Raw genomic sequence first — 121896 nt, 5'->3', positions numbered from 1 at the left:
TACTTGCCTTGGATTTGCCTCTCTGTGATGCAACTATAGTTCATGAATGCCATGCTTATAAATTCATAAATACTTGTATATAATCTGTAGTTTGAATTGTTTTTACTTCTATAACCATTACTTGATAACAACAAACTATATCAGGAAATAAGCATGAAAAGTAGCAACTGTGCATTATGTATGTGACAATTCCATGGGACAGATATGTGTAGTTGTGAATATACAACATGGGTGTGTGTCTAATGTCAGCATTGTGAAATCTGCACTCTGCCCCTTTAAGAGGCTTGTCTCTGCAAAACAGAAAAGGGAAACAAGGAAGTACACCGTGAGCGTGCAGAAATGACAGTGGGTATGTCTGTGTATAAAGTCACAGACAAGAGCAGGTGGGGGTGCTATATACACAGACTAGATAAGTAAGCAGGTCAGTATACTTCTCCCTGGAACGGTCCAACAGTAGCACTGAATCTTCAGTCAGTCATATGGTATGTATCTGGCGATCTAGGAACCACCACTGAACTAAACTGCTGGCTATACCCTGCAGAACATGAGGGCACAGCTGATAATTAATCTTATATTTCCTAAGGGAACGCTGTGTTGAACCCAAACATACAAATCCTCTGTATGTCTGGGCAACTTTCTTCCAAGCATATATATATATATATTCTATGCATGCTGTTGTATATCTCCTAATTTGTGTTGTACCTGTAAACTTCTATCTTCTTAGGCAAATTTCTTTATACAATCTGCATCAGTGCTGTGCTATTTCTTAAAATGTAAGCTTAAGTTCACCTACAATTCACACTCCTGTTCTCCTTCCCACCCTTATATACCAGGCAGAACATGAGGGCACAGCTTACTATGTGAATGGCACAATTCTTCCATGCATACTGTATTTACATACATTCATATGAGAGGAAACTGCAATAATGCTTGGCTGAATTGATGTGTCCCTGTAGATTGCAGTACAACAGCATAGTGTGTTTAAAACCACTAGGGATTCTGTTCAATAACGAATAACCAATTGATAAGTTATGTTTTAGTATCACAAGAATTTGGGCACCCCTTAGTGATTTACCTAATACCCTGGACTGGTGCTCCCCCTCCTCAAAAAATGCACTGGCGTGGGGTACATTTCCTGTGGATACCCCCAGTGATTCTACATTTTCCTTCAAATAACAAGAAGCCTTGGTTTACGGCTGAATCATCACTGAAAGACAAATTGCTGCCATATTCCAATATGCCTGATCTTGATTTTGTAATTCCTGTTTCCTGCTAGTGCCACAGTACAGTATTGTTTCTATTATTCCAGTAACCAGTGATGGGAAGTTTGTGACTCTTTGGCTGTTGTCGAACTGCTATAGCAAGCATCAGCCAACAGCTAAGATCTATATAAGAAGACCAGTGAGAGTAAATCAACATCTGCAATACCACAGGTTAGTTATCCATACACTAATTATGGTGATTTTGCAATGGAATGAAATGTGGGGCAGAGTAATCTAATGAAAGATAATGGGACCAACATGACTTAAATAAAATTTGCAGCTGTACCTAGTCCTGTGTTATGCGCAGTAACGTAACTAGAGGGGTGTGGGCCCTGGCCCGCTCGCACCCCCTGCTCCCCCGGTAGTTCCTCCACTGGTTATGCGTGTAAGGAGGAAAAAAATTACAAAACTGAGAAAAAATGTGCGAAACAAATTAAAGTCAGTGGGCGTTTTTTCTTATGGTGACTTTTTTCTCCAAATGCATTAAAGTCAAAGGGCATTTTATCTTATGGGCATTTTTTGCTGCAAATTGTCCGTGGTGAATTTTCGCTGTAGTTTAGTGAAAAAATTTGCAAATGACGAAATTCACAATTTCGCTGTGTATCCATGGCTGGTGAATAAATTTGCTCATCGCTAGTTACATGTGCACTTTCCATATTAATGGAAGCTAGAAGATAATCATTGATTCAATCTTATGACATTATCTGCAAGAGTAGGGCTAGTCTTACCATAACAGCAGCATGATCTTTCAAGATGACGTCCTAACTGAAGATCTGCTGTTTTTGCATGCATGGACTGACCAATCTTTTCTACAGAAGGTTTCCAAGATATGATTATTATGTTATGAAGGTTATGATTGATTGTATCTTTCATGATACATCAGACTATATGCCAAATGGTCATCCTTATTTCCATTTGTATGACTATATCTGTATGCGCATGGCCACTTTAAGATTTGAGGGCTCACTTATAAATGCAAACACAAGTGCACATTAGGCAAGAACAGGCCACCCACATTTTACTACAAGACGTTTTTTTTGGGGGGGGTACTCATGTTAAGTACTGGTGTGGATATGTATATACAAAGAAGTAAAACTGAACAAATGTAGTCAAAGTATAGGGTGACATATCAGTCACAACAGTTAATGTGAAAACAGCTGACATTGAAACACTTTTTTTCTCCAGCATTTACAACTTTTAGGAAACATATCATCTATGAATGCTCCTGGTAAGGCAAAATAGATGGATGCTGTGCCCCCCCCCCTCCCAATAAAAAAGACTTCGGAGGGGACGGCACACTGCTTCTAATCATGCAGATGCACATGCAGCTCAACAATGTCCCCCACTCCCCTTGCAGCTCACATTGGCGTAGGTAAGACAGTGGCTGGGGAACAGAGTAAGCAAACCCCATGGTCTGGACCCCCTGTTTCTGAGCCCAACAGCGACTGCGGGGTCTGCTTCCACTATAGCGACGCCACTGGATCAGTGTTTGAGTCATCTGCAATCAATTGTTTGTTTTTTTTGTTTGTTTGGGGGGTTTTTCCCACAAGAGGGTTCTTTTTTTTCAGATTCTTTTTATTAAACAAATTATTAAACAAGTTGACAGCATGTAAATACATATGCAGTACCATTTGAAATTGTATATAGAAAAATTGGGACTTAACCCCCCGCCCATATGCCCTGAAGATCTATAATAATGGTAATCACACAGAAAAATAAAAAGGCAATATTTATTCAACACCATGCCATAACACCCTAATTAAAACAACTTAAAAACAAGCAGTGCTGCGTGTTAGGGGAGGGATCCCTCAAATAGTAAAAGTATGGTCCCAGATACTGATGATGTAAATCAATTGTGTGGGAAACTAAATGTGACCGTGTTAGGTACTAAATGTACCATTGGCAAATAAAGCAAAAAGGTCGAGCATGCCTGTACGAAATTGGAGTCTCTGTGAATGCTTCAATGATAGTGTAAGGGCAGACAGCCTGAGTAGATGTACCGTAATTATATCATTTAGCAGTCACAAGTGAATTGAATCCCAAAGTCTATGATGCGCACCATCCCAAACTGTGTGTGGATCCAAGGTTCCAGACTTAATTAGCACCCTCGGTGCCCTTATAGCAGTATTTAACTTGTATACAACAACAATTTTTGTATATACAATTTCAATTGCCTGTTTTGTGGACACCCCAACCCATTTAGTCCAATATCATTACCATTATTGTTTGTTGGTATCTACACCCCGCTTGAGAAATGTTGTTGTTATTTATATACAGTACCATGTTAACAAGAGGGTTCTTGCAAGAAATAAGAAAAAATTGCCAGGTTTTAGATAAATGTTGTCTTTTTTAAAAACAAAAGCAATCCATTGCAGAAAATGCGAGTGAGCTCATTCTGCAATCTTTTCCAGTACCAAGGCCATTTTTGCGGTTGCCTTAGGCAACCCGGCCGGCTACCTCTCTCTCACCTCCTTGTGCGCATAAGAAAATGAGTGCATACAAAGAAGTGCGCATGTATGAAAGATAGTTCGTAATCATGTTGCCTACAGGGGCTAGGAAAACAATTGGGAAACTAGGTCTAGGGGAACTAGGCAACAGAAGAGCCCAAACCCCCAACTTTGCTCCCTAGGCACGTGCCTCTTCTGCCTACCCATAGTTCTGGCCCTGATCATTTTGCCTGAACAGGAGCATCAGCAGATGATAAATCAGCCCCTATGTCTGACACTTTTATTTTGTTTTTGCAGCATTTGATGTTGATTTAATCTTGATGCAAACATACAGTAACTCTGCCAAAGTATTAATGACTGAGCTGCATCTTGAATACAGGGTATATGTAATACCATAGAAGCATTTCAAGGTTCTTCCATGTAAATACAATCTATCAAGCTATCAGTGATACTTTGATTCAGTTCAGTTTCAGGTTGTTCCAGGCAAGGAATATGAAGTATAAAAAGTAAGTAAGATCAGAGCCAATTAAGCTATTTCAATTACCATTGTGAGTTCACAGTTTAATGGAAGCTGAACTAGCAACTGGTTTATTGTTCTTTATATTCCTCTAGATCAGGAATGAGCAAATGGAACAAAGTGTTCAGGGAATATTAATCCCATTACCTGATAGGCCGTGTTTTAGCTGCCATCTAACGCTCAGCCTGCCTATTGATGCTGCATTGATTGGCTCAGGTTTGTTAGCCCTATCTGGATGCCCTAAAAAATCTGAATAACAAATTATTTCCTTCATATCTCATAGGGTCTTGAGCTACTACATCACTGGAAAATGCAGAGCACCCCTAATTACTTATGGGAGTTGGATGATTTATTGGGACAAGGAGCCACCGCCAGTGTGTACAAGGCACGGAATAAGGTGAGAATGTAATAGATTGCATTGCAGCAATATTGTAGATTACTGTAGATTTAGGCTAAGCAGACTAAATTTTAATTGTACCCTGGAAAGCAGTAAGCCATACAATGTTTAGTATTCCCTTAATGTTCTGTGTAATGTCTCAAATTTTTTCACTGTTTTACAGATTTCAGGACAATGTCACATGGGTAGATTCACACTATTTTGCAGCCTGAGCGATTTCCAGCATAGTTGACGAGTACTCACTGCTGCGTTTTCAAGTGACAATATTCTGGCACATGAGTACACTAGACAAGGTCCAGGCAATTATCATTAAAGTCAATGGAGGGGCTATTTGACAATCATCTAGCAAACTGGAAATGACTCTGGTGGCAAAATACTAGGACTCTCCTTGTATGTCTTAGCACTAAAAAGAAACTAGGGATGCACCAAATCCACTATTTTGGATTCAGCCGAACCCCCGAATCCTTCTGTCCAGCCGAACTGAACCGAATCCTAATTTGCAATATGCAAATTAGGGGTGGGAAGGGGGAAACATTTTTTACTTCCTTGTTTTGTGACAAAAAGTCACGCGATTTCCCTCCCCGACCCTAATTAGTATTCGGATTCAGTTTGGCTGAGCAGAACGATTCTGCCAAATCAGAATCCTACTGAAAAAGGCTGAATCCTGCCCGAATCCTGAACCGAATCTTGGATTCGGACGCATAAATAGAGGGGACAGAGTGGACCTGGGCAGGTTCGGTCTGGGAGAGGGCAGTTTAGGGCAGGTTAGGGTCAGGTGTGGGTCGAAGGAAACTCTAAGGGGCAGATTCACTAACTTCGAGTGAAGGATTCGAATGAAAAAAATTCGAATTTCGAAGTATTTTTTGGGTACTTCGACCATCGAATTGGTTAAATTCGTTCGAATTCGAACGAAATCGAACGATTCGAAGTAAAAATCGTTCGACTATTCGACCATTCGATAGTCAAAGTACTTTCCCTTTAAAAAAAACTTCGACCCCCTACTTCGGCAGATAAAACCTACCGAAGTCAATGTTAGCCTATGGGGAAGGTCCCCATAGGCTTGCTAACCTTTTTTTGATCGAAGGATTTTCCTTCGATCGTTGGATTAAAATCCTTCGAATCGTTCGATTCGCAGGATTTAATCGTTCGATCGAACGAAAAATCCTTCGATCGATCGATCGCAGGATTAGCGCTAAATCCTTCGACTTCGATATTCGAAGTCGAAGGATTTCAATTCGAGGGTCGAATTTCGAAGTATTTTTAACTTCGAAATTCGACCCTTAGTGAATCTGCCCCTAATTGTTACCTCTCTAAGAGTGCTTTCAAATCCATTGTTTCCAGTGGTGGGATGGGAAAAAAGTACACAAAGTTATACCATATTTCTTTTAAGTCACCTTAGTGCAGTATTTGTAATTAGATGCTGTTATATAAGGTTCTTAACCATACCAAATCTTGCCTTTAAAACCATTACTAAATAACATATAGATCTCTACGAGCCTTAAAGCTTGGATGACTGTACAAGCAAAATCTCCCTAAAATATTGGGGGAATTTCACAACTAGGACAGTGGACAGTAGGCAACTTTAATTATTTTTGGTAACACAGACACTATGAATCATGTATTTTTGTTAGTTTGTTTTACATGCATCTAGTTGCTACCTTGTTTAATAAATACATTTAATTTAAAAACAAAAAAAATATAACTGAAATTAAATTATTAGTGGGTCATTAGTTGTATTGTATTACTTATTGAAGAAACGGGGTTTGGTAGAAGTTGCTATAACAGTCAGTATAAGAGTGGATTTTTCTCTTCCATACAAATCAACAACTTTCACTTAATATACTTCTCTTAACATGACTGTGGGTGCTTCTAACTTGTGTATCAGTATGGGTAGCATTGAGTCAGCGAATGGTTGTTTATAACAGCAGTACAGCCTGAATGTAGCACAACAGTTCAAGTATGCTGTGGCTTGTTGTATTTAATGTGCTGAATTTGTTATAATTTTTATTTTAAATTGTAATGGATCATGAGAAAAACTGTCATACACTGCAAAACTGACCTTATCGTAAATGACACATACGGGGCAGACTAGAACTATAAAGAGATGTAAGAAGAACTGATAAATATGAGACAACCCATTTTTCACAGAACTGCTGCAGCCCTGCCACTATTTCTTATAGAACCAATTTCTTTGGAAAAATACATCCTAGGAAGCATTATAAAAAATGACCCATACATTGTTATTAGCATCTCCTACTTGCAGTACCTCTGCTTTTCAGAGAATTTGTTCACTACCTTTTACGGAAAGCAGAGAGATTTTAAGTACCAGAAACCATCACTTCACAATGGAGAAGATGAGGGAAAGTTTGTATGACTTTGCTAGTATAAAGTGGGTTAGGGATTGATGCCTACGAGTCAAAGAAAGACTATCTTGGGTTCCTTTCAATCTGTGGAATTGATTAAGTCTGTTTAAAAAACATATATATTTATTTTTGGAAGTTCCGAACAGTCTGCTGCTTGCCTGGTGCTAGGGTTCGGCATGTGGTGGAACGAGTTGACAGATTATTGGGAGGGGCTGGGGAAGACCCAGCGGTCTTGGTACACATAGGTACCAATGACAAAGTTAGAGGAGGTGGTGAAGTCCTCAAAAATGATTTTAAAAAACTAGGTTCAAAGCTGAGGGCGAGGACTTCCAAGGTAATTTTCTCAGAGATATTACCTGAGCCACGAGCAACGCTAAGGAGACAGCGGGAGCGTAGGGAGATTAATGCGTGGCTAAAAGATTGGTGTAGGGAGGAGGGTTTTGGGTTTTTGGAGAACTGGGCTGATTTTTCAGTCGGCTACAGGCTCTTTGCTAGGGATGGGCTGCACCTCAATGATGATGGGGCAGCTGTTTTGGGAGAGAAGATGGCTAGAGGGTTGGAGGAGATTTTAAACTAGGTGTGGGGGGGGAGGGTTCAGTAAAAGATTCAGTGGTAGACAGGTTAGATGAGATAGTGGGCAAAGAAAGGGAAAATGGGGGAGGAGATTTGGCTAGGGATACTGTTAAGGATAGGGAGGACCACATGTCATATGTTCAATATGGTGCGAGTATTAAATGTATGTTTACAAATGCAAGAAGTCTGACTGGTAAAATGGGAGAGCTGGAGCTGCTGGTGATGGAAGGAAAATATGATGTGATTGGTGTGGCCGAAACATGGCTGAATGAGTCGCATGACTGGGCAGTAAATATCAGTGGCTATACTTTGTTTCGGAGGGACAGAGGCAATAGAAAAGGAGGAGGGGTATGTCTGTATGTTAGGCAGGATTTAAAAGCTCATATAAAGGAGGAGGTTATGTTAGAAAATGAGGGGCCAGAAGTCGTATGGGGTAGTTCTTCACCAATTGTAAAGAATCCAGCAAATTAATTGTAGGAGTATGCTATAGACCCCCTAATGTAAGTGAGGAGGAAGAGACAAAGCTCCTAATGCAAATAGAAAAGGCTGCTAGTTTAGGTAAAGTAATGATAATGGGGGATTTTAATTACCCAGATATTGACTGGAGCAACGGTACTGCTAGATCAGTTAATGGGAGCAAGTTTATAAACTTATTGCACGACAATTTTTTAGCACAGGTTGTTGAGGAGCCTACCAGAAAAAATGCTATTCTTGATTTAGTGATCTCAAATGACCCAGAACTTATAGCAAATGTGCAAGTCATTGAACCCCTGGGTAATAGTGACCATAATGTTATATCATTTAATGTCTGGTGCAAAAAACAAAAATATACTGGGGCAACAAAAACCATGAATTTTGCCAAAGCTAATTTTAGTGCCTTGAGGGCTGCCCTACAGAGCATTGATTGGGGCATTAGGTTTTCAGCTAAAAACACAGAACAGAAATGGTTGTCCTTTAAAATGATATTAAATCATTACTGTTCTCAATTTATTCCCTTAAGGACTAAACGTAGAAGCTCTAAGAATCATCCTGTGTGGCTTAATACAGAGGTAAAGATGTTAATGGGAAAGAAGAGAAAGGCATTTAAAAACTACAAATCTGTAGGGACAGAAGCTGCATTTAATGAATATAAACACTGTAATAAATGTTGTAAATCAGCAATCCGGAAGGCTAAGAAAAGAAATGAAGAGTTAATTGCGGTGGAGGTGAAAACTAACCCTAAAAAGTTTTTAAATATATTAATAGTAAAAAGATGCAGGTTGAGAGTGTTGCTCCATTAAATAATGGTATCAGTATGGTTGTAACAGATACAGATAAGGCAAATGTGTTAAATCAGTTCTTTTCTTCAGTGTATACAATAGAGGAGTCTGGGTTCACAGGCTCACTTAATAACTGCACGAATGGTTCAGCTCAATCTAGTCAGTGGCTGACTCAGGATATGATTCAAAAAGCCTTAATACAAATTAATGTAAACAAGGCTCCAGGGCCTGATGGCATACACCCCCGGGTTCTAAGAGAGCTTAGTTCAGTTTTAGACCAGCCCTTATTTCTGATTTTCTCAGATTCACTGTCATCTGGTATGGTGCCTATGGATTGGAGAAAAGCTGATGTTATTCCAATATTTAAAAAGGGATTACGATCTCAGCCTGGCAATTATAGGCCAGTAAGCTTGACATCTGTGGTGGGCAAATTATTTGAAGGCTTGTTAAGGGATCACATACAAAATTTTGTCCTAATGAATGGCATTATGAGCAACAATCAGCATGGCTTTATGAAGGATAGGTCATGTCAGACGAATTTGATTGCATTTTATGATGTGGTAAGTAAGATTCTGGATAGTGGGGGGGCAGTAGATGTGATCTATTTGGATTTTGCCAAAGCGTTTGATACTGTGCCCCACAAACGACTGCTTTCTAAACTAAGGTCTGTTGGGCTTAATGAAGTCGTTTGCACATGGATAGGAAACTGGCTACAGGATCGGGTACAGAGGGTGGTTGTTAATGGGACATTCTCTACTTGGAGTAAGGTTCTTAGTGGGGTCCCCCAGGGCTCAGTATTGGGTCCACTTTTATTTAACTTGTTCATTAATGACTTAGGGGAGGGTGTTGTAAGTAATGTATCAGTGTTTGCAGATGACACAAAATTATCCAGCCCAATTAATTCCATCCAGGATGTGGCATCCTTGCAACAGGATCTTGACAAACTGGCAATCTGGGCAGCTAAGTGGCAAATGAGATTCAATGTTGATAAATGTAAAGTCATGCACCTGGGATGTAAAAATATCCAAGCCACTTATACCCTAAATGGGACTGCACTAGGCAAATCCATTATGGAAAAGGACCTTGGAGTCCTTGTAGATGATAAACTTGGCTGTAGCAAGCAATGCCAGTCAGCAGCATCAAGGGCAAATAAGGTCTTGAGCTGTATTAAAAGGGGCATAGAGTCACGGGAGGAGGGGGTCATTCTTCCACTGTATAGAGCACTTGTAAGGCCCCATCTAGAATATGCTGTACAGTTTTGGTCTCCATCACTCAAACAGGACATTATTGTATTAGAGAGGGTACAGAGAAGAGCAACTAAGCTGGTAAAAGGTATTGAAAATCTTAGCTATGAGGAAAGACTGGCCAAATTGGGGATGTTCACGCTGGAGAAGAGGCGCTTAAGGGGTGATATGATGACTATGTATAAATATATAAAGGGATCATATAACAATCTCTCTAATGCTTTATTTACCAGTAGGTCTTTCCAGCTGACACGAGGTCACCCATTCCGATTAGAAGAAAAGAGGTTCCGCCTAAATATTCGGAAGGGGTTTTTTACAGTGAGAGCTGTGAAGATGTGGAATTCTCTCCCTGAATCAGTTGTACAGGCTGATACATTAGATAGCTTTAAGAAGGGGTTGGATGGCTTTTTAGCAAGTAAGGGAATACAGGGTTATGGGAAATAGCTCATAGTCCAAGTTGATCCAGGGACTAATCCGATTGCCATTTTGGAGTCAGGAAGGAATTTTTCCCCCTCTAAGGCAAATTGGAGAGGCTTCAGATGGGTTTTTTGCCTTCCTCTGGATCAACTGGCAGATAGGTAGTTAATAAACAAAAAAAAAAAAAAGGTTGAACTCGATGGACATGTGTCTTTTTTCAACCTTACTTACTATGTTACTATGTTACTATGTTCAGATAGTGTTTATGCACCTTTTCAACATTAGCTAAACTGAATAAGCTCTGGTAAAAAGTGTGGGTGATAACATTCTTTGTTTCCCTTTAAAGGGCACCTGTTATGATAAAATATTTTCCATTACCAAAGATGGGTACATATTTGTGCAGCAGGAGTACGTTAGCATTAGAAACGGACAGGTTAAGAAGGGACAGTCAGGTTGGCAAAACTGGTTCAGGAACTTCAAATAACAATTACTTACAAAAGCAGAACTATCAGCGAAAAACGATCAACATGACCTATAGGTAACTTTTAATGTAGATAAAGGACATTTTTAGTGTCAGTATCACTTTAAAAGAAAAAAACTTCTGTTACCCCCAACCGGAGTGCAGACTCTATTAGCCCTCACCTTTGGTGGGGGAAAATATTTTAGGGCAACAGGTGCTCTTTTAGCATCAACGGAATATCCTAACTAGCAGTAGTATCAGTTTAAGAACAGCAGGATCAGTATACACTTGTTTAAAATCTAGGTTCTTGAGCTGATTGTCTAGATGTGACTGCTCCTAATAGTTGCTAATGCTATTCAACTTTGTTCTTACAGAAATCTGGAGAAGAAGTGGCTGTAAAGGTGTTCAATAACCTCAGCTACTTGCGGCCTCTAGATGTGCAGATGAGAGAATTTGAGATGCTGAGAAAGCTCAAACATGTCAATATAGTCAAGCTCTTCACTGTGGAGGAGACTGTGAGTGACTGAAATACTCTTGTGTGGTCAAAATCAGTGCTTGGAAAGAGTTGTTTTACAATATAGTTATTTTAGTTTTATTATATTATATAAATGATTTAAAAAAAATGTACAGTAAATTAAACTCAGTTGTTTTTAATTATTATTTTATCATTATTTTAATGTTTCAACTCTTTTGTAGAGCTATCATCTAGGGTGGCAATGCACTTCAAACAAGCAAGTGTGCATACCCATTAGTAAACACAGGAACCCTCTGCAGTTCTACAAAATTGAACAGTGTCTCTACTTCTAGTGTTTCAAGGGCTCAGGGGTTCCACTATCATTTGCTATCATAAATGTTGCCTGTATGTATAATAAAGCACTACATGGATATGCAGTGCTGTACAATCTTACAATGTAGAAAAGTACACACAGGGAGCGTGTGCATTATAATAAGTATAAATATAATGCATTCAATATAATAAGTATAAATATACAGAGATTTTTGCCATGTGTTAAGAGACACAGTAGAAGGAGCTCCAGCCCTGTTCAATTTACAATTTAAGTTTATAAGGATGACGTAAAACTGTTTAAGAATAGGCATACTGTACAAAATGTGCATGTCTAGAAAATGACCTACAAATAGCTTCTCAGTGTGTTGTGTAATAATCTTTTTAGATAGTAGAGCACTTCACTCTCACCAGCATGAGAAATTCATTGAACCCCCATCACCACCACCATATTTTTGTGACTACTAATGAGGGGCCCGCGATGCTTGCCCCCACCTGTCTAGCATCTCATGTTTAATGGGAAAGCCATTGCTGCTTTACTTTTCATGCTAGGAGGTCAAGGTTCCTTCTTTTCATCATTGAATTCTGTAAGTCTAACCCTAATTTATGGGTTGTTATTTTTTTAAACAGTATACAGGTATTGTCATGCAAAAAAAATGATTAGTAATTCTGTCAAAAACTGTCTGGTTTTCTGGTCTTTGTTTCACTGTAATAGTAAGAAGCATAGTGTTGTTGGGCATATTCTGTTCAGAAATGTTCTAGCATATATTTTTCTGTGCTTGTCCCATAAATTGTATTTAGTTTTTAATTTTTTTTAAAGAAAACCATATTCTAGTGTAAATGATTTTGTATGTTTTACAAAATTAATTTAAAGCAATGATATATATTTATTAAGTTAAAATGGAGTAGAAAGAAATTATTTTAATTCTCTCAAACAGGGTGCCATCTATTTTTCCAGAATTACTCCAGCTCTATCCTGATAAATATGACCCTATAACTTTTGTATAGTGTTATGTAGGTCACTAAAATACAACAGGTACTATTTTAAGTATTTGTTTTTCACACAGGGTACAGTGTGTGCTGCCCTTATTATTTTTTTCCGCTCCTTGATCCTAACAATGTTTTTTTTTCTCAAAGGGCAACAGTAAACAGAAGGTTCTTGTTATGGAGTACTGTTCCAGTGGCAGTTTGCTTTCTGTACTTGAGGATCCAGAAAACGCCTATGGCCTATGTGAAACAGAGTTCCTCATTGTGTTGCAGTGTGTTGGTGAGACACTGTGAGAGACCAAATTCTAACATGTTTCATAGTTACATGGTATAAATACATGGTATAAATTTCCAAACTGAGTATGTCCAGTTAATGTATTTGTTGTTTGGATCCCTCAGAATGGATGCTAGTACACACTAACAGATGTGCCAGTATCTGTTATAATTTATATGTTATACAGTAATTGGATGTTGTCAACCAAAAAAAGTTTAATTCAGCTCAAACACATTGTGCAATGAGTATTGCGCAGTACAAGTCATAACCAATTATTTTCCACAGGTGAAACTATTTCCTGCTACTTATGTACCTGTCTACTTCCTTCTAGTCATGGCATTCTAATTTTCTACTTGGCTAGCGTCAGATAGGTGAATAGTATGTGATTCTATATGTTAAAGAAACACTGACACCAAAAAAAATAACCTTTTTTTTATTGTATTTGTCATAACATTGTTTTTGAATGCTATTTATAATTTTGCCATAAAAGTATTAGTGTTATGCTTTTACATTACCTTTCTTACCCCCGTGTTCCTCTAGGAGAGGGCTGCCATATTTGTGCAGCAGTCGTCCGTTAGCATTAGAAACTCTAACTGACAGGCTGAGAAGGGACAGTCAGGTTGCAAAACAGAGAGGTTTAGGAACTTCAAGTAGCAATTACTTACAAAATCAGAACTATCAGCAAATAACGATCAACGTGACCCATAGGCAACTTTTATTGTAGATTAATATTTTGAAAAAAGGGACACAAATTTATCCTTTATAATCAATAGCCTATATAATATTTTAGTGGTTTGTCATCCATTAAACAGTTTGGAAATATTTGCCTCCAATTGGTTACAGTAGCAGGGCAATTGTGCCTTTTATTACAGTCCTCCCATAGATTTCTAAGGGTTATGTCTAATAAAGTGTATTCATTGTCATTTCTTGTGGCAGAGGGCTGCCTGAAGGCCGATTTATTTTAATGAGCCCAGGCAGTGTCAGACTGAACCAGACCAGGCCATAAATATCTGGTTGGCCAAGGTGTCAGTGGGTCCTCCAGATGACCCAACCATTTTGTCTTATACTTATATCTTCATTATTCCTCTTTTCCATATGATAACAAATTGGAGAAACAGAGCCAATGCTAGTCTACTGCCTTGGCAAAATCAGCCTTTAGCACAATCCATATATCTAAATACTTTAGATGATTATATATATATATATAATGTGTGCATCTTATGCTTCTAGTTGCAGGAATGAACCATTTGCGCCAGAACGGTATTGTGCATAGAGATATCAAACCTGGGAACATCATGCGTCTGATTGGAGAGGATGGGCGTAGTATCTACAAACTGACAGACTTCGGTGCTGCTCGAGAGCTTGATGATGACGAGAAGTTCATATCTATTTATGGAACAGAAGAATACTTGGTAGGCATTTGTTGAACACATTTGGAGTTTATTTACAGAAGACTGTAATGGAATGCACTAATATATCATTTAAAGGGAATGTTCAGTTTTACATTAACCTCTAGTTTGTTATAGATGGACCTAATCAAAGGATCAATTTATCATTTTGTGCGTTTTTTTAATTATTAGAATTCCTACTCTGCAACTAAAAATGCAAGGGTTAAGTTTGTTGTTTATTCTTATTTTTTTCTTTCAGGCCCTTTTTTTATACTAACTTGCAAACTACTGCCTGGTTGACCTAACAAGCAGATAGCAGAAATTAAAACACTGAGAGCTGCAGAACAAAAAAAAAAAAGTTCAACCCCCCCAAAAATATAGTAAAACTAATGACTAATTGCAATTTGTCTACTACCACCATACTTGTATAAACAAATGATGATGATGATGATCTCATTTGTTCCCAAAATGTATATTTAAGAGAGAACTACCCATTTATGACTGGTGCTGCATTTTCTATTTCAGACTCATAACTCATATTGTACTTACAATAAATGCATTCCAGACTATGCCACACTCAAAGCAAATCAGTCACTGTTTGTTAGATTCCTTGGCAGGTGGAAACACTTAATGTGAGTTTACTATAGTATACAATATGTACTATGGGGCATATTATTCAAAGTAAATCAGAATCAGATACATTTTATTTAAATCTGCCAGTGACATTGCCTCCACAGTGCTTCAGGTTATCTTGAAAAACATGTTCCAGTCTTATGTCAGTTACCAAGATAAATTGTGAAGAGAATCTGTAGGCATTCCTCACTAACTGATGTCATGCTGCTTATACAGGAAACTGCTTTGGATATTCTTTCTCATGGTTCATCATGGTTATTGACATAGGTATTTCTGGTGAAAAATTCCAATACACCATTTTGTTCATGCAGGTAACAGAATGCATTTACCCATAACTCTCCATAAAAATAGTTGGGCTTTGAGTTTTCCATTTTACGATCAGTATCTAGCCTGGCTTCTTCAACTGGGTTACAGTTGACTGTGGTGTATAGACTGCCTGAGTGATATGATAGTTACCTCTAGCATGCAATCAAAGATTTGCTTTCATCATTTTGGACTGATTAAAGTTGACAGCAGATTAGTTGCTGATTCATTCAAAATGTGCAGTGTTCTTAAATAAATACAAGCTCTTTGTTGTGCTGAAGGTGTCTTTTAAAAAGGGGTAGCCTTGGGAATGGCAAGACCCACTATTCATGTTAATAAATACTTTACAAATAATGCGATAAACTGTATTTTGTGAATTAATGGTAAATCTGCCTTGTTTTCTCATTCAGCATCCAGATATCTACGAGAGAGCGGTCCTAAAGAAACCCCAACAGAAGGCTTATGGGGTCACCGTTGATTTGTGGAGTATTGGAGTAACTTTTTACCATGCAGCCTGTGGCAGCCTCCCATTCATCCCATATGGAGGTCCTCGCCGGAACAAAGAGATAATGTGAGTGTTCAGTTTGAATGGTAATAGAGTAACTGGGAAAGAAGTTTTAGTGGGAAAACAGGAAATTTAAATATTCTGAACACAATTATTAAATGCTTCCATATAAAAGAATTCCTACTAAGAGAGCACATATCTTTCACTGAAGGCAGCAACTGTAGTACATCAATATAATGACGCAGCTAGGAATGCATTCACCTTGTTCTCTTGGGGAATGAAGCTTTTAGTGTTATAAGGACTTGTGCTTTTATTAATTGTGAAATGCTAAGTAATACATATTAGTGTAAATGCAAGCAAATAAAGTACTTTTGAGTTATTTACTACAGGGCAGGATGCAAAATGCCAAAAAACTGGGCACAGTGCTGTATTCATGAGGGATGGGCAGGGATGTTCTGCCCCCAGCTTGTCCTCTTACTTGCATATCATTTAGAAAGTCATAGAGTTAAGATGGGTGAAGGCCCCATCAGGACCCTCTACATTTTTGGCTTCTATATTAATAGTATTCTTTCCACAATGTTTTATTGGCAGATTCATCATGTATGCCCGGGTAAAAGCAGTATTATCAAGGCTCATATGGGATCTTTTATTATCCAAATTAACAGTATCTATATCATTTAACAGGCACAAGATAATAACAGAAAAACCATCAACCGCTATTGCAGGTGTGCAGAGGAAGGAGAAGGGACCAATTGAATGGATTTATGAACTGCCCATAAGCTGTCGCCTATCTGTGTAAGGAAGTATCTGCAATCTGATTTCTTCTGTTCGCGAGAAATTGAATTACCGTATATACTCGAGTATAAGCCGAGTTTTTCAGCCCCCAAAATATGCTGAAAAACTCTACCTCGGCTTATACTCGGGTCAAGCGCAAAAACGGTCGCCGGCATCTAAGAATAGTCGCCGGCATCCAAGAATAGTCGCTGGCGTCCAAGAATAGTCGCCGGCGTCCAAGAATAGTCTCCAAGAATATTCGCCGGCATCCAAGAATGGTCGCCGGCATCCAAAAACGAGACGCCGGCACCTCCAATGGGAGCAGAAACCCTCAATTTTTTGATTGAAACTTACCAAAAGCTGCTGCATTTTTCACCCTCGGCTTATACTCGAGTCAATAAGCTTTCCCAGTTTTTGGAGGTAAAATTAGGTACCTCGGCTTATACTCGGGACGGCTTATACTCGAGTATATACGGTATGCTTCCCCTGCCTCTTCTCTTGGATGCTTCTTTGCTTTTCCTTGTTTCAGAACATTGCCATAAAACAGCAGATATGTTAGTGATAACTAGTGCATGGTGCAATCTGTCATATTCCACACTCTTTAGTTGTTAATGAAATTATATTCAATTGGTAATGCATTACAAAATAAAATAACTAGGTGGTATTAATCCTTCCTACCTTGTTCCGCAGAGGGTTAAAGATCCACCTGGAAAATATACTTCCCAATATTCTTGAAGCTGATCAAGAAAAGTGCTGGGGTTTTGACAAATTCTTTGAAGAATCCAACAATATATTGGAGCGGCTTGTTGTTCATGTGTTCTCACTGCCTCATACCACTATGCACTTGGTCTATGTACATGCTTGTAGCAGGCAAGTAGCCCACCCCTAATAGCAGAAAGACCCCAAACACACAACCAATCACTTTACATGCACAGCATAAAGAAATCTAAATGTATATATACATATTTTTTTTGTTTGTTTTCTTTTAAACTCAACTGTGTGATTCCAAAATCAGTTAAATGAGGTTTGCTCACTTGAGAGAGACTGAGAACTTCTGGCCCGTAAGATTTAAGGTGCAAATATTTTAATATATACATTTTATGGTGTTTCCTTTAGATGCTCCAAATATAAGGCCTCATCAAGATATAATGGCTCATGAACAATGACCTATGCAGTATGTAAAGTGCAAAAAAGTGCATTTTGCCTACTGCATGGGGGCATTGTGCAAATATCCACAGGTCTCTGCCTAATACAGTTCTGACTGCAGTAGTTAGAGCTGTATTATTGAATGGTAGGCAGGGGAGGCATATAGGTAACCAATTAGCAATAAGATTTAACAAGTTAGAAAACAAAAGCAAAGATCTGAATGGTTGCTATAGGCAACATCTCTGGATCTCTGCATTTTTAATTTCAGGCTAGAAAGAGCAAAATAATAACTGCAAAATAAAAACATGAAAGAAGGCCATTTGCTGATTTTCTCATTATTTTACATCATTTATATCATGCTCAAAGTTCATTTTCAAGGTTGCTACTGCTACTACTGGTAATAAGTAGTTTAGTATTGCTTTACTAAAATTATACAAAATTATTTTCAATGTACAATGTTCTTAAATAGATCTAATCTCATGCAGATAACAATCATTCTTTGGGTATATTACTGGCTTTTCCTTTTTTCTCTGCCTTTTTTATGTGATTTCTAAATGTTTCTACTTTGCATGTACCGTGTAGTGTTGTTAACTTCATGGAAGCAGTATTCAGACAAACTGGGGTTGCAATTGAAAACCAGAAGTATTTCTATGAAGGCCACCATTATCCCATGATGCCCTCACTGCAAGTGAAGCACATCAATAGGACTACACAGCAGCACCCATTCATGCTTGTGAGCAGCACGAGTGAGAGTATAGTGGATGCCAGTTACAAAGACCGTAAGTTCTGGGTGTTAAGTCTGTCTGTTTGCACAACTGGAATGAAAACCCCCTTTCTCTTTTTTGTGATTATATTCTCTATGTGACAAAAATAACCTTTTCCTGACTTTTGTAACATTGTATAGATTTTCTTTAATGCAGTTTATATTACTGAACTGCATTATTAACAGATTGCTCATTTCTTAATGTGTTAAAATCTGTTTTCAGCTACCAATGAATTTCCTAGGTTCCTGCCTTCAGTTGATGTAGTTGCTGACTGCTCCATTGCAAAGGTACATGTAACATTAATTGAAAGTGTGTAGTTTAAAGAAGCTAAAATAATTTCATAAAGGTCTCAGCGGACAGATTTTATTTTTTATATATAGTGACATCATATTTGGAATTGGATAGAATTGAATCTAGGAACCCCCCTCTGATGCTGTTATTCAGGGTGTACAAGGGTGTACAGTACATACATACATACCAGTTAGTAACTATTGTGGACCCAGTTGGATGAGCTGAAGAGTAGAAAGTTTCCCTTATCCTGGTAGGCACATGCAAACACAATCAGACAACAAGTTGGCACACAAGTGGTTGCAAGAACCCACCTACTAATAGATAAAGTATATTTCATTTTATATATATATATATATATATATATATATATATATATATATATATATATATATATATATATATATATATATATATATTTGTTGCTTAATTGGGTATTGGAATAGCATGCTTGTCATCCTTATATCATTACAGAATGTTTTAAGTGCTGTATATCAAACGTTACGTGTGTCTCAGACTTTATTCATGTGCCAAGAATTTATACTCCGAGGAACTTACTGGCTCATGTAAGTGGATTTACCAGGTGTTTTGATTGCTACAACTTTTCATGACAAGATTGTGGCAAACCAAAACCTTTTTGACATTATTATTTTAATAATAGTAGTATTGTAAATGTAACTGAAGTGACCTGCAGTTGTGGCTAGTGCAGAACTATCATTGTATCTTATTCACTCTGTATGTTTTTATATTATATTCCGCTTAAAAATGCTTGTTTATTTCCTGGCTTACACGTTTATGTTGTACATGGCTGAATTTGTTGGCCCTTTGACACTGTCCGCTTCTCGCCTTGAGAATCATTCTTTTGAATGGGAAGTGGTGGTGGGCAGGGAAGAAGTTTGACTGCTGCTATGTGCTATCTGATAATGTTTTCATAAGCAGTGACATAACTAGATGTTATTGGGCCCCACAGCAAATTAATTTTAGGGCCCCCTAAATAGCCAGAGGTTTTCGGTTTAACCAATATATATTGAAATGCGCTTGCTATTACTGTCCATGTCATCTTAATTAGAATGAAATATTTTAATATTCAATCTAACATTTGCTTTCAATGGACTCTCTACAGTGAGAATACAACAACAGAATGCCACCGGATCCTTGAAAAGAAATCAGCCATGGCTTCTCTGCTTAACTGTACGATCAGCACAGATAATAGGATCACAAAACTGTAAGGGGTGAAGTATTCTCTCTGTAGGAAACAAAATCAACATTTCATTCATATTCATTTTGTTTCCTTATTAACCAGATTGTACCTATTAGCTATTATGGCAAGTTCCCCAATGAACTATCAATGTCACATATTTTAGTGCAGGGAAGAACTGGCCTTTCAAGAATGATAAACAGTAGTTACGTATGACTATGAAGATTTTCATTCATCCAGGTCATGGTATATCTAGTATAGGTAAATATAAAAACAACTGGACTTGCTGAGTAATCAATGAAGACGTTTCACTACTCATCAGAGCAGCTTCTTAACTTCAATTGACTGGTGTGGGAAATTCTCGGCATATAAACTCTTCCAATAATCCAATCACAATGGCACATTGTAACTCTTCAAAGAGGTGACATCTGAAGAAATTCACAGAGGTGTTGATTCTCTTTCTAGGAGTTGCATGACACATTGAATAATCATATCACAGAAACTACACAGAATCAACACCTCTGTGAATTTCTTCAGATGTCACCTCTTTGAAGAGTTACAATGTGCCATTGTGATTGGATTAGTGGAAGAGTTTATATGCCGAGAATTTCCCACACCAGTCAGTTGAATTGAAGAAGCTGCTCGGATGAGTAGTGAAACGTCTTCATTGATTACTCAGCAAGTAGTTACGTAGTTAATTACAGTTACAGTTAATACTGTAGTTAATTTCTAATTGTAGTTAATTACTGTAGTTAATTACAGTTAATACTGTAGTTAGTTAAATTGGGTTGAAAAAAGACAAGTTCAACCCCTCCAAATGAAAAACCAGCATCCATATAAACGCCCCTCCATACCCTCACATAAATTATATATACCCATATCTATACTAACTATAGAGTTTAGTATCACAATAGCCTTTGATGTTATGTCTGCCCAAGAAATCATCCAAGCCACTCTTAAAAGCATTAACAGAATCAGCCATCACAGCATCACCTCGCAGGGCATTCCATAACCTCACTGTCCTCACTGTGAGAACCTACGTTGCTTTAAATGAAAGTTTTTTTCATCTAGTCTGAAGGGGTGGCCTCTGGTGTGGTGATCTTCTTTATGGGTAAAAAGGTGGGATGGGTTCCAATGCTAGTAAAATACATCCATGTCTCCAAGACATGCAGAAAGCTGTGTAATCATCTAGTGCTAATGCTCTATGTGTTGAATAGCAGCGGGGCTAAACAGAAAGATAAGCAATAAAAAAGAATAATGGTACAATTGAACCTTTATAGATTCTAAGGTTATCAGGGTCAGTGACCTCAACAACCAGATAGCATTTTCAATGACAAGCCAGAAAGGGGCAGTATAGGAAACCTAATAATAAAAAAATGAGAAAAATACGTAAGGAAGACCCACTAGAAAGGTCACATAGACTAGGTCCATTGATAGCATGATTGTCAAACTCACAGGTAAAATTTTGTAAGAGTCCAAAAGGAGGCTGCATGAACAATACAGAAGAAGGTTTATATTATAAGGTGTATACAAAGTTATTTACAATTTTTAATTTAAATTTTGCCTAATTTTATACGGATCATTTCTGCTGTTTTAAGATTTCTAGTGACTTTAATAAAATGAACCCCCCTGTAAGATATATTGGATCTAACTGTCAATGAATATCTGACACCCAACTCCTGCATGAAGTGAGATTAAAGAGAAACAGTTTCTGAGAGAGGGATAGTGAAGATATTTCAGAATTGGTACAGAATATTTCATTTATTATATTATATAAAACTTCTTATTTAAATATGCTGAAGCTTATATTAAATTTTCATTTTCGAGATAGTTCCCCTTAAAGAAAACAGCATGAGAACAGTGTCAGAACAGGTTCAGAGTGACATTTATGTGAGTGAGATTTGCAAGAAGCATTTGGGGTCCACAAAGTAGGAGAGAAAAGGCCCCCAAAACACCTGTTTAATATACTTGCAGTGTGTTAGGGATCAGGTATATTTCAGTGAACTTGAAGATTTCATTTAAAGCTTAATATTCATATATAATCATTTGGACTGATAGGTATAGGTAAGACTGTTTCTTTTATAGTTGTTGCTATTTGTTTGCATTGATTAATATGTGAAGGAATTGCAATACTGCCATCAGTATCAATGCAATTGAGAAAACCAGATGCAAAACACCTTCAAGCAAAAGAAATTAAGAAAAAAAAATACAGCATATTACAAGGTATGGGATCCATTATCCGGAAACCTGAGCGCTTAAAAGTTTGGAAGGAAGGAGAACGTCTGACAGCTTGTGGCAGAGAGTTCCAGAGAAAAGCAGAAGCCAGAGAGAAGTCTTGTAGACGAGAATGGGCAGAAGTGACCAGAGGAGAAGTGAGGCGAAGATCAGAAGCAGAGCGTAGGTTTCGTGAAGGAGTGTATTTGGAGATTAGAGATGAAATATAGGGAGGGGTTTCATTATTAAGGGCCTTGAATGTGAGTGTAAGTAATTTGAATTTGATTCTAGAAGAGATTGGGAGCCAGTGAAGGGACATACATATGGGAGCAGCTGATGTTGAGCGGCAAGCTAGATGAATGAGTCTAGAGGCCGCGTTTAGAATAGATTGGAGTTGTGAAAGGTGATTTGTTGGAATACCTGTGAGGAGTAAATTGCAGTAATCAAGGCGGGAGATGATGAGAGACTGAATCAGTGTTTTAGTTGATTCTGAACTGAGATAGGGTCGTATTCGAGCAATGTTGCGCAGTTGAATACGGCAAGATTTTGCAAGTGTTTGAATGTGTGGTGAAGAAGACAGATGAGAGTCTAAGATGACTCCTAGGCAGCGTGCCTGTGTGGTGGAATGAAAGGTGGTGTTGTTTACGGTGAGTGATATCTGAGGGACAGGGGAAGATCTTGGAGGAAATATAATGAGTTCTGTTTTAGAAAGGTTCAGTTTCAGGTGGCGCTGTGACATCCAGGAGGAGACAGCAGAGAGACAGTCTGTGACTTGGGAAAGGACAGAATTAGAAAGATCAGGAGTAGACAAGTAGAGTTGGGTGTCATCAGCATAAAGGTGATACTGAAGTCCAAATGACTGAATGAGTTTTCCTAGTGAAGTTGTATAGAGCGAGAACAGCAGGGGGCCAAGAACAGAGCCTTGAGGAACTCCAACAGAGAGTGGGAAAGTAGTAGAAGTAGAGTTAGAGAAGGAAACTTTAAAGGAACGGTCAGACAGATAAGATGTAAACCATGAAAGAGCAGTGTCCTGAATGCCAGATGAGTGTAGAATGTCAAGGAGGAGTGTGTGGTCAACTGTGTCAAAGGCTGCAGAGAGATCTAGAAGGATTAGAATGGAATAATGACCTTTAGACTTTGCCAATAGAAGATCATTGGTTACTTTGGTGAGTGCAGTTTCAGTCGAGTGTGATGGGCGGAAGCCAGATTGCAAGGGGTCGAGGAGGGAGTTGTTAGTGAGATGCTGGATCAGGCGTTTGTAAACAAGCCTTTCTAGTAATTTGGATGCGAATGGAAGAAGGGAGACCGGTCGATAGTTAGTGGGAGAGCTGGGATCAAGGGAAGGTTTTTTGAGGATAGGAGTGATTAGTGCTTGTTTGTATAATGATGGAAAGGTACCAGTAGAGAGTGAAAGATTGAATAGGTGGGTAAGTGCAGGAGAGAGTGTATCAGAGATTGGGTGGAGAAGGCAAGAGGGTATGGGGTCAAGGGAGCAGGTGGTGGGTTTTGAGCTGGCTAGAAGTTTGCTAACTTCATCTAGAGTTGCAGGGGTGAAGGAGTGCAAAGTAGATGTGAGTGGACAGCACGCTGGTCTGAGATTGTTGGCGGACGGTATGCTCAGCCTAATGAGATCGATTTTTTCATTAAAGAAATGAGCAAGGTCTTGGGTGGTAACATTAATAGGTGGAGGAGGTGGAGGGGGGCATAGGAGTGAGTTAAATGTGGCAAACAGCTGCTGTGGTTTGGAGGACATAGTAGATATTAGATAAGAGAAGTATTGTTCTTTGGCTAATGATAGAGCTCGGTTATAGCAGGAGAGCATGAATTTGAAGTGGATGAAGTCAGGATCAGTTCGTGACTTTCTCCACCGTCGCTCAGCTGATCTACTACATCTTCTGAGGTACCGTGTTACACTAGTGTGCCAGGGTTGGGGTTTAGCTGGCCGGCTGTGACGGGTGGTAGAAGTTGCAAGGGAGTCAAGTGCTGTTGAAAGGGCATCGTTGTAGAGAGAAGCTGCCATATTGGGACAGGAGAGAGTATTAATATGAGATATGGATTGTGCTGATACTGTTGATAATTGTTGTGGTTCAAAGGCATTAAGGTTTCTGTACGTGTGGGTAGAGAGAGATGGTTGTGAAGGTGCAGGTGAAAGCAGTATCTGAAAGGAGAGTAGATGATGGTCAGACAGAGGGTAGGGAGAGTTAATTAAGTTGGATGGGCAGCATGAGTGGCAGAATATAAGGTCAAGAGCATGGCCCTCGATGTGGGCAGGTGAGTCGATCCACTGAGAGAGACCAAAAGAAGCTGTTTGAGAGAGAAGTTTAGAGGTGGCAGCAGAAGCAGAGTTGTCAATGGGGATGTTGAAGTCCCCTAAAATGAGAGCAGGTGTCTCACTGGAGAGATAGTATGGAATTTGCATCAGAGTGCAAAGTTACACATAAGTGAGTGAGTGGCACCAAGCAGTACCACCCAATAGAATCAAGTGAATTACTACTCAGTTCAAAGTAGTCCAACACATTCTGACAAACTGACAAAAGTATTAGGTTCGAAAATATTCCTGGCAGTCAGGCTTATAAGCCTATACAATATGGTATCATAAATACATGTTTTTATAGATATTGTTCTGTGATACAATTGGTACAATTATAGTGATACATTCATCCCCATTTTTTTTTAATTTAACAATTGGGCATGATGTAAATGTGTTAGTAACTATTGTAACCATTGTTAGACTGTGTTTTGGCATGTATGATAATTATACATTTATTTATAGTGCTGTTCAACTGTTTTGATAGAAAATGGCTATTAAAATCTCTTAGGCAACCATTTGCGTTGTCTCCAGATGTATATATGTGTATATATGCCTGTTCACTAGAGGGGCATTCCCTGTTCAGCCAGATGTGCTATGGTGAAATGGGTGGGTTCTGAGGTCACTGGGTGTGGAGAACAAACAAGGAAGGTGCTTACTGTTTTCCTGTTTCTCTGCAAACCACTTCATTAGAACACACTCTGAGCCCCCACTCACTCTATATCACTATAAAATGAATCACTGCATATTTCTTTTTACTTCACAGGTATAATTCAGTCAACAGTAGGAATCCAGATTTTCCAGAGTTCCCAGATCTAGTGGAGTGCCGCAGGCAGCTTCAGTCTGTGAGTTTAAATTGGTGCAATAAATGCTATGAGATTTTTGGTGGTTCCCCACATATACACACATATTATTTATTACACACAGACTTCCCAAACATAATATCAACACATGATTTGTCCTTGACAATGTAACCCATACAAATCAATTACTAGTTTTTAAGCAAATTTTAAATTACCACCTGTAAAAAGTAGACAATCTCTTTCTGACATTATTCCATGATATTATGCAGTTCTGTCACATCAGCTGTTGACTGCCAGAAGATAAGAGATGTAGTCCAACAGTTTGTGGCTGAAAAGTAGGGATTGGGTTGAATCCCAGATCCTCCATGAAAGAGTCAGACGAATGCTGGACTGAATCTGAATCCTAATTCGCATATGCAAATCAGGGCAAGGAATGGTTAAAGAGAACTGTACTGCAGTGCATTGTTAAAAAAAAATTAACATCTTTGTCTGTTTGATGAAAAGTCACATGATTTTTAGGATTTGGATTCGGTTCAACCAGGCACTTGGATTGGCCAAAATCTGAATCCTTTTGAAAAAGTACTTCACAACACATCACATTAGGCAGGCACCAATCCGGACCATCCAACGAAAGTAGATTCCAAAAGCCAAAAATGATATATAAAATATAATACTTTATTTTACATCACATCTATAAAAGAAGAGTAACGCCTGACGCGTTTCATGTCACAAGGACACTTAATCATAGGCTTAATCATAGAGCCTATGATTAAGTGTCCTTGTGACACGAAATGCATCAGGCGTTACGCTTCTTTTATAGATGTTTTATAGATGTGATATAAAATAAAGTATTATATTTTATATATAATTTTTGGCTCTTGGAATCTACTTTCGTTGGATGTTCCGGATTGGTGCCTGCCTAATGTGATGTGTTGTTAAGTACTCCCCTGCTGAAGGTCTGGGGCATGTGCACCCGGACCCAACTGGGAAAGCGGTAAGCTTATCCTAATGATACATTAAGGCTTATGCCTCTCATGAAATTTTCTGGATTCCTTTTGAAAAAGCCCAAACCCTGAACCAAATCCCAGATTCTGTGCATCCCTACTGAAAAGCCTGTAAAGTGGAAAAAGTTTATAATTTATGAAATACATTTTATATAATATAATATTAATGTTATTACAGTTTGGCCATACCTTGTCCAGTTGTTCTCACATTGTGGAAAAACAGAAAATGTTGGGATTTATGTTGTTGGAAGTAAGCCAAAACCAGGACCAGATTCAGTTAGATACAAGGTGAGTGTTTTAATTGCAAGAAAGATAGATGGCTCTGTTTGTTTTCCTGTATGCTATGATGGCTTGTGCCACACGGGGCTGATATCTGCCTTTTTTTTCTCCTTCTTTTTCCCCCTCTGTTTAAAGTTGATAAGGTGAACAATCAGTGACTGGCTTTTAAATTGCTTGTGTGATTTGGGGGAATTTAAAAAACAAATTTTGCCATAGGTCCAAAGTTTAATGGAAAATGTACTAAGTGAGAACTGAATAGTTTCTCTATTATTTCATAATAAAATCTGGCACAACTGGGGCCAGGCCTTTAGATATTTAGAATTGTACAATGGTAGGTGGGCTGAAATAAAAGGTCTTGCATTATGCTAATGAAAAGACATAATGTATTACTACTAAAAAAAATGCAAGATGCTTCCACCCCTACTTAAATGGACTTTTGAGTATTTGGAGAGTATTTGGAGAGATTTACATTTGACTCAGGGGGTATCTTCCCTTAACAACCTAGGAGTATTTTCTCTTCACCAGTAACCTGTAAGAACCAATGGCTCCCCAAACTGCCTCCCGCCCGCTAATATGTAAATCACCAGCGGGATGTGGTGTGGTTCAGTCAGACTTTTTTACTGTGACTAAAGAATAATTATTATATTACAGCATTAACCGGATGGAATTTTGTCTGCAAAAAATGCAACTGATATTCAGTCAATTCAAGAAAAGAAAGCAGCAGTCACGTATGTAATTAAAACATCCATTAGCAGCAAGCAAAATACAAAAACATTTAATAATGCAATAACTGCACAGATATTTAATGTGGTGGTCAGCTTTTCCCTCCCCCATATTAACGACAAAAAAAAAAACACTTGAATGTAGTGAAGTATTTTGGAAATGACTAAAAATAAAAGATGAAGAAACAGTACAAAACACTTTGAAATACCAAAAGGCTAAGAGGTATAGAGCCATCTTTACCTGAAAAAGTCAAAATGTACCCAGAAGAAAAATATATAGTTGAATATTATAGTTGACTATTATAAACAGAGTCGTGAATCTACATGGAACCACTATTCCTGATGAAGGTCCTGGTCCTTTTTGCATACCATACAAGCCCTAAGTGTGACGTTTTTTTAACTTTTGATTTACATATTTGTCACCCAGGTCACAGACTCGGTTTGTAGAGTGCAACTACATAACAATTACTGTATATATATATATATATATATATATATATATATATATATATATATATATATATATATATATATATTCCAATAAATGACACCAGCAATGTCAAAAATTGCAGTTAGGAACGTAAGAAAACATTTAACTGTGACAAAATTGACATCCTTTTATTATGACCTGCCAATGGTTAACAAGAGTTAGATTATAATCTTCAGATCTTCCTATTGTCTACTGATCCTTCAGTAATCCAAAATTACAAAGTATACACTGATCACAATTGCAATAAATATTGATTAGCCATTAGTGATGTGTGAATCTGCGATATTCGCAAAACACACTGAAGTCAATGGGAGCAACAATTTTTTACGCGTGCAACAATTTTTCTTGCTCCAAATTAATTAAAGTCAATGGGAGTTTTTCTTGTGGCACCTTTTTTTGTCTCTGCGACTTTTTTGTCCAAATGCATTAAAGTCAATGGGTGTTTTTTTTTATGGCAGATTTTTTGTCTAAATGCATTAAAGTCAATGGGTGTTTACCTTATGGCGACTTTTTTGTCTTTGCAACATTTTTGTCTCTGCAACTTTTTTGTTGCAGAATATTTTTCCTCAGAAAATTTTTGCCATCGTTTTGGTAAAAAAATTTGCAGATTGTGAAATGCGGAAATTTGCCACAAATTCATGGCTGGAAATTCGCTCATCACTATTAGCCATTGAATAAAACCCATATCTAGTAAACGGTAGCAACTAATGAGACGTTTGTTTTCAAACAGCTGATGCTACCTGATTGGTTGCTATGGTTACTAGACAAGTAGCAAACTTAAGCCCCCTTGTCCAACATATTGTACAGGTCCTTAACCATTAATAACTTTACAGTTATACAAAAACATTGCAAAATCTTTTGGCTACACTTCTAGAATGCCTATGTCAACTAATCACTCAAAATATAACCCTAACTGACCTTCTGACTGGTCCTCCAGAAAAGTGAATAATTATTCTCCCCAAATCACATGCTAAGAGGCCTTCAGGCTGAAACCCTGTTTTCCCAGTTGTTACTCTGAGTCCCTGGTGGGAGAGCCCCATAGTTTAGGAACCTTTGCTGTTAATGAATGAATGAATGAATTAATTACTGCATAAGGATTCTGTGTTGCTTCCTATAACCAACAACTGTGTATCTTAAGTGTGCATGCACACTTACACCCTGTGTTGGGGTAAAAAAGAGGGTACAACTTAAGATACACAGAGCTTTTGAATGTGAGAAGCAAGCAACAGCCTTGTGCACATGTACTAAATAAACATGCTCATGTTAAATCAGGACCATTACACTTTGCTAAATTGATTATCTTTACTTGGAACATTGTCTTATGTGTAATTGTTTCTCCTATTAGGGCTTGGTTACAACGAGGAGCAAATTCACAAACTAGATAAGTGAGTTATAAGTTTAGCTTATTACAACCAATTGCTCATCTAAAAATGTGATTCTTAAACCATATATCATGTCCTTGTTTTGTGTATTCAGAGTTAATCTGGGAAATCTGGCAAAGAAAGTTCTGTCAATCTTTCAGGATGGGGTTGTGCAGAAATACCAGGCAGCACTAGACAAACACACCACCAGGATGAGGTAAATGCAGAAATTCTGGACAAATACATAACATAACTATGCAAAAGTTACTTTGATTTGATATTGAAGTCCACCTGCTTTGATTCCTTGCAGCACCTTTGCTGACATCCAGAAGCATGTGGACCTGGTGAATGAATACATTGGTGGAAGTCTCCTGGATCTACAAAAATATCAGGACTCTGTCAGCAATGTACAGTAACTTATCACTATGTGTGGCATCCTCATCTAGGGAAGCATTCACAAGCAACATGATTAATTCATGTTGTATTTATTATAAATAATTTGATGGGAAGTCCAATGCAATCTTGTTTTGTTTTCTTCAAACGAATCTCTTTTACTCTGAGCTAGGCTATAGAGATAAGTTTTGTGAGGGAGACTAAAGCTGGCCATAGATGTAAAGATTTTTAAAAGGTCTTTTCGTTATCGTGAGACCAAGATTATCTTGAAACGATTGTTTAAATGTACGATTTGTCCATCAACTAAAAAGATTATTTCAAGCGATATTGTCTAGTTGAAGCCAGGAAAACTGAGGGTAGCTGCCTGCTTGGCCCTGCAAACATAGATAGATTTCACTGTGACCGATGAAAATTTTTAAACCTGGCCGATCAATTTTCTGACAGATGTCGGACGAAAAATCGTTAGATGTACGATCGTATGATTCCCACTAACATCATAATAATTTGATGGATTGATTGGATTGCACTAAAATCGGTCATTAACCAAACAGTTTTGTCGTGGTTTTATATAAATAAAATATGAGATTAATTCAAATTTAAGTAAATAAGCTTGCGGGACCCACAACAGATACTTTCTTCACGTTAAAGCAGTTTATTTACACACAGGGGTGACCGTTTAAGGATACAAAACACAATTCATAAAAATAAATCCTGCCCACTGGGTACTACCTTCACCCATATGAAGAGTTCCCTTACTAAACCTGGCCCCTTGTGGACTACTAGTAAGAAAACACATAAGTTGAGGTCACCCCTGTACTCATGATTCCTCTGGGGAATTGCTCAGCCTCCTGGCTTTTCACTCAGGTCCTCACTCAGACTTAGTCAGACCTATTCTCTTTCACTTGGCCTCGGCTCTCTCTGCACCTTACAGTGGCAGGCTGCACTCCCAGCCTTCCTTCCTGCTCTATGCCCTGCTCTGAGAGAGCTTCCTTACAGGCTCACTAGAACTAAATACCTTTCCACAGGACAGCTTTCCTGTGGAAACTGAGCTCTAATCCATGAGTTGGACTACTGGATCAGAGTACCTGGCTTGCCTGCCTGTTCCTTCCAGAATAATCCATCCTCCAGGACCTGGCCATCAAAACCTTTAAACAGAGAAACTCTTCTCTGTTTATTAACACCCTTCCTGGTGCCTACATCTTCTACTGGGGAGAAATCAAAGTAAAAACACACATTTTTAACCAATTCCTCAGTCACTCTACCACACCCTTTAATGCTCTTGTATTCAGGCAAGTGATTAATGACTTTTAATGCAGGTACATAAGAGGGGGTTTACACATTTTAAATACAATAGTGCGTAAAGTGCTGGACCAGGTTGTGAAGATTTATTCATGCTGGTATCTTATTCCTAAACGTTATGTCCTCAATAAACGAAGGTTGCGGTGCCAGAATAAATATATGTAGGAACAGATACGCTAATGCAGAAACTGTTTAGAGCTGTGGACTCTTTCTCAAGTGTTACGAACATTATGTAACACTTTAAAAAGTGCCCACAGCTCGAAATATGTAGTGTTAAATAAACAATGTAGCAGCACAGTTTCTGCATTAGCGTATCTGTTCCTACATACATATATTCTGACATTTTAAATACAGTTACAGAGATACCTAGCTCCTTTGGTGTTGATCACACTTTTTTACAGAAGAGCACATAGCCCTCTATTGTGAATACATTAGACAATGTCACTTTACGCAACAGTGCCCCACAAGGCCTTTTATGCAATTGTGAATTTATTGGAATTGTTTTTGCCATGCCCATATACTGTACTTCTAGCAGCAAGTCACAAACATGTCCTCTATACCAATACTTATAATACTGTGTTCAGGGTCACCTTGAAATGGTAGAACTAGTGATGGGCGAATTTATTCGCCAGGCGCGAATTCGCTGCGAATTTGCGCGTTTCGCCACCAGCGAATAAATTCGCAAAACGGCCGCGAAAATTCGCGTCAACAATTTTTTTTCAAAAAAATGGACGCCGGCGCCAAAAATGGGCGCCGGCGTCAAAAACGGGAGCCGGCGTTGAAAAAACGGGCCGCCGGCGCAAATTCGCCCATCACTAGGTAGAACCCCTTGCACTGAAGGTAGAAGATTTAATAAGTCATATAGAATCTGCCTTGTATCCTAACTATTATGACAAAATGATCTTGCTAACATTTTTAATAAGGAACCCACATTTTCCATATACTTGCATCGCATAGTGTTTGCAATATTTCAATATTCAATATTATTAAAAACTTGTAAAAAAAAATAGAAAACAGCTATTATTGTATCTACTCAAAATAGTATTGTATATGACTGACACTATTATATGGTTTGTATGCATTAGTGTTCACTGCAGGTAGTATTTCTGCTCACCAGTTTGTATGACAATGGTTATCCTAGGGATTAAATAATGCCTATGTTATGTGTGGTTGCTGATATTCACCGGCCTCTGTCCCTGCCTGTTCTAGACTGTAGACAATCTGGCCCTGAGGATTCAACAAATGCCAGTGCAACCAAATCACAGCCCTCTTTCTTCATGCCGTAATCAGGACAAGGAAGACCTGACATTAAGGTGAGTCTGTGACTGAATAAAATGAAGATTTTTCAGAAATGTCATAAACGTATTTCAATTACATGAATATGGTGGTGTCATAATGTAAGGTACATAACCATAAATAATTTTTACTGTGTAATATAATAAAAAAGAAAGAAAGTAGAGAAATATTTTTTTAATTCAATTAAAGGGAACTCCACCCTAATTTTATTTTGAAAATTTGAGTTTTATGAAATTGTAATTCTTAGAACTTTACAATATACTGTAGGTTCATCAAATTGTTGATGACGATCATTATCATAGGCACATATTGTCATTTAAAGGAGGAAAAAACTAATTTTCTAGGTAACCCAATGACTCAATGACTTTGTACCCTGGACTGGCATTCCTATGTAAGAAACTCATCTGCATGAGTCATTACAGTATCATACAGTACAAAACTCCTTAGATGATTACTGTTTTTTTTTTTTATTTGCATATGCAAATTAGGGGTGGGAAGAGGAAAGCATGTTTTACTTCCTTGTTTTGTGACAAAAAGTCACGCAATTTCCCTCCCTGCCCCTAATTTGCATATGCAAATCTGGAACCGAATCCTGGATTCTGTACATTCCTAATAGGAAGAATATTGTGCAAGGCTGCTATTCAGCTTCTTCACTGACATATTCAAGAGCAGATTTGACTGAGAAGAATTTGGATAAATTTTACTGAACAGTAAACTCTACCATATTACCACCGTTGATTACATTTGTACTTTCTAAATCTGTTTATTATAGGATGCTGAAGCTAAGAGATCAGATGAAAACAGTATCTTGTGAGCTAGAACAAAACAATAGTGTTATAGAGAGGTAAGAGTGTCTTAATATCTGTGCTCTAGAGCAGTGTTTTCTTCAAACTGATGATGGCCTTTTGCATCAACGATAATGTAGTGAAACCTCATAATTTCACCGAAATGCATTGGACACAATGAGTAGGCGAAGTAACATTGTGGCAAAGGCATTTTTAGCTCTACCATAGCATTTACATTGCCCAATCTTGTTAGAGAAACCTCTCTACAGTATGATACAACTGCTCTTCATAGGAAAAAAAAAGGCTCCAATTTTTCCACACCTGCGCCAGACAGCTCCTTAGATAAACAGGCAGAAGGCAAGGGGTGGATATTAGTGAAGCATTTTCTTTGCAGCGCAACAGTCTCTGTTTTTTTTCCTGGTGAAACAATTTGTATGATGAATTCTAGAGTGGATTTACAAAAAAGTAGACATGGTCAGGACTGCAAGAAAAAATTTGTTCATCCCTATTGTTGTATATTAAAGCTGTCTCTGTTTATTGTGTAAATAAAAGGTGTGTGATTCTGTTAACTATGAATCTGCTTGATTATATACCTTCTATTAATGAGCAACTAATACCAATTACTTAAACATTGTTAGCCTGCAAATTAATTTTCTTAGCCAGTGCCTACTGCAGCCTTTTTTGCACTTTGCATGACATGCCTGTGTTAGCAAATTAGTCTTTGGTTCCTTAACACAACATAAATAGAACATTTCTGGAAACATCTATATGTGACTGTTGTGATCCAACAACTATAGCAGCGCAATTTTTTTGGGCTAGTCACTAGTAAAATAAAAATTTTTGGTTTATGTGGGTTACTGAGCAAGGGAATAATTTGCCCATTTTGACACCTTTTTGTATTGCTGTAGACTGGTGTCATTCAGCATACAAAACTATCACAAGAGATGATAGTGGGGATCATGTCCACAGAAAAACCCTAAGGTTCCCCTAAGGAGCATTGTTATTGATCATTCTTGTGAACCCACAGCCCAAAGGCTTGCTTGTTTTTGGACCAATACTAAAACATTTTTCACAATTTCTGTGCTATGTGTTATAATGTATCATTCATGCAAATCACATTAATGTACTGGAATAATATTTTATCTCAAATCTTTATTTTCAGGTTGGGTGTCACATCATCCCCTGGTGTGTGAGAGACCATTTTAAAGAGCTGCTTCCACAAATTGCAACCTTATGTGACTAATTTATCCATTCATACATTTGAATGGGGAGACAGCAGAAAATGCCAAAATGCATAATTCTTATTGCGCCTCAAAGCAAATGGAAAAGGTTCCTCTGTCTGTTATATTTTCTGGTGATGGAAATGAAAGAATTCACTAAAGGAGGAGGACATGATTACTTTCTTGGAAGTTGGTGTTTAATCTCAGTATTCCATTGAGCAGTCTGATTAAACAGGCAGGTTTAATGCTAACCATTGAAACTTTTTGGAACTTGCAGCTCTCTGGCTTGTCCAAAAGACCAGTTGTTGGTTTAATAATTACCTAATCAGTTTCAGTAATCTTGAATACATTGAAGAAGGTCAGATAGTAATAAATCAGCCTAAAGATAATTTAAGATACTGTCAAAGTTTCTACAAATAATCTGAAGGGAAACAGGACTGTTTAAATGCTATAGGACATGAAAGCAAATCCAGATTGGACTTTAGGAAAATGCATGTTTGTACCTCTGTTTTGGATAGTTACTATAAATATCATCTCACTGTACAGTTTGGGCAAATCCCAAAAATTCTGCAAAGACAACTTGCTTACCAATATGTTGCAAATTTGTATCCACTGGAAATATTAAGTCAATAGCACTTTTCTTCCTGAAGTCTCAGATGAATACATAATACTGTGTTTGATATTTTCCAGTCATTAAAGGAAATCTGTTTTGGGGTATTTTTTGGTTATATTTTTCCTTTTATTTGCATGGTAAGTTACAGACCAAAAACTGCAGGATGCATTAGCATTCCATTTAAGGCTAGTATGTCAAAAAGTGTACTTGTAATGTTATGTTCTGTAACAGTATTACAAGATGTAATTTAATTTGTATGAAAATCAGTTTGTATTGTAATAATACTAAAATATAATAACTTACCATAATAAGCAGTGGGCCTAACAGCACATGTCCCAGGTAGTTGGCAATGGGGATTGTTCCATATGGATGTTTTAGAGATGGCACAAATTTCACACTTCCAAAATTTGGTTCATTAAAAAAATATAGGGAAATGGAATAAAATGTACAGTTTGCTTCTGGTCTAATCACCTTTAGTAACCAATTGCGGGAAGCAACCAATAAGAAAGCAAACACCTTAATAGTTGCTATGGGTTACTGCTCTTACGTATAGGGGAAAGTTTACTAAGAGGCTATCACATTTAAAAAATTTGCATTGCTTAGCAATATTGATCATTTTCAAAAGATCTGAAGGAAATCAGAGAGATGGAACATGTTACATTTTTTCTGAGAGCAGCTCCAGTATCTGACAGCAAGAGAAAAGAAGCTAGCTTTTTAAAATTGAAACTGCGCAGACACATTTTCCTATGCTTTTCATGCCTGTGAACCTCAACCAAAAATAACCTCATCCAAAAATAATCTCATCCAAAAAATCAATTAATGACTTTAAATTTCTCTAAGGGCTAATATAGGTGGGTGATTTCTGGTAACTGTTTGTAATTGTGAATATTAGAAAGGAATATTACATATTGATGGAACACAATGCTTTGTTTACTACTCTGGCCTTCAAGGGTTAAGTGACTGAATTAATGGAAGAGTTAACAATATCTGATAATGGGAAATAGAAGCAAAGGGGAAAGCAGGCTGTAAGCAGATTATTCCATGTGTTACAAGGCAAGGTTTTAGGTTACAGTCTTGCACACTCTTGCTTTTTATCTTATCTTACAAAAAGCCCCAGAAATAGAAAGTTTTTTTCTCCTAGAGCTGGTACAGAGAAAACAGACGGATGGGATTCTTGGCTGCAAAATCTGTCTATAAGCCAGAGAAGCCCAGAAGCTGTTTTACAACTCATTTTCATATCAGGGGAGAAAAACCATAAGCAAATACTGATCTTCCAAGTATGTCCATTATTTTTTTAATAGCATTTGATTTTTTTCTAATAGTGGGCTTTGATTTTCCTTTTCCTAGAAACATACTTACTATAATTTATTTTGTGTGTGCATATATGGACCTCATAATTTGTCCAAAGTCGCTTTTGCTTGGAAGTAATAATGATGTAGGGAAGTATTATTGGCTCTCACATGGCTTCCTCTGGGATCTAACCGGAATACGGAATGGCGCAGAGACGGACGGAGACAACAGCTGCATGTTTTGGTGTAGTCACAAAAAAAATCCGCAACCTTTTCCGACACTTTCCAAAGTCTAAGTCTTGGTCTGAAGGTCTGCACCCTTCATCCAACCAGGAGCGACTGATTGTAAGAGGTATGTAAGAGCAATTTATTCTCTGCTGTAAATAAAATTATAGAAAAATGCTTGGCATAAAGGAAAGTAGCCACACAGCTTGCAACCTTTTTATACTTGATTAAAGCTCTACAATAATTTGGCTTTTCAAATATTTCCTGTGCCAAATACATGGAATGGGACTAACTGTACCTTTACTGTGCAGCAGGATATTAACTTTGATTTTTAAGGAAGCTAATTCTTACTATTAAAGATTCAAACGATTGAAAAGGTTAAATTTGAATTAATACCTCCTATAATGATTTGACTAGTAATAAATGGAACATTCACATAACTATCCTTGAAAGCAGTGGTGGGGGGGATTTAAACAGAAGTGATTAGGGAATGCATGCACTGAAACACATATAAAGCAGAACCAATTATAGTACTCAATTTGTAGAATTTACTTTACCGGTACCTCTGGGATGTGACAGATCCAGCCAAGTATATTATAAATATAGAAAAATACTGTATGTTTACATCGCTGTCTGTGAAATGACAAGGAGCGACTCAATGGAATTGATAAACCAGCATCCAATATTGCTTATAAAAAAGGCATATTTGAATCTCAAATTAAGTTAATTTGATTAGATGGAATAAGTCAGCCATAGGTGGTGTAATTGTAGAGGTTCTGGAGCCCTGAAAATGACAGCCTTGGACGGAATTATCAAGTGAAAACTGACTATGAAACAAATCAATATTTCCTTACACTGAAACTTAGTAGGCTCATTTACTAAATGGACACAGGTCACCGGGTTTTTACCTACAATGCAAAATTTCATTACAGTGTAAAATTGGGACAATCCAAATGTTGATACCGGAGATGTAAAGATTCGCACTGCTTTGTACACACAAATGTGCACACTCAACATGGTGCACATTGACATACCCTTTAAATGTGTGTAATTTAACTGTCACAACACTAAACACTTATAGGCACAACGCAAATAGCAAGCTCTATACTTACTGCCAGGTCAAGGCAATTGTAAGGTACATCAGAGTAGAGACAACTGGCGAATTGGAGCATGGTGCTAGTATAAATGATTTCGGTATTGTAGATATTTTAAAGGGGATGTAAAGGCAAAAAATTTAAATTCCATTTTTACTTTCTTTAATGAAAAAAAAAGCCTATCTCTAATATACTTTAATTAAAAAATGTGTACCGGTTTTATAAGAAACCTGACTGTATGCAGTGAAATTCACCCTTCGTTTTACTTGCTCTGACTGCTGCAGTTAGGAAACTTCAGACGGTCCACAACTGCTGTGCAGGGAAAGGATCCTACTTTCAAACGAGAGGGGGGAGCCCCCACCTTACTTCCCAGAACTCGAGCAACTTTGTTTGTTTCCCTGTAACAACTGTGTAGATTTGTATCCACAGACCCAGTGCAGTTTCTATATTCTGATTATTAATCAGTCTTGCTGGCTTCTGGCAGATATGGCAGATCTTATTTGACTTGTGCTGTTTTGATCATTTCTGACAATCCCTAATCTTAACCTCCCAACAGAAGCCCAGACCACACTGAGCATGTGCGTAGTCTTGGTATTGCAAAGATGTTTAACAAAGTTACAAGATAACAGACCCCTGCGCCAACTTTAAAAGCATAAATCATATGTTTAATTGGGCTTTCTGGTTCATGTTTATATTTAGTATACAAAATACAGCATTTCTAACATTGTTCTATTTTAGATTTTAGTTGCCCTTTAAGAGTAATGCATCTTGCTATTTTAAATGAGTCCTGAAAGTGCTACAAAATATTATTCTTGTGCAGTCAAGTTAATAATCCCATATTTCAGTTACTGCAGTAGAACTGGTTTAAGTGGTGGAAGGTGTTGAGCAATGGTGTAATTTAAAAATAATTTATAAAAACAGTTAAAAAATACTAAAAAATAATTTGAAAAAAATTACTGGATTTCTAATTGGAAACAACATTGACTAAACATAGTACACACTTTTATGATATTGCAATACCTATATGTGTGTTAACGTTATGTCTTATTATGGCATTTGCTTCAGTGTTAGTATCACAAACAAAATCTCTTTTCTAGAGGGTTAAAGAAAATAAATAGCAATAGTGTACTTGTGCAGTATGTTGCAAGCCTGTGTTGAGTGGGTATAGACACTATAGTGGTGAAAACAATATCTGGAACTTGCAGCTTTGCTTACTACAAGACTTCTGAGATGTAATTAGTGCACTGTGTAACTCCACATTAAAGGTCAACCATTTCCACAAGGCTCAGTTTCATAGACACAGACATTCTAGAGGAAGGAGGGAGAGCTGGCTATCAATTAATCAGATGCACCAGTTCATTGAAACTAGTCATTCATCAAACCATAATTTTGGATTATCCTGACGTGTATCATTTGCTCTTTAGCTGCTTTCATTACAAGATATGTTAGATCATATCTTGTTATGTTTAGATCCGTTCCATCTGAATCCACTGATGCAAAAGATTGTCATAGTAACTGTCTAACACTGTCATCACTGCTGAGATAGTCACCTCTGTCAGTGGGAGGAAGAAACCTCGCATTCCTTTTGCAGTTTACTTTGTTTCTGTTCTAGCCTAATATGAAACCTCCACTTTCCACCCATTGAAACCAAAAAATCAGGCCACAAACTGTTTAAAGCCTTGGAGCTCTCAGCATTGAAAAAGTCAACACTTCTGCAGCTACTGAACTCAGGCCAGACAAACTGTAATTTTCCTAGGCATAAATACTTTCATTGAAACACTGGCTACAACAAAAGTCAAGCTGGTTGATTAACCAAATGTAATGTTTTAATCTTCTTATTCTGCATACTATTTGTTATCATATTGATTTTTATGATTAATTGTGAAAACCAAATAAAAAATTTAATGTTTTTTCCTTCCTGAATGACATCTGTTCTCCTTTATACCTTCTCATTACCAAATTCAATTGTGTTTAAGCTTATCAAACCCCACTCCATTTTGATTCAGGATTTAGTGTACCTCCCTACTGTTCATCTTTTGCCTGAATTATTCAGAAATCATGATCAAATATTAGGAAAGCTTAATGCAAAGTGTGCAGATGTAGAAATGTCTGCAGTGTATAAGGTTAGTTGCTCAAATCTTGAATACTGTGAAATATTCCAGTTCCACAGTCAAGAAAAGAATACCTACAATGGAGAATGGTGTTGGTGGCATCATTATGTTAGGCTACTCATCAACAGGGACTAAATATACTGTTACAATAGAAGGAATAAAAAATACACAGGGATATACCTGTATGCAAAATAAAACTCTTTGTCTGCAAGAAACTGGTCTTTGAGTGAAAGGTCATCTTTGAGCAAAACAATATTTTGAGAGATAAAAGAGAAAAAATGTCCTTCAATAGCTCAAGTTAACCCAACTGAAATGTGGTTGAAAAATTAACAACCTGGAACAAATCTGCCTGGACAAATGGGGCAAAGTCAATCCAGCAAAGCTGATACTGAATATACTTACCCCAAATCACTTAACTGTCTCCAGTTATCTTCTATTTTCATTATGTGCCCCTTTCTCTCTCTTCCCTCCTGTTGCCTTTCCTCATTCTATCAGATTATCCATGTGCCCTTTCATCTGCCTTTTCCATCTGCTCTCGAATGCATGCTTTTTCATCAGCTCAGACATCTTAAAGTGTCCAATGTTTACTGTCACCCCTTCCTTCCAGCACCTCAATATTCTCAGTTACTAACCTGAGAAGCAACAGAGAATTTTAGAGAGCAGGACGCTTCCTATTTCTTCTGCCTCTCTACCCTTTTGCTGTATTATATTGTATCCCTAGACTCTAGAGTTCTACAGGAATTAGCTGCAAAACATTTTATCCCACATCATATTCGATAAGTCATATGATATTTCAGTTCTGGGTTAATTTAAACTTGGATGACAATACTTAAAGTGATACTGAACAGATAGGCAATTTAAAAGCAAATTCTATATAGCAAAATTAAGTAGCATGAAAAAGTATTAAGTAGCAAAAAAGTAGCATGAAAGGCCAATATTAAGATAGATAGATGTAAAAAAGGTATACTTTCTGGTGTCAGTGTCTCTTTAAATAAGGCTTGTAGGGGTATTTTACAATATCCTTCCCTCCAACACAAGACAAATATCACATGGGGCAATTCTAGTGCATAAAGACTGCTGTATTTTTCAGTGCCTAAAAACCTTTAGGCACTCCAAGCAGCAGCAATAGTTCTGACACGAACACTAAATATCTTGGCTGTGATACAATGAGTTACTTCATCTACCACACTACTTGTGGAACTTGTTAAAGATAAAGAATATGTGTGTAAGGTCTATGGCAGGACTGGCTTTGCTGTATACACTGAAATGGTAAGTGTGTTGATACAGTATCTCTGATAATATCCATATGGATAAAGATGTATTTGAGTTTCATGGTTGCAGAGATAACCCAGTTCTACTTTCATATATTCCTTTCCTTTGGAATGAAATAGAAAATTAATGGTTTGTGCCTGAGTAATGAGACTTCAGATGAAGAACAGTGGGTTCATCAATTTTGCCATTATTACTGATCTGTATTGTCTGTACTGTAATTGTTAATACCGTATATACTCGAGTATAAGCCGACCCGAGTATAAGCCGAGGTACCTAATTTTACTTTCGAAAACTGGGAAAACTTATTGACTCTAGTATAAGCCTAGACACAACTACAGCCCTGTCTCCCAGCAGCGCACATTCTGCCAAAGCGACCCCCCAGCGATCAACCGGACTTCTTTGCAAAGTTGAGGGTGACAGAGAATTGCCAAACGGATTACTGTGTGCATTGTCCCACTGTCCCACTACCATGTGCAGAGGGTGCTGTTTGATATTGCCATCACTGTTAATCTTTTGTATAACCAACAGAGGGCGCTGTGTGATATTGCAGTCACTGTTATTCTTTAATATAACCAACAGAGGGCACTGTGTGATATTGCAGTCACTGTTATTCTTTCATATAACCAACAGAGGGCGCTGTGTGATATTGCAGTCACTGTTATTCTTTAATATAACCAACAGATGGCGCTGTGTGATATTGCAGTCACTGTTATTCTTTCATATAACCAACAGAGGGCGCACTGTTATTCTTTCATATAACCAACAGAGGGCATTGTGGGATATTGCAGTCTCTCCCCAAGTGAACTGTTGGTATAGGAATGATTAAAAGTGACTGCAATCTCAGCTACTGCCCGCTGACCCGAGTATAAGCCGAGGTAGACTTTTTCAGCACATTTTGGATGCTGAAAAACTCGGCTTATACTCGAGTATATACGGTACTTCAAATTCATCCTTAGAATCATTTATGCATAGCACAAAGAATTTACATTATTTTGATTTTTTTAACTTCTTTTATAGCATATCTGTATCATCAGAAAGAAAAAAATGTCCTTTCTAAAATCTAGCTAATAAATTCAATAAATTGGATAGGGTTACTCAGAAAGCTGCCCTATTCTCCTTCATTTCTCCCCCTTCTTTTCTCCCTGACCACAAGTCTGTGATGCATCCTTTACACACAGATAGAGATGTCGCGAACTGTTCGCCGGCGAACCTGTTCGCCGGCGAACTTGTTCGCGCGAACATCGGGTGTTCGCGCTCGCCGGAAGTTCGCGAACGTCGCGCGACGTTCGCCATTTTGGGTTCGCCATTGTTGGCGCTTTTTTTTGCCCTCTCACCCCAGACCAGCAGGTACATGGCAGCCAATCAGGAAGCTCTCCCCTGGACCACTCCCCTTCCCTATAAAACCGAAGCCCTGCAGCGTTTTTTCACTCTGCCTGTGTGTGCTGAAGAGATAGTGTAGGGAGAGAGCTGCTGCCTGTTAGTGATTTCAGGGACAGTTGAAAGTTTGCTGGCTAGTAATCGTTTTGATACTGCTCTGTTATTGGAGGGACAGAAGTCTGCAGGGGTTTGAGGGACATTTAAGCTTAGGTAGCTTTGCTGGCTAGTAATCTACCTTCTACTGCAGTGCTCTGTATGTAGCTGCAGTGGGCAGCTGTCCTGCTTCTGATCTCATCTGCTGACTGCTGCAATAACAGTAGTCCTTGTAAGGACTGCTTTTATTTATTTTTTTGTTGTTTTACTACTACTACTACTACTACTACTATAAGAGCCCAGTGCTATTAGTCTAGCAGTGTTGGGGAGTGGGACTGGTGTGCTAATCTGCTGCTCCTAGTAGTTCAGCAGCACCAACTTTAATTTTTTTTTTTAATATTCATTTTTTTTTTATTTTACTTTTTTTTATTTTACTACCGCTGTAGTAGTGTATAAGTTGACCTTTTAGGCATTATTTGCCCTGTAGGCATTATTTGCACACTGTTTTCTTCAACCCGCCATCGAGCTGTGTGACCTTGTTCACATTCTGTCTAAATATCCATAATATTACCGTCTCCAGAAAAAACACCGGAGTCACTTTTTTCAAGCAGCCATAATATATTTTACGTAATCCGTATCCACCGCTGTAGTAGTGTATACGTTGGCCTTGTAGGCATTATTTGCACACTGTTTTCTTCAACCCGCCATCGAGCTGTGTGACCTTGTTCCCATTCTGTCTAAATATCCATAATATTACCGTCTCCAGAAAAAACACCGGAGTCACTTTTTTCAAGCAGCATTCATATATTTTACGTAATCCGTATCCACCGCTGTAGTAGTGTATACGTTGGCCTTGTAGGCATTATTTGCACACTGTTTTCTTCAACCCGCCATCGAGCTGTGTGACCTTGTTCACATTCTGTCTAAATATCCATAATATTACCGTCTCCAGAAAAAACACCGGAGTCACTTTTTTCAAGCAGCCATAATATATTTTACGTAATCCGTATCCACCGCTGTAGTAGTGTATACGTTGGCCTTGTAGGCATTATTTGCACACTGTTTTCTTCAACCCGCCATCGAGCTGTGTGACCTTGTTCCCATTCTGTCTAAATATCCATAATATTACCGTCTCCAGAAAAAACACCGGAGTCACTTTTTTCAAGCAGCATTCATATATTTTACGTAATCCGTATCCACCGCTGTAGTAGTGTATACGTTGGCCTTGTAGGCATTATTTGCACACTGTTTTCTTCAACCCGCCATCGAGCTGTGTGACCTTGTTCACATTCTGTCTAAATATCCATAATATTACCGTCTCCAGAAAAAACACCGGAGTCACTTTTTTCAAGCAGCATTCATATATTTTACGTAATCCGTATCCACCGCTGTAGTAGTGTATACGTTGGCCTTGTAGGCATTATTTGCACACTGTTTTCTTCAACCCGCCATCGAGCTGTGTGACCTTGTTCACATTCTGTCTAAATATCCATAATATTACCGTCTCCAGAAAAAACACCGGAGTCACTTTTTTCAAGCAGCATTCATATATTTTACGTAATCCGTATCCACCGCTGTAGTAGTGTATACGTTGGCCTTGTAGGCATTATTTGCACACTGTTTTCTTCAACCCGCCATCGAGCTGTGTGACCTTGTTCACATTCTGTCTAAATATCCATAATATTACCGTCTCCAGAAAAAACACCGGAGTCACTTTTTTCAAGCAGCCATAATATATTTTACGTAATCCGTATCCACCGCTGTAGTAGTGTATACGTTGACCTTGTAGGCATTATTTGCACACTGTTTTCTTCAACCCGCCATCGAGCTGTGTGACCTTGTTCACATTTTGTCTAAATATTGATAATATTATCGTCTCTAGAAAAACCACTTGAGTTACTTTTTTTCAAGCAGCATTCATATATTTTACGTAATCCGTATCCACCGCTGTAGTAGTGTATACGTTGACCTTGTAGGCATTATTTGCACACTGTTTTCTTCAACCCGCCATCGAGCTGTGTGAGCTTGTTCACATTTTGTCTAAATATTGATAATATTATCGTCTCTAGAAAAACCACTTGAGTTACTTTTTTTCAAGCAGCATTCATATATTTTACGTAATCCGTATCCACCGCTGTAGTAGTGTATACGTTGACCTTGTAGGCATTATTTGCACAGTGTTTTCTTCAACCCGCCATCGAGCTGTGTGAGCTTGTTCACATTTTGTCTAAATATTGATAATATTATCGTCTCTAGAAAAACCACTTGAGTTACTTTTTTTCAAGCAGCATTCATATATTTTACGTAATCCGTATCCACCGCTGTAGTAGTGTATACGTTGACCTTGTAGGCATTATTTGCACACTGTTTTCTTCAACCCGCCATCGAGCTGTGTGACCTTGTTCACATTTTGTCTAAATATTGATAATATTATCGTCTCTAGAAAAACCACTTGAGTTACTTTTTTTCAAGCAGCATTCATATATTTTACGTAATCCGTATCCACCGCTGTAGTAGTGTATACGTTGACTTTGTAGGCATTATTTGCACAGTGTTTTCTTCAACCCGCCATCTAGCTGTGTGTATTATCGTTTCCAGAAAAACCAACTGAGTTTTTGTTGTTGTTGTTGTTTTTTTAAAAATAATGCCAGGCAAAGGCAGGCCGCCACGCAGAGGCCGTGCTAGGGGCCGTGCTGCTATGCAATCCTGTGGCCCTAGCAAATTGCCCAGTTTTAAAAAGCCAATGACCCTGAACTCCCAAAATGCTGAAGAGGTAGTTGACTGGCTTACACAGCACACCCCATCCTCTACCGTTTCTAACTTTACCACAACATCCTCCTCATCCTCCACTGCTATGGCCACCCCACGTAACACTTCCTCCACCACCGGTGCCCCTTCTTCACTGGGGTCAGAGGAGTTATTTTCCCATGAGTTTCTTGAACTGAGTAATGCGCAACCATTATTGCCAGAAGAAGATGAAGGAGATGAGGACCTTACACCAGATTTAATTCTGGCAGAGAACACGATAGAGATGGACATAATGAGTGATGAGGAGGAGGTCCCCGCTGCTGCTTCCTTCTGTGATGTGTCAGAAGAAATTGATGCATCTGAGGAGAATGATGATGAGGAGATTGATGTTTTGTGGGTGCCTAGTAGAAGAGAGCAAGAGGAGGGTAGTTCAGATGGAGAGACGGAGAGTCAGAGAGGCAGTAGGAGAATAAGACTTAGAAGAAGCAGGGAGGACAGCCCGCAGGGATCAGTAGGGCAACAACATGTATCGGCACCTGTGTTCAGCCGGCCAACGCACCCGCCATTGCCGCCAATACCGCCAACTCCGCCAACTTCTACTGTTACCGCCAGATCGCACACTTCCAAAAAGTCAGCAGTGTGGGATTTTTTTAATGTGTGTGCCTCTGACAAAAGCATTGTAATTTGCAATGAGTGCAGTCAGAAACTGAGCCTTGGTAAGCCCAACAGCCACATAGGTACAACTTCTATGCGAAGGCACATGAGCGGCAAGCACAAAGCACTTTGGGAGCAACACCTCAAAGGCAACAGGCAAACTAAAAGCCACACTCCTTCTGGTCCAGCATCTTACTGCTCTACCTCTGCTCTCCTTGACCCGTCTGAACCACCCTCCACTCCGCCTTCCACCTTGACCACCTGTTCCCATTCCCAGTCATCTGCCACCAGCCAAGTTTCTGTGAAGGCCATGTTTGAGCGTAAGAAGCCAATGTCTGACTGTCACCCCCTTGCCCGGCGTCTGACAGCTGGCTTGTCTGCACTCTTAGCCCGCCAGCTTTTACCATACCAGCTGGTGGACTCTGAGGCCTTCCGCAAATTTGTAGCAATTGGGACACCGCAGTGGAAGGTACCCAGCCGCAATTTTTTTTCTAAAAAGGGAATACCACACCTGTACCAACATGTGCAGAGCCAAGTTACCGCATCTCTGTCACTTAGTGTTGGGCCAAAGGTCCATATGACTACTGACGCATGGTCCTCCAAGCATGGTCAGGGCAGGTATGTCACCTACACTGCCCACTGGGTGAACTTGGTAATGGCTGGGAAGCAGGGAATGGGTAGCTCAACAACAACAGTGGAGTTGGTGTCACCGCCACGGATTGCACGCGGTTCTGCCACCACCTCTACTCCTCCATCGCTCTCTACCTCGTCTTCTTCTTCTTCTTACTCTGCTGCTGGGTCCTCCTTCTCCTCCTCCACACCTGTGCACCCCAGCTCCCCCTAGGCTATTCGACGTGCCAGGTACGCCGTTGTCACGCTGTCTTGGGGATGACGTGCCTGGAAAGCAAAAACCATACCGGATCTGTACTCCTGTCATCTCTGCAGTCACAGGCCGATCGGTGGCTGACCCCACACCAACTGCAGATCGGAAAAGTGGTGTGTGACAATGGAAGCAATCTGTTGGCAGCGTTGAGACTAGGCAATTTAACACATGTGCCCTGCATGGCACATGTGTTAAATTTAATAGTCCAACGTTTTGTCTCCAAGTACCCAGGATTCCAGGACGTTCTCACCCAGTCCAGAAAGGTGTCGGCCCATTTCAGACGTTCCTACACAGCCATGGCACGCCTTGCTGACATTCAGCAGCGCTACAACATGCCAGTCAGGCGTTTGATTTCTGACAGCCAGACTCGCTGGAATTCAACGCTCCTTATGTTGGAACGTCTGCTGCAACAACAAAGGGCCGTCAACGAGTACCTTTTTGAACTGGGTGGTAGGACTGGATCTGCACAGCTGGGGATTTTTTTCCCCCGTTACTGGGTGCTTATGCGCGATGCCTGCAGGCTCATGCGACCTTTTGAAGACGTGACAAATATGGTCAGTCGCACCGAAGGCACCATCAGCGACCTAATACCCTTCGCTTTATTCCTGGAGCGTGCCGTGCGACGAGTGACAGATGAGGCTGTAGACCAGCGTGACGAGGAGCTGGAAGCGCACGATTTCTGGTCGGAATCACCAGAACGAACCCAGGCACATGCTGCAACGCAGGGAGAGGTGCCAGAAGTGGAGTCAGAGGAGGAAGGTGGCTTTGTGGAGGAGGAGGAGGAGGACCAACAGGAGCAGGCTTCCCAGGGGGCTAGTGGTGACCTTTTGGGGACCCCTGGTCTTGTACGTGGCTGGGGGGAGGAGACCGTGGATGATGCAGTCCTTGATAATGAGGAAGCGGAGATGGATAGCTCTGTATCCAACCTTGTGAGAATGGGGTCTTTCATGCTGTCATGCCTGTTGAAGGACCCCCGTATCAAGAGGCTTAAGGAGAAGGACCTGTACTGGGTCGCAACGCTACTAGACCCTCGGTACAAGCATAAAGTGTCAGAAATGTTACCAACATACCACAAGTCCGAAAAGATGCGGCATTTACAAACCAGCCTGCAAAACATGTTGTACAATGCTTTTAAGGGTGATGTCACTTCAGGAACTCATCAACATTCCAGGGGCAGAGGTGCCAGTAATCCTGCCACGAGCACACCTGCAAGGACAAAGCCCTTTGGCCAGTCTGTAACGTCAGACATGCAAATGTTTTTCTGTCCAAGGCAGCGCCACAACCCTTCTGGATCCACCCTCAAAGAACGCCTCGACCGGCAGGTAGCGGACTACCTGGCATTAACTGCAGATATCGACACTCTGAGGAGCGATGAACCCCTGGACTACTGGGTGCGCAGGCTTGATCTGTGGCCAGAGCTGTCACAATTTGCCATGAACCTCTTGTCTTGCCCAGCCTCAAGTGTGCTCTCAGAAAGGACCTTCAGTGCAGCAGGAGGGATTGTAACTGAGAAGAGAACTCGCCTAGGTCACAAAAGTGTCGATTACCTGACCTTTATTAAAATGAATGAGGGGTGGATCTCGGAGGGTTACTGCACGCCGGAAGACTTGTTCTGACTTCTATGCAGCTGTCCTTCTCTTCAAGCCTCATGACTCCACACACAGCTGTCCTTTAGCGTCCTCCTCCTCCCTCCGCCACCGTTACAAACTAGAGTGCAAACCCTACTGGTTTAATTTTTTCTGGCCTCTGTGCTTCAGTGGCTGCGACCAAAAAAATGCCTATTTTCTGCATTTATATGACATAATTTTTCTGGCCTCTGTGCTTCAGTGGCTGCAACCAAAAAAATTTATATTTTCAGCATTTATATGGCATAATTTTTCTGTCAACTGTGCTTCAGTGGCTGCGACCAAAAAAATGCATATTTTCTGCATTTATATGGCATAATTTTTCTGGCCTCTGTGCTTCAGTGGCTGCAACCAAAAAAATTACTATTTTCAGCATTTATATGGCATAATTTTTCTGGCAACTGTGCTTCAGTGGCTGCGACCAAAAAAATGCATATTTTCTGCATTTATATGGCATAATTTTTCTGGCCTCTGTGCTTCAGTGGCTGCAACCAAAAAAATTTATATTTTCAGCATTTATATGGCATAATTTTTCTGTCAACTGTGCTTCAGTGGCTGCGACCAAAAAAATGCATATTTTCTGTATTTATATGGCATAATTTTTCTGGCCTCTGTGCTTCAGTGGCTGCAACCAAAAAAATTTATATTTTCAGCATTTATATGGCATAATTTTTCTGGCAACTGTGCTTCAGTGGCTGCGACCAAAAAAATGACTATTTTCAGCATTTATATGGCATATTTTTTCTGGCCTCTGTGCTTCAGTGGCTGTGGCCAAAAAAACTGGGCAAACAATGCCTACAAGGTCAACGACGTTGACCTTGTAGGCATTGTTTGCCCAGTTTTTTTGGCCACAGCCACTGAAGCACAGAGGCCAGAAAAAATATGCCATATAAATGCTGAAAATAGTCATTTTTTGCCATACGTTGACTCAACGTATATGGCAAAAAATGACTATTTTCAGCATTTATGTGGCATATTTTTTCTGGCAACTGTGCTTCAGTGGCTGCAACCAAAAAAACTGGGCAAACAATGTCTACAAGGTCAACGTATGGCGAAAAATTACTATTTTCAGCATTTATATGGCATATTTTTTCTGGCAACTGTGCTTCAGTGGCTGCGTCCAAAAAAACTGGGCAAACAATGTCTACAAGGTCAACGTATGGCGAAAAATGACTATTTTCAGCATTTATATGGCATATTTTTTCTGGCAACTGTGCTTCAGTGGCTGCGTCCAAAAAAACTGGGCAAACAATGCCTACAAGGTCAACGTATGGCAGTTGTTTAAAGAGAACAGTAGATTACTAGCCAGCAAAGCTACCTAAGCTAAAATGTCCCTCAAATCCCTGCAGACTTCTGTCCCTCCAATACAGAGCAGTATCAAGCAGATTACTAGCCAGCAAACTTACTATCATCTGTCCCTGAAATCACTAACAGCTCTCCCCCTACACTATCTCTTCCAAGCACACACAGGCAGATTTTTCAGATACATTTTTGCCCTTGATCCCCCTCTGGCATGCCACTGTCCAGGTCGTTGCACCCTTTTAAACAACTTTAAAATCATTTTTCTGGCCAGAAATGTCTTTTCTAGATGTTAAAGTTCGCCTTCCCATTGAAGTCTATGGGGTTCGCGAACCGCTCGCATTTTTGCGCAAGTTCGCGAATATGTTCGCGAACTTTTTTTCCGATGTTCGCTACATCCCTACACACAGATATCCAATGGCTATAGGATTCCCAATGTTATCTATAGGGAAAAAACCTAAAAGCATAGGAAAGCACTTATGTTGTCCCTGTAAATCAATTTGCCTCAGAAAACCTCACTTTCTCCAGGTAACCCGAAGTCAGCCAGTCTATGTTCAGTGAGAGGCAGATACTATTTGTATCACTTACTACAAATAGGTTGACAGAGAAAACGCCCCCAGTGACATAGCCCCCAGTGACAAGAAGCATATTCAGGTATGGGATCCACTATTAAGAAACCCGTTATCCAGAAAGTTCAGATTTACTTTATGGTTGTCTCCCATAAACTCCAGTTTATTAAATGATCCAAATTTAAACACTATTTCCCTTTTCTCTGTAATAACAGTGCCTTGCTCTTCATCCAAAATAAGATATAATTAATCCTTATTGGAAGCAAAATTACGGAAAGATTTGTTTAAAAAAAAAAAAAAATACCTGTAAGGTGGGGATAGTAAAACCTTTCACATGTCCTATGCCATAGCAGGGGCTCTTCTGTAGTCTGTTCAGCGCAATCCAGAAACCCTAATTATTTTATCATCTAGTAGTCTAGAAACCATAATTCTTTTATCAACTGGTAATCTTATAAAATAGCTATTTTATGGGGTAATTTGTAGAGCCATGAGACATGGGGACAATCCCCACATATATGGTAAATTTTCTGAACCTAACACCACAGAATAAGTATGTGTTTGGTGGATGACTGTCCATGACTAAAGCAGTGACCAGTAAATGAACGTTTACATTTTTCTTTTCCAAACAGTTTCATGCCCAGCATTACTGTTGAATTAAAGGGGTTAAGTTTTTTCTTTTTCATAATTTTTGAATTATTTGCCTTATTCTTTGGACTCTTTACAACTTTCAAATGGGGGTCACTGACCCCATCTAAAAAACAAATGCTCTGTAAGGCTACAAATGTATTGTTATTGCTACTTTTTATTATATATCTTTCTATTAAGTCCCTCTCCTATTCAGATTTCAGTCTCTTATTCAGAGACCCTAGACCTTAGCAACCAGATTGCTGAAATTGCAAACTGGAGAGCTGCTAAATAAAAAGCTAAATAACTAAAAAACCACAAATAATAATAAAATAAAAATAATTGCAAATTGTCTTAGAATATCATTCTCTACAGCATACTAAAAGTTAAATTAAAGGTGAACAACCATTTTAATATACTCTGGAATAGACATATGGAAGACAATACTACAATGTACATTGGTAGGTTATTGAAGAGAACCAGAAATGTATCAGGCAGGAACTATAGAGCAATATTAAGGCCAGTCATTATGAAACATACTGTATATGTTTTGATTAGGATGTATTCTTTTTTCATGAAAAGCTTTTAACCAGCATTTTTCTGTGCTATTTTAAATTGATTAGTTATGATTTATAAATGTTTTTCCAATTTGATTCCATGAGCCGCTCTTTTCTTTATCTGCCAGCACATCATCCGTCTCTGCTTCATGTCCATATCTATATATGGTGTGTTTACATTATCTGTTTGTGTTCTACATTAATGCTTTCTCCCAAATAGTCCCAAATAGTAAATCAATTACTTATGTTTGTTATTATTATCCTATTGATTGTATTTCTATCATTTTATCTGTTCATCATGTGTTATATATTTGGAAGAAATGTAATTTTAACTATTGTTACATATTGTTGCTGACAAGGCAGGCTCAACTCCCTAGAGTGCCAGTGATTACAGATTAATGAGGTGATTTGCAAGGTCATTAAATGCAAAATAACTCAATACACATACTGGATTTTTGGTATGTTTTATGGATGACCTCCAACCAATATGTTTGTACTATTGATACTGGTTGGTTTGTCTTTTGGGCAATGTTAAAAATGTCATCTGCTTCTGCACATCAGCCAGTGCATTATGCATTGTCAGATGTATTGAAGAGGAAGCACAATTATAGAAAGGTAGCCATACAGTTTATGGCCACTTGCATAGTATCCATCCATTTGTCCCATGGGTCAATCAGTCAGATACCAAAGAATATCACTGTGTGTGACAACAGTTACCTCTCTGCCCCAAGCATTAATGCAACTCCTAGTCTCTCTTTTTTTATAAACAGTGTTTAGGGACCCATTGGTTCAATTAGTCCCTATGGTATTAAGGCATAGTCTTCTCCCTGATCCATTTCTGCTGTATGGGATCTGGACCACATGAGGCAATGAAACCCTAGGGATGAACCTTCAGCTTCCCTAGCTGTCTCCCCATGGTGTCACATTGTGCAGTCTATGTTCCAAAATAGAGGTAACCTGGCTTGATAAAGTTCCTTTTGTGGGATCCACTCTACTATTAAAACCTTCTGTCTTTTAGTGATCTTACTCAATGTCGGTGGGACCCCAAAACCTTTTAGTAGAATGCGAGGTGTAGGGGAATAAAAATATTTGGGTTGTTGGCAAATCAGGGGTTAAATAAGTTATCATCTGTGATGGGAGCTTTACTGTTGTGCAAGTAAAATTCCCGCCAAGTGATTTTATTGTTGTAGCTGTGGGAAGTACTGTATGTTGACAAAATGGAAAGAATGCTTCTGGCTTGGTATGAATTATGGCATTGTAGAAAATGTTACAAATAAAAATAGGTAGCCTTAAAGTGGTTTTAAGGGCTGGCTATGTGATTACCAGTTACGGATAGAGAACCTGTCTTCTGAGATGTTATTATAGCAATGCATTATTAAATTTAAGTTACAAAATAAATGCTGCGGTCTTTTCTCCAACATGGTGCACGGTATCTTTATTATAAATCCAACATACCACTCCCATGACCTGTCAAACATATGAGGAATTGGGAAATCAGTCAGTCATCATTGAGTGGCATCCCCTTTCTAATTTTAGAACTGAGTTAGATTTTCTACATTCTTAAAGGAAAACTATACCCCCAAAATTAATACTTAAGCAACAGATAATTTATTATAAACTAAATGGCATATTAAAGAATCTTACCAAACTGGTATATATAAGTAAATATTGCCCTTTTACATCTCTTGCCTTGAACCATCATTTTGTGATGGTCTGTGTGTTGCCTCATAGATCACCTGACCAGAAATACTACAACTCTTAATTTTAAAAGGAAGAGATGTGTTAGCAAAAGACAGAACTCTGTCTGTTAATTGGCTCATGTGACCTAACATGTATGGGTTGTTTGTGTGCACCATGAATCCTAGGATCCCAGGGGTGGCCCTTATTTTTTTTATTGAGGATTACCCTATGGCACATACTACTAAAAAAGTATATTATTATGAAAATGGTTTATTGACATGAAGCAGGGTTTTACATATGCGCTGTTTAATGCAATATATTTTTCCCCCTAAATTGTTTGGTGGGTATAGTTTTCCTTTAAAGCAGATTTGAGAATATTGATTAAAAATGCACAGAAAAATATCCCAGACATTGGTAGAGATACAGATCACATAGTACACAATGTCACTCATGGTGTATCTCAACATGTTGTATTTGATATACTAAGCACCACCCAGTCAGTGAATGCACTTGGCTATACACAATTCTTTATGCCTGTTTATCTAAGCTTGACAATGAAAACAATATGTCAGTTTGATGATGCTGGCATCCCTAGAGAGAAGAGTAATATTAAGATTTGTTCCCTGGCAGTCAGTGTTTTTCTGATTTCTCCCCGTAAGTCATTATGTTTATAAAGTAATCATATTATATCATGACTGGAGATTGACTGGTATGGCTGTCATAAAACAAAAAAGGGGGGTTGTAGGTGCACTCCAAGGCTAAGTTAAAATGTGTTTAAATACAATGGAAGTGCTACTGATTTGGTCAATAAATCAATGCATATTCCCTTGTCCCCTGTCTCATAAGAAATTCAGTATATACAGTATGCAAGTGCATGTGTTTACAAAAACAGGGTTTTTTAGTTACAAAGTTATGATCATAAAGTTGATATGCCACCTTACCACGTCAAGGTAAACCCCATACAGTGGTCCCTTACTTGTTTACCTCCTGTCATAAAAAACACTCAGATACCCTTTATGTATTCTTTGTTTTGTTTGATTTGAGGAAAAAAGCAGCTATACTTTTAATACTGTATTGGGTAAGCATGTTTGGGATAATTAAATATTGCAGCTACCCAATGAATGAGGATAGGTTGGCCACATTTAGATTAGATAATATTAGCTGACATTAACAGTACAAGTATGGCCAAATCTATTTTCCAATACATTTTTTTCAAGACTGCTGACAACGTTACAGTAATTGGTTACATTGTGTTTTCTCTGTGTGTGCAGATTACACATTCTCACATCAATGGGCATTGGACAGAAGTGATTTAACAGAGCAACATCCAGAGAGAGCAGCCCATGAACACAAACCAGGTCATCACCCAAAAGAGGTAAATGATTCCGTTCAGAAGGCACAAAGAACATTTTCACTTTTAAGGTAATGGGCACAAAGACTGAAGGCTCTGGCTGTCAGCCTGCATATTTTTGCAGGCTGAGAGAAGCAGATCTGTTCAGTGCCCCTGCTCCATTGTTTTGAACTGAATCAGCCTGTGGGCTCCAGTCATTATTTAAACATAGTTTCTGTTTCAGAGAAATCATGGCTGATCATACTCAAGTCAATAAATATAAACTTTCAGTTTCCTAAGTCTTTCCACCTTGGATTTCACCCAGGCCCACACACTTTCAGGTCCTGCTGTAGTTTTGCATGTGCCCAAATCTGCTCCGAAGATTGTGTTTTTAGGGGAGGACGGGAGGGACAGGGGCCAAGCTGCACTTCCTGCACCTGGGCCTTACCAGCAATAGTTATGTTACTTTCAAATATTTTTGAAAAGGAGAAAGTTTAAGGAAATCCCTGATTATAAAGACAGTGTATATTTGTTGTGCCCACCACTGCAATTAATAATTTCAGTAATTCAGCTTTAGTTTACACATTATCTAGTGCTGATCTTGTGAATCCTTCTCTAGGCTGTACCCAGGGGTGCTTCGCCAATGAGACGAGTTGAGGCTGTCGCCTCAGGCGGCAGCGCCCCACTAGGTACCAGGGGCAGCAAAAATGCTGCTCCTGGTACTTTAGGAGCGAATTTCTGGGGGAGGGGGGCAGCAGCAACTGCTGCTGCCTCAGGCGGCGGAGGGGCCAGGATCGCCCCTGGCTGTACCATACTGCTTTAAAGGAAAATTAATCCCCGTCCTAAGAGAAAGTCCCTATCCACAACCCTCCATTCGCCTCCCTGCATAGTCCATTATTTTAAAAAGTGTCTGTAAATGTCACACTGACCTATCCATGCAGATAGTATTTCTGGATTCCTTCTCTAAGGGGCCCCCTGACACTGAGCTTTTTTGAGCATGCCCAGTTGGAGCCAGTCTGGTATTTGCGCCTACTGCACATGCACCAGAAAGCTCAGTAAAAAGGGAAGAAGAGGATCCAAAGATACCAAAGATGGCTTCCATGAGCTCTGTTGTGTTGCTCTTCATAGATAGGTCTTTGTTACATTCAGGAACTCTTTCTAAAATAAAGACTTTAGGGGAGTTTAGTGTTCCTTTAATGAGAAGTTTTTTGGACTGTAGAAGTCAATATTTTATTGGGCTCCTTCAGCCTCTAAGAAGATTATAAAAACAAAATACATGTAATGTTATAGCCACCCTGATAGAGTACTATGAGTACTAGACCTGAGAACAAGTGTTTAGCCCCAAATATCAACTGACACCCCCCACAGTCTGGTATGGGGGTGTCAGTTCCCCAGTTTGGGAACTGATGCCTTAATGAACTGTAAATACTAGGAATGGACTACTAGTTCACAACTTGCCATGGTATAATATGTGTCTAATGATAGAAATATCAGCTGTTTATGTATATGACATGGTTTGAGAGAGCCTGCTGTTTAGTCTATTACTCATTCAATACCTGTACATGCTGTACAAAACTGGCCTGGTGCATCATAATACTTGTGTCATAATCGTGCTTTATTAATAACATTGACTTTTGTATTAATACATTCATTTTTAGAAATATTGCTTTGCATTATAGTTCCAGCTCTAATTTATCGTTCCTTTAGAAAGAGAAAGAGAGAGAGATGCAGGGTCTTTGTAAGTAGGTTTTTAGCTAATAAAGTTCTGCAGTTGCCATGGATCTTGCCTTATTAAAACAAATGTGAATCAGATCCCTGATGTGTGGGAGGTTAAACTGGGCAGCAGCTGGTGCATGTTTCTACAATAATGGTAAAGCTGCATGGCAAACAGATGTAGAACATGGTTTTCTCAAACTGCATTATTATGTTGGCTTTGAAGAAGCCAACATCTTGATCTACTAGTTCAGCTCGTTCTTATTCTTCTTATTATGTTGGCTTTGAAGAAGCCAACATACTGTTCTACTAGTTCAGCTCGTTCTTATTCTTATTATTATGTTGGCTTTGAAAAAGCCAACATCTTGATCTACTAGTTCAGCTCGTTCTTATTCTTCTCAGTGTCGGACTGGCCCGGCGGGATACCGGGAAAAAACCCCGGTGGGCCCCGACCCTCGTGGGCCCCCGCCGGGCCAGTCCCCCTCTCCCAAAATTAAAATTTTGAAAAAAAGAAAGTTTTCGGCGCATCACCACTCGCTCATGTGCATAAAGAAACACCACTCGCGCATGCGCACAAAGAAACCACTCGCGCATGCGCAAAGAGAAACACCGCTCGCGTTCTTGCGTGCACACCGAGCGACACACCGAGCGGCGGGGGGCCGAAGGGGGGCCCTGGACCAGCAGTCCCGGTGGGCCCCGGGCCCCCCAGTCCGACCCTGATTCTTCTTATTATTATGTTGGCTTTGAAGAAGCCAACATCTTGATCTACTAGTTCAGCTCGTTCTTATTATGTTGGCTTTGAAAAAGCCAACATCTTGATCTACTAGTTCAGCTCGTTCTTCTTATTCTTATTATTATTAGCGCCCCCCGGTTTTCTAAACGCTACTCCTCCTACAGTTTTAGGGGTACAAGCGCCAAACTTTCCACACCTATTCGCCTTATAGCAAAGTACATTGCTTGTGATTTAGTAAGCGATCCCACCCACTGCGCCCGTGCGGCGGACCACCGAAGACGCCATTTTTCGTATTGACTTTGACAGGGAAAATTTTCAAATCGCTGCCGCTCGTACAGTTTTGAAGCGACACTCCCCAAACTCGGACCGCATCTTGTTGGTGCCACCCCGAATAAAAATATGTATTTTGGGGGGGGCACCCCAAAGTGGGCGGAGCTACCAACAGCCAATGAAATTTTAACAATTTTCTAAACGCTACTCCTCCCAGAGTTTTAGGAGTACAATTATGAAACTTTGCACACTTGTTGGGCTCATACCCGAATAGGTTGCTTGTGCTCTGTTAAGCAATCCCACCCTCCGTGGCCCTGTGGCGGCCCCCCAAAGACCCCATTTTTTCCCATAGACTTTCATTGGGAAATTTGAAACTTTTGCCACTCGTACAGCATTAAAATTACACTCACCAAACTTGGGTCACTTAGTCATGGGGTCAACCTGAAAAGTTCTGTCACATTTTGGGGACTCCAAAAAGTGGGCGGAGCAACAAACAGCCAATCAGATTTTCCCTATTGACTTCAATGAGAAAATGTCAAACACTGTCATTCCCACAGTGTTAAAGCCAGAGACCCAAAACTTGGCACCATGGGTCACTGGGGTTAAAATTTGGAAAAGTGGGGCGGAGTCTACCACAGCCAATCAAATATTAGCCATTTGTTTCAATGGGAAAAGATAAAACTGTCGCCGCTCTTAGATTGTTCATGGGAGGGTCCTCAAACTTGGCACAGTTGGTCCCTGGAGGACCGGGATCAAAATCTGGAAAAGTGGGTGGAGCCAAAAACAACCAATCAGATTTCTTTGATGATTTCAATGGGAAAAATTAAAATTGCTGCCATTTGCACGTTATTGATGTCATGGACCTCGAATATCACAAATGTGCTCACTGGGTGTTTGCGCTTCAAAGTTAGGAAAAGTGGGTGGAGCCACCAACAACCAATCAAATGTCATTCATTGATTTTCAAGAGAAAAACATAAAACTGCTGCCATTTTTACAGGTTAAATGTCATGATTCCGAAACCTTAAAGTGTTAGTCACTTGCTGACTCTGGTTCAGAATTAGGAAAAAAAGGGGGCGGGGCAACAACAGCCAATTGGACTTCAGCCATTGACCTTAATGAAAAACACCAAATTGCTGCTATTATTATGGCGTCCATGCCAAGTGTCCCAAACTCAGCACAATTACTCACTGGGTGACTGTGGTCAAAATTTAGGAAAAGTGGGCGGAGCCAATAACAGCCAATCAGATTTTACCTATTGACTTCAATGTAAAAGTTTCAAATACTGCCATTCTCACAGTTTTAAAGCCAGAGGCCCCAAACTTGGTACAGACCATGACTGGGTGACTGGGGTTAAAATTCGGAAAACTGGTGGAGCTTAAAACAGCCAATCAAATGTTACCTATTGCTAATCAATGTCAATATATAAGTTGCTGCCATTCTTTCACAGTTAATGGCAGGGACATCAAACTTGGCACAGTCACTCACAGGGGGACTGGGATTCAAATTTTAAAACTGGGTGGAGCCAAAGACAGCCAATCAGGTTTTTTGGATTGATTTTAATGGTACAATTTGATCTGCTTCAATTTTCACATTTTTAAACCAGATTCTACCAACTTTGTGTACTCTCTATGCACCAGGGGCGACTGGCCCCAACACCTCTTGCGTTTCAAAGCCAACATCTTGTGGTTTCTTCAGAAACGACACCATCTAGTTATGTTGGCTATGAAATAGCCAACATACTGTTCTTCGAGTTCAGCTCGTTCTTCTTCTTCTTATTATTAAAATTATTATTATTATTGGCGAACCCCATTTTCTAAACGCTACTCCTCCTACAGTTTTAGGGGTGCAAGCGCCAAACTTTGCCACACTTATTCCTCTTATAGGCAAAGTACGTTGCTTTGTGCTTTATAAGCGATCCCCCACCCCGCCCTGTGGCGACGCCCCGACGACCCTTTTTTCCCATTGACTTTGACAGGGAAAATTTCAAATCGCCGCCACTCGTACAGTTTTGAAGATACAGTCCCCAAACTCGGACCACATATTGTTGATGTCACCCCGAATAAAAATAAGTATTTTGGGGGGGGCACCCCAAAGTGGGCGGAGCTACCAACGCCCAATGAAAATTTAGCCATTTTCTATACGCTACTCCTCCCAGAGGTTTAGGAGTACAATTATGATACTTTGCACACTTGTTCGGCTCATACCCGAATAGGTTGCTTGTGCTTTGTTAAGCGATCCCACCCTCCGTGCCCCTGTGGCGACCCCCCGACGACCCCATTTTTCCCCATAGACTTTCATTGGAAAACTTGAAACTTTTGCCACTTGTACAGCTTTGAAGTTACACTCACCAAACTTGGGTCATTTAGTCATGAGGTGAAGCTGAAAAATTCTGTCCTATTTTGGGGACCCCACCCCGCCCCTGTGGCGACCCCCCGACGACCCCTTTTTTCCCATTGAGTTTGACAGGGAAAAATTTCAAATCGCCGCCACTTGTACAGTTTTGAAGATACAGTCCCCAAACTCGGACCACATATAGTTGATGTCACCCCGAATAAAAATAAGTATTTTGGGGGGGCACCCCAAAGTGGGCGGAGCTACCAACGCCTAATGAAAATTGAGCAATTTTCTAAACGCTACTCCTCCCAGAGTTTTAGGAGTACAATTATGAAACTTTGCACACTTGTTTGACTCATACTCGAATAGGTTGCTTGTGCTTTGTTAAGCGATCCCAACCTCCGTGCCCCTGTGGCGACCCCCCAACGACCCCTTTTTCCCCATAGACTTTCATTGGAAAACTTGAAACTTTTGCCACTTGTACAGCTTTGAAGTTACACTCACCAAACTTGGCTCATTTAGTCATGGGGTGAAACTGAAAAATTCTGTCCTATTTTGGGGACCCAAAAAAGTGGGCGGAGCCGCAAACAACCAATCAGATTTTCCCTATTGACTTCAATGAGAAAATGTAAACAGCTGTAATTCTCACAGTATTAAAGCTAGAGCTCTCCCAAACTTGGCACCGTGGGTCACTGGGTGACTCGGCTAAAAATTTACCTAAAGTGGGCGGAGTCTACAACAGCCAATCAAATTTCAGCCATTCAAATAAATAGGAAAATGTTAAACTGCTGCCGCTCTTAGACGGTTAATGGCAGGGTCCTCAAACTTGGCACAGTTGGTCACTGGGGGACTGGGATTAAAATTAAGAAAAGTGGGTGGAGCCAAAACCAACCAATCAGATTTCTTTGATTGATTTTAATGAGAACAATTAAGAAGGCTGCCATTCTCTCAGTATTGATGTCAGGGACCTTGAATATCACAAATGTGGTCGCTGGGGGTTTCCACTTCAAGTTTAGAAAAAGTGGGCGGAGCCACCAACAACCAATCGAATTTCATTCATTGATTTTCAATAGAAAAAAATAAAAAATGCTGCCATTTTACACAATAAATGACAGCATTCCCATACTTTGGAATGTTAGTCACTGAGTGACTGTGGTTCACAATTAGGAAAAAAAGGGGCGGGGCAACAACAGCCAATCAGATTTCAGCCATTGACCTTAATTAAAAATGATAAACTGCTGCTATTATCACGGTTTAAATGCTAGGTGTACCAAACTTGGCTCAATTACTCACTGGGTGACTGCGGTCAAAATTTAGGAAAAGTGGGTGGAGCCAAAAACGGCCAATCAGTTTTCACCTATTGACTTCAATGTAAAATTTTTGATTACTGCCGTTCTCACAGTTTTAAAACCAGAGGTCCCAAACTTAGCACTGACCATGACTAGGTAACTGGGGTTAAAATTCAGAAAACTGGGCGGAGCTTAAGACAGCCAATCAGATTTCTTTGATTGATTTTAATGGGAACAATTAAGAAAGGCTGCCATTCTCACAGTATTGATGTCAGGGACCTTGAATATCACAAATGTGGCCGCTGGGGGTTTCCACTTCAAGTTTAGAAAAAGTGGGCGGAGCCACCAACAACCAATCGAATTTCATTCATTGATTTTCACTAGAAAAAAATAAAAATGCTGCCATTTTTACACATTAAATCACAGCATTCACAAACTTTGAAATGTTAGTCACTGAGTGACTGTGGTTCATAATTAGGAAAAAAAGGGGCGGGGCAACAACAACCAATCAGATTTCAGCCATTGACCTTAAAGAAAAATGATAAACTGCTGCTATTATCACAGTTTAAATGCTAGGTGTACCAAACTTGACTCAATTACTCACTGGGTGACTGCGGTCAAAATTTAGGAAAAGTGGGTGGAGCCAAAAACAACCAATCAAATGTCATTCATTGATTTTCAAGAGAAAAACATAAAACTGCTGCCATTTTTACAGGTTTAATGTCATGATTCCGAAACCTTAAAGTGTTAGTCACTTGGTGACTCTGGTTCAGAATTAGGAAAAAAAGGGGGCGGGCAACAACAGCCAATCGGACTTCAGCCATTGACCTTAATGAAAAACGCCAAATTGCTGCTATTATTATGGCGTCCATGCCAAGTGTCCCAAACTCAGCACAATTACTCACTGGGTGACTGTGGTCAAAATTTAGGAAAAGTGGGCGGAGCCAATAACAGCCAATCAGATTTTACCTATTGACTTCAATGTAAAAGTTTCAAATACTACCATTCTCACAGTTTTAAAGCCAGAGGCCCCAAACTTGGTACAGACCATGACTGGGTGACTGGGGTTAAAATTCGGAAAACTAGGTGGAGCTTAAAAGAGCCAATCAAATGTTACCTATTGCTAATCAATGTCAATATATAAGTTGCTGCCATTCTTTCACAGTTAATGGCAGGGACATCAAACTTGGCACAGTCGGTCACAGGGGGACTGGGATTCAAATTTTAAAAGTGGGTGGAGCCAAAAACAGCCAATCAGGTTTTTGGATTGATTTTAATGGTACAATTTGATCTGCTTCAATTTTCACAGTTTTAAACCAGATTCTACCAACTTTGTGTACTCTCTATGCACCAGGGGCGACTGGCCCCAACACCTCTTGCGTTTCAAAGCCAACATCTTGTGGTTTCTTCAGAAACGACACCATCTAGTTATTATGTTGGCTTTGAAAAAGCCAACATCTTGATCTACTAGTTAAGCTCGTTCTTATTCTTCTTATTATGTTGGCTATGTGCTTTAATAAGCGATCCCACCCATCCCGCCCCTGTGGCGACCCCCCGACGACCCCTTTTTTCCCATTGACTTTGACAGGGAAAAATTTCAAATTGCCGCCACTCGTACAGTTTTGAAGATACAGTCCCCAAACTCGGACCACATATTGTTGATGTCACCCCGAATAAAAATAAGTATTTTGGGGGGGCACCCCAAAGTGGGCGGAGCTACCAACGCCCAATGAAAATTTAGCCATTTTCTATACGCTACTCCTCCCAGAGGTTTAGGAGTACAATTATGATACTTTGCACACTTGTTCGGCTCATACCCGAATAGGTTGCTTGTGCTTTGTTAAGCGATCCCACCCTCCGTGCCCCTGTGGCGACCCCCCGACGACCCCATTTTTCCCCATAGACTTTCATTGGAAAACTTGAAACTTTTGCCACTTGTACAGCTTTGAAGTTACACTCACCAAACTTGGGTCATTTAGTCATGAGGTGAAGCTGAAAAATTCTGTCCTATTTTGGGGACCCACCCCGCCCCTGTGGCGACCCCCCGACGACCCCTTTTTTCCCATTGAGTTTGACAGGGAAAAATTTCAAATCGCCGCCACTTGTACAGTTTTGAAGATACAGTCCCCAAACTCGGACCACATATAGTTGATGTCACCCCGAATAAAAATAAGTATTTTGGGGGGGCACCCCAAAGTGGGCGGAGCTACCAACGCCTAATGAAAATTGAGCAATTTTCTAAACGCTACTCCTCCCAGAGTTTTAGGAGTACAATTATGAAACTTTGCACACTTGTTTGACTCATACTCGAATAGGTTGCTTGTGCTTTGTTAAGCGATCCCAACCTCCGTGCCCCTGTGGCGACCCCCCAACGACCCCTTTTTTCCCCATAGACTTTCATTGGAAACTTGAAACTTTTGCCACTTGTACAGCTTTGAAGTTACACTCACCAAACTTGGCTCATTTAGTCATGGGGTGAAACTGAAAAATTCTGTCCTATTTTGGGGACCCAAAAAAGTGGGCGGAGCCGCAAACAACCAATCAGATTTTCCCTATTGACTTCAATGAGAAAATGTAAACAGCTGTAATTCTCACAGTATTAAAGCTAGAGCTCTCCCAAACTTGGCACCGTGGGTCACTGGGTGACTCGGCTAAAATTTACCTAAAGTGGGCGGAGTCTACAACAGCCAATCAAATTTCAGCCATTCAAATAAATAGGAAAATGTTAACTGCTGCCGCTCTTAGACGGTTAATGGCAGGGTCCTCAAACTTGGCACAGTTGGTCACTGGGGGACTGGGATTAAAATTAAGGAAAGTGGGTGGAGCCAAAACCAACCAATCAGATTTCTTTGATTGATTTTAATGAGAACAATTAAGAAGGCTGCCATTCTCTCAGTATTGATGTCAGGGACCTTGAATATCACAAATGTGGTCGCTGGGGGTTTCCACTTCAAGTTTAGAAAAAGTGGGCGGAGCCACCAACAACCAATCGAATTTCATTCATTGATTTTCAATAGAAAAAAATAAAAATGCTGCCATTTTTACACAATAAATGACAGCATTCCCATACTTTGGAATGTTAGTCACTGAGTGACTGTGGTTCACAATTAGGAAAAAAAAGGGGCGGGGGCAACAACAGCCAATCAGATTTCAGCCATTGACCTTAATTAAAAATGATAAACTGCTGCTATTATCACGGTTTAAATGCTAGGTGTACCAAACTTGGCTCAATTACTCACTGGGTGACTGCGGTCAAAATTTAGGAAAAGTGGGTGGAGCCAAAAACGGCCAATCAGTTTTCACCTATTGACTTCAATGTAAAATTTTTGATTACTGCCGTTCTCACAGTTTTAAAACCAGAGGTCCCAAACTTAGCACTGACCATGACTAGGTAACTGGGGTTAAAATTCAGAAAACTGGGCGGAGCTTAAGACAGCCAATCAGATTTCTTTGATTGATTTTAATGGGAACAATTAAGAAGGCTGCCATTCTCACAGTATTGATGTCAGGGACCTTGAATATCACAAATGTGGCCGCTGGGGGTTTCCACTTCAAGTTTAGAAAAAGTGGGCGGAGCCACCAACAACCAATCGAATTTCATTCATTGATTTTCACTAGAAAAAAATAAAAATGCTGCCATTTTTACACATTAAATCACAGCATTCACAAACTTTGAAATGTTAGTCACTGAGTGACTGTGGTTCATAATTAGGAAAAAAAAGGGGCGGGGCAACAACAACCAATCAGATTTCAGCCATTGACCTTAAAGAAAAATGATAAACTGCTGCTATTATCACAGTTTAAATGCTAGGTGTACCAAACTTGACTCAATTACTCACTGGGTGACTGCGGTCAAAATTTAGGAAAAGTGGGTGGAGCCAAAAACAGCCAATCAGTTTTCACCTCTTGACTTTAATGTAAAATTTTGTATTACCGCCGTTCTCACAGTTTTAAAACCGGAGGCCCCAAACTTGGCACTGACCATGACTAGGTAACTGGGGTTAAAATTCAGAAAACTGGGCGGAGCTTAAGACAGCCAATCACATTTTACCAAACGCTATTCAATGGGAATATTTAAATTCCTGTCAATCTTACACTGTTAATGTAAGAGTGCTCAAACTTGGTCCATTTGGTGAAGGGGTGACTGGGATGCAAATTTTTAAAAGTGGGCGGAGCCAAAAATAGCCAGTTTGTTTGAATGGATTTCAATGGTAAAATTGGATTGGCTTTAAATTTCACCGTTTTAATCCGGATTCTACCGACTTTGTGTACTCTCTAGGCACCGGGGGCGACTGGGCAAGACACCTATAGCGTTTCATAGCCAAAATCCCATGGTTTCTTCAGAAACGACACCCTCTAGTTATTCTTATTATTATTAGCGCCCCCCGGTTTTCTAAACGCTACTCCTCCTACAGTTTTAGGGGTACAAGCGCCAAACTTTCCACACCTATTCGCCTTATAGCAAAGTACATTGCTTGTGCTTTAGTAAGCGATCCCACCCACTGCGCCCGTGCGGCGGACCACCGAAGACGCCTTTTTTCGTATTGACTTTGACAGGGAAAATTTTCAAATCGCTGCCGCTCGTACAGTTTTGAAGCTACACTCCCCAAACTCGGACCGCATATTGTTGGTGCCACCCCAAATAAAAATATGTATTTTTGGGGGGCACCCCAAAGTGGGCGGAGCTACCAACAGCCAATGAAATTTTAGCAATTTTCTAAACGCTACTCCTCCCAGAGTTTTAGGAGTACAATTATGAAACTTTGCACACTTGTTCGGCTCATACCCGAATAGGTTGCTTGTGCTCTGTTAAGCAATCCCACCCTCCGTGGCCCTGTGGCAGCCCCCCAAAGACCCCATTTTTTCCCATAGACTTTCATTGGCAAATTTGAAACTTTTGCCACTCGTACAGCATTAAAGTTACACTCACCAAACTTGGGTCACTTAGTCATGGGGTCAACCTGAAAAGTTCTGTCACATTTTGGGGACTCCAAAAAGTGGGCGGAGCAACAAACAGCCAATCAGATTTTCCCTATTGACTTCAATGAGAAAATGTCAAACACTGTCATTCCCACAGTGTTAAAGCCAGAGACCCAAAACTTGGCACCATGGGTCACTGGGGTTAAAATTTGGAAAAGTGGGCGGAGTCTACCACAGCCAATCAAATATTAGCCATTTGTTTCAATGGGAAAAGTTAAAACTGTCGCCGCTCTTAGATTGTTCATGGGAGGGTCCTCAAACTTGGCACAGTTGGTCCCTGGAGGACCGGGATCAAAATCTGGAAAATTGGGTGGAGCCAAAAACAACCAATCAGATTTCTTTGATGATTTCAATGGGAAAAATTAAAATTGCTGCCAGTTGCACGTTATTGATGTCATGGACCTCGAATATCACAAATGTGCTCACTGGGTGTTTGCACTTCAAAGTTAGGGAAAGTGGGTGGAGCCACCAACAACCAATCAAATGTCATTCATTGATTTTCAAGAGAAAAACATAAAACTGCTGCCATTTTTACAGGTTAAATGTCATGATTCCGAAACCTTAAAGTGTTAGTCACTTGGTGACTCTGGTTCAGAATTAGGAAAAAAAGGGGGCGGGGCAACAACAGCCAATCGGACTTCAGCCATTGACCTTAATGAAAAACGCCAAATTGCTGCTATTATTATGGCGTCCATGCCAAGTGTCCCAGACTCAGCACAATTACTCACTGGGTGACTGTGGTCAAAATTTAGGAAAAGTGGGCGGAGCCAATAACAGCCAATCAGATTTTACCTATTGACTTCAATGTAAACGTTTCAAATACTGCCATTCTCACAGTTTTAAAGCCAGAGGCCCCAAACTTGGTACAGACCATGACTGGGTGACTGGGGTTAAAATTCGGAAAACTGGGTGGAGCTTAAAACAGCCAATCAAATGTTACCTATTGCTAATCAATGTCAATATATAAGTTGCTGCCGTTCTTTCACAGTTAATGGCAGGGACATCAAACTTGGCACAGTCGGTCACAGGGGGACTGGGATTCAAATTTTAAAAGTGGGTGGAGCCAAAAACAGCCAATCAGGTTTTTTGATTGATTTTAATGGTACAATTTGATCTGCTTCAATTTTCACAGTTTTAAACCAGATTCTACCAACTTTGTGTACTCTCTATGCACCAGGGGCGACTGGCCCCAACACCTCTTGTGTTTCAAAGCCAACATCTTGTGGTTTCTTCAGAAACGACACCATCTAGTTTTTATTATAGTTAATGTTGCTAATACTTCTTAATGAGTTGCATAACCTCCTACAGCTGTCCAACTGGTTGCCCGCTAACCCCCTTCTGCACATGAAAGTCTACCTGCTGTGACTGCTTACCTTGTGTATGTTTAAAAGGTATCAGTACTGAGATTAACCTCAAATTCAGACAGTAAACTCCTGCATTGTTTACACCTGTAATACCCCATGCATTGTTCACACCTGTAACATCTATATTGTTCACACCCCTAAAGTCCTCTCCTGTTCCCACCTCATACCCAGACTGTTCCCAGATTGTTCACAGCTCATATAAACTGCTGGCAGGGCAGTATGAACTGTTTATTGGTCCTGATAGGTTTCCTTGTCTCCTGCTGTATCCTGCCTTCCCTGTGCGCCTTGTGTGTGATTTACTCTACCTGCCCTATGCTCCCTGTGTGTGCCATACTCTGCCTATCCTATGCTGCCTGTGTGTGCCATACTCTGCCTTCCATATGCTCCCTGTGTGTGTCATACTCTGTCTGTGTTTACGCCATGCTCTGCCTGCAGGAGGTAAACCAGGTGGGGGTTTGTTAGCATTCAGAATTTGGAAATACTTGTTATAGGGTCCCAAAGGTGTTTAATCACTTACTGCACGTACTGTCATGTACTGTCTTAATATGACTTAAATGAACAGTAACATCAAAAAAGGAAAGTGTTTTAACGTAATAAAAATATAATGCAGTTTTGCCCTGCACTGGTAAAATTGCTCTGTTTGCTTCAGAAACTCTACTACTGTTTATATAAATAAGCTGCTGTGTTGCAAATTTTTCGGCGAAGCAAACCAGGACAGATTCGCCCATCACTAGTAACTGCTTACTAGCAGGTACAGGTTAGATCAGCACTATTTTTAACCACAAATGAACACAGTATACAGCTGGTAGACCTACCTTGGCAGAACAGAAAACAAGATGAAAGTGAATGTTTTTGTTTGTCCTGAATACACTGTCAAAATATGAGGGTGACTACCCACTATAAAAAGCAGAGTGACTTTAAGTTCAAAAATCCATCCATTCACAATGAAACAAGATAAGAGAGAGAGGTTGCATTACACAATAAGCCTAAGCTGCATATGCAATTGGTCCCATGGAGCACACAGACTATCATGGTTTCCATTCAATCTGTGGAATAATGTATGTCTGTGCAAAATAAATTTGTATTTATCTTTGAAAGCTCTGAAAATTTTTACATCAGCCCAACTGAATGAGATTGTTTAAAACATGGGGTTGTATTTTTCACTTTTCAACATTTTTATTGAGTTTTCCAAAAACAAGCAAGATTTACTTATCACAGCGCAAATTGAGTGTGATTAAGCTATTTAACTGCATGCATACATCATGCTGTTTACAACACAAAGGCATAATAAAATTTTGAAAACATAAAAATAATAAATGACATATTAGTGTAATGAGTCCCTTGACCCATACAATAAAGTTTAGTAACTAGATCTACTGTATAAGCTAACAAAAGCAACATACAACTAAAACAAATCTAAACCTTGCATGGTGGAGTTATAATAACACTAAATATTATGTAGATTCCGAGTTAGTTTTGTTGCCCAGACATTAGGATAGTTAGATCTGTAACAGCTCCTGAATTTTAGTTTTGTGTTTAGAGTCTATTTGATCAAAGTAAAGTGACCAATTTTCAGAAAATTTAGTTTTAATATGTGGTTCCTCAAAATTAATTTTTATGGCCTCTTGCCAGCATAACTGGTTTAGATATGCTAAGATTTCTTTTAGGGAAGTGGTAGACTTTGAAATCCAGAACAGAAATAGGGCCCTCTTAGTAGCCACCATAAAGCGTAAAATTAAGTTTGGAATCAAAACAGGGTCGGATTTACAATGTCTACTCAATGTAAAAGAAGGGGGGCCAATATTTAAAAGGGCATAAACTGGAGATACAGTTACATTTATTTTCAACTTTGAGCTGATAAAATCTTTTACTTTTTGCCTTGCCAAACTAAAGTAATGTGGGGGCAGCTCCAAAGATAATGAAAAAGATTTACATTTTCCTGATTACATTTGGGACAAAACGATACTTGACCTAAACCCCTTAAAAGAACGAAAAAGTTTTCCATAACCAAGATGGATTCATTTAAAATGTTGAGTTCTCCAGTCCTCAGAGAAAAAACATTTGTTAAACTTAACCAGTGAAGAAGTTAATTGAGATGGGGTAATGTCACATAAAAGGTAGTTGGACCATCTCAGAGCCGTATCTGAAAGGGGGTGTTTTTGGTCCGGAGGGGGACCCCAAAAAGTACAAGCCAAATAGCTGATGTTTAAGAGCCCTACATTGGCGCTCAGATTGATTATCGTCTCTGCTATCCAGTGTTTCTGAATGGCAAACCACCTTTTATTAGAAAAAGAGAGAAATGCACTTTTAATAATCATATATTGGTAGTGGTCAGAGATTTTTAAGTTCAATTGATTTTTCAGACCCGCCCAAGTAAGAAGATTCCCATTTATAGGGTCAACTATATCTTTAATCAGAAACAAATGACGTTTTTTGGAATGAGCGAGACAGGCAGAGTAACCAGGTTTCGTTTTTCTCTACAGGAGGTGAATGGGCATAAAGGGGGTTAACGTATGATTAAAACCATGACTAGAATGCAAAAGTTTCCAAGTGTAGATCGAGTCTCTATACCAATGATCCCCAACCAGTAGCTCGCGAGCAACATGTTGCTCTCCAACCCCTTGGATGTTGCTCTCTGTGTCCTCAGAGCAGATGCTTATTTTTGCATTCCAGGCTTGGGAACAAGTTTTAATTGCATAAAAACTAAGTATAGTGCCAAGTAGAGCCTCTTGTAGACTGCCAGTCCACATTGGGGCAACCAAATAGCCAATCACAGCCCTTATTTACTATTTTATGCTTGTGCTGCTCTTTTTACATTTGAATGTGGCTCCCGGGTAAAAAAAGGTTGGGGACCCCTGCTCTATACAATGGATTTCGTTTACATTCAAGGGGAATATCTTTCCATTTCAAATGAAGAATCTCCAGTATATGAGTATGAGATATGGGGAAAAGTTCCAGAGTCGGATTTGTGAATTTATCACCACCTGAGACCCATTCCATGAGGTATCTTGATATTGAGGCTAAATTAAAAGCTCTGAAGTTAGGCAGGTTTAGGCCTCCTAAAACATGAGGAGCACGTAGTTTAGTTAAGGCTATTTTAGATTTTTTATCACACCAAATAAAAGAATTTAAAGCACTATCCAGAATCCTTATATCACTATGTTTGAGCAGAATTGGCAAATTGGTTAGAAGATAAATCAACTTTGGGAAAATCAGCATCTTGAAGAGAGCGACCTTTCCTTTTAGGTTCAAAGGGGTGTTCTTCCATTTGTGTTAAAAAAAATTTAATGGCTGGAACAAAGTTTAGTGCGTAAAGAATATTCAAGTCTTTGGGAATAAAAAGCCCTAGATATTTAAAATGTGGTTTAGGAGAATTAAGATTCAGATTACTAATAAGGGCTTTTGACAATAACACATTAATATTCATAATTTCAGTTTTATGTGAATTTATTTTATAACCTGAGAATTTACCAAATTCATGGAGTAGATTAAAGATGTCTCCTAATGAGTTGTTGGCAATTCATACAATTAAAAGTAAATCATCTGCAAATAATAAAGATTTAAGGTGGACTTTGTTTAATTTAATACCTTGAAAGGCCTCTAATTTGTCCAAGGCTCTGATTAGAGGCTCAAGTGAAATATTGAACAGGAGTGGAGATAATGGACAACCTTGTCTTGTTCCCTTCATAATTTTAAATGGTTTGGATTTAGCGCCTGCTATTATTACTTGAGAGATAGGGTTCGAATATAGGAGCTTAATGAAGCTATTAAAGGGACCCGTGATACCAAACGAATCCAAACAGTTAAAAAGATGTCCCCAGATCACATTATCAAATGCTTTCTCAGCATCCAGGCTAATTAAAGTACATGGAGTCTTATTTCTGTTGGCTAAAGGAATGACTTGTAGTAAGGTCCTAATATTTTTAATACCTGACCTATTTTTTATAAACCCATTTTGGGATTTGGAAATTATTGTAGGTAAAATCATGGCTAATCTATCAGCTAAAATTTTGGAAAGAATTTTTATGTCTTGGTTTAATAATGAGATGGGCCTATAAGAAGCTGGGAGAGTAGGGTCCTTACCCTCTTTAGGGATAATTATCAGATTGGAAAGGGAACTGGATGGGAGTGTTTTTCCAGATAATAAGATATCGTTAAATAGGTTAGTGAGGAAGGGGCCCATATTAGTTTTTAGGGTCTTGTAAAAAATTGAGGGGAGACCATCTGGACCACTAGCTTCTTTCTTTTTTAAATTATTAATAGTGTATATATCCTCATCTATAGAGATTGGTTTGTTAAGATCTTCCAGTTGCTTGGTGGATAGATGGGGAAGATTTAAATAATCTAAGAAGTCATTACTGATATTAGGACCAGATCCAATAGAGGTGTAGAGAGATTCATAATATTCCTTAAAAATATTTACTAGAATTTGGGGATTATTCGTAAGGGAGCCTTGTTTATCTTTAATTTTGATCAGAGTGGATTTCCTGTTCCAACATTTAGAAAGATTAACTAGTACGTTATTAGATTTGTTACTTAGATTAGCAAGCTTGGCTTTAGAATACTGGGCAAAGAGCGAGTCTCTTAAGGTTAGCCAAGCCTTCAGGGAGGCAGAGACTGTCTTATATTTGTTGCAATTTAATTGGGAGGGAAAGTTTTTTTTTTTAGATTAGTATAACAATCTTTTAGCTGGATACTTAGCCTCAAAAAGTTGTCATTAACTTTACGTATAAGGCGGGATTTATAGGCAGATATTTCCCCACGTATCACAGCTTTCCAAGTGTCCCAGAGGAGAGGGTGATTCTCAGAGTACTCACAATTTTCTGTTAAAAATATATCCCATCTGTCTGATAGCATTTTAATAAAATCAGGTTGTTCTGCAAGGGTAACGGGAAAAGACCATGGTACATAATCTTTAACACCTTTGGTAGTGAAAATTTGGGCAGAGATAGGAGCATGGTCAGAGTGAATGATAGGACCTATGTCCACCGCAATTGTTTTTGCAATAACATTGTTTGAGACAAATACATAAAAAAGTTCTGGTACCCACCAAGTATTGAGAAGAAAAGTGGGTAAAGTCTTTCTCTGTGGGATGTAACAACCTCCAGATGTCTGTCAAACGAGAAGAAGAAAGGAACTCCTCAATCCATTTAGATTTTTTCCTAGAATTGTTAATGTTGTTTTCAGACCTATCTAAAGCCCATATGTGGGTTTCATTGAAATCTCCTCCTAGAATAACATTAGAATGTAGGATTGAAGAAATTCTCTTCGTTAAATCAACAAAAAAACTTTCTTTAGTATGGTTCAGGGCATAAATAGAAATAAGGTGCCATAACTTATCATGGATTAATACAAATCTGCCTTGCTCATCTTTATGTGTTGAAAGAATTTGGGCGTTTAAGTTCCGGTGGAACAAAATTGCAACTCCCCCTTTTTTATTAATGGCCGGGGAGAAGGCCATTTCGCCAACCCATTCTCTAAGCAGCAAGTTATTATCCCCCTCATTGAGGTGGGTTTCTTGTAAGAGGGCAATATCGCATTTCAGTTTTTTGAGCTGATGTAGAATTTTTTTCCTCTTTATATAGTGATTACTACCATTAATGTTCCAAGAAACTAAATTTAGTGCCATTATGTTATCTGGGAAATTAGATTAAAGATGAGCTGACATGAGAAGTCACAATATGCTACATAAAATCTATGATCCACCATGCGAGAAAACAAACTAATAGCACTGAAGTGAAAGCTGAGTAAATATAAACAAATTCTTTTAGGTATTAAACAAAAGTTAGGTAACAGTAAACAAATTCTTAAAATCACTCTAAGTGAAATAACAACTAAAATAAGTGATAACCAGAACCAATATTGCTCCATTATAGGGAAAGTTTAAAGGACCTCCTTTTTTCCCTAGGAGTAGAGGTCAACCAACCCTCTGAAAAGAGGAGTTGTTCAGAAAGATAGAACCATTGACCAGCGTTCTAAGGCTTAAGATTCCAGCACAACATCGTCTTTACTAGAGTTCAGCAGAGAACGACTTTTGTGGGAGATCGGAGATCTAGATCTTGATCGTTTCTTGTGGTCACGAGAAAAAGAGGGCTCCTTAGTAATTGATTGGGTCACTTGACGAGATCTCTCAAATCTATTTCCTTTGTGCTCTCTTTGCGGGAGAAATTATGGGTGATCCGGAATTGTGCTGATATTAGGGGAAAGTGAGTTGTTATTCTTATGTTTTACCAGTTGCTCCACAAACCACTTGGCCTCTGAAGAGTCGCCAAAGATACGTGGACCAGAACGCAGAACATTTTTTAACTTTGCAGGATATATTAAGGCAAAGTTTATGCCTAGTGATACCAGTTGTTGGCAAGAGTTGGAAAATTCCTTCCTTTTTTGTGATAAGAAAACTGAGTAGTCTTGAAAGATAAGAATTTTATTACCATCAAGTACAAGACCTTTGGATTTTTTGAATGCTTGAAAGAGAGCATTTTTGTCAGAGTAGTCCAAGAATTTGACAATGACGACCCTAGGTCTGGTTTGATGAGAGTCCTTGAGTGGCCCAATCCTATGAAGTCTTTCAACTTTTAATGGGTGTGAATCCGACTGGATCAAAAGTTTTTGAGGGATAATCTTAGTGACAATCTTAAATAAGGAGTCCATCTTATGAACTTCCGGAATCCCTATAAATCTCAGGTTGTTGCGTCTTGAGCGATTTTCCAGATCGTCAACCTTCAGAAGGAGATCTTGAGTATCCTTTTCCAAAGATTCAATTTTCTTCTGTGCTCTATCTGTGTCATCATATAAAGAAGAAACTGTGGATTCCAGCTCTGAAATTTTTTTTGTCATGGCTACCCAGATGCTGTGAGATTTTGCTAATTTCTATTTGAAGTTTTGCTATAGCTTTATCAATTCATTGCTCAATAACTGGGTTCAATAGCCTTGCTACTTCAGAAGCAATTGAAGCGTGTTTTTGTACAGCAACTGAGTCTTGGGAAAGCATCTTCTGAGACTGACACAAGATAGGCGAATTAGGGGCTAGTTGCATTGCGTTCTTCTTACTCTGTTTTTCATATGTTTTACCCATGAACTTGGATGCCATCATGGGAAGGGACCTTAAACTAATGGGTAATAACTTTCAGAGACACCAGGTGAATTTACCCTTTTTTTTTCCTTTTTTTAATAGTCTTTTCTAGTTTTCTATTTTCTTTTCTAGTTTTCTATTTTTTATTTGATTATTTTTCTGTTTTTATACTTTTTCTTTACTTTTTTGTTTGATTTTGTTTTAAAGGATGTATTCTCCTGAGGAGTAAGGATTCCCTCAAATAGGAAAATAATGACCTCAATAAAGTTCAAGTTCTCCACACAGACACTATAGAACCAGTATTAAACAGATTTTAAAACTTTGGTGGGGTAACTGGGCCAACACAATATGTGAATAGAAACTCCATCATGCAGATAAAAGAAATTGTAGCTTTGAATAAGTAGGTACCAAGAACAGACAGAACATGGCGACGTTGCACTTGTCATTCACCACACACTTTAAAATGCTCAGCGTGACAGAAGTTTCTGCCTTGGCAACAGTTCACTTTGACGGCAGAGGTAAACTTTTATCTAACCTACGCTCTCAAAGCAGAGAAAGCCCTGAGGGAATTCTTGCAGTTATAGAGATGAATCACTTAGCCGCCCTTTGCCACGACCTTTACTTCAGGTTGCGCTTTTTCACTTAGTGCCGCTTCACTGACTACAGCAGAGCCACTGCAGGAAGGCTCTGACCTTCCCTGAAGTCTCCCCTTCACCTCCTATGACTTTAAAGTTAAACTGCTAGAAAAAAGCAGATGAGTATGGCAGATTTATAACGCTGGTCTGTGGAGCACTGCTTTTAAGCCTCCATTCCTGTAGGCGCCGAACCAGGAAGTCGGGTTATATTTTTCCTTTAAGCTCAGTTGAAGATTGGTTCACTGACTGGAATGCAGTATTGCCAATGAAATAGTCTCATAAGAGTGTAGACTTACCCCTTAAGTAATGAGAGGCTTTATGTTTGTCCAGGTGCAGTAACCAATACATTTTTTAACATAAATAATAAAACAGTTGATTTAAACAGCTAATTAATAAACATATTCTGGATGGTAACTACAGATGACTCGACCTGTAAACTTTATTATAGGTATGGGATTCATTATCCGGAAACCCGTTATCCAGAAAGGTCTGAATTACGGAATGTCTGTCTCCCATAGACTCCATTTTATCCAAATACTCCAAATTTTTAAAAATGATTTCCGTTTTCTCTGTAATAATAAAACAGTACCTTGTAATTTATCCAAACTAAGATTTAATTAATATTTATTTGAAGCATAACCAGCCTATTGGGGTTATTTAATGTTGAAATGATTTTCTAGTAAACTTAAGGTATGATGAGCATTCTGGATAAAAGGTCATATACCTGCATTACATAACACCATTATTTTGTTGCTTACTGGGAAGTGGTTAGAAAAGAACTGGTAGAACTAGAAGAAATATAAAAAGGGATTGTGGGGCAAACCTACAGTAGGCTAATATAAGCGCATAAGGCAGAGTTACTACTGATCTTACAAAAACTTTTTCACACAGAAGCAAAAACAATCAATATTATACCCCTTCTTTAATATGTTATTATATTCTCTTCAAGAGAGCCCATTTCTAAAAATAAGGCTTTTCAGTCACAAGCTTACAGTCATTATATTGCAAGAATAGAGGCTGCAAAACTAATGCAGTGCTTTTAATGCCCTCAATTATGGTATATGTACCAGGAATACTGTTCAACTGTATTGTTCAAATGATCTTTAATTACTTTGGTGGCTTTATATGTACTGTATGAAGGCTGTGATGCAAACTGCCTGAATTAGCTTCTACAATAATAACCTCTTATTAATCTACACCGATATACACTTAAAGGACCAGTAACTTTTAAATAGCAAAGCCTTTTTAAAAAATAACTTACTGAATCTCCACTTCCGCTTCTGTTTAGAAAAGGCGACACGGCGACCATCCATCCTGCAGCAGTTGATTTCTTCTCCCTGGCTATTTCTCCTGGGCTCGGTCTGGTGCACCCTGCTCTGCCGGCAAGAATGTCAGCCAGCTTCTTCTTCTCCTCCACACTTTCCCCAACCACTAGAACTTTGCCACGGCCAGCATCCCAACTACAGCCGCCAACCTCCCCCACCAATAAGCATCTTTTAATCTTCCGGTGTGCCGGCGCGTGAGGTCAGCTCACGTGCAGTTTGTAACATTCCAGCACATGGCTTCATCCCTCCCAGGCAGCTTTCCGGCCCTTGCTCATTCTCATGTCCTCTCTCTCCCTCTGTTTCTGGAGCAGCAGTAATTCTGTGAGGTTGGATTGGGTTAGCTGCTGAACGCGGCCTACGTGTGAGCCCAGACCAGCACCTCCCTATGTGGAACCCAGCATATGAGCCCAGTGCTATGGGTCCGAGCTACTCTGCCTTTTCTATAACTTTTTGCTGCGACGGGACTTGGGAACGTACCATTATTAGCAGTGTCATAGCGGCTTCGTGCTGTGTCAGTCTGACAATACATGCGCTAGACATACGGCGGCCAGGAGAGATATTGAAGGAGAAGAAATCAACTGCTGCAGGATGGATGGTTGCCCTGTCGCCTTTACTGAAGAGGAGCGGAAGTGGAGTTTCAGTAAGTTCTTTTTTAATAAAGGCTTTGCAATTTAAAAGTTTCATTTGTGTTGGTGTTTATTTATAGATGTATACTAACAAATTTTTTTTGATGTTACTAGTCCTTTAAAGCTAAAATGGAAATCACTACCTACATAAAAAAGGGGATCTTTATAAAGCCACAAAAGCCATGTTGTGCTGCAGTCTAAGGGCAGAGACACACGGGCAGATTCGGGGATATAAGTCGCCGGCGACAAATCTTCTATTCTTTGTCATGACTAATCTCCCTGAAATGTGTTCCCTCCCTTCCCGCCGGCTAGAATGAAAATCGGCGGAAAGGCATTTGGAGCGTTTCGTTTTACAAAGTTGCCTCACGAGGAAACTTCGGGTGACTTCAGAAAACAGAGCTCTGAGTGCCATCCCGCCGGCGTTTTCATTCTAGCCGGCGGGAATACTGTTTGAGCTATTAATAATAACTCTGTCACAAAAAGGAATTAAGCTCAAACCAAGAGATGGTCTGTTTATCCTGCTCTTGATTCTGCTCACTTCATTGTAGCTATATATTCTAGTTTTCATATAAGGTTATGCTACTCACAGGCTTTTGTAAACAGTTTACAAATAATAAACACAGAATTTAATTATAACCAATGAGTGCATTAAATAATCTTAATGCTGCAGTACTGTATTTCAACCTAGGCCTAGGTACTGTATTTTAAACGACCCTGACCTGATCCACACCTGCAATACTATCTCTCCCCTGCCGCCCTCCCTCCCCCAATCATATCAAAGTAATTATAAGGTGCGCTGGGGGGAAGGGGCTGGTGGTGAGTGGGTGAACGAGTGGCGGGGCGACCCTTGATTGGCCGCGGGCCCCTGAAGTGGCAGCCCCAGTGGGGCATGCAGTGTCTGTGTTCGACAGTCGTATCGGAGGAATGCTGCAACACCATCTGATGTTCCTGTTGCTTACCTTGTTTTCTGTTGAATCCGATTTGATGCCTGCGTTTTGGCGCAGAGCATCAGACCCGGCACAATCGCGGGGAAATCGTCCGTGTAGTTGTATCCTAATTCAGCACGCCAATGTGAGCTCTGATTCATTTGGTGCAAGTTACTTGCATGTGTGAACAGGTTAATTCCAGGTCTCTCTGTAATCTGCACGTAGCATGAAGAAATCAAACCAGAAGTGCTGCACTGCTGCGAATAGTAGAATCTCCAGGCACAAATACCTGTGTGACTTGAGTTTCAATGTGTCCAGTTTTGTTGTTTGTAGCCCTTATGTTTAATACCAGTTCTTCTCATATGTATGTACTGCTAAAACATCATTTGAAAACTGCCTGCCGGTAGCATATCCTCACAATGTTCCTGTGTTTATTTATGCTGATGATTTAGGCTGTACTGCTAATTCATGTTGGTAATTATCAGCTGAGTGATAATGGACTGAAGATACATTCATTAACTATGTTCTTGCAGAAATCATTTATCAACAATTTAATCTGATGCAGCAGCATCCTGTTTGTCTCCTTGTAATCCTGTACAAAGGCAACATTTGTACATACAGACCTCTGCAGAACAAATGGCGCTTGATGCCGCATTTGTCTTAATTAAAAATAATGTAGTTCCACTTCAGTACTCTATGTTTTACAGAGTAACTAAAGGCATTCCCAGCTGGTTTAGTCACATGCAAATATATCTTCTTGATATAACTAGTTTAAAGTCATGTGGATGCTAACACTTTTATGTATAGCAAATACTGGTATAATTACAATCAGAAAAAAGGCTGAAGTCTGTTACATAGGTAATGTAACAGAAGTAGCAGTGGCGTAACTAGATGCTAATGGGCCCCACAGCAAATACATTTTAGGGCCCCCAACATGCTCATGTGGAGCATAAGGAAAATAATTAGCACAATGATGGAAGGGTTGCCATGGATAAGTAGCATGTCAACGAGACGAGAAACGATTAGAAGTGCTGCCTCGGCAACGAGCTCCCTTAAGAGAAGAGTGACATGAGCACTATTGTCATTGAAACCTCTGAGGAAGTCAGGTCTCTGACGAAACGTGTCAGGCGAAACAAGGAGCGAACTTCTGACGTCATCCCCAGGCACCCAGATGTGGAACACGCGGTGGAGAGGCAACGCTGGTCAGGGCACGATCGATACGAGTGCAGGTGAACTTTTTGACTGGGGAATTTGTGATGCTTGAAACATTGCTACAATTGTGAGTGTGATTTTAAGAAAAAATTATCACTTAAAAGTAAAAGTACACTACATTATTGCTCCATTTTTAAAGCTACAACGAGGGGCCGTATACGTCAGGGGTGTCCAAACTTTTTGCAACGAGGGCCAGATTTGGTGAGGTGAAAATGTGTGGGGGCCAACCATTCAGCCTGACCTCCATTAAGAGGTAGCTAGCTTGTGATCAGGATCATTCATTCCTGGAGATGGACACGTACACAGCGTTTAGGAAGTGGAGAAGTGGAGTCTGTTTGGACTTATTCTCCGCGCCTCATTTAAACAAGAAATCACATAGCCGTAGCAGTAATATTTGGGCACATGATTAGCGAAACGATCGTCTATAAGAAGTATTCGATAGCAGTGCATCACTCCGTGCCAGTACGAGTCTATTGCTAACACCTTCAGCACACAGGCAGCAGTATAGATCAAGTGGCAGATCATTTCACTAATGTGCCCAAATATTACAGCTACGCGATTCCTGATTGCACTGTGCTGGGGGGCCACATTATTATTAAATTCATGATAGAGGCTGAGGGCCGGTGTAAATTTGAAAACGGGCCGCAATTGGCCCCCAGGCCTGATTTTGGACATGCCTGGTATACATTGACCAAGACTAAGTTACTTTGATGGGCACAGATTAATAGTAAACCTTTGTAAGTATCCTTCGAAACCACACGTGGTGATTTAAAACTATCATGCATGTGAGCTACATGAGCGTGTTGTGTATGTGAACTCAGCTGAAAGTTTCGAAAGTGGGCTAGATAGACCAAAAAGAAGGTGTAAATATTACTACACTATATATTACTATTTTGCTATACTGCTTGTTTTCCCTAAGCTGTTTTAGCTCTGACTCTGTGCTAATTGAAAGAAGTTTTTGTTATGTTTTGGTAGCCGAGGATGAGTAGAGTATAACAGTGCTTTATTAGTAGAGTCATGCAGGCATTACACAACAGTAAGCTTTCACTTTTAAGCTACCAGGAAGTATGCACAGTTCTTTCCAAGAAAGTGCTTCTTTCAGACTTCTGTTGAATCGCTCGATTTCTCCATTTGCTTGTGGGTAATACATTGAAGATTTCCTATGCACAATATTCCTCTCTCTCAGAAATGATTTAAACTCATATGAGACAAACTGTGGTCCGTTGTCTGATATTAACTCCTTTGGATTACCTTCTCTGCTGAAGACTGTAGACAGAAATGTTATTACTGTAGCTGGTGTTAACTTTGTGTACAAAGTTCTTTGCACAGCCCAGTGAAGTGTTGCTTTGTGGTGAAATTTTAGACACTGGCTGTGTGGCAGGTACTGGTGCTTTAGTAATGAGACCATCAACTAATTGTAGGTTTAATGCAGCAAAGAGATCCCTTCCAAGGATAGCAGTAACCTTATTCACAATGTAAAAGTCACATTTTGCAGTATTTGATTCAAATTGTACAGTCACTGGGAAGCAACCAAGCACAGGGATTGGATCCTTTACGTAACAGACCAGTTTAAAGGCAGGCGCAACAAGCAGATCTTTTGCAAAGTATTTCAAGAAAATATCCTTTGGTAGTATAGAAACAGCTGAACCTGTATCAAGTATCAGGTTAATGGAATGTCTTTTGTCAGCAGAAGCAGTACTGACATTGCAGTGCATATAAACGTGTAAATGTACCAGCTTTATCCACACTTAATACATTTGTAGAAGTGACTTCATGAACATCTTTAGCAGAACTACAGCAGATCTTAGCAAAATGTCCTACTTTTGTGCAGTTGTGGCACTGTTTAGCTTTTGCAGGACATATAACATAATTTGCAGTGTTGTGTTGCACCACATCGAAAGCAGTATTTTTTTATTTGTATTTGCTGCACAGTTTTGCAGTGAATCCCTTTCCTTAGCACTGTATTTTGCCTGTGACTGTGCATTATTATTATTATTAGGCCACAGTGTTGAATTCACAATCTGTACATTCCCAGTAGTTCCCTGACTCAGAGTTTTAGCCTCTGCCGCTTCTCTCTTAGCATTTCCTCTGTTAGATTCCCAAACTCACAGGTAACAACCAGCTCTCTCAAAGCTGCTATAAATTGTTCTGTGGATTCGCCATTACGCTGTCCACGTTGGCGGAATTTATATCTTTCAGCAACCACATTTATTCTTGGCATGAAAAAGTTCTTTATAGCAGCAAGGGCAGTTTCATAAGTATCATCGGGTAATGGTAATGTATAGGATATACGCTGTCCCTCTGCTCCAAGGCAGTGAATAAGTAAAGCATGCTTTCTAGCAGCAGAAATCTCCCTTTGGTCACCAGCAATAATGTAATTTTCAAACATACGGATCCAAGCAGTAAAAGGTATGGTAGGCTCACCAGGGTTTGGAAGAAAAGGTGCAGGCTGTTGAAGATGTAGAAGAGCCATCCTTGTTGCTATTTGTTATGTTTTGATAGCCGAGGATGAGTAGAGTATAACATTGCTTTATTAGCAGAGTCATGCAGGCATTACACAACAGTAAGCTTTCACTTTTAAGATACCAGGAAGTATGCACAGTATGTCTTGAGCACAGTGACATCTACAAGCCATTTGCATAAACACCACAGTTTTGTCATTAATTAGGGCCTTATGGTGCCCCCTATACTTCCTGGGCCCCACTGCAGCCACTGGTTCTGCTTCCTCTGTAGTTACGTCCCTGAGAATTAGTGTTAAAGAAGTAGTGTTAAAGAAGTCACCAAGGCATTCTGTGACCATAAAAATACAAGAAAGCGAATATATTACCTAATTTCCCCAGAGTCTCTCCTGATAGTCGATGCCCGGTGTTGTCTGATGAAGGGGCACGCCCCCGAAACGTTACATCACTTGACTAAATAAACTTGCAGGGGTGATCCCCGCTACACCAGCTTGTGTTGTTCGGCTAATTTTCTATATACATAAAAATACAAGACAAGATATCAAGATGCTGTGTTCCTAGGCCCTCACACCAGACCTCCCAATTGCATCCCCCCAACCTCCCACCACTTGCATCATGCCAACCTCCCCACCTAGTGCGATAATGTACATTGCAAAGTTTATTACATTGCAAACCTAATTTCTGTGTTGCAGAAATGAAGGTGAAATTTTTTTTGGTGCATCATAATAGAATGCCCATAAGGAGTGAGCCAGGAACTGGGAACAACAGGACTATGACAAGGCTACGAAGGAGGGAACTGGAAGAGGGTGTTGGGGATTATGGGTGTTCTAGTTCCTGGGTTGCTGTGGGGATGGGTGGAGACACAAGGGATTACAAGAGGAAGTGAAGGGAGTTTTCTCTTTTACTGTTTTACCTCGTTTTCTCTTTTACCTTGAACAGCTCCCACCCAGCCTCCTCAGAACAAGGGGGGTAGGAGGAGGTATTAGCGTAGTATCACAGTGGGAGGGGCTCCCCTGTGGAGGAACGGGTGATAGTGGCGTCAAGTGTAGGGCATAACAGGGGTTAGGCCTGGGGCAAGGGGTTACAGAGGCGTGCACCTCATTCTTGGGTACAACTGTTTGCAGCCTTCAGCGGCTATCAGATCGGGATGGGCGAATTTTTTCGCCTTGTTTTGCCGCAGAAATTACACCCATAGACTTGTATGGTGTCGTGCGTAAAAAAAAAAGACGCGTGTCAAAAAAAGTTTGACGCCCATAGACTTTAATGGGCGTAGGATACATTTCGCCGGGGTCAAATTCGCCCCATCCCTAATCAGATGTTACAAAAGTTAATAGTTAAATATTATATAAATGTGATTCTGCATTACCCTACATTTGAATGGTGTTGGTTTATTTTGGTTGTTATTTATGTAATAAGTAAATAAGCTACACCCTTTTCATCCAAGATATCACATGTGGTTGGTTTGTAATTTTAAGGAAGGTGGGAGGAGCTTGGAGTTCTTGGGAGAAGACGGTCAGAGTGATGCATACATGCATACATTCATTAATACATACATTCTGGTAGCAGACCGGTTGCCTAGGGGACACTGTCTGCACGGCATGTTTATTAATGTCTTCATTTTAAAGGGGTAGTTTGCTTTTGAATTAACATTTAGTGTGATACAGACAGTGATATTCTGAGACATTGTGCATCTGGTCTTTATTTTTAGTGTTTTTTTAATTATTTAAAGTTAAAGAACTGGGGTTGCCAAACAAATTGGTATGATTTACCTTTCCTTAACATCTAAAAATAAAAGTGTTTTAAAGTAATAAAAATATAATGCAATGTTGCCCTGCACTGGCAAAACAGTTGTGTTTGCTTCAGAAACACTACTATTTTTTATATAAATATGCTGCTGTGTAGCAATGGGGGTAACTAATCAAAGGAGAAAAGGTCAAGTTACACAGCAGATAAGCTCTGTAGAGCATAATGGTATTATTTGTTATCCACTATTTACCCTGTGCCATAAAGCCTTTTTTCAATTTCTGCCATTGCTACACAGCAGCTTGTTTATATGACCTATAGTAGTGTTTCTGAAGCAAACACATCAGTTTTACCAGTGCAGGGCAACAGTACATGATATTTTCATTACTTTAAAACACTTTAATTTTGTGGTGTTACTGTTCCTTTAACTTTTTGTTCAGCAGGTCTCCAGTTTGGAATTTCAGCAGCTATCTTCTCTGTAAAGTAAAGGGCATATTTATTATACTGTGTAAAAAAACGTTGTTCCAATTCTTCAATCATTGCCTATATAACAACAGCGTACTTATCTTTGTACTAATTTGCGTACCTCCGAAAACAAATCCAGCATAACTGGAAGCAGCCTCCTGAAAACAGAAGGGGGGAAATTCTGCAATCTTTTATTGTGATTTTTTTACATGGTTTTTCCTAGAGTATCGTCCGACGGAACTTGCTTTCTGCAGCTTTTACACTGTTTCTTCAGCAAATTTGTGTTATACAGCATAATAAATAGGCCCCTAAATGTCATTCCCAATCCAAAGGCAATACTCTCACTTTTAAACAGGCAGTTCACATTTATATTATCTGAATGCAGCCAGTGGAGATGGGATTTAGGGAGACTAGCTAGTATAATAGTGCAGTAGTCTATAGTGGAGAGTATGAGGGCCTAGACTAGTGTTCTAGTGGTACAGGGGCAGATGAAGGGACATATTTTCATAATGTGTCTTCGAAAGAAACAGCATGATCTTGCAAGGTATGCAATGTGGAAATTGAGGGATGGGTCTAAGGGAATACCTGGATAGCTGCCTTGGGAGACTGGATAGAGGATGACAGTTGACTGTAATGTTAAATGGAAGTAGGGGGCCGGATTAGGTGGGAATAAATCTTGTTAAATGTAAAGTAAAATTAAAGTTAACATAAATGTAAATTTAAGTTTGTGTATGTATAGTATGGGCAAAAAAGCATGTTTTGACTGTATAGTAGTCTGTAAGCTGTTTATCAGGAAGGGAACTTACATTAGAGACATAAGATTCCAGGAGTTGCAGTCGAACAAAATTGCTTTATTAACATTGCCGCACTTCCTCCTTCCACAGGGCTCAGATCTCCCATGGTTCCACTTACAGTACCTTCGGTATTTGCACCCATTCAGGGGGGATATACAGAACCATGCACCCCTCAAGTGCACTCCTCGGTTTCTCTGGTGTCCCTTCCCACTCACACCTTAGCCTGGAGTGTCCTACCCAGGCCACGATTTGTGGAAAGGCCACCTAGGCCCGGACCTAGGGCGGCAGGATTTTAGGGGGGCGGCATGCTGCCCAACCACACCCACATTGGTTCAAAAATACTGGGGATGGGCTGGAGATACAATCGTTTTTTAAATTTCCCATGCACCAATCCCCATTTTCTCCAGTCCAAATGGTGAAAATTTGCACGAATAAAGGGGTGGGGCAACAAACTGCAGTGTGCCTAGGGGCGCCCACTTTGTAAATCCAGCCCTGGTCCTACCAGGAGTCCAGTCACAATCGCTGGCTCAAGCAACTTTAAAATACATTTAAACAAATTTGAAGTGATGAAATTTGACAGAAATGCTTCAGACTCATTAGAAGGTTGTTTTATACTGCCAAAGATAGAACTGGTTTGGGACTGATAAACTTTGAAACATATTGATAGTAGTCATTTGTCAACACTGCACCAATTTGCACCTGGGTGGTAACCCATTGTAACTAGTAAGTAAGTAGCATTTTTCAGCCAGCTGCAGGTATGATAGTGTGGACACTTTTGATTGCCTGCCATGGGCTACTACCCAGGTTCAAATTTACCCATTGTTGATAAATGAGTACCATTTGGGCCTTGTTTACTATTAGCAGATGCAGAGGTAAGTCTAAAATACCATATATAAAGTTCTTGTACCTTGCTTGTATTGTTCATAGCATCAAAATATTGATTACTACTAATGTATTAATTATAAGGCAAATGCAACCCTGTTATTTACAACTTACAATTACCAGGTATAAAGTTCAGAGTGCTTTTTGCACCTGGTGCCCATTCACCCTTTTTGGCAACTAAACTATATATAACATAATATATGATGTGACCATATTTTCCTATTGGAATTGTGTAGTTGCTGCTTTGAGCCAACAACAGGGGACCTTTTTACCCATAATGTGGATCACCGTACCAGAGGCCACCCCTTTAAACTAGAAGAAAAGAACTTTTATTTGAAGCATCGTAGGGGGTTCTTCACAGTCAGCACAGTGAGGTTGTGGAATGCACTGCCGGGTGATGTTGTGATGGCTGATTCAGTTAATGCCTTTAAAAATGGCTTGGATGATTTTTTGGACAGACATAATATCAAAGGCTATTGTGATTCTATAGTAAGTATAGGTATGAGTATATAGAATTTATGTAAAAGTAGGGAAGGGTGTGTGTATGGATGCTGGGTTTTCATTTGGAGGGGTTGAACTTGATGGACTTTTGTCTTTTTTCAACCCAATTTAACTATGTAACTATGTAACTAGGTAACATCTGTCCTTTCTTTTTACCTCAAATCTACCTCTATATGCAAAATGTTTTTTTTGGGGGTTTTTTTTTAAAAGGAAGCCATAAGGTTCATGCGTCAGTGAGCAGCACTTATTGTCAGCGATACAGAATACTGCAGACAGGCATGTAGTATGACCTATATGGTCGGACATGAACAACAAAATAATTTATTTTCTTTATGAAGCTTAGCAATTAAAGTATCTAGACATGATTTCCTTGGGTCACAAATGTAGACTTGGCTGTGTACAATATACTTCAGAAATCATCTCTGATGCAAATGTAGTGAGACCTCAATCCTACCATGTACTTCTCCATACTTCTCTAGTATAAAACTTTGTATGCGACTTGTGAAGGGTGGTGAAGAAAATAACTAGGACATTAATAGAAGCTATTTCAAGGTTTTCCAAGCAGTAAATAAAAGCAGCTGCAATGTATCTTCATTGTGACAGAATCCTCAATACATTATTAATGATTCCTATATCAAACATTCACTCTATGCATTTTCCCCATCCATCATAGTCACCCCATCTGTGTATTCTGGCTCTAAAACTGACCCACCAATTGCCCATACCCAAGACATTCAACATGCAAATCAGGAGCACAATAAAGGAACATGGCTAGCATTACCATAGGACCAGATCCTGCTAACCGTCTTATCTGAAAGACCACATTTTCATTTTGTGAAACCCAAAGAGCTATACCAGGCACTTGCAAAATACAATCTCTTTCCCTATTGAATAGCATTATTATTGCTAACATCACAATGCCACTTATAGACGAAGGCTGTCGGGAAGTCAGATGTACAATGGGCTAGATGTATTTATGTATTTAATTTGATTTTACCATGAATTTTTATTTCAAGATAACAAGAGTCCTTTGTTTTTGTCAATTTCTTTTACTGAAAGTTTCCAAGTTTCTATACCTTAGGATATATATTATTTCTAAATTCACTATTGTGAAATATATGAAGCATAATGTACCCCTCTAATGTAATTTAAAAGGCAAAGTACACCAGGAGTTTGATGACACTATGTACACAGAAGTTTTACAGCTTATGCTACCCCCAGACATCTCACTACCATTCTTAACAAGTACTTTCAATGTCATTGACTCCAATGCATTTCAGCAAAGTTTCACAAAAATCGATATTAAAGCAAAACATTTCCAATATGCTTGCATTTACAGCATGGGGTACATTATGGCTATTGTAGAAATGACATAGGAGTTTGCCTACTAATGATATAAATATATATTTTTGCAGTTTATTTGAGACATTTTAGAGGCATGTTATAGCATACAGATAAAACAGGTGATTCTTATTAGGCTTTTTGGTGCATACATGTATAAATTATAATGGTACATTTTTAAAATATATTTAAATATATATATTGTGGTAAGGTCACTATCAGGATACCTGGGAAACTCCAGGATGGAGCTTACATATCTCCCAGGTTCCTAACAGAGGTTCCGGGACTGCTAGTCCAGCTCGGGTGTTTTAGATCTACCGGAGGCATTTCAGGTGGATCATTAAAAAGGCAGCTCCCAGTCTGGGGACAGACACGGGAAAGCTGCCTGTGTAAATTCACTGAAAAGCTTGGATTCACAATAAGGTTGGGACTGTGTTTTTCCTACAGGTGGTGGCCTACTCCTGGTCAGTTAGTAAGGACAAATGACCTGTGTTAGTTAGAAGCCCATTGAGTGGCAAGGATTCTTTTTTTTGGACTATTTATTTGTTTCAAGTGAAAATAAACTCCCTGAAAGATACTACACTCTCATGACTTGTAATTGTGCCGTGGGCTGCTGTACCCCAGAAAGCTGATCCCAGATACCTAACCCCTGACATAATAAATATATAGTTTCTTGGTTGCATGATAACAGCTTTGCTTAGGGACACCCTAAACACAGAGAATCATCTGCGGAACCTGACACTTGTAACCCCCGGATGTTGGTCTATATGTAGAACAAGCACTTCTGCTGGATCTTTGCAATAGGAAGTGATGAAAGGTACAGATCCTGTAATGAGTGAATGCTGGCAGGGCTGTATTTATTTTACTATTTGTATACGCAGTATGGCGACGTATTAGAAAGCTTTCCAAGCTCCTGATAGATTACAATAAAGTAGTGTTTAACCTTAGCTTTTCAGAAGTATGGCACAGGCTACCGATTCCCATGAACATCACCTGCATGCAGGTTATATGCTCATATTCCTGTTCTTTTGACTTTTAGGTTCTAAATGTGATATCTGTCTTCTCACTTATTTCTAAGGCAAAGCATAATGTGCTGTCTCATTTTGCAGGTCCCAATGTACATCTGGGCATACAAATTATATTACAAGGGATGAAACCAAAACATAGACTTTTGGTGTTTGTTCCAAGAGCTTTGCTGTCACAAGGAGCTCCCCAGAGAGCAATGAAGGCAGAAAGTGGTGAAATAGTAAGCATGCTATGGCCGGATGGTGAAAGTCGGGCACTATGAGCATTGCTCAAGCTATGGCCCTTTAAGTAGTTTTACACTAACTGAAAGGCTAATAAGGTTGGGTAGATCCACTTCAAAAAACGATTGGCAAAAACTGGTAAAGTATGTATTGTCTCAGGCTCCACCACTGCTTAAAAAAAGCCATGACCAAGAGATCCTGTACACAAATCTTGACCTATAAGGCCGGTGGCACACGTGACATAAGCATATGCTGTGACATTTATTTAGTGCTAAATTAAAATGCATATTGTGCATTTTACTGTTATGATGGCTCAGATTTAATTTTAGTATGGCCTTCTAAGGATGCCAAGCTATAAAATACATTGGCCAGTTGTCTAGCATCTAATAATTCCATCAATTACATGCACCCCGCGGGCATTACTAAACTGTGGACACCTTATTGATGCCTTGAATTTAGTAACTTCGCAATAAATCTGTAAGGTGCAAAGCAGTGCAGATGTTTTTTTTTTTATGCTTAATATAGCAAACCAGCAAATATATAGGTTACTAGGTTACCAGTCCTGGATCACTGTTACTGCACAGCACTTATAGGTGTTTTGAAAATGAAGAGACACATGCTGGATCTTTTGAATGCCACTGAATATTTACATTTTTGTTTGTGTTTTGCCATGTCCAAATATAAAACATTAGCCAAATAAAAAATAATTATAACTGACCTACACCCAAAATCCATCAACACTCTTATTGTAGGACCCAGCAAATCGCTGCATAAAAAAAAATCAAGCCAAGGGAAGTGGTTTAACAGAAATACAAACTGCTTGTAGCAGGAAATGAAGAGGGAGGGGGCAGAGCGAAAGAATGAGGCTGTGAGAAGAGCTTCCGCTTGCTGCTATGAGGGCTGAGCGCAAACTGCAGATGCTGAGAGAGTTTAAGTCAGATAGAGACTGACAGACAACACCACTATTGCATGGTGTAACTCAAGGATGGTACACGAATATCACAGCAAATGTACTGTTCTGTGTAATGTGTACCCTCCTGCCTTAAATTAAGGAAGCAGACTGCAACTGAGTGCACCAAAGCAGAAGAATACAGAATGACATTCAAGGGTTAGATATGGCTTGCTGAATCTTTAAGGATCTGTCACTTCACTGGCTACACACAGGTTACTCTGTTGAGGGCGTCCATGACGGTCAGCGGAAGTATGAGCAGTGGGTACTGCAGCCTGGAGGAAGACATTGAAGATTATTTCTTCACAGCAAGAGAAAACCTTTCCAGAAAGACTGCAAAGGTAGAACAGACTTATATATATATATATAGAGAGAGAGAGAGAGAGAGAGAGAGAGAGAGAGAGAGAGAGAGAGAGAGAGAGAGAGAGAGAGAGAGAGAGAGTAACTATTCTCTTGGTGTTGAAGGGTCTCAAACCATCCAGAGGCTAAATAGAAATGAATCTATCATTAGCAGGAACACAGCTTTTTATTTGCAGATATCTTTCCTATACAAGGGTATCTATGTGGAACAAATACAAAGATTCTGCTTTAAGAGAGGGATGCTGGTGTTAGCAGATCTCATTGTAAGCAGAAGCCAAAAGCTATTATGCACTTGAAATGTCTGATTCTGAATGTATCTCAAAAACAGCATGTTATTTTGTTGTTTTTTTTCAAGTAGATTATAGTTGTCTTTAGTGTTCTGCTACTGCACACTCCAGTAGTACTACACATGTGCACAGCTTGTATAAGCTATGCATTATCTGTGTCCTTGCTACATAGTCTCACTCTGACACACTGGATAGGCTTTCATTCAGGGATTTGATCCAAAGACACATTTCACTTGCTTGATCGCTTAATCTTTAAAACTCTCTGGTTCTGTGTTTGTAAATGCACTTTTAAATCATCTTTTTAAGAAATGGATATTGAAAATTATGGTAATCCCTTCTGTCCTATTTGTGACATTTTAAAGGTAGTAATGAACATGTGAGTGGTTACTAAGTAAGTGTTATAACCTTCCCTTTACACAAATTTGGCCAGAATTTAAAATTCCCGATTTGCAGCATTATAAATGCTCTAGTAGTGATTTTTTAGGATACATTTTCATGGTATATTCAGATAACATTGACTTGGATTGTCGTAAAAGCCAGGGAAACAATCTCATGAGTGTCAATGGTATTTTTTGTGGGGTTTCTTTGTAGGGATTATGAATGTAAATATCCAGGTAATGTTTTTTTCTTTATAGTATAGAAACAACTAAATGTCCTGTATACATAGGCAAGGCATTACGTAAATATTACACTGCACGGAGACAGGCGCATGGAACCTATTATGTTTCACTTGGAAGAAAGCAAAGAAGGTATGAGGCTGTTCTGTGTCCACATTGTATTAATTGTTTTCCATATACACCAACTCTCTTTAAAGTAATCCCTTAGCAGCAGTATACCCCTGTTTGAACATTCATTTAAGCCATGGAGCTTGTGCTTAACATTCTTGCCTTCTTTAAATTATGAAATATGTGGTTACATTTCTTTGTGCAAGTATAAAAGTGACTGTCCAAAGTTTTTGCAAAGTTTTTGAAAACTCTAACATGCTTTCAAATCCTATGTGTTCACACCACTGCAAAATTCTGAGCACTTAGAAGCAAGTAGAAAGCACATTGAACAAAGGAAACAAAGCAATAGCTGCTCTAAAATATTTATTTTTTTAATAAAATATGGGTATGTATAGTATGAAAAAACTGTACAGCCCTAATGACAAATATAAAAAAATAAATAAAACAGAGAACATTGTAGATGAATATATCCTTTTAGAAGGACCTACAGTGGTGTGAAAAACTATTTGCCCCCTTCCTGATTTCTTATTCTTTTGCATGTTTGTCACACTTAAATGTTTCTGCTCATCAAAAACCGTTAACTATTAGTCAAAGATAACATAATTGAACACAAAATGCAGTTTTTAAATGAAGGTTTACGTTATTAAGGGAGAAAAAAAACTCCAAATCTACATGGGCCTGTGTGAAAAAGTGATTGCCCCCCTTGTTAAAAAATAACTTAACTGTGGTTTATCACACCTGAGTTCAATTTCAAAGGTTATAAAGCCATTTCTAAAGCTTTGGGACTCCAGCGAACCACAGTGAGAGCCATTATCCACAAATGGCAAAAACATGGAACAGTGGTGAACCTTCCCAGGAGTGGCCGGCCGACCAAAATTACCCCAAGAGCGCAGAGACAACTCATCCGAGAGGCCACAAAAGACCCCAGGACAACATCTAAAGAACTGCAGGCCTCACTTGCCTCAATTAAGGTCAGTGTTCACGACTCCACCATAAGAAAGAGACTGGGCAAAAACGGCCTGCATGGCAGATTTCCAAGGCGCAAACCACTTTTAAGCAAAAAGAACATTAAGGCTCGTCTCAATTTTGCTAAAAAACATCTCAATGATTGCCAAGACTTTTGGGAAAATACCTTGTGGACCGACGAGACAAAAGTTGAACTTTTTGGAAGGTGCGCGTCCCGTTACATCTGGCGTAAAAGTAACACAGCATTTCAGAAAAAGAACATCATACCAACAGTAAAATATGGTGGTGGTAGTGTGATGGTCTGGGGTTGTTTTGCTGCTTCAGGACCTAGAAGACTTGCTGTGATAGATGGAACCATGAATTCTACTGTCTACCAAAAAATCCTGAAGGAGAATGTCCAGCCATCTGTTCGTCAACTCAAGCTGAAGCGATCTTGGGTGCTGCAGCAGGACAATGACCCAAAACACACCAGCAAATCCACCTCTGAATGGCTGAAGAAAAACAAAATGAAGACTTTGGAGTGGACTAGTCAAAGTCCTGACCTGAATCCTATTGAGATGTTGTGGCATGACCTTAAAAAGGCGGTTCATGCTAGAAAACCCTCAAATAAAGCTGAATTACAACAATTCTGAAAAGATGAGTGGGCCAAAATTCCTCCAGAGCGCTGTAAAAGACTCGTTGCAAGTTAGCGCAAATGCTTGATTGCAGTTATTGCTGCTAAGGGTGGCCCAACCAGTTATTAGGTTCAGGGGGCAATTACTTTTTCACACAGGTTTGGATTTCTTTTCTCCCTAAATAATAAAAACCCTCATTTAAAAACTGCATTTTGTGTTTACTTGTGTTATCTTTGACTAATAGTTAAATGTGTTTGATGATCAGAAACATTTTGTGTGACAAACATGCAAAAGAATAAGAAATCAGGAAGGGGGCAAATAGTTTTTCACACCACTGTATTTGGTGTTAGGAAACTGCTGGGAGAAGACATAAATTCTGTAATGAGAACTTTAATTCCAAATTAATTTGTTCTATGGCTTTTTTAACAACAGGAAGTAATCAGCCATGATACGAATTTTCCCAATCAGAATCTAAAGGACTTTCTACCTTCTGTGTTGTAATTTCTCCCAAGAATTAAAGCATTTGCATATACATTGCTGAAGTCACATCTAGATCACTAACTTTTAAGAATTATTTACTATTTATTGTTTCTTTAAAGATTTCAGTTAAGCAAGAACATATAGCTTTTACTTCCTGCTGGACTCCCAGCACCCTTCATCTACACGTTGAAGTGCAGAAAAGACAGGTTATTACAGGAATTTAAATATAAAGGAAGCAGAGTTAACTAATAGGGAGGGGGGACAAACAGTATATGGGGTCAAGTATGGCACTGATTGAAAAAGCACTGTCCTTTCTAAAGTTAAGGGTTTTGGGGGGTGTCTAAAATGATTTTGGTATATTCTAATTATGCCGGTGGGCTACTCCATTCCATTATCAAGAGTACAGGACTAAAGTGGTATCTTAGGAAGCAATGACCCATGCCTTCCAATAGAGCTGCGTTTTGAGCAAAGCATTTTTTAAGCAGAAATTAAATAAATTTTGACTAAATTCCTGAACATATTAAGGCTGATGATAAGAAACGTTATATGGTATTCTTTTAGTGTATTACAGACCTATTACAACTTTTCTTATCATCAGCCTTAATATGTTCAGGAATTCCCTCAAACTAGTAACTATAGGAGGAAAGAGGATGATCCCTAGGGTCCAACAATCGGATCATAATGTAGCTAACATGTCCGGTCGGATCGCGGGACCGCATCCACGAATAGATGTGGCCACGATCCAACTGGATTTTTAATCCTGCCCGATCGACATCTGATCGGTCGGGAAAGCCCATCGTAAGGCCCTACACATGGGCCGATAAGCTGCCAACTTGGTCTGTTGGCAGCATTTATTGGCCTGTGTATGGCTATCTTTAGATACCTGACTTAATTCTAGGAGGAATTCCAAAGGTAATCCTTATCTTGGCCATAGATTAGGCCAGTTTAGTCCTGAAAAGTTTACTGCAAATATAAACATCTTTCAATACAATGATACATTTTTTATTCTGGCATTCTTCTGGTATACTTTCAGAGTTCAAGGTATTGTACCACAACACCCCTTAACATGCAGATTCCCTTATCCATTGATCTAAATTTACTGTATTAACAAAAACTGCACAGATAATGTATAACGTGAATTAAAAGCTCCCACTATGAAATAAACACATGAATAACAAACCAATGTCTTGTATGGAACATCAGTGCCATAACATACTCTGTAATGTGAGGATCATTAGTTACTAAAAAGATGGACTTGTCAATCACCCAAGCATCAGGTGATCTTCTTCAGAGGGAGAACTTTTGGAGCAGTGAAATGGAGGGCCAAGCCTGAAGCTCATTTATGGTCATAAAGTTTTATACATTTAAATGAAATATCTAGGATGTGTTCTCCTGAGCACTTTTGTAATTTACCTTTTTTAAAATTCTTGTGTAAGCAGCATCTACAGTCAGAGGTGTCTCTTCAATTGAAGATGAAGATTTCTGACTGTAGATGCTGTAGTGGTACATTGCACATTTTTGCAGTATGCCTTATTGTGAGAGGCTTTTCATTATCACACTTCAGACTACACCAGTATGCAATGTACTGGCATACAGGGAGGGTCAGGAGCTTTCAATACACTGTGTTTGGGATGATGTAGTGCCAGGTCAAGCTGGCCGACCAAGCCGACTGTACGGCCTGCACCCGGGCCCGCCCCTCCTTAGTTACGTTACTGGAGTTAAACAACAAGTAGCCTGTGGAAGGACAAGGGTCGGATGAGGTGTAGGTGACCGAAGAGTTGTTTTCCTAGCCCCCTCAACCATTGCACCTTTGCATGTGCCTATTCTACCTACCCCTAGTTTTGGCCCTGCTGGACATCAAGCATCATTTTTACTGGCCAGGCTGGTTAAATATTAGCCAGTGGCAGCCCTACTGACAGGACACTACACTAGCCCTGTACCAAGACAGAGGGCTTCCTATGCAGGAGATTTTTCATTTGAGAAACCTTCTTCATAGAGAAAGAATCCATTTAAAAGCCTCTTTTTTAAATTGCAAAACGGGGACCACATTCTATATTAAGTGTATGACAGCTTTTAGTTAATCAGTTAATGGAAAGTTTGCAGAGTGTTTTAAACTAATCAAAATCAATTTAGATTTTACATTTTGAAGTCAATTAACATCAGGGTTTTGTTAAAGTGATAAGAAAAAAAGTGGTTGATTCCTTTTTTGCTGCTTTTGTCGTTTGTTGATTTGAGAGTATTGGTTAAAGTTCTCTCTAGTAACTTCCTGTTTGCTGGGAGGAAGTGCAGCAACACTTCTATGGGACTGCTTCTACGTTTCTCCCAAAGATGCAGTTTAAAACACACCACTAAATGTGAGCAAATTTATATAAAATTATGGCTGATCTCCAAGTCACTGCTAACTACAAATATGTACGTTTCACATTGCCTCTGCTGCCTGAACAACAACTGTATAGATTCTCCTAGAGCCAAAAGCTACTTGTGAGCACTGGGATTTGTAGAAGGATGAATATGAAGGAAACTGAATGTTATAGATTAGCCGTTATTTTAGAATGTTATATGCTGTCAGGATTTTCAATCATTTATATAAATGGTCAGAAAACCATGTGTCTTTAGAAGTCACTTTCATAGTGAAACCTAGTTTCAGTTCTCTGAATCCACAAGAATCAATAACAAAACCCTAGGGAGACTTGTACCAATAATATGCAAAGAGGAAAATAATATTCCTTCCTCAATTCAATAAAAATACTCAAACTACAAAATCACACATCTCACTTTACAATATTTAATCTTGATCAATAAAACTCTATTAGATTTGTACAATACCAGCTCAACATATCTTGAAGCCCCTGGGTGTTTGGACCATTTGTACACTGTCATCGCTGCAATCACTGGGGATGTCCTACAAATATAATAATGCCACAGTTCCGCTCAAATTGATTCTCCTTGCTGAAGGTGATTTCACCCCTCCTACTAAGTCCTGCCTTTCATTTCACCCACAAAAATGATTTCATTATTTTACCTGTTTGCTAAGTTTTTATAGTTATTGAATTATGCAAGAAAAAGAAGAGTTATTAGTGTCACATCATTCATATAAAGTAAATAAAAGGAAAAAAAATGAATATAATTCATGCATGAAAAATTATAGAACTCTCAAAAAATGCATTGGTGCATTACATACAGCAAAATTAATTTGTGTCAGCTGTATATATGTCAATCATGTGACCAAAATTTCATATTCATTGAATAAATATGAATAAAATGCCCTGTGTTAATTCATTTCAATCATCACCTAAATAGTTCATATTCAACAACAATCATGGGCTGAAACAATTTAAAACTTAAAAAATTTAATTAATTGGTTAAAATTAATCAGGCAAAATTCATAGGGTTAAAAACACACACTAAATGCCGGCGCACTGACGTCATGCGTTGTGCATACTGAAGTCACTCGACATATTCAGCAGAAGTGACTTCTGCATTCTTCCTCGGCCCCCCTATCCCTCACTCCCTCAGCTCCTTCACCGGATTTCCTAAGAAAAATAAAGCGGAGGGTTCTAAAAAAATAAAATAAAATAGGCACCCCGAGGGCAGCGCAAAAAAAAAGGCGCCACCCTAGGCACAGGCCCTTGGGGGCCTACATATAAATGCGGCTGTTTCTAATGCACCAATTCATTTTTTGAGAGTTGTATAATTTTTCATGCATGAATTATATTCATTATTTTTTTCTTTTCTTCTATTACACTTTATTTACTTTATATGGATGGTGCAACACTAGACTCTTTTTTGGCATTTTTGTCAATGATGATATGTTAGGAAGTTCGGAAAACAGAAAGTAATACGTTTATATAATGCTCATCTAATTCCAGATTACGTATTGCTGTCTTTCTTATTGCAGGTAAAGTTGCTGTACCGTGTAAGCCAGTCAAAATATTACAGGGCAACCCTTCTGAAATAAAAAAATAACAAAAGTGGTATAAAGGTGATACTAATATAATCATATCAAGCTTTCAGAACATTTTAGTTCCTTTTTCAAGCTGATTACCTTTCTGACTTTATTTATTGGCCTAAACTCATGATTAAAACACTAGGAGATATTCTGCAGCAGGGAACCTTTCCTACTTTTCAGCAGCTACAACAAAAGGTCCTACCGAAGCAATTGGACCCCTTTAGATATACACAAATAAGGCACGCATTTAAAGCACAATTCTGCTCATATCAGATAACTTACCATAACTTTGAAGTTGAGGGTATACTCAGAACAGAGGATCATCGGAAACTAGTTACAAAATTATATTGAGCTCTGCAGAAATTGTTGCCATCCCCATTTGACCAAGCCCGCCGCAAATGGCAATCAATCTTGCCTGAATTGTCTGATGACATATGGGAAGAAGCCACAGACACATAATACAACTTTCTTATCTCAACCAGAGATAGACTAGTACATTTTAAGATCCTTTATCTCTGGTCATCAGCTTGAAAAAGGAACTAAAATGTTCTGAAAGCTTGCTATCACCTTTATACCACTTTTGTTATTTTTTTATTTCAAAAGGGTTGCCCTGTAACATGTCTTTCTTATGAAACATTTCAAGTAATTTTTTTCCTGAAACAATATCTGACCAATATATGTAAAAGCTTCTATTGCAAAACACTGATGAAAATGTATTTATAATAAATGTTGGTAGAAAACTTCAGACAGCTTAAATTATTATGTTATACTAAACCAGGTGACTGGGCTTTTATGGCTGATGACGGGAGATGAGGCTTAAAGACAGTGGATTCTGAAAGTTGACATGTCTGCAACTGGAAAATACCCAAGCTTGTAATGATACATGAATAATATTGTACTAAAACAAGCTTTAGCACAATTTTTTGTATGGTTGGATGATGAGGACCAATATCTACTGTATGTACATGGATTTTGGTCAGTTTGTTGATTACAGTGAATTTCATCTACTGATGCACAGACAGAACAATAGAAAAGTGATCATATCTGTCTGTTCAGTCCATGGGCAGTATATGGTCACCTTATAATTGCGCCATATTAATAGCTACAGGTTTGTCACCCACTATAAGTTTAGCCTCAAGTTCAGCAGTCATCTATGGAAAGAACTTCTCCTATTTTAACATTTTGCTTTTTCACTTCACACATTGTTATAGGATGCACCAAAGGAAGAAACAAAACCCACTGTTCAAGATCTAAAACAGAAAATAGAGACCTTCAACACAATGGTTCAGAATGGCTTGATTATGAAACTGGTAAGTAATTATAATAAATAATGTAATACAGGTATTCCTTATTCAAAAATTTATTTTCCAAAAAGCTGCAAATTAAGACAAGCCCGTCACAAAAAAAAAATCTAATTTTTAAAATGATTACCATTTTCTATAATAATACAACAGGACTTCTTTTTTTTAAAGTTTTTATTTTATTTAACAGTTGGCCAATCACAGCATTACAGTTTTCAGTTAAGCATATACAGTCTACACTTACTTAGAAATAGGCTCATACGTGATATTACTCATATGTACACATTGGAGCAATACATACATCATAGATCTATATAGTTGTAGAAATCGGGTAAACCTCAAGCCAACTCTCCCATATCCTGTCAAATTTAGCTGGAGAACCCCATGCTTCATATGTAAGCTTTATAAGTGGCAATACACGATTAACTAAGTTCAGCCAGTAGGTAAATAGTGGGGGTTTTGTTTGAAGCCAGTGTCAAGCCAGTGTCAAGCCAGAAACAATGGCTTTTTTAGCATAGAATAAAAGAGTACAATACATTATTCTGACATGGGCTTGTGGAACCAGGTCACCCACCACTCCTAGCAGACAAGCTTCTGGAGAGATGACCAGAGGCAACGCCAAATTAATACTGAGGCATTTCACAACCTTCTGCCAGAATTTTACATTGTGTGGACAGGACCATATTACATGCAAAAAATCCGCAGCGGGAGATTGACACCTGGGGCATGAGGGAGTATTGTTTAGAAAAATCCTATGTAATCTTATAGGGTTAAAATAGTAGAGATGAAGGATTTTAAAATGTACTAGTCTATCTCTGGTTGAGATAAGAAAGTTGTATGATGTGTCTGTGGCTTCTTCCCATATGTCATCAGACAATTCAGGCAAGATTGATTGCCATTTACGGCAGGCTTGATCAAATGGGGATGGCAACAATTTCTGCAGAGTTCTATACAATTTTGTAACTAGTTTCCGATGATCCTCTGTTCTATACCCTCAACTTCAAAGTTATGGAAAGTTATCTGATATGAGCAGAATTGTGCTTTAAATGTGTGCCTTATTTGTGTATATCTAAAGGGGTCCAATTGCTTCGGTAGGACCTTTTGTTGTAGCTGCTGAAAAGTAGGAAGGGTTCCCTGCTGCAGAATATCTCCTAGTGTTTTAATCACGAGTTTAGGCCAATAAATAAAGTCAGAAAGGTAACAGAAGTGGGCAAATGTGAATTACCCCATAATGGAGTATGTGGAGATAACAAGTGAGGTTGCAGTTGCTTTATACGCTACATGGCAGCTTGCCATGGCTCATATGGAACCCTTAACACTGGAGGCAGCGAGTTAGAGTCTTTTAATTTCCTCATAGGACACAGGCTAAGGGACTCAATAGAGCCTAAAATAAGGGAATGAAATAAAATATTGGGGTCTTCTGGTTTGGGCACGTGCCAGTCAAGTGGGATAGTTGAGCTGCCAAGTAGTAGAAACATAAATTGGGGAGGCCCAGACCCCCATCTTATATTGAGGCTGTAAGGGATTTTGGGTTGCTTATCAGCCCATATATATGAACTCAAGGTACGGTTGACTTTATTGGTATTTTAGAAGGAAAATTTTAGAAGGAAAATTACAGAACAAATACAAGAATTTGGGTAGGAAGATCATTTTAAATAAGTTAATTTTAATAAAAAGCCCAGGAGGTTGTTGTTGAGGTGAATTTATGTAGCAATGGGTTTAGATTGTCATCAACAAAGCTGCTGTCTTTGGTAGTAATAGTAATTCCCAAATACTTAAAGGGATCCTGTCATCGGAAAACATGTTTTTTTCAAAACTCATCAATAATGCTACTCCAGCAGAATTCTGCACTGAAATTCATTTCTCAAAAGAACAAACAGGTTTTTTTTATATTCAATTTTGAAATCTGACATGGGGCTAGACATTTTGTCAATTTCCCAGCTGCCCCTGGTCATGTGACTTGTGCCTGCTTTTTGGCAGGCTGCTGTTTTTCCTCAATGTAACTGAATGTGTCTCAGTGAGACATGGGTTTTTACTACTGAGTGTTGTTCTTAGATCTACCAGGCAGCTGTTATCTTGTGTTAGGGAGCTGCTATCTGGTTACCTTCCCATTGTTCTTTTGTTTGGCTGCTGGGGAGGGGGGGGAAGGGAGGGGGTGATATCACTCCAACTTGCAGTACAGCAGTAAAGAGTGATTGAAGTTTATCAGAGCACAAGTCACATGACTTGGGGCAGCTGGGAAATTGACAATATGTCTAGCCCCATGTCAGATTTCAAAACTGAATATAAAAAAAATCTGTTTGCTCTTTTGAGAAATGGATTTCAGCGCAGAATTCTGCTGGAGCAGCACTATTAACTGATTCATTTTGAAATTGTTTTTTTCTTCCCATGACAGTATCCCTTTAATTTGGTCAGCCCACAATAGTTTAATATTTGGAGTTTTTTTTAAAAATTCTTGAGGGAATATGGTCGATTGGTAAGATGGAGGATTTTCCCCAATTGACTTTTAGTCCTGAGTATGTCCCATATTCTAGTATAATTGCCAAAGCGTTTTGGAGGGAGGGTCCTGGGTCTGCAAGAAATAACAGAATATTGTCTGCATATAACGCAATACGCTCATCACATGTTTTATGGCGAAGTCCCTGTATGTTATTGGAGTGCCGAATTAATATGGCTAGAGGCTCTATAGCAAGAGCAAAGAGTAAAGGGGATAATAAGCAGCCCTGTTTAGTTCCCCTGTGCAATTTAAAGGATGAGGAGGTGGAATTATTGACTCTGACCTGGGCACTTGGATCTGCATATAGTAGTTTGATCCAAGATATGAATTTTGGTCTGAATTCAAATAAGGTTAGGGTTTCCCATAAAAAGGGCTAGTCTATAGTATCAAAAGCCTTAGCAGAATCAAGTGACACTATGATACGTGAATCAGGGTTATCATGCTTCATTTGGAGGTTGGTGTATAACCTTCTCAGGTTTATGGTGGTAGACTTGTTAGGCATGAAGCCAGACTGGTCTGGATGAATGGCAGTGGTCATTACAACAGGACTTCTTAATTGATCCTAAGTGATCCTAACTAACCTGCATTAATCCTTATTGGTGTCAAAATAATCCTATTGGGTTTATTTCATGTTTAAATACATTTTGGCAATCTTAATATATGGTAATCCAAATTACAGAAAGATCCCTTATTTGCAAAACCCCAGGTTCCGAGCATGCTGGATGAAATATCCTATACCTGTATGATACAATGACAAATAAAAGAGGGGTATTAATAGAAATGCTTCTTAAAGGATAAGAAAGGGCTTAAAGGGAAAAAAGTTTTTTTTTCAAAATGCATCAGTTAATAGTGCTGCAAACAGATTTTTTTATATTTAATTTTGAAATGGGCTAAACATGTTGTCAGTTTCCCACCTGTCTCCAGTCATGTGACTTATAAACTTCAGTCACTCTTTACTGCTGTACTGCAAGTTGGAGTGATATCACCCCCCACCCCAGCAGCCTAACAACATAACAATTTGAAATGTAACCAGATAGCAGCTCAACCCTAACAAAAGATAACAGCTCCCTGGTAGATCTAAGAACAGTACTCAATAAAAATCCAGGCCCCACTGCAACACATTCAGTTACATTGAGTAGAAGAAACAACAGCCTGCCAGAGAGCCGTTCCATCCTAAAGTGCTGGCTCTTTCTGAAAACATATGACGAGACAAAAAGACCTGCGATGGCTGCCTACACACCAATATTACAACTAAAAAAGAAATACCTTTGCTGGTTCAGGAATTCAATTTTATATTGTAGAGGGAATTATTTGCAGTGTAAACGGTGTCATTTAGAAATAAAAACGACACTATAAATATCATGACAGAATCCCTTTAACATTTTGGCACCACCAAGTGAATCCAATCGCTACGTTTTTTTCTCTGAACATTATAGCTCTCTTAGCATTTCCCCCTACTGTTTTTTTTCTTTTTTAAAGGAGAACAAGTAGTTGCATTTACTAGCACTATCCAGTAAATTATTTTTTTCCTTGTCTTTTAAACTATTATGTCCTATGTCTTTTAAACTATTTAACAGCAGCCCTGTCAGGAAATGTTTGTTCAAGGTTGGACTGGGCTGGTGGGACACCGGGTAAAAACCTGCTGGGCCCCGGGCCTCATGGGACCTGCCGACTCAGACCCGTTCCCGCATTGCCCCCTGATCCCGCCCCCATCCTGATCGCAGCTGCAACTACAGGACCAGTATGACTAAGGCGGGGGGCCTGTAGGGGGGTTACAGCCCAGGCAGGGGGGCCTGGAGGAGGGGTCCCCTGTGGCGGAATCACTGGTGGGCCTCCCACACTCCAGTCCAATGCTGTTCTGTCCATTCTATGAAACGCTGCTGACATTAGAAGGCACCTTCTATAGCAGACCAGAGAGTATCCTAGGCACTATTGTTTGAGACAACCATGTGGAGCAGAGCTGACAGCTTTATGTCTTGTTAAATAAACTCTGCAACCAAATCCTTCTGTTTGTGTGTTTTGGTCAAGACTTTACATCAGGGATTCAGATAAATACTAAGAATGAGCTTTGTGATCCAACACATAAATGGTATATTGTGCAAATGCATTTGCTGAAATCAATGAAAGTAATTAATTTAGATCAGTCTACCACCAGTTAGAAAATTAAAGCAAAGGTCTGATATGGATAACTGCAGTGATGTTATTTAGAACCTGTCTTTGTTAGTCCCCATGTTTTAATAATTATTGTTTATTGTAGAAGACATTTTCATTTTTTGGGTTCCAATTCATAGGTTATGAATGTGGAAATAAGGCCATTTTCTTGTAGGCATAATAAAATTGATTGTAAGGTGTACTCATCATGGATTTGCATGTTTCTGTGCATTTTATGGGGTTGGACACAACTGTACATGTCATTTATTTCTTTTTACATATGCATGGTTACAGAGAGTGTCAGTCCCAATACTCCCAGTATTAATAGTGGTGGAATTTTACTCCTGGGTTCAGTAAGTGCTAAATTCTTTACACCCACTTATAGCATTAGTTGTATAAGTTTCCATGATATAGTATGGTAAATATTGAAATGGGTTCAAGACTGTATGAAATAATTAATCAAGCTAGTTTTCACAGCTATATTTTTTCTTGCCATTGTCAGGCAGATGATGGGTCATTCACAGGATTCATTAAAGTGCATCTGAAGCTCCGACGTGCCAACAAACCAAATATACAAACTCCCCCCGAGACTTTAAAAGAGTTGACCCAAAACAAGCCAGCAAATAATCAGACACCTTTTTATGTACCATTGGATGCTGTGAAACAACTGCACATCAGTAGTGTGACAACAACCAGCGAGGTTATTAGGGGGCTGCTGTTAAAATTCCAGGTGGTGGATGATCCCCAGAAATTTGCACTCTTCAAACACATGCACAGAGATGGGCAAGGTAAGAATGGTGGTTGCTTGCAAAAACCAGAGGTTTAAGAGGCAAATATAGCCAAATATATTGGGCCTACAACAAACTAGAATTTCACTTGTTATATATTATGTTCATCCACATAAAGGGTAAACTATGAGAAGGCCCAAATCGTGGCGCTTCAATTTCCAAAGTCGCCTGAGGTTTCCAACCATTCAAATTAAACCTAGCTAAATTGTATATCCAGGCTTATCTTGTTTACATAAATAATGATGAGCAGTGATGTCTGGCTAGGATGTCCAATGTTTGCTGGGAGTTTCCAATGCAACTGCTGACCCAACTGCTGTCCAACTCTGTCTGTTGTACTTAAAATTCCTGCTGGACTTCACATTGTTAAATCTGCCATAGCTTTCCTGCCATGCTCACCCCAGCCATGCTTCCCCTTAAGTGAATGCCCTGATATTCATCAAGGGGGTTACATGGATGAGGGTGGGCAGTTGATTAATTAAGACAAGTTTAAAGACACAGGAATCTCCTAGTCAGGACTGAGCCAGATGTGGCAATAAAATGGACATACCAACCCTTCAGTCATGCAAGTAGAAAACTTGACAGATTAACTTAATAGCGATAGCACATATTGCACACACACCACAATTGAATAATTGCCAATGGTATTAAAATGTTTAGCAGCTGACTTGAATATTGAGCTGCAGAAAGCAAGGAATAGTAAAGCTGATTTAGCAGAAATAGCACATGCCTGGAAAAGATGAGAAGGGGAGATTGATCAATGAGTAATCTGCTTGCTAGGGTCAAAAGAGCATAATAACCACGCATTGATTTGAATAAGAGACTGGAATATGAATGATAAAAAGGGCCTGAATAAAAAGATTAAAAATTAAAAGTAACAATATCAATGCATACAGTATGTAGCCTTAAAGAGCATTTGTTTTTTAGTTTGGGTTGATGACCATTTCAAAGCTGGAAAGAGTCAAAAGAAGAAGCCAAATACTTCAAAAACTATTAAAAAAATAAAGGCCAATTTAAATTTGCTGAGAATTAACCATTCTACACACTAAAAGTTAACTTAAAGGTGAACCACCCCCTATTTAACTGAATTTAAGATTTTTTCCTGGACCAAACTGAATAAAAACCTTTATATTCAAGTTACTTTATCACTATGCATGAATGAAAACAACATTTTGCAAAACATTTTGCTAATTACAGATAATATCAATATGAATTAGGATGTGAATTAGGATTCAAATTTCAGACATTTTGCAGGATTTAATATACCAAAAATGCTGCACACATGCCTGTTATATATTGCCTCAACAACTGGGCATTCAATATGTTATCACATCTGGTGGCAAAACAATCTTACCGTATATACTCGCGTATAAGCCGAGTTTTTCAGCACCCAAAATGTGCTGAAAAACTCGACCTCGGCTTATACGCGGGTCATACGCCAATCCCTCACCGGATCCCTCACCTCCCTCTCCCATAGCGCATCAGGACTCTGTGACTGACGATCGCCGCCCGGAGCAGGTCCAGGAGCTCCGGGCGGCGCGTCCTTCCCTGCCGGCGTCCTTCCAAAATGGCGGCGCCCATGGCCGCCACGTGGGTAGAGGCGCCGGCGCCGCTACCCACGTGGCGGCCATGGGCGCCGCCATTTTGGGAGCGACGCCGGCAGGGAAGGACGCGCCGCCCGGAGCTCCTGGACCTGCTCCGGGCGGCGATCGTCAGTCACAGAGTCCTGATGCGCTATGGGAGAGGGAGGTGAGGGATCCGATATTACGGGATTTGAATTTCTACGCTGGACCTTCCTTACGCCCGGATTTGCTTGCGGCCAGGTAGGCTTTACATTCGGTGCTTTCCTTCTATCTTGGCGCAGTCGCTCTTTATTCTCCCTCGCAGTGCAGGGGAGCCGGCATCGATCGCGTGTAAAAAAAACTTTCAGGAGAGATGGTTGGGAAGTAAAAATGGCTCCCCCGCCTCCCTCTAAGCCGCCTTGGGCCCGGTGGTGGAATGTTGTGTGTGCAGTTGAGTTGGTTGGGGGCTAGAAGTAAAGCCGGCACCCCCTGTCGCTACACATGACGGGGCCTGACACCTCCTGACGACGCCTTCTACTTACGGTAACTGGGGGAAGCAGCCACTCTGTATGGTTAGGGGTAGAGTCGCTGGGGAACATGCCTTCTACTGTTTCCCTGTGGCCCCTAACTTTTTGTCTTCCTACTGTCTACTACATACTGTACTATCCTGGCTAGCCCCATATCTATCATCTATCTATCTATCACTGCTGCTCTTAGCACCTGTATTTTATTTATATATGTGGCTATTGAGTGGATCTGTTGGGATGTTTGTTCCCTTTGTTATGAGATGGGTACGACTAGCTGCTGCCTGGCCAATCAATTACATTTTTTTTTAAACTTGTGCTTGTTTTTATGAATTAATGTTTTAAGCATCATGGCTTGATTTTTAACATTAAACCGACTGTTTGATATTTCTGAGACTTTTCTGAGTTGTGTCTAGGCTTATACGCGAGTCAATACGTTTTTCTGGGTTTCATAGGTAAAATTAGGTACCTCGGCTTATACGCGGGTCGGCTTATACACGAGTATATACGGTACTTGGTTTATTTAATGTTTAACTGTTTTAGTAGACTTAAGGTATAGTGATCATAATTACAGAAAGTTCCCTTAAACCTCATGTCCCAATCAGGGTCGGACTGGGCAGGCGGGACACTGGGTAAAAACCCAGTAAGCATGTTATCAAGCAGAAAATTAGATTGGGCTGTAATATAAGCTGATGCTACAGGGCTGATTATTCAATTATGATGCTAGTTGCACTGTTTTCTGTGCTTCCATGTAGTAATTATCTGTATTAATTACTAATCATGCAAGACACGAAAAAATAGAGCTGGCACTAATCCGGTACCCCAAAAATATGATCAAATCAAATAGAATCCAGGAGTCACGAAGTATTAATAAAGTAGTACAAAAAGTTTTATTACATCTTGTATAAAAAATAAAAGCCTGACGCGTTTCGTGTCCACACAGGACACTTAATCATAGGCTAACTGGTACATGTTACAAACACAGTATTTAAAGGAGTGAGAGCCAATAGAAAATGACATGGGCGGAATTACAATCAATTTACAAAAAAAGGGTGTATTGCTGCCCCTAGTGGCTCATTATCTAAAAAGCAAAGCTAGTACAAATAGTAGTTCTAATGGATGTACTATTGAATTTTTTATACAAGAAAATAACAATATCCTTCAAATATGAATATGTATCATTACAAAAATCACAAATATAATATAGATAAATATGAAAAACAAAAAACAGGGGTTGTTTATAAAATAATAGTTAGATAAAGCAAGAGATATCAAAATCATAATTTAAACCCAATGGTTGTCTGGTTCCTAGGTGAAAAATCCATTTAGCCTCCTTTCTCTCTGCTAAGAAAGGAGGCTAAATGGATTTTTCAGAGAAGTGCGTCTATTTATAGACACGCAAAGTCCGTTACTATTTGAATGAGCCAATGAGCAGGAGTATACCGAGATGTGGGGAGGAGCTATTATAACTGATTCTTAGGCCCCATACTCGTATCCCTTGATTGGTTAGTGGACTAAGTATCTTATTATGTAATAGAAAGTACTAGAGGGAGATGAATAAGTTACATAGTATCTACTTTGAATAAGTAACATGGTGTATACTTTATCCATTTAAGTAAACTCAGTTAGAATGTAACCAATAATGGGAAAGTGGCTACACACTTTGATTCATAGCCATATATAGCTGATACTAATTTACACACGTCTACAAGTCAATTTTAATCATATTATTGATAGAATCATATCCACATTATGAGCTGAATCATGAGAGTCACAGATGAGAACTGTCAAAATGAAGATATAGGTTGTGATTCTCTGAAACCAAAATACTTCAAATAAAGATATTCATAGTGATACTTTCGTTCAGACCATCGGGGCCCATAGCGTTCATATTAAAAATCCATTCACTTTCTTTAGCAAGAAGGGACGATTCAAGGTCCCCACCTCTGATCCCCATGGATATTCTAGATAACCCAGTTGCTAGGAGACCTCTGCTAACATGATTATGTTGTTCCAAAAAATGTCGACTCACTGGAGGTAATTTTCTTCCTGATTTAATCCATTCGAGAGCGTTGTCAATTCTAGACACATGTTCTAGAACTCTTTTCTTAAGAGCCCGATTAGTTTTGCCGACATAAATTTTGCCACACGGACAAGTCAGCACAGTGGCGTAACTAGATATTACTGGGCCCCACAGCAAATTATTTTTCAGGCCCCCAAAATGTTTAGAGGTTGACTTGTTTCTCCAATATTTATTGAAATTGTATATGAATTAGGGCCTCATGGGGCACCTATACCTCCTGGGCCCCCCTGCAGCCGCAGGGTCTGCTTCCTCTATAGTTACGCCCCTGAGTCAGCATATAGACTGCACAATCTGTCATTTGGCCAAGAATCATGTATTTAACTGAGGCTTTGAAATGACTAAATGATACCCAATGCTATCCACCCACATATACAAAGACTTTTGTGAATGCATCTAAGGGGCAGATTTACTAAAGGGCGAAGTGACTAATGTTAGCGAAAATTCGCCAGCGTGATGTCACTTTGTTACTTTGTCGATTTACTAACGGGCTCAGACGTAACTTTGCTAGCGAAGGAGATAGACTCTAGCGGTACTCGCTCCCTTATGCCTGGTGAAGTTGCGCTCTGGCGAAGGGATGTAACTACACAAATTCATAAGATGCGGATTTTACTGAGCATTAACTCTTGCGCCAGACTTGCCTTCGCCACCTCAGACCAGTCGAAGCGCAATAGAGTAGATAGGAGTTCCTCAAAAAATAGTTGGAGATTTTTCTAAGTCTCAAAAACGCTGGCGACTTTTCATTTTTCAGGGTGATAGGCAGCAAAAGATCGTACATTTTTTCTGGGGTACCCAGCTTCCCCCCTACATTTCCTAATATATGGCACATAAACTACACACTGGGCTCATGTGTAGGGCAATATAAAAACTCAATTTTCTTTTATTAAGGTTTTCCGGGCTTGTGTAGTGTAATGTATTTGCTGCAACATACACGTCCATTGAATTTTAAAGGGGAACTATCACAAAATTAAAAATTGGTAAAAAGAATCATTGCATTAAGTTATTAAAATGTCTAGATATAATGTATTTAAAAAAATGTATAGTTTTTAAAATATTGCATGAAATTTTGAGGTGTTTCTACATACATTTATTGCTGAACTCGCCGTCTCTCTTTAAATAACCAGGAGGTATTGAAAGCGGGTGAAGGGGCGGATACCTAACTGGTAATTAACTTAACTGAGACCCATTTAGAAGTTTTATTATACCCTCTAATTACCTCCAGCCTACTGCAAAGTGTAACTAATGACAGGCCGATTACGCAGGTCTATGACCTACTTTGCAGATTCCAAACACCAGCTACTACTCACTTCTAGTCCTTTCGCCTCCCTGTTCCTTACCTGTTTTTAATGGTTTTCCTGGATTCATTTTATCTGATTTATTTATTAAAAGTTATGTTTTAATTGTGATTCACTGAGGGATTGTATGATGGGATGGAAGGTGCAATTGTAAAGGTGAGTTCTTTTTTCCTTTTTCACTTTAGTCCAAGGGTCTGTCAGGGAGCCCAGAATACAGCATTTGGGGGGGGGGGGCAGGCCCGGAATAGTGGCAGAGGCCCGGGCCTAGGGCGGCAAAATATTTATAAATCTAGGAAAGGTTTGGGGCTTGGTGCTTTGGAGTAGAAAGACATGCATTCCCAATTTGGATTCGGGGGAATGTGTAATATATGGTTTTTACCTTTGCCCCCCCCCCCAAACTATGTAAATGTATTGTTTTGCAGTACCTTAAATGACAGACCAGGACCAGGCTTTCATATTTGGGGTGATTTATCTTGATACCTAAAAGTATGTGGGAAATAAGATGCTGCAGGGTGGAAATTTTGAGGTGATTTTTGGAAATGTCACCAAAATCGCCAAATTTAGGAAAGGTTTGCGGCTTGGTGGTTTGGATTAGAAAGACACTTTCCGAAAATATATGGTTGTATGGGGTGAACATACTTTTTTCTACCTTTGCCCCCCCCCCAAAATTATGTAAATGTGTTGATTTTGCAGTATCTAGAAGTACAGAACTGATAGCTTAAATGGGGTGGCAATATTTTGGGTTCCTATATGCCACATGCTTATTCTGCCTGTGTGTGCCCTACTCTGCCTGTATTTGCCCTACCCTGCTCGAGTGTGCCCTATTCTGCCTGTGTGTGCGCCATACTCTGCTTATGTGTTCCATACTTTGCCTGCCCTACTTACTGTATTCAACTGGGAGAATGCGCAGACCTGACAGGCTTACTTTTCTCACAAGGAGCTTCCAGAGTAACAGTTGCTGTAAGGATGCTATGCAGCATGGAGGAGGGTGGGACTTTGCTAGTTGCTAATTGACATCATAGCTAGTGAGTAACCATGCCCATTCAGCAGTAGCGTGAACTGAAAGCTCCCTAATTGCATGTCATAATATATCATTTTACAAAAAAAGTAAGCATTTCTGCTAAAGAAATATATTTGAAGAATTTATTATTTCCACCTCCACTATCCATTCAAGAATTTTGTTTTTGCTATAGATCCCCTTTAACTTCCTGCCATATGCAAATTAGCCACCACTAGTGCAGCTTCGATACGCTTGCTGCAGTAATGCTAGCGCTACTTCACCATCGTTCAGTGCCCTGGATACAACTTCGGAATTTAGTGAATTAGCGTTGTCCTGGTGAATTTACACCTGGCAAAGTGTTGCGATGTGAGCGAAGCGGACACTAGTGCAAATTCGGCGATTAGTGAATCTGCCCCTAAGTCTAATTTAAACATCTTTGGAGTGCTAGTTAAGTGGCATAAAAATAGCTACACCCTTTGCTGTGGAAAATATATGTGCCATAGTAGTTCTACCATTGCCTGGCATTGGTATCTAATTGTGATCACTGTGCAAAAGCAATAAACATGCATACGCTATGTTGCATTACAACAATCATATTAGTTGCTTTAATTTCTACTTTTATATTTTTAGTTTTAATTCAGAAACTGGCACTTACAGAGCATCCATTATACCTGCGCCTTTTGGCTGGACCAGAAACTGATGCACTGAACTTTGTACTGAAGGAAAATGAAACAGGAGAGGTGCAAGTAAGTCATTTCTGCCTATGCTGTGAGACATTTGTACAAATTACTACTATCCAGAAGAATATCTAATACTGAACCAATATCCACTGATCTCTCATGCCGTCTAGTTGATTTCTGCCAAAACGACAAGATCATCTGTGCATGTGGCCCCTAAGAAGATCACAGACAGATCAATCTTTGGTGATTCAAAGTTGATGAGCTAAAGCCTTGGCTGTTCACTGAACCAAACTGATGTTATTTGGTCATTGGCAGAAATACATGATGTACTGTACATTTCCTTGAATATCAGTCTATGGTCAAATCAGTCAGAGCAGTGCAACTTGGCTATCCTTTGATAGTATCCATAGGAATAATATCCATTATCTGTAAACCCATTATCCAGAAAGCTCTGAATTAGTGGATGACCATGTCCCAAGGCTCCATTTTAATAAAAAAATGACAAAAATTTAAATTGATTACTTTTTATTCTATAATAATAAAACAGTGCCTTGTACTTCATCCAAACTAAGATATAATTAATTCTTATTGATGAAATAACAATCCTATTGGCAATATTTAAATAATTTTTCAGTAGGCTTAAAGTATGATCCAATTAATGGAAATATCCCTTATCCAGAAAGCACCAAGTCCCGAGCATATCAAATTGCAAGATATACTGTGTTGCTGTCTCTAGAACCAGACTATACAAAAGTAGAGATGCACCGAATCCACTATTTTGGATTCGGCAGAATCCCCGAATCCATCTTGGAAGATTCGGCCGAATACCAAACCGAATCCGAATTTGCACATGCAAATTAGGGGCGGGAAAGTAAAAAGTAAAAAAAATTGGTTTGCTTTCTTGTTTTGTAAAGAAAAGTCACGTGAAATGCCGCCCTCCCCACAATTTGCATATGCAAATTAGGATTCAGATTCAGTTCGGCCAGGCACAAGGATTCAGCCGAATCTGAATCCTGCTGAAAAAGGCCGAATCTTGGCCGAATCCTGGATTCGGTGTATCCCTATACAAAAGGTTCCCTAAACTTTTGGCCTATCAATGCTAGGGTCCCAACCAGTGTTAGGTGACACAGTGTGGTCAATCATTTGGACTTGTAAATGCAATACAGGAGTATTAAAATTAAAAATGTATTTTCTCAGTTTATCTAGACATTAGCAATATTTAATACTGTTGCCCTTATTATTTCTCTCAGTGGGATGCCTTTACAGTTCCAGAGCTGCAAAATTTCCTTTTGATTCTTGCAATTGAAGAACGTGACAAAGTACAGCAAGTGCACAAGAAATATGCTGCTTTCCGCCAGCACCTGCAGGACACCCTTACTGAAGCCAAGAGGAAAAATTTATAAAAACCAAAGGCCTTAGAAAAGCTCACAGGGGCAGGATACTCAAAGCTGATATGTGAGGGATTTTGCCCCTACCATGATTGTTGCATTCTTTTGCCTCTACAAAAGTTCAAACACAGGTCTAAAATCCAACCACTTGATTAAAATAAAGAGTAACCTGCACTTTTAGGTCCTGTTACAAGGATACCTGCCTATGGAACACACATCCAGGCTCTAATTGCTCTTTGACACAGCTTTTATGATGTATTTTTCTGCCCTTGGAAGGATGAGTTCAAAATGAGGTCTCACCTTGCAATACTGCATTTACAAGAGGCTGCCTTGTCAGGAAAACAAGATGCAAAGCCATACATATACATATTTTCATGGATGAGCAAAGTAGTTCTGCCTTGGGGTTGTTTTCTCATTGAATAAGTGATACTATTTATTTATTTATTACACAAGGTGAAGTCACTGTCTTGCACTGAAGAGAAACAGGTGCTGGAGAAATATTTGCTATTAACTAAAGTGTACCGAAGCCAAGTGGTCTACTGGTGTCAAGCCAACTGTTGCTAGGACCAAAACAGAATGTTCAAATAATAGTGAATGTGGAACAAGGGGTACAATTGGAAATATCTTTGGAGGTAGTAATCACAGAAATGCAAGAATGTGGATTCCAAATGTTTGTGAATACATTGTCTATATATTTTAATTCTGCATACTGTGTATAGTTTATATTTTCAGCTTGTCTGCATATCATTGGATTTTTAAATGATATCCAAACTGCAACCTGATGTCTAGAAATGTTTTATCATAGATTTGTCTTTCCTTTGTGAAAGAAATTTACTTCAGAGAATAATAAACAAGTTTAAAATCTGCCAGCCAACTGTCTGTGATTGCAATATTTCTGCTTTCCAATGAAAAATCTTGCTTTAAATGTTTTGATATTTATTGCATTTTAATTATGATGATTTTGCAAGTTTAATGCTGAGGTTTCGACAAATCATGAATCAAAACCTGGATTTCTTGCAGGCCTACTCATTTGCCCATACAGTTTGGTTAAGCATATCATTTGGAATTTTTACCCTATCCTACAAAATGCATATAAGCATTGTAAAACCAAGCAAACCCTTTTTTTTCTTCTTCTCTTTTTTTTTTTATTTATTTATTTATTTCTTCCTTTATGGTAAATAAAATGTTTGCAAAAAAAAAAAAAAAGCATGTTCCACGCCGCAGAAACTTTCTTTTAAATCGGTCAGCAGAGGTGACGGGTACGGTCATGCACTAGTGGGCCAAAATACAGTCCTGGTAGTCACAGTCAATCTCCTATAGAATACAGAGATATTCCTATAAATAAGAATTTGCAGTCAAATTTGGCTATAATGCTGAGCCCCCAAATATCTACCCTGTGCCCAACTAGTGAAAGTCACAGTCAATGAAATACTACTAAACAGGAATAAAACCCAGACCTCTTATAATAAATTAGCTCAACCATTTAGCTTGTTCAAGGAACTATAGCTCACAAGATTTACTGGTTTCCTGGGCATTAGTCAATCTTGCAACCTTTAAAGTCCAGATTTCCCCTACAAGTTACATAAAACCAATACACCATATAGTGTGAATCTGTTGAAACTAGTAGCCACATCGAATTCTAATATAAAGATTAAATTAACCTGATAGGATTGTTTTGCCTCCAATACAGATTAATGATATCTTAGTTGGGATCAATCACAAGGTACTGTTGTATTATAAGTTTGGAAAACTTTTATTCACAAAACTGCAAGAAACAAAAACCACAATTTTTATAAATCTGACCCTAAAAAATTATTACTGGACATGTGATACATTTATAGTAAAATATAATTTATATATATATATATATATATATATATATATATATATATTGTGTTCTGAGGGTCCCTAACATTGGTCTCAAACCATGAAATTAAGATTTTTTACACTCTTTCATATATCTTGATGGACCCATGTTTCTTAAGCATGGTGTTACATCCAACAGGGTTCCTGCCTTTGCCAAGATTATAGCCACACTGTTAAATCAAGCAGAGATATGTGTGGGTGAACAACTGGTCCCTGAAATACCAAGTCCTTTCGTAGAGGAGGATGAACTGGCTTATCTGCCGCCATGCAGACCAGGTCTGAAAGCCACAGCCTTTTGGACTATTATGTGATCAAGAGGATTGTCTGAATTCCCTCCCCCCTAGAGGACAACAAATACACTAGCCTGAAGGGCTTCTAACTTGGGCATGGTCAATCTGTTGTACCTTGATGACATTAAATACACCTCATCTTGCTACTATCATTTAGAAAACCTTCAGAATAAGACCACACTCACTGAGCTGTTAAACTGTGTGTGCTTCCATGATGATTCACATATGCACATATGCAGTCACACTGTTCAACGAACCCTCATTGGCTGGCCTCTGAGTACGCTCATCCAGTGGGATAAGATGTACAATATTGGTCTGAATTGTAATATTGATTAGGAGGAATTATTTAGTTAAGTTTCAGCCACCTTGGACATCAGCTGGCCAGCTTCACCTTACACCTTGAGACTGGCATCTGTTGTAACCAACATCCATGGGTGGTTGGGTTAGGGCTTCCACATTAAACATTTAAACTGGGCGTATAGAGTTGTCTAGAAAGTAGAGACCATGGTCCCAAGGGTATTTATGGGCAAAAGATAATGTTGGTGGCTTTCTCATTCACTAGTACTTGATGGTAGAGGGAGATTTTTTCCCTTGCCTAAGTAGGGCTTTCCTAATCTTGGAGTTCAATATTAACCCTAGATATTGTTGGTGGTAATCATACTCATCTTCCCTTCCATCATGAAGTGTCTGTCCATAATGTTTGCCCTGGAGGTGTTTACTGGCGCACAGGGCCGGATTTACATATTGGCCACCCCTAGGCCCACTGCCGCCCCCCCCTTTATTCGTGCAAATTTTTATCATCAATGGGGATTGGCGCATGGGAAATTTAAAAAATTATTGTATCTCCAGCGCATCCCCAGTGTTTTTGAACCAATGTGGGTCTGGTTGGCCAGCATGCTGCCCCCCTAAAATTCTGCCGCCCTAGGCCCGGTCCTAGGTGGCCTTTCCACAAATCCGGGCCTGCTGGCGCAGACCATTGCGGAGCAGGGGTTAGGAGCTGTTGTCTGAAGGCTTACTTGGAGGGGGATCCTCCAATTTGGCATCCTGTTTTTGGAAAAAGGAGACTGGAGGGACTCTAGAACTGGTCAGTGGACCCCGGGTAGCATGACTGTGGTTCTGATCAACTACTCCTCTGCCTTAAAGTATTGATCCTCTTTCTGAAGACACTAAAAATAAAGTGGGGGCTGAGAAAGGTGAACAGGGCTTATTGTACATTTTCTAGCTGCAGTGCTTACATTTTTTCTCTAAATAAGAGAAATGTGTACTGTATATCATATCAACCCCCATTATCCAGAAAGCTCCAAATTATGGGAAAGCCATCTTCCATAGAGTCCATTTTAATAAAAAAAAATTTAAGATTGATTTATATTTTCTCTGTAATAATAAAACAGTACCATGTATTTGATACAAAAGAAGAAATAATTAAACCTTATTGGAGGAAAAACAATACTGCAAAATAAACAAACGACGTTCTCCGCACTAATCTTTCAATTTGTCAAAGAATGCATCAAATCCTCGCTTGGGTACATCGCTATCCCAACATCCGGCAACAAATTAAAGAATGAGGAGAGCACTTCCCAATAGCAAAAAAACGCTGTGGTTGTATTTATTAAGGGCTACTACATGAAATGTTTCGGGTCATTACATACCCTTTTCTCAAGTGTAACAAACACAAAACAAACAAGGCTATAAAAGCCCTCCCATCAAGTGGGCAAGGGGTGTGCCACCAATTAAATTAACAGAACATCATTTGAAAAGAAAAAAATTTTGAGAAACATTATTGTGTTTAGAAAATTTCTAAAAATTTTTGGAAAAACATTTGTGTCCATATGTCCATATATATCAACATAGATTGTGCTTTAAAATCTTCTGTGTTCCCATCAGTCCTGTGGAATAATAATATAAATACACTCTATTTAAAATCATATAAAATCCACATGAGTACAAGGCATATAGAGAACCTAATGCTGTTCTTATCTTGTCTATTCGAAACAATGTATTACAATCACATTGTCAATTCAAATTGTAACATAGTATTATACTTGATATATTATACTTGATTAAGGAAAAACAATACTATCGGGTTTAATTAATGTTTAAATAATGTTTTAGTAAACCTAAGGTATGAGATCCATTTTACAGGAAGATCCCTTATCCAAAAAATCATAGGTCTCATACCTGTATAAGGTAGCAATGCCCTAAAAGATCACCCTCTGCCTAAATATGCTAGAATATCCATTAGGTCTTTCTCTTTGCCAATTTTGAATTTGCAATTATTTTAAAATCAACAAATAATAATTCACATAATTTTTAATTAAACCTTTAAAGGTCATATGCCACAGAATCTATGGCAACATCATAAAAGTACCACCCATGTTTCTGTGTTCTGTCTTTTAAGCTACACAGGACTGCCTGTTGCAAATCAGTACAGTGATGTACAAACTGTTTTCAAATAAGTGTGCTGCATCACTCACTAATAGTGGGCAAATTTGTACCTGGCAGTAACCAAGGCCACCAATCACATAATTGTAAAAACAGCCTACAAAGCATCTTGATTCTACTTTCACTTAGCTACTGCCTAAGCCATTAAATTCTGATCTTGTCTGTAAAAGACCTTTCCCTATTCTCCTGTTGGGTGCTATTCTAACACCCAATGGCAAATAGATGCATATTCAGCAGTGCAAGCGATTTCAGAACAAATTCTGACCTGCAGGATGCTGAAACCTTCTACAGTTTTCATATGACCTGCTTTTTGGAATATAAGTTGGGGTGTCGGACCCACTGCTTCTCACTGTATATAAAGGTGCATTTATGTACCAGACAGTTTGCAAAGTGTAGTTTTCTCTCAGAATTCTGCAATAATGTGGTGAATGCATGTTTGTGCCTGCCACACTGGAGTGTAAAGGGTGAAAACATGAGTAAGTGCACAGCATTGAACTGGGGCGTTGGGTCTGCAACTCTAAGGACCTGGCTCACAACCAAAAGGGGCCTTGCTCCTCCTGACGCTAACCCTTTAGCACCTATGTGCACATCCGTGTTGCGTCACATCACATTAGGGAGGTGGCCGACCAGGGGAGCAAACATCTGCCAGCAGGCCCACGAGGGCCGGGTCCACCGGGTTTTGAACCTAGTGTCCTGCCAGCCCAGTCCGACTCTGAAAATGTATGTGTACGTTTGCATGCATCGGGCCCACAGCATTAATGGGCACACTCAGCAGAAGAGGCAGGATGGACATATTGCCATACTGCAATATACAATTGGATTCTTCAGTAATCTACTATGTGTCCTGTGCTTGAATGGCTGCCCCATTTCTACACAGCAGCTGGTTTATATAAACTATAGTGGTGTTTCTGAAGCAGGCACAAGAGTTTTACCAGTGGAGGGCAACAGTATATCATATTGCCATTCCTTTAAAACACATGTTTTGGTGTTACCGCTCCTTTAAGTTTAAGGCAATGACACAGGGTGCAATTTGTTTCCTGCATTTTGTCATGGCTACAAAACTCCCAGAAAATATGAATATGATAATGGACAATATGGAGAAATGCTAAAACACTCAAATCACCAGCAGGCTCATAAAACATTGTGTAGACTAGCTATAGTGGTATAGCTGTGATACATGCTCTGCACCTTGTGTAAATCCAAGTCTGCAACAGATTGAATGAAATGCCTAATGTTTCTATACAGGCTGCGAGAAGAAAAAATAAAATTAATCTCCATAGACATATTTAAAAATTTAGTTTAATGAACATGATGTTGATGTTTTGGCGAATTTTTTCAGAGCTGAAGGTGTAGGCGTGAGCAAATGACAGCACTGTTCGTCAATTGAGAAGCTGTACCCATAATTAATGACATCACAAAGGATTTTCCTATGCCAGTTCTTGTTAACTTGCACTTGGCCAGTTAAATAGAGTTGAGTGTTTAATTTTGGGCTACAAACACCACATACTGTCTAAAAAAATTTTGCCAGACTTAGCCAGGTCCAGTCCAAAAATGTATTTGCGAGGTATTTTAAAGTTTTCTGCAAAAAACCCCCAAAAAACAGAGAAAGTTGAAGTGGGATTTAGTTTGTTTAATTGGGGAGCAACATAAGCATGAAAAAAGGAGCTAGGGTGCCCAATAAGGGCTGCATATGTGGACTGGCAGAATACAGGTGGGTCAGTTTGGCAGTACACATTTTATGCTTCCAAACTTGCATCCAAGTCAGAAATCCAAAAGTTAGCACATGCTCTGGGGCCACTGGGAGCAATATCAAAGGGCTAGGTGGGCAACATGTTGCTCATGAGCCACTGGTAGGTGCAGAGCCGGACTGGGAGTAAAAAGCAGCCTAGGCAAAAAAAATCAAAGCAGCCCACACACACACAGACAGACAGACACACAAACAAACACACACACAGACAGACACACAGACACACAGACATACAATACACACAGACAGACACACAGAAAGACAGACACTCCCCTCCCTCTACCTCTCTCCCAGGAGCTTTGTGTCCAGTGCAACACTACATGACATTTTAATTATTTAAAACATATTTTTTCAGTGAAAACTCACATTTTCGGGTTGAATTTTTAGAGATTTATTATACCCCGACCCTGGAAATAGCTTGAATCTGAAAATACACCATCTAAAACCTGTCCAGGTCTTGTAGAAGTCAATGGCAGAGGTCCCTTGAACCATTTGAAGATGTTAATGCTGTTCGGAGTATGTTGCCCGAAAACTAGAATAATTCAAGTTTTTTCCCACGGAAAACGCGATTAATTGGTTAATGTTTTTTTTCCAATCGAGTTTTTTCTTAAATCAGATACCAGTTGTGAGTTCATTCGCGGTATAAAAATCTCTAACATTCGACCTTTGATAAATAACCCCCAGTAACTAATGAGTGAATGGGGGGCATATGGGACATAACTATTCAATTAGTTTGCTTTCATCTTAGCACACAGACTGATTGTTAACAGTTTAAAAAGCCATAACACAAGAAGTATCCATTTACCCAGTTTTATTTTATAACTGAATAGTTCCTTTAAGTATATGGCTCTCCCGCATGTCATGCAGGTTGAGGTGGGAAGTATATGATATACAACACTCCACAATACTGTTATATAACACAGCCTTTTGTGTTTAGGGAGGCTAAATTAGATTAGCTAGATTGTGCTTTTGATATCTAAGTTGGAGAAGTATTTCTATGTTTATCAGTTGCTAATTGTCCAGGAATATGGCATACATATAGCATATACATATGATACATATACACCAATAGGCCACAGTGCTTGCACATTTGACATTTTTGCAAGTGTATGTGTACATTGCATATTCTTTTAAAGGGGTAAATCTTTCACCAGTGTGTAAGAGTAGGAAGGGGTTAACACCGCCATCACCATGGAAACCAGACCAGTGCAAAGATGGGAATCCACACCGATGGTAAATCCAAATGAAGAACTTTTATTGGGAACACTTCACAATATCCAATAACTTTTGTACAATCCAATTACAGTCCAAAGGTGTCACTTACTCCCTTTCCTGCAGAGCAATCACTTCTTGTATAGCGAACCACTCACACAGAGTCACTGGAGACACAGGAACATCCCTTTTCCAGGGTGACTTACCACCTCCCTACTTCAGTCGGGCTGACACCACAACAGTGCACCACTGACCTTTTAGGGTAGGACTTTTCCACCTTCTGGTCCTACCAGTCTGGCATACGTCCTATGTCCCTCTGGCCTACTCCAGATAGGATTTTCTTGCGCCCCTCCTTCAGGATGTTCGTGTTCCCCCTAACACTCCGGCCCTCACTGGCAAAGTCTTGGCTCCTAAGCCACTAACTCCTTGTTGGGGTGATGGCTACCCATGCTAGTGTCCAACTCACTATCTACAGTACCTAGTACTTTACTTTAGCCTTATCACTATCTACTTTTCTTCAGAAGCATCCACTGAACACCCATGAATGTGTTTTACCCCTTTATATACTATCCCTAATCAACCATCCCCTTAACATCTACTGTGCATGTGCTGTTAACATTTCTCTATCATGTGTTGCTCTCACTGCAGTGCATGTGCCTTTCCCCAGGTCACCACATGAAACCTTTAACATTCACTTGCATGACACCACTGCCACCTTGTGGTGAATTTTACACATTACAGTCTCAAAACATTTAACACTTTCAATCACTTCAACATTTTTACAGCACTCTCATTCACTTTACACATACAATACACTTTTTCATGCACACAAACTCAATCACCTTCTTACAAGTGGATACTGGATGAGTATTATACATATATTTTGTTAATCTTTCTACTCATTTTCCAAGACATGGAAAACCTCAATGAGTTGCAAGTCTTAAAACATGGATCTCAAATGCTTTCTAAACGATTTAATGCTTAATGACAATACGGTTAATGGAAAAAAAGTTCTATAAAATCATAAAGATATACAATCTCTGTAACAGAAGTATCATCCTTTAGCCAACAACAGCATCAGAAACATATATTATATTATATTATACTTGGCTTCCGTTTACAATTATTTCTTATTTCGTATGTACAGTGATGGTTTCAAGGCATAGGGGAGCATTTAACATAGTTAGCAATTATCATGGTATATTTTGGAGCACTTCTATAATTCAGTCATGCATGAGGGTTAGAATTACAAATTTTTACTTCCTCTCTCAATTAATCCAAAGGCGGCAGAAAAAGTGTGTGCACGCATATGGATCCTGGTGGAAATTGTATATATATATATATATATATATACAGTATATATATAGAACAAGGAGGATCAGCACTCACTGTATTGATGTGAAGAAAAATTTGCTTTTATTTATTTACATCAGAATCCATTGGATTATGATGTAAATAAATAAAAGCAAATTTTTCTTCACATCAATACAGTGAGTGCTGATCCTCCTTGTTCTATATATCCTGTATTTGATCGTGCACCACGAGCCTGTTTAAGATCGGAGTGCTGGTACTGCCGGACTACATATATATATATATATATATATATATATATATATATATATATATATATATATATATATATATATATATATATATATATATATATATATATAGAACATAAAGTAGGATGCAGCACTCACAGGGTCTTGATGCAAAACAAAATTTTTTTAATCTTTATTGGACTCAACGTTTCGATCCCCACAGACATAACTGATGACATCACTATTCACCGTTTATAAGGATATAATTTACAAGATATTCATGCCTTTTTTTTTACTATATATACATATATATAAGCCAGTAAGCGCTCGTACTCTAATCCAGTCTAAAGTTACTGTGGGTGCTGGGCCAAATTTGAGCATGTAGCAATTAGACAGGGACCCGCACTCCAATGTTCAGTGAAGAAAATTCGTGTGTGTGTAAAAATGATTGCACTTGCAGGATTTGAACAACAACTGACAAAAAGTGTAAAAAAGAGAAAAAGAGGTTTATTAGTCCAACATTTCGGTCCCACCTTTTCCAAGGAGGTCCATATACATATATATATATATTTCTTGTTCAGTTTATCCACACTGTTAGTCTGCACAGTATCCCACAGAGATACTGCAAAGATTGGCAGACACTTTGTCACAGCAGCTGACTGTAAACAACTGGTATAATAACATTATGCATTTTCGATTATTATTATAATATTATATATTGAAACAAAAGCAAATTATTTATCTCTCTTTTATTCTGTGAAATAAAAGCTTAGTTCAGAGAACTAGATGATCAGGTTTAAACCTGGGGGCAGAGAGAGCAAAACAGAGCCTGTTATACAAATGCTGAGAGTTAACACATTTATTAACAAAACATTCTGGCTATGGTAGCAGGAGTCAGAGAAATAATGGACATAATTCAATTTAGAAATAACAGAGCAAAATTCGAAAATAGCAAACCAAGAATTGTGCTGTACAAACATTTGTAATTATTAAAGCATTGTGTAGCATTAGAACAATTTATTATTCAGGCCATCTAGATAATTCGATCTTTGTTTATATATTCAAAAAATGCAGACACTAACATTTTAGTTAG

The 121896-nt window shown here is 39.2% G+C and overlaps 2 protein-coding genes across 4 annotated transcripts; both read left to right on the top strand.

The window, feature by feature from the left end:
- The first annotated feature begins 248 nt into the window (after positions 1-248).
- Positions 249-34874, top strand: ikbke.L (inhibitor of nuclear factor kappa B kinase subunit epsilon L homeolog). Of its 2 annotated transcripts, XM_018245337.2 has the most exons (22): positions 249-482; positions 1310-1433; positions 4510-4623; positions 11314-11454; positions 12861-12990; positions 14215-14396; positions 15719-15879; positions 16498-16608; positions 17278-17457; positions 18316-18512; positions 18720-18784; positions 19260-19351; positions 19909-20010; positions 25272-25350; positions 26491-26600; positions 27243-27319; positions 29149-29188; positions 29280-29381; positions 29475-29571; positions 32066-32169; positions 32925-32996; positions 34100-34874. In XM_018245337.2, exons 3-22 carry the CDS (start codon positions 4537-4539, stop codon positions 34128-34130), a joined length of 2160 nt encoding a protein of 719 aa, XP_018100826.1. In that variant the 5' UTR covers positions 249-482; positions 1310-1433; positions 4510-4536; the 3' UTR covers positions 34131-34874.
- Positions 34875-34964: 90 nt separating this feature from the next.
- Positions 34965-112574, top strand: rassf5.L (Ras association domain family member 5 L homeolog). Of its 2 annotated transcripts, XM_041581970.1 has the most exons (6): positions 34965-36411; positions 54142-54245; positions 97654-97752; positions 102894-103179; positions 110268-110383; positions 111568-112574. In XM_041581970.1, the coding sequence occupies exons 1-6, from the start codon at positions 36264-36266 to the stop codon at positions 111718-111720; spliced, it is 906 nt and encodes a 301-aa protein (XP_041437904.1). In that variant the 5' UTR covers positions 34965-36263; the 3' UTR covers positions 111721-112574. The 2 variants fall into 2 exon arrangements, with proteins under 2 accessions (XP_041437904.1, XP_018101965.1); XM_018246476.2 differs by lacking the exons at positions 34965-36411; positions 54142-54245 and adding an exon at positions 88969-89402.
- Positions 112575-121896: the final 9322 nt, after the last annotated feature.

Source organism: Xenopus laevis, chromosome 2L, assembly GCF_017654675.1.
Source record: "Xenopus laevis strain J_2021 chromosome 2L, Xenopus_laevis_v10.1, whole genome shotgun sequence".
Taxonomy (NCBI): domain Eukaryota; kingdom Metazoa; phylum Chordata; class Amphibia; order Anura; family Pipidae; genus Xenopus; species Xenopus laevis.
Note: the sequence above shows the minus strand (reverse complement) of the source record. Positions and strands in the feature narration are given on the sequence as shown.

Excerpts from the sequence above, each read along its gene's own strand:
- ikbke.L (XM_018245337.2), top strand. The coding sequence starts at position 4,537 with ATGCAGAGCACCCCTAATTACTTATGGGAGTTGGATGATTTATTGGGA. Across the intron at positions 11,455-12,860 it reads TCTTCACTGTGGAGGAGACT|GGCAACAGTAAACAGAAGGT; the intron begins GTGAGTGACTGA and ends TTTTTCTCAAAG. Across the intron at positions 17,458-18,315 it reads TATGTACATGCTTGTAGCAG|TGTTGTTAACTTCATGGAAG; the intron begins GCAAGTAGCCCA and ends TGTACCGTGTAG.
- rassf5.L (XM_041581970.1), top strand. The coding sequence starts at position 36,264 with ATGGCGCAGAGACGGACGGAGACAACAGCTGCATGTTTTGGTGTAGTC. Across the intron at positions 103,180-110,267 it reads CATGCACAGAGATGGGCAAG|TTTTAATTCAGAAACTGGCA; the intron begins GTAAGAATGGTG and ends TTATATTTTTAG. Across the intron at positions 110,384-111,567 it reads ATGAAACAGGAGAGGTGCAA|TGGGATGCCTTTACAGTTCC; the intron begins GTAAGTCATTTC and ends TATTTCTCTCAG.